Source organism: Sabethes cyaneus, chromosome 3 (assembly GCF_943734655.1).
Source record: "Sabethes cyaneus chromosome 3, idSabCyanKW18_F2, whole genome shotgun sequence".
Lineage (NCBI taxonomy): Eukaryota > Metazoa > Arthropoda > Insecta > Diptera > Culicidae > Sabethes > Sabethes cyaneus.
Window position 1 is genome coordinate 101,741,840 of NC_071355.1, and position 144,179 is coordinate 101,886,018.

General features: G+C 37.6%; 3 protein-coding genes across 10 annotated transcripts in view; 1 reads left to right on the top strand and 2 right to left on the bottom strand.

Annotated features, from left to right (window-relative positions):
• Window positions 1-356, top strand: part of LOC128741129 (transcription initiation factor IIA subunit 1) — a 16,936-nt gene extending 16,580 nt beyond the window's left edge. The window contains exon 7 of the mRNA XM_053836719.1: window positions 1-356. This exon is cut by the window's left edge and continues 480 nt beyond it. The gene's annotated coding sequence lies outside the window, so the exon portion shown is untranslated.
• A 12,293-nt stretch (window positions 357-12,649) lies between these two features.
• Window positions 12,650-99,477, bottom strand: LOC128744342 (synapse-associated protein of 47 kDa). 8 transcript variants are annotated; one of them, XM_053841258.1, is made up of 10 exons: window positions 99,368-99,477; window positions 57,872-58,191; window positions 44,800-45,090; window positions 25,459-25,538; window positions 24,295-24,392; window positions 24,094-24,231; window positions 23,436-23,575; window positions 23,217-23,344; window positions 22,831-23,064; window positions 12,650-14,367 (listed from the first exon to the last, which is right to left on the bottom strand). In XM_053841258.1, exons 2-10 carry the CDS (start codon window positions 58,045-58,047, stop codon window positions 14,237-14,239), a joined length of 1,416 nt encoding a protein of 471 aa, XP_053697233.1. In that variant the 5' UTR covers window positions 58,048-58,191; window positions 99,368-99,477; the 3' UTR covers window positions 12,650-14,236. The 8 variants fall into 8 exon arrangements, with proteins under 8 accessions (XP_053697233.1, XP_053697229.1, XP_053697232.1 ...); XM_053841254.1 differs by having other exon boundaries at window positions 44,809-45,090; window positions 57,872-58,052; window positions 99,368-99,476; XM_053841257.1 differs by having other exon boundaries at window positions 12,650-14,364; window positions 22,846-23,064; window positions 57,872-58,052; window positions 99,368-99,476.
• A 2,846-nt stretch (window positions 99,478-102,323) lies between these two features.
• On the bottom strand, window positions 102,324-130,259 carry LOC128739944 (zinc finger CCHC domain-containing protein 10). Its single transcript, XM_053835445.1, has 3 exons — window positions 130,102-130,259; window positions 129,887-130,045; window positions 102,324-102,606 (listed from the first exon to the last, which is right to left on the bottom strand). The coding sequence occupies exons 1-3, from the start codon at window positions 130,137-130,139 to the stop codon at window positions 102,324-102,326; spliced, it is 480 nt and encodes a 159-aa protein (XP_053691420.1). The 5' UTR covers window positions 130,140-130,259.
• Between the last annotated feature and the right edge of the window lie 13,920 nt (window positions 130,260-144,179).

The following is a 144,179-nucleotide window of genomic DNA, read 5'->3' on the forward strand; positions in this document are numbered from 1 at the left end:
CATGTAAAAATTAAAAAAAAACATGCACAGATGAACTTTGATCTTCACCCCAAACCTTTTCACTAGTTTTAATTTTGTACTGTCCTCGGGATGTTTCAACAGAAAAGAAAAATTAGGATAGAAATACATTTAATCTGAACAGAACAGCAAACAGAATATTTTACATTGTAGACCGATCGGGTCTCTTACAAAAACTAATACTATCATATAACAATATTTATATCTCAATGAGGTAAATCGTCTGATGTTTTACGTTTTCTGGTATGATTGAAAGTCACAAGTATTTGTACTTGATATCAGCGTTGTTATAGTTGAGAAAAACATCATCAGAAAACAATTATGTAAAAATGTAAGCATTTGCAATCAAAATACTGGAACGTTTGATTTGTCCGAAATTACCATGTGTGTGTATCACATTGTCTAGCGGAGGTTTTTTTTGTTAGATGTAGCACTCATAAGCTTTAATGTGTTGTAACTATTTTCATAATAATGTAAGTAATTTGCTAAATTTTATTCAATAAACATCAAAACCACTGTTTTTGCACTGGCAAGTAATCAGGCTAAAAAACCAGCAGCAATCGCTTACGCGTATCCGCTCTTGATGATGGTTTGGAAAACACACAATTATGATCACGTTTACTTATTCTAGCAACTAAACAGCTGTGAATATTATGTCACAGAACAATCCTACTTCTTTTCATCACGGAAGAACACAAAAATTCCCCTCTGATATGAAAATATAAAGTAATTTTCATTCACTATCAATCTGCAGTATTCTGCTTTTAATTTCAGCATATGGTGCTTTATTTACACTACTACCACAGACAAACAGACGAGACACTCGCGTTAATTCCATCGTCCATTCAAAAACCACTTATTTTTCAAAAAAGCATGTTTCGCAACATGGCCACACCGTGGCGCTCGAGTGTTGCTTCGAGTTTCCAGTATAAAACCATACAAATGTTCAAAACCTACAGTATAAAACCCTGCAAATGTAAAAAACGTACAGTATAAAACCCTGCAAATGCAAGCTACTCCGCAACATGCATAACGGAGGGCGCTAGTGTGCATGCAAAATGTGTAGGACGATGGTTTTTGAAGAATTGTCTTCTATGTGTCATGTCAATTCGTCAGTGCTACTACCACAGAGAACAGACAATTATGTTCATATAAAACATTTCGCAAATGGTGTGTAAGCTTTTAAGCAAGACAGTAGCGACATCTCTCTTAGTGTGCGCCAGTTGCCCAATATCCGCATTGCCAAATTTATTATATATTCTTGCCATAATCTACATATTCGAAATACTGGCAACTCTAATGTTAGTTACTGTAGCAACCTAGCAGCGGTTGTAGCAACGGATCGATTTTGTTTATGTTATTTGTTGAATACGTTATTGTATATGTTATTGTATACGTTGTTGAATATGTTATTTGTTGAATACGGCTAAACATTGAAAACAGCGAATTGAACAGCGCAATTCAATATTTTCTGTTATTTTTGCCGTATTGTGAGTTTTTGAACATTGCATCGTTCCATTTCATCGTTACACGCAGCATGCCCCCGTCGCGGTGGTACTAAAGTGAACTTTTCATCTTTAAACACCGGAAGACCTGCACCACATCAACGATATCCGCCGGTGCGACGGTTTGGCTGCGATTCATTGCTCTCGAAGGTGGTGGCTGATAAAATCGCGGCTTATTCTCAGCCTGTTTGCCAATTGCCAATAGCTTGTGACCGATACAGAAACACAGTTTCTCCGATGGATTAAACAGGAATTCTACAATAGTTACTATTGTTGCTAAATGTTTACCTTTATTTCAAGTTCGACAGCTTGGGTAAACAATACGTTAGTTGCTGTAGCAACTGTTAAATACAAGTTAAATGCTTTGGTGAAGATATGACGATAGCTTTGATGTGTATTGACACATATTAACAACCAAAGCTCTTTCTATTAATAATGTGAGCACCACGTAGCGGAGGCATTACCACATACATTCAAAATGGTGGCTGAGCTTTTACACACGTTGCGAGGCCAAGATGAATGTCTGTTCTCTGTGCTACTACCAACATGTGATGCAGTTGCGCCTGAAACTCTTCTCTCGTGTTGACATAGCTAGTATTTGAGTGACAACCACTTGCTTCTGGTGCTAATGTATACACGCAGAAAAATAAATTGTAAATGCAAAAACATTCGGCTAACCCAGATATTTTTTTGATTCTAACTGTTTGACCTTTTAGTTCAACAATAAGGTCTGTTATTTCGAATAATAGCTAGTTTCTATCAAAGAAAAAAAATTAGAATCAAAAATAAGTATTATTGGGTTTATAAACGACCTAGTAGCAGAAGCAAAAAAAAGTATGAATTAAGTTTAAACAATATTTTTTTGATTCAAAAATATGATTCCAGTTGAACTCAACAACAGGTAATTGTTGTTTCAAACTATCATCATTTTTCTGCGTGTATGAACGATTCAATAATACACTAGCGCCAGCAGCAAGCTGTTGTCACTGCAAAACTAGTTATCTTCAATGAGCCGGTATCTAGGCAATACCGAAACGTTATCCATCGGTCTCTCTTTTGATCTGGTTTTGAAAAGCATCTAATCCCTGTGCAGGCTATTTCGGCCGGTCGGATTCAAAAAACACGGACACCACTATAGAAAATGGGCCCAATTTAGCCGCAGCGACTTCATCATTTCTCGCGACTATAACTCAAATTCAGTAGCATTTCATTAAGACCAAAATACACGCCGATATTCAGTAAATATTATTCCATCAACTGGTATAAAAATCTTGTCTCGAATGAATATGGGTCCTTCCACGACAAGTGACCGAGAAAAAGTTCAAACGTGTAATCGACCTTCACGGATTTGAACCAAATTTTGCCAGATTGTTCGTTTTCGGTCAGAAAGTAAAAATCCAAAATTTGGTACGGATCGAACATTCCCTCGATTAATGAGAGCGTCTCCATTTTTATAGGGACATAAACGACTAAAAATTTTGAAAAAATCATTATTTTTTTATTTCAGATTTTGATTCTGCAGTCTTTTCCGCTTATTTTGATACCTAATTTGTAATGATCCGGCCACGGGATGTGGCCGAAAAATGATCATACACATAAGCATTCCAGTGCGGCGTGGAACAACTTCGGCGGAATAAACCGCCGCTCCTGGAAAACCACAATTTTCAAACTTTATGTATCTTTTTCTCAGAAACTACACAACGTATTGGAACAAACTTTTTTTTTGTTTTGTTGGTAGTAGCTTGGCAAAGACTTTTATAACTTTTGAGTTTCGTAAACAAAACACAGCTCGAGAAAAACAAAAAAGAAAAGATGCCTGAAAAAATAAAATTTTGTCTTCTTTTTCTTTTTTATCTGGCTGTGTTTCGTTTACAAACCTCAAAAGTTATAAAAGTCTTTGCCAAGCTACTATCAACAAAACAGAAAAAAGTTTGTTCCAATATGTTGTGTAGTTTCTGAGAAAAAGGTACATAAAGTTTGAAAATCATGGTTTTCCAGGAGCGGCGTTTTATTTCGCGGAAGTTGTTCCACGCCGCACTGGAATGCTTATGTGTATGATCGTTTTTCGGCCACTTTTCGTGGTCGGATCATTACAAATTTAGTATCAAAATAAGCGGAAAAGACTGCCCCTACGATAAAACTGAACCTTGTCGTGGTGTAGGGCATTTTAACTAATCAGTAAATGAACAGCGGTCACGTTTACTTCTGAATGTGGGTATATGTCAAAATACTTTTGTGATTTCAAGTGGGACTCGGGGAAAAAATTTACCAAATGTGATTGTTGCGTTGTTCAGAAAGTGCTTTTATTCCGTTTAAGAATAAGGCCAGTATGGGGATCTCTGACAATAGATGAAGTTTTCTGGGATTCATCCTTATTTAGCACAACTGTCACAAATATCTCCGAAAAATGTCGGATTGATTGAGTTGGTCGGGGGCTTAGGGTTAGTAAGGGGATGTAAGCGGGATACTAGATCCGATTGGATGCCGAAGGACCACTCTGTAATGATTACGGGTAATAGCACTTCTTAGGTAGCAGATGGGAAAATTAGGTCAATTCGTGTCGCGTGTTCGAGTTTCGGCTAGGCGGTGCTGCTAGATAGAGTAGGATTTTTGCACTGGCCCCGTGGCTGTCCTGAGCTCTGATGCCGCCCGCGGGCTCTGTCGATGGGAAGGGGTCGAGTCTTAAAGAGACGTTTAAGCCCAGAGCTTTACAGCACTTTGGTCTCGAGGGTTGGAAGGCGGGCGAGTCTCTATATTTTGAAGCTTCTGTCGACTACCGCGAACGTCCAGCTTATGCTGCGCTCAATTTACTTTGTATCGTGGGAATGCACTGTGAATACTAAGGGGATGAAAGATTAAATTTGCCCTGATAAGTTGATAATCACTAATGCTCCGAAATTTGTCTTATCTATTGGTTCATTTGTGGTTGTTTGTGTTGGAAAACTGAAAGCGGGCGCGCGGTTGAAGACCGGTGTCAGGCGGGGCTGACGAATTCTCCACTTCTTCACTATACCACATATTGCAACTCGAGTGGTACAAAAAGTCCAAAGCACATTTACAAATTCGATCTATTATTTTTCTTCTCATCATCAGAATTATCATCATCATCATTATATTTAAAATATGACATTCCGGCCTTTGGCAAAGAGATCTTAGAGTCAGTTCGTGGAGTCCGCGCAGGGCCGAAACGCCTCCGCCTGCGGGTATAGGCGTGACGGCTATGCTTGGGGCTCTACCTGTGTTTTAGTGGGCGCCAGTGCCTGTCTCGTCAGGTAGAACTGATGTTTGAGGTCTCCCTGACACTTTGTTGACAACACAAAAGGGCCCAGCGCAGAGTTTTATACGCTATTAAGCGACCAGTTGGATAACCCGAAAAAAAGGAAAAAAAAAGGAAAAATAAGCGGAAAAGACTGCAGAATTAAAATCTGAAATAAAAAAATGATTTTTTCTCAAATTTTAGTCGTCATGCCCCCTTAAGAAAAATACTCGATTTTGTCAAAACCTCTTATTTTCTTTTGCTTATATCTCCGGAAATATTGAGTTTAGAATGACACTATTTTCATATTTTCAAAGGAAATCATCCAAAGAGTTCGAAAATAATATTATTTTTGAGTACCAGTGCTGCCAAACATTTTTAAACTCAATTTGAAAATTAAATTTACATTTTTCTCTCAATGAAGACAATTTGATCTCAACAATTTCAACTTCATCGGGTTCCGCAGATTTTTTTACATAAGAATCACTCATCGCCCCGAGGCATTCTTTGCCGATCCCGAGATACAGCATTTTAAAGCAAGCAATTCCCCATTTTTAATGTAAAACTAAGAGCAAAATAACTTTTTTTTTGAAGCAGTAATTCTCTACGCAATGTAAAAATACTTTGGCATACCGGAAAAGCATTTATACAGTATTTAACAAGGCTTTTCTTCACAGTGTTGCCAACTTTTCAGTTTCCCGCATGATTAGTTACATTAATTAAAAGAACATTAGTCTCCTAGCAACAATAAACGCAATAAACAAGGAAGGTCAGAGCTCATGTCTATTAGCGAGATTAAAAACAGTTTACAAGGCTATGATCAAACAACTAACGTATATTTTACGCCTTTTTGAAGTAACATTTCCTCATCTAGTGCTATAAATCAAACGAAAAACTGAAAATCTTTTAAGAAAAACTGCTATATCTATCTATATATATATAAAAATGAAATGCTATTCGTGTGTCCGGTATAGACTCGCAAACCGCTTTTGATGAAACTTGGCATACACATTGCGTTGGATGTGAGGAATGTTGTTAGCATGGTTTGAGACCCGTCCCCCCTCTAGAATGGGGGCTCGCATACAAATGGAACACAAATTTCTTCATAACTCGGGAACTAATCAAGCAAATGGAACCAAATTTGGCATGTGAAGGTTTTCGGAGGCAGATATTTTTTCTATGGTAAATTAAGACCTCTCCTTCCTTTAAGAGGGGAGGCTTCCATACAAATAAAACCAAACTTTCCTCATAACTTGACTATTAATCAAGCAAATGGAAGCAAATTTGGCATGTGGGGGTTCCAAGAGACAGGATTTTTTTCTTTGGTTGTTTGAGACCCCTCCCCTTCTAGAAAGGGGGGCTGCCATACAAATGAAAAACAAATTTTTTTATAACTCTGGAACTAATCAAGCAAATGGAACCAAATTTGGCATGTGAAGGTTTTTGGAGGCAGAAATTTTTTCTATGGTAGATTGAGAACCCTCCTTCTTCTAAGAGGGGGGCTCCCATACAAATAAAACCAAAATTTCCTCATAACTTGACTATTTATCAAGCAAACGGAACCAAATTTGGCAGGTGAAGGTTTTTGGAGGTAGAATTTTTTTTCTATGATAGATTGAGAAACCTCCTTCTTCTGAGAGGGGGAGCTCCCATACAAAGAAAACATAAATTTCCCCATAACTGGACTATTAACACAGAACAGAAGTGGAAGTCCGAACGATTCGGCGATCAAAACTGGTAACAGAGTCTTTTTTGTTTTTATTTTTCTTTAGGAAGGTTTTCGCACAGAAGCGAATAACAGCAATATAAGCAGAACGCTCGCTGCCAATCGCATAGCAGCTGTCACATGCTTTCGTGTGCATTCGTATGCGTTCGTGAGTTTTCGTGGAAAAAAGTGACTCGCCACCGCCTGGTTCGCTAGTATCTGTAGAAAGTAGCGTGTACGTGTTTGGATTTCTACTTCCACTTCTGTACTGTGCTATTAATCAAGCAAATGAATTTGGGGGTTACTGGAGGCAAAATTTTTTTTCTATAGCGTATTGAGATATCTCTCCCCTCTGGAGGGGGGGGGGAGAGCTCTCATACAAATTAAACAGAATTTTTTGCAATATTCAAAAAGCAATCGAACTCGCGAGTGTTGCCGTCCATACTAAAATATAAGATAAATTTGGAACCAAATTGTTAAGAACAAATCGGTGAAGCCTACCAACATTTTGCCAACATTACCATTTTAAGGGTTGGTAATAAAACCCAAATCGTTACGTTGGACTTGCTGCTCGAGTCACAAATGCTGATGCGTTGGATAAGAAATTTGCGGCATGATTTAGGAATATCTTGGGTTGTCAAAATGAAAACTCTTGGTTGCAAGATTACAATTAATCAAATCTTCAGGATTATGCATGAACCCCCTTTTTGGAATGGCGTAGCAACGCGCGCCGGGTCCTCTAGTATTGTATAAATGCTTTCCCGATATGACAAAGTAGTTTTACATTGCGTAGAGAATCACTGCTTCAAAAAAAGTTATTTTGCTTATAGTTTTACATAAAAATGGGGTATTGCTTGATTTAAAACGCTGTATCTCGGGATCGGCAAAAGAATACCTCGGGGCAATGAGTGATTCTTATGTAAAAAGATCTGCGAAACACGATGAAGTTGAAATTCTTCAGATAAAATTGTCTTCATTGAGAGAAAAATGTAAATTTAGTTTTCAAATTGATTTAAAATATATTTGGCAGCACTGGTGCTCAAAAACAATATCTTTTTCGAATTCCTTGGGTGATTTCCTTTGAAAATGTGAAAATAGCGTCTTTCTAAACTTAATATTTCCGGAGTTATAAGCAAAAGAAAAAAAAAGTTTCATAAAAATGGGGTATCGCTTGCTTTAAAACGCTGTATCTCGGGATTGGCAAAGAATACCTCGGGGCGATGAGTGATTCTTATGTAAAAAAATCTGCAAAACACGATGATGTTGGAATTTTTGAGATCAAATTGTCATTGAGAGAAAAATGAAAATTTAGTTTTCATATTGAATTTAAAAATATTTGGTAGCACTGGTGCGCAAAAATTATAATTTTTTCGAATTCTTTGGGTAATTTTCTTTAAAAATGTGGAAATAGTGCCTTTCTAAACCCAATGCTTCCGGACATATAAGCAAAAGAAAATAAGAAGTTTTGATTGATAAAAAGGGTATTTTCCTTAAAATTGGAGATGCTCCCCTTAATCGAAGGAATGTCCGATCGGCACCAAATTTTCGATTTTTGCTTTCTGACCGAAAACGAACATTCTGGCGAAATTTGGTTCAAATACGTAAATGTTTCAACGTAATTTCTGAATACATTGTATTGTTTAGGCTACCGCTTAATGGGCTGAAAATACCCTCCCGTACCCTACATGACCTTCAAATTAGTCCGCATATGCTAGTTTTGTGCATCAGATACGATTTTTCAGGGTATATGTAGGTACATATAACTCATTTATTGCTCTGATCTGCATATGAAAATGTTTACTGGGTATGCGTCCTAGCGACAAACAGCCTTCAGAGAAAATGTGTATTTTATTGTCAATTGCAAGGAAAATTGTACCATCCAAAGTGCGATATCGCTCATAAAAGTGCTATTTTGCATTAAATCGTTTCGGTATCTTCGGCGCACTTTTTCGTTACCTTCCAAGCAATAAGTGCGCCGAAGATACCGAAACGATTTAATGCAAAATAGCACTTTTATGAGCGATATCGCACTTTGGGTGGTACAATTTTCCTTGCAATTGACAATATCATACTGAATAACTTTGTAGAACACTCGAAAGCAATAAAAACTGCAAGGTATACAGCCCTAAGGGTTGTACGAAAGGGTGACGGAGGACTATCCTAGCTAGCACCAAATCGTACATCAATAACCGAAAATTATCGTAAATAACTCATAACAAATTCGGAATCGTAACTGAAGCTTAATATAGTTCGCCCGAGTTGATTATCAGTCGTATATAATGATAATTACTGACATACATACGATATTCAGCACAGAATCGTATAGCAGTACGAAGCGGGTTGGGATTAATCGGATAGTGTTGTGTATATAATTACTTATATCGATGAAATGTGTATGTTTATTCCTCATCACGTATATCGCCTCCAAAACAGCACGGATATGCTAATTTGGCGCACCAAATACGATTTATTAGCATGTATATATGTATGTAATGCTGATTTTCAACTTTTATATACATATACATATCAAATATATCAGATCATTTTAATGCATGCAATGTATATCTATAAGAACCTGTGAGTGGCATTGTTTAGGTGAATGTTTAAAAGAGAAGAGCGAAATATTCAGATTCAATTTTTCATTGAATGCAATGGTGGATTTGAAAATACGTGGACGGGGGTTCATAAGTACAACGCCTGCAACCATTGAGACATAGAAAAAAAATCACATTTGTGCATCATAAAGGTTGAAATAGTAATAAATGACCAGCCCACAGATTATTCTATCAAGGGGAACCCTACTCTGAAAGACCGAAAAATAATAGATTTTCGTAAATTTTTTTCAGATGCTATAATTCTATAGTTAATTGTTGAGGTATTTTAGTTATTGGTTAAGGTATATTTGAAGATATATTTTGTATTTTGTTTATTATGTTGGTGGCAGGTGAGCGCGTGAATGCGCTCTAGAAAATAGTTCCTTGCTGGCGGTACGTACCGGAAACCAACGGAGTATCGTAGAACGGATTTCAAGGATGATTTTGAAGCTTTAGGTTAATACCTAAATTGTTACGTAGCGGTTTTTGAAAATTCGAAAAATTACCAAAATGGCGGCAATTTTTCCAAAAGAAAGGTGTTTTTTCATCAAAAATCGCCAATTAAAAGCTCATAAAAAATTGAAAAATGAAGATATCAAAAACGGCTACGTAACAATTTAGATAATTTATTTTATACACATTGAAAAAAAATTTCAGCAAAATCGGTCAACTAGATTCTGAGATACACGTACCGCCAGCTAAAGAAACATGGTTTCGGGGAAAACGCGTTCAAAGTTTCGTACAGCAATGGACTTCTCTTGAGGTGACTCCACAATATTTGCCGTAAGTTTTCAATGAGATCAGATATTAAAAAATCCTTTTGGCATGACATTTCTGAAGGTATAAGCGTCTCGAAAATGCAAAAAAAATAAAATTCGATTTTTCCGACTTTCTAGAACATGTTTCAATAACCTTACTTTAACTCGATTATGGCCTTCTAAAAGGCCATTGGTTACAAATATCATTAAAGCCAAAGCACGTTCATCGCAAATATGATGTGCCATTCGAATGTCCTTCTCTTTTGACATGAAGGGCAACAGGCACGTAGGTTAGCGGCGTCGATTCACTGTCTTTTGCTCCGAGAAGGTTTTACTAGTTTACATTCACAGCTTACCGCTTGTAACATAGCAGAAAATATGGCACATACGCAAACATTTCTGTTTTATTTGTATGAGAGTCCTTATCCTGCTACCACAGGGGTGAGGGGTCTCAAACGATCATAAAATAAATTCATGCCTTCAAAAACCCCCACATGCCAAATTTGGTTCCATTTGCTTAATTAGTTCTCGAGTTATGAGAAAATTTATGTTTCATTTGTATGGGAGCCCCCCCCCCTGTTAAAAGACGGATGGGTTTCTAAGTGCTCTTTTTTAACCCATCATTATATTTCGCAACCGGTAAGAGATAGATAGTTACTATATTCAGCAAAGTTGCTTATTTTAGTATGTATTGCAAGTTTTTAGAGAAATTTTTTTTTAATTATTTTAAAAAAAAGTTCGTTTCACTCTAAACTAATAGATGAATTCACCGTCACCCTAAAGTACAGAAAGATGCGCTATATTTTATTATTAAACTTGTCTGGAAACACCACCCTTCAAAAATTACACATTTTTTACCCAATTGCTAATGTCCACTTTTTTCTAAAGCGGACCACCGTGCACTGTTGTCTATCATCCATGCAACGTGATCGACCCACCATAACCGTCGGCATCTGTCCCAAATTTCGGCAATTCCCGATGTCCAGAAAGGTGATTCCACTCACCCAAGTAACAATTTTAGGCTGATCAAACGCTTTTATAGCTGATTTTATTCAACCTGTGACTGATCTATGGTTTAGGTTTGGAAACACAAACCTTTTTTCAGCTCTTAAACATCTAAATCTGGTGATTTTATCAAGCTTCAGACTAATTATAATAGCTGTTTTCGAAGCTGCAATGAAGCTTAATAGAAATTTTTTTGCGCTTTTAAATAGCCAATTGGCGCAATGGTGTCAATTCTATTTTTAGAAAGAGAAATAGTTTAGCACTCTGCTTTTCCAGTCGCTTAATCAACGCCTCATTAATCTTTTTGCAGCCAAAAAAATCTATTTTTAAATTAAGAAAAATGGAACGTGTTATTTTTATTTTGCCGTAAACATTTTCGAACGCGATATTTTTAATTTAGAATAACTTTAATTCGTATAAGTAAGCTAGCTAATTAAAAATGCATGTATTTTTTCCGGGAATTGAACCCGCCATCTTTTGATCCATAAGCACTCACCGTATGATCCGCCCCATTTGCATCTGCAGAACAGACAGTGAGAATATCTTTACACCTGAAGCCTAGCCCGCCTAGCCTGAAGCAGTCGATAATGTCCATAACTGACAAACTTTTGCTGTCAGCCGAATAGCGAAATTCTATGATCTGACAGTATGTGTGCTGTGAGTCGAAAGAAAACTTGCTAGAAGTTTGTAAAGCCACTTTAACACCCTTAAGCAGCCTTAAAGTAGTTTGAAAGCTGTGAGCCTAATGAAAGCTTCCACTCTACACTTCAACATCTTTAAGCAGCCGTAAAACGGTTTGATGTTTATGGCTGTTTAGAAGCAGATTGTTTAGCAGAACAATCCGCTATTAAGCTTGTTTATCAGCTTTTGGGAGAGAACTGGTTTGAAAAACTTAAAGTGACTTAAACATCGCTTATTTAAACACCATTTGAGTGCTTATTTTATGCAGCTTTGATCGCCTTAAACCAACTCGTAAACAGCCATTGCTTTTGCAATTCAGCTACCGTTGTTACTTGGGCAGTACCCTAACTAACGACCTGTGTATCAATTGACCAGCGTACGCCACTAATTTTTGCGATGGAACATCGAATGGCCTGATTCAAAGACATGCCCACTCGCTTGTCTAGATTCGGTAATCTTGCGGCTACAGAACCCCTAATCAACTGCTAGTGTAAGAACGATTGTGAGGCTAGTATAGTACCACAGAGAACAGAAAAAAGGTCCCTGCTTGGATAAAGTTAGTTGGGAAACTATAATGATGACGTCGCTAAAGGCGCATAAAGTTCTACAATAAAATCATTATAGTCCCTATATATTAGCGCCAGAGGCAAGATGTTGCCAGTGTGCAAATAATTTAGCATCATTTAGTTGGGAAACTATAGTGGTGGTGACGCTAGTATATAAGGGTATTTTAATTTTAAATTTTATTCAAGAATTCTAGAAAAATTTGTTTATTATCCATTAATCTGTTCTCTGTGCTAGTGCTACGATACTATTGACTTTTTCAGTCACTTGCAGTTACGTACGGATTAGAACGTTCGACGATTGACCAGTATCGTACCAGCGCCATCTGGGAGATTCACATGTGAACATGCATGGTGGATGAGTTCGATGAAGACGCAAATTCTGTGAAATAATGATAAATAGCGAAATATCGTTTAAAACTTAACTTTAAGAATTCTCTAGCTTCGTATTTTAATGACTTCGGCTTTGGCTAATATATACGTACTTTAATTTTATTGAAATGCGTAGACTGTTGAATTAGAGTTCGGCATGTTTTAGTAATCCAAATAGCTTAAAATGACATGATTCACAATATCCCTCTGTTTTATTTATTTTCTGTTATTACTGGATTCCTTACACATAGCTATGCTCAATATTCGGTAGTATATCGTAATATGTATATATTTCATTTCAAACGTATTAAATAATCGTATTGACAGTTTCAAAGGAAATGTAGATTAAAATTATTGGTGTACCGTCTTTTTTCTCGGCTGTCGGAATACGAAGAATGTTCAAGGCGTAACAGAAAACTTGATTTTGAATGTTTATAATACTACCCTGGCTTAGTTTTGGTTAGCATTATACCATCATATTTGCCAATCTAATTAAGCTGTTATATTTTCATTTTCACTCTTTCAAGAGGCAATAATATTTTTTCAATACATTTCATGCAGCGTTTTTTATTTTTACTGTAAACCGGAATTATATGAAATGGAAAAACATTTTCTTGTCTGTCACGTAGATTCTTTTTAGGATGCGATGTTATCTCTTAAATAGTTGATATCTGGGTTTGTTTGTATAATTTTCTTTTAGTTAAAGCAAATATGATCGATTCGAAAAACTCCTTTTAAACTTCCATAGGTTGAAACTAAATGGATGTACTGGAAGATTCTGAAGTTATACGTAATATTTTAATATAGCAGAAAATAAATGCATCGAAGAAAAACAAAAACAACAATTGGTAATTGATCAAATATTACGAAATATGATACAATAGATGAAGATAATTGAAATGAAGATATTCAGTTTAACGCCAATAACTTTTAACGAACTTTTGATTGTTTATTGGCGTTATGAAAACAGTAACTGTGATAAACGTACACGATAGTCTAGTTCTCGAAAATAACCTGCAATGGATATTCATAGAGCAATTTATACATACAATATTTCTGTCCAGTACTTTTTAATTCACATTGAGGGTTTGTTAGGATTTTTTATTTGTATTGGTTTTCCATTCTCAAATATATTGATAATTTTAGTTTAGGAAAATGTAATTTTATTTTTCTTTCCAGTTTTGTGGGTTTTAAAGGATCTTATGACCAGTTTTTTACCTACGGTTTCTTTCGGCAATTTTATGTAGCTCACAAACAGTACATACTTGCTTAAGCTACTTGGGAGAAATGGCCTTCGATTTATCGGTTGACTGCGAGGACTGAAGTAAGCTATTTTTTATGATTTGTATAGCACAGATATACTTCATAAAATGACTGAAACAGAATTGGTATCATATTATCATTGTTTTTAGGAGTTGGATACTAGACTTCATGTTGTTTTGCACATCAATGTACATTGATAACTATTTTATCTTGCCGAGTGGCCGTTCCTGTTTATGACTCGCACCTCAATTACTTTGTAAGATGATGTATTTTCCTGAATAAGCGATAAAATAAACAAAAATTAATCAAGAAAATCAAAAAAATTGTAATCGAAACCCAAAATGATTTTTTTTCTTTGATTAAAAACAAATAATCTTAAATCATAATCTTGCAGTCATGAGAAAAAAATAATCATTAACTAAGTTTACTTAAATATCGTATTAATTAAATATTACGCTTTCATTTATTTACAGTGCAGTTCATCACGTTACAAAGCAACTGATTGAAACATTCGTTTTATTTTAAATCGGTTTCATCATCTAACAGCTCGTCGACATCCTTTTCCCAATTAGTACGGTCCGTTCCATCATTCACTACTTCGTAATCCTGTAATTCCGCTTCCAGATCCTTCTCCCATTGCTCTTCTACTATACAGTCCATCAGTCCATGTTTACGGAATTCAGTTTGTTAAAGTATTTGTATCGGATAAGCGGTTGTTTTCAAATATGGACAAAGGATAAAAATATATAAAATAATTTATCGCACTAAATATATGTGTAAGAAACAACAACAACGATCGAATGGTTGCTTTGAATAAAAGGAATTCTCTATATCTGGTGAACAGTCCTATTATCAAACAATTCGTACTTCAGATTCAATCGATTTCGATTCGACCGAGTCAATCGCCCGTACGTTTTTCCTCATTCTACCGAAAAACCGATACTTCGTATTCAAGGATAGGGCCGTAAATTTGTTTTCTTACTGTGGCTATAAAGCACTATCATACGGTAACGCATTCGTAGTTTCTGTCAGTTACCATTGTACTATTCAATCTACCCATATCTAATCACATAATCAACAAAAACGAACATCAACAAGCTAGTTCGTATGGAGTAATAATCGATTACATTTGACTAAACACGCAAAAAGTTTGTTCTATACAAGTGGTAATGCGTTGTTTCATCGTTTTGGGGCAATCCCGAAATAATGCGGAGATTCAAACAAATAAAACAGCCGTTTGGTAAATCTTCTGGTAAAAACCTAATCTTTCATGAAATTATAGCAGAGCTCCTTGGTTTTCATAGTGATGCATACAATTGCCGTTGCTCAGGCCGTAGTGAATATATTTACATTTGGTGAGTGTATATTTGTTTAGTTTAAACATTAATATCCCTTGATTGGCTACGGTTTCGATCAGTTAAAATAGGTTAAACTATCACCACCAAACTTATCCGTTGATATTATACTCTCTTCATTGTGGTTGTCAATTTTAATAAATCACAGCTTATTTTTAATTGCCTTAAAATTTATTTGTCTATACAGATTATTGCATTACATTATGTGAGTAAAACTGATTGTATGGATCATAACCATAAAAAGCAAGTTTAGTAGATTCTTGAAGTTTTAAAATTTAGGTAGCGTCAAAACGTGGGATATCCCGCTATAGAAATCTAACGGAGCTCGAACGGGAAATAATTTAAAATATAAATAATACGAAAAATTTCAATATATAGATTATCCATCTTTTCGAACATTTCACTGCTTAGCCAGACGTTGCATATTTCATCTATAGTTTGTCGATGTTCACTCGACCTAGCATCATCTTTTGAAACGATTAGTAATATTTTGATTTCTTTAGATTTTCAACGATGTTATTATGTATTGTCATTTCCCTTACATTACGGTTGTTTGTCTCATCTTTGAAATGGAGTTGCAACGAATTAAATACTCTCTTTTAAATAATTACATTTATATATTTTATTATTTCCTTTTTTATTTGTAACATTCTACCTCCTGGAATAATTAGTTTTGTTTGTTTAATGTTTCTTTTGTATATACTATTTTTGTTGTCAAAGATGTATAGATTTAACGGAATGCACAACATTGAAAAAATCTGTAATTTTATTCCCTTTTGTTCATTTTGCTATTATATATGAATACTGCTATTTTGTGATAATCTTTCGTAAAGTTCAACGCAGAATATTTCGTTTTTACAGCTTTATGTGTGATCTAGTAAGTAGCGTTTAGTATTTTGCGATGGTATTGTTTGTTCGTAATGAAAAAAGAGGCCAGCTTGATTTGAAAAGTAATATTCGATGATAAATATATTGGCATATGTTGTGGCATACGCGGGATTCTTGCATTTGAAAGTGAGAGCATCGTTAATTTTTGAAATTTTGTTCTCGGTGGGTTTTGAGTTAGAATTAAAGGGCGTTTTTTGTTTTTTTTTAATGTGTATTACTTAGTTCCGAAACTGCTTATTAACAACAGAAAAAATCGAAACGTTTATCCATCTGATTTTTGGGAAGTGATTTGACGATTTTTTTTGCAGTTGGACTCAAAGTTACGAGAAAAGTTACACCAAGACAGAAAAGTACATTTATTTAGTTTGGTTGTTTTCTAGATCACGACGGAGTAGTCGCTAAACAATCTTGGGCTTAAACATGAGTAATAGCGTTAGTCTACGGCAAGTTTCATGAACTATTGACATTATAGAATTTTCCGAAAAACAACATAGTTGGATCACCCAACACACAAACTATGTTTCTCTCAGTAAACAAAAAACGTGATACACCGAGGCAAGTTCATCATAACGTGTTTTGAATAGAATGGTGGTACCGGTGAAGCAATCGAACTATTTGTTTTATCTCGCAGAATCAGGTATGGAAAAAAATAAATTTCCTATTTATCTCTTATGGGTAATGCTAAGATGGGATTCTGTTACGGAGTTATCGTTATTTCATTTTCATGGAATTGTTCACGTTTGTTCATCAATTTTGCCCTCTCAGCTTGTTGATAAGATTATCATCTGATGATATCGGCATTATGATTCATAGTAAACTGTTAATATTATAGCTACAACTTTAGGCTGTTTGAGCGCGAATCGTTGGTAAGAAGCAAAAGAAGGAAAAGAATAGATTATTAGTATTGTTAATGATTTATTTGCAGTAACGTAAGGTTTAACTAAGTAGGTGGAAATCACTGGAAGGTGTAGAATATTTACATTGGATATCATTCTACAGAAGTTTCTAAAACTTATCAACAATATAATAGTACGCGGAAACCCAAAAAGGAAATTGCACTAAATTTGTTAATTATTGTTCGCAAAACACAAAACAGAGTTGCCAGATTAACTAGTATGAAAACCCAGTCTACTAAACGAATGAAAGCAAGACAGAAATACGACTTCAGCATCATTTTGCAAACTGCATTTCCGCACCGTTAAATCCATTATAATTACAAGTTAGTGACAAATGTGACGCTTACGCCAAAGTCGTTTTTCGTGCAGGCCATAAAATGTATAAATAATCAGTCGAATCAAACAGCCTAAAGGCAAAATGCTGAGCTGATTTTATTTTTTTCCTAAAACTAATAATTTTAACACTAGTTGGGTAGTTACTATATAGCCACAGTAAGTAAATCTGGCAACCCTATTAATTGAATCAGCTTCATTTTTGCATCAGCAGTTTTTTTTTGCTGCAGCTAAAACATTTTGCTTACTCAATGTTTCAAAAAGAAGTCATGCTACTATTGCTTTATTTAATACAAGATAGTAGGGAATAGTTGTGAAGCAAAATAAAATGCGATGCAAAATAAAATGCGATGCAAAATAATTTATCATAGCTTAGACGAAAAAAATTGAATAAATAATTAAGCATGAAACTAATTGATATAAGTTTTAATAATTAAGAATTTTAATTTTCCCATGGCATGATTGTTTGTCGAACTTGTGGAATGAGAATCAAGAAATATGACAACATTCTGTTGCTTGCTAGGGAATCTACGAAAGACTATGAAATATTGCACTTACTACTACAAAAATCCTAATTATTCACTTAAAGACCAAAATAGCTGGTTTTCATAATGCGTTCTGTAACATTTAAAGCATCTTTGAGTACGATACCATCACTGACTTTGCATTTTGGATCATTCCAATTTTAACGAGGTATAAAATAAACTTTTATCAGTCTGTGTTACGTCGACCATGGCAGACGTAACGCTTTGCTTAGTCCTGCAACACACAAATTTTGCAACAATGTGATTATGTGTGTGTTTCAAGTGAAATCTATTTCATTGCATTTTTGCTGTAATAATAATTGTTACAGGAATGATTAGGTACCTAATATAAAATTTTTGCTTATATTCTGCATAAAATGCATATCCGCATATCCGAATATTCGAATAGTATAAGCTATGACGAAGACTACTTACTTGTTCAAAAGAATGTTATGATGGTTAAACATTTCACACATTAACATTTTATCAGCCACATATACTGAAAAATGCTCAATAGTAACCAATCATACAACAATAGTGGCGTCTGGCGTATTACAGTCGAAAACATTTACTCAAAATTTTAAAGCAATTTTGAACCATTCTAGAAATGAAAGATACAACTCTAACGCACACATTAAAATTATAGTTTGTTAATAATTGGCTTTCCAAACATCAAAATTGAACTTCAAATTTGGGCGTCATTTTCAATTTGCGTTGTAAATTGGATACACTTTTCTACAACATTTGATGATTTTTTGGTCCCAGGCTATCATAAAAGTACATGTTTTTCTGACAGTTGGTAAACATAATTAGTGTATCAACAAGTTAGACATGAAAACTAGTTGAATAATTTGACAAATGGCATTAAATATATAGTCGAAATAAAGGCAGCACTTCAGAGCACCCGGGGCAAGTGGAATTTATTAAAAATAAAGTGTTCCAATCTTTATACATTTTTAGATGTACTGCCGAACTCCGAACATCTTCAATTCAATGCATAATATTTAAATCGGTAAAACTTCAAAATAAAACCGAAATGGACTACACCAAGGGGACCCAAAAAAGAAGTCTATGGCTTTTAAGGGAGCAAACAGTTCTGACACATTCTTCCGACAAATAAAAGATATTAATTGAATCTGGAAAGGCAAAGTTGTTATAATTAAGCTAACCCGCAGCTGTAAGTGAAACAATAAAGCGTTGTGGTTGTTATAGCGTAACTATTTTTTATGATAGTTTCACTAGTAGCTTTATCGTATTGAGCATGTTAGAACAAACATCATCATCACCATATTTTTGAGCTATTAAAGAATGGTTAATCATAAATAATGTCTCGCAAGAATTGGATATTCAACTACATTGCGTTACAATTGCTACAATTGCTTCCGAATTGTGTTTTATATCTATACCTATAAAGAAGGATTTCTGTCTGTCTGTCTGTCTGTCTGTCTGTCTGTCTGTCCGTATGTTCCTTATAGAATCGAAAACTACTGAACCAATCGGCATGAAAGTATGCATGTAGAGGTTTTTTGGGGCCAGGAAAGGTTTTAGTGATGTTTAGAAACCCCTCCCCCCACTAAGAGGGGGGCTCCCATACAAATGAAACACAAATTTCTGCATGACTCGACAACTAATCAAGCAAATAGAACAAAATTTGGCATGTGGGTGTTTTTGTTGACAAGAATTTATTCTATGGTAAATTGAGACCCCTCCCCTCTTTATAAGGGGAATTATAATTCCTCTCCTCTTTAAAAGGGGGGGCTTCCATACAAATTGCCTCATAACTCGAGAACTAATCAAGCAAATGGAACCAAATTTGGCATGTGAAGGTTTTCGAGGGCAAGAATATTTTCTATAGTGAATTAAGACCCCTCCCCACTTTAAGAGGGGGGGCTCCTGTACCAAAGAAACACAATTTTCCTCATAACTCGAGAAGTAATTAAGCAAATGGAACCAAATTTGGCATGTGGGTGTTTTTGGAGACAAATTTTTTTTCTATGATGAATTGGGACCCCTCCCCGTTTTAGGAGGGGGGGCTCCCATACAAATGAAACACAAATTTCCTCATAACTCGAGAATTAATCAAGCAGATGGAACCAAATTTGGCATGTGAAAGTTTTCTAGGGCATGAATATTTTCTATGGTGAATTAGAACCCCTCCCCACTTTAAGAGGGGGGCTCCTATACAAACGAAATACAAATTTCCTCATAACTCGAGAACTAATAAAGCAAATGGAACCAAATTTGACACGTGGGTGTTTTTGGAGACAAATATTTTTTCTATGATGAATTGGGACCCCTACCCACTTTAGGAGGGGGGGCTCCTATACAAATGAAATTCAAATTTCCTCATAACTCGAGAACTAATCAAGCAAATAGAACCAAATTTGGCATGTGGAGGTTTCTGGAGGCAAAAATATTTTCTATGGTGAATTAGGACCCCTCCCAACTTTAAGAGGGGGTGCTTCTACACAAATGAAATACAAATTTCCTCATAATTCGAGAACTAATCAAGCAAATGGAACCATATTTAGCATGCGGGTGTTTTTGGAGGCAACCATTTTTTCTATGATGAATTAGGACCCCTTACCTTTTTAAGAGGGGGGGGCTCTCATACAAACGAAATACAAATTTCCTCATAACTCGAGAACTATTCAAGCAAATGGAACCAAATTTGACATGTAAGTGGTTTTGGACGCAAGATTTTTTTCTATGGTGAATTGAGACCCCTCTCTTCTTTAAAAAGCGAGTTAAGGCCCATCTCCCCTTTAAGAGGGTGGGCTTCCATACAAATGAAATGCAAATTTCCTCCTATCTCGAGAACTAATCAATCAAATGGAACCAAATTTGGCATGTGGGAGTTTTAGATGGCAGAAATTTTTTCTATGGTGAATTACGACCCCTTCCTCTTTTAAGAGGGGAGCTCCCATACAAACGAAATTCAAAATTCCTTATAACTTGAGAACTAATCAAGTAAATGGAACCAAATTTGGCATGTGGGAGATTTTGGAGTCTTGAATTTATTTTACGATAGTTAGAGACCTCTCACCCCTGTGGTAGGGGGATATGGACTCTCATACAAATAAAACAGAAATTTTTGCGAAACTCAAAAACTAATCGAACTCGAGAAATTCGAGACTCTTCCATAAAACATTAGTCAATACAAGACCACAAAAACTATCTATAGTAACACTAGATCATTCAGGACGAGACGGTCGCGAGTGTTGCCGGTGACCCGCCGTCGGAAGCGCCGCCCACTGGGGGGCTTGCAAAACTCGAGATTGTGACAAAGATCATCCGAGATTCATGATTTATGTACAACACAGGTTAATTTGTGGCAATACGAAGTTTGTCGGGTCAGCTAGTCAATTATAAAGTTACCCGTTGTGCTTTAATACTAATCTGATTTTGTTACGGTATTTTTTTAAGTAGAAACATTGTCTTTGTTTGCTTTTGGTTGATGTATATCAACGCTAAACATACCGTGAAGGTGTCATTCGTTCCCATGCTTTTTTGGGTCATTTTCACAGCGTTATAACAAGATTTTGCTTAACTGCTTTTATTGGTAAATATATTTAAAACATAATGCAAAGCTTGCTGCACTACTATTTCTCTTTTTATCATTAATCTATCGACAATCGCGGCATTTCCAGTCTTCTAGCGAAAAATATTCGCAGAGTGCAGTTGGCATGTTTAGTGTTAACATACACAATTTTAAATTATTTTAAATTTGAATATAGGTCCCGATTGCCCCGTTAAATGAGGCAAGCGAGACCTATCGCCATGATTTTAAAAATTCTCCTTAGATTCATTTGGTGTAAATCAATAGTGCTAGTTAGATAGTTTTATAATTAAACCTTCGAAGTAAAACCACTGAAGAGATTCTGTGCTGTTCGAATATCAAAATAATCATAAGTGTAGCTTATGTCGCCGTTGTAGCGCAGCACAGTGTGTAGCACAGTCGAATAAACCAATTTTCAGGTCCAACTTTCCCGGGGTAACTTAGATTACTTTTACTCAGAATCTGAATTTCTATCAAAATAGTTGAGTTCTACAAAAAAGAGGTAAGATACAGAATGATCAAAATAATCCTTCGGCAATACAAGTACTAAGCCAGAACGACGATGCTTAGAACATTTGTTCAGAAACTGATTTTTTAAGAATTTCATCAATGCTGAAAACATGTTTACTATAGCAATGCCCCGTTAAGGAAGATGTACAACATGTATTTCATTGTATACCTATAAGGTTTAAGTTCGTTGCATGACCCTCACATTTTAACCTATTGATCTATAATTTGTATGAAGGTATTAAAAAGCAACACAAAGTTTTGGCACTACGTTCCGATGGAATTTGCCCAGCTGCTCTTTTGTTCGACAGACTTCGCAGTCCACTGTTAGGGTACAGGACAATTGCGGAACTAGAGCTACGATGCTATTGACTGTAATTTCTCCGTGTTGAAAGTCGAGCTTACGACGCCTGACATTTTAGACTATTGTCATACTGCGAGTGTCATACTGCTTATTGGGAGGCTATGTGGCAGTATACGGAGACTGAAAACCGAAATATCAATGAATCAATTACCCGTTCCTTAATTCTCTCTGTCCCAGGGGTATTTGGGTGGTTTACAACTTTTCGTCATCTAAAACAGTTACTAATAAGCAATTCGTAAAACGAAACTATGCAGCTTATACCACAATGTTTCTACTACGTTCTAAGATAGAAACAACCATATTTAAAAACCTTTAAAATTTTATCGGCTGATTTTGGTGTCGCAAGTCATGGATCACCTGTGCTACCATGGGACAGAGAGGGTTAACATTCGAAGTCTGGTTACGGTGTTGATCTAGTTATGAGTGTCTTTTCACAAATTATGATTCATCTCTTGAATCTCCCAATATAATTTCCCAGGCCTTCAATAACATGATAATTTATTAATCTTATCATGTCATTATTTAATCGTTTTTCGAATTATATAATTATTGACTTAAGCAATTACTCATAACAATTATTATTTGACTATGACGTTGAACCACAACAGGAAGAATCATCAGCAAGTCAATCGATCGAGATCATCGTTGTTTTCAAAGGTTTTGTGTCATGTTATCGGAGATTACCAGTTGACTCACCACCTTTCTCGGTTCTGCAGTGACTGATGCTTTCATTCGCTTGCTTAGCGAGGGTGTCGATGCCTAGTTTTTTAATACTTTCTTGTACCTCTTCAAGGTCAGCTTTTGTAGTTTTGAATGAATCTGAGACAAACTCGGTTGCATCTTTTACCACTGCTGATTTTTCGCTGCTGCTACCAACTGCTGCAGATATTGTAGGCCTTTTTTGACTTGTTACTGATTCTTATAGCCGTAAAGCAAAAACAAAAAATAACAAATTAAGGTAAACAAAAAAAACCAACTAAATTAGCAATACTAAAAAGACCAAGTAGCTTGGATATAAAAGGATAGTAATACAGTGTACAGATATAGTGATTAAATTGTTTAAGCATTACCCTCCGTATCTTCGCTAGCTCCTCGCCTAACAAATTCATTGTTGTCGCCCAGCGTGCCTAAGTCTCCAGCTTGACATATCAGTGAGACACGGTAGAAATAGTTGCGCCAAAAGTTTTCTTCCGTTATGCTGGGAAACAATAAATACAATAATAAATTTATTCTCGAATTGCGTTTAAAAAACCAAATATGATATATTATTCGCTATTTTTATTACTCACATTTTAGGTACCAACTCAAATCGCATTTTTTCTAGTTCCTTGTCCTCATTCATAATGGCAAGTGCGACTGGGTACAAACGATCATAGTCAAATTCAAACTCAACTCCAGCTGGCGGCGCACGGACGAAGTTCCGACGATCCTATAAAAATAGAAAAATATACTTGAAATTAAACAAAAGAAGAAAACTTTTTCCAAACTAAACTCCACCATTAATATTTATTCGCGACAGATACGTATTTCGTCTCGTCTACGACTTGCAGGCTTCATCAGTGTCTGTTTACGAATTCAATATGTAAAAAGTTTTCTTTTCTTTAATTTCAGGTTTCGCATTCTACTAAGACGCTCAAAAAACTTTAGTCAAAAAAGAAAAGTATACTTGAAACAACATAAATCAATAACGCATTTTGAAGAATTTGTGTAAGGAACAATAGTATGTGAACAAATAAATACCCCCCGAACGGTATACGAAATAGTGCCATTAAATATCTAAAACAGATTGAATTGACCGCTACGCACAACTGTCAGAATTTCCAGTTCGTTCTTTTTATTATTTTCGTTTTTCGCTAAGGTCTTCTTAAAAAGCAAACCTGGTAGATTAGATCTCTAATATCTCTAATGTCTTTCAAAAAAATAAATCAAATAGATGCAATATCTTACCGCAGAAAGACTAAGAATTTCCTCCTTGATTTTGGCCTCATTTGCATGACCAGTCCAAGGACATGCGCCCGGTTCACCGGAACCCTGCTGATTCTTGATAAATGCTTCCTGTTCTTTATTAAATTCACCTAGAATAGTCTACGAAATCAAAAAACGCCTTGATTTATTTCAAAAAAGTATTTCTATTTGTTTGTATCTTACATTATCCTTCAAGTGTTTAATTTTGTCTCCAGCTTTGTTGAATGATGAATACAGAAAAGAGCCAATCGATTTGGCTCCTGCTGTCACTTTGTGGGTGACTGAAATAAATATTGGTACAAGGTTAAGCTAACAATATCAACTGACCACGGTGATCCTCTGATCGTTATTATATAAAAAATAAGCCATCAAAACGGTAAATGCCAGTTGCTTTGTATTGCCTTCCTACAACTCCTATACCAATTTAGCAAGCGAGATGGTCTCTTTCATAAAACGCTTTAGTATTAATTTTCGAGACCCACACACATCAAAAACATTTTACATTCATTACGTTCGGTCGATTCTTGAGCTTTGTAGCGTGGTACGGTCTCCGTTATCCAATGGACACATAAACAGAATAGAATCAATACCAAAACAATTCTTGTTGTACCAGTTCCGTAATTTAAATTGGACGAGTCTCCCCCGAAATTGAAGCAATATTTTGAGACAATACGCAATTCAAATTCATAACAAACAATAAAAAACTATCAGAAACATCAGAAACAGAGGTAACATGCCCAAAGAAGACGAACGTCACAGAGATAGCTTGTTTACGATCTACTAATGGGAATTATCGATAACAGTTATCTCTTAGAAGAAATAAATCTGCACGTGCCTCGTCGAATTCTGCGGAATCGAACGTTTCTCTGGACTCCAGCTCATCGAACCCAATATGGCCAGAAAAATCCTTTACATTATTGCTGTACATTATTTAACGAGGTAAATCATGCGTTCGATTTTAATGTTAGCAAAACTAGATTTAAAAGTTTGATTGTAAATGTAAATTAGTTTTAAGATACAATTAGTCTGTACTGCCTTGTGCCGAAGACTGTAGAACAATAAACATTAGGATAAGCTTAGGTCAACATATTGTACCACGGTCTACACACAATTGACTGCAAATAAATAAATAAATAAATAAATAAATTTAATTTATAACAGCAATCTGCCGTTTATAACTTTACAAGGGCGTAACTAAAAATTTTTTTTTCTTTAAAACTTGGTTCACAGATGTAGGGCGACAATACAAACCAACTGGCATTTTCCGTTTTAATATCTGTTTTTTAAAGGTCTGTTTAACAGTCAGAGGAGCATCGTCGTAACACTACAATAAACCGTCGTTGTTACCTTGTCCGATTTGCCCGGCGTTTTCTTCCGTTGGCGTTCCTGGACCGGTTGCAGGACGAGAATCTGCCCCGCCTGTAGCACTATTGGTTTCACATTTTGTGAATTTCGATAAAAGGAGTAGAATATAATACAATACATGGCCAACGTTATTAAATTTTATATTACCTAAAGCCTTTTAATAATTATAAAACGGTAATCTCGAAAAACCCAGAATGTAACAAATAGAATATAGGAACATCACAGATTCAAACTAGATTCATATTATTGAATTGAAAAAAGATATATTAAATGTACGAAAGACTGCGAATAATATGTGTTTGCCGCTATCTTAAAAATACATACTTATAATGATTAAAGTGTAAACTGTGGTCATAGTGTAGCATTGTGAAAGTGGAACTATCAAAAACGAGAATAATATGAGAAAACGCTGTTGCTTCGTACAAGTTTGTATTTACTGAGAGAGTAACTATTTACGATTTAATTTGCTAAAGCTTAATTTTGCATAACGTAATACTTAGGTGAACGGCTTCTAAAGATTATTAAACAGGATGAACCATTACTTTATTTTTATTTTCAAAGTTTTTGTCATTCGTCTCCTGACCACCTTTGAAATTGGCTTCAAGTATCGGAGGACAAACAAAATAAGCGGATATGAGTTAAATTTTTATATATGAAACAATTTTTGTGAAATGCATTTTCAAATTAATAATCTACAGGACTCTAAAAACCAGCGTATTAATGCCTCTGGAATCATTATCGAGACGTTCTTCGAAAGGCTTCGTTCCCATTGATGTACTAAATGTGACTTTAGAAATTGGAATTAAAAATTAAATATATCAAAGGTAAACTTTTCGTTTGTAGTATGGTAATTAACAATATTCAAGACTCCGAGTCTGTACTAGATTGCTATTCGGAAAGTCCTATGCAAGTTAGTTAAATGGCATCTTTCAAAATTATCATGCAAAAGGGTCCCAAAGTTTCAAGAAATCTTATTCAAGTCCATACCTAATGTTCATTCATGTTCAATGTCCTAATGTAATTCATGTTCATAAGTATGAACGAAAGCAAAATTCAAGGTCTCTTATTTTCTAAAGGGAATTTTCCGATTTTCTCTGACATCGCGAAATTGATAACTTTTGCATCAAGTATTTAAGTAAGTATAATATTTTGTTATAAAAATTCGAGCAATTTTTTTTCAGTAATTCTGGAATAATATATTATAAAAAGTTTTGTGAAGGCTCCCTGCCTTAATCCTAGTAAAGCAAAGCCTAGGTGCTACATTCCGTTATCGAAACTTGACCTTCTGTTTTTATACGACAGACTTCGCAGCCAGCTGTTAGAGTACAGGACAATTGCAGGGCCAGTTGCTACGATCCGATTGACTCTAACAGCCTAGCCTTAAGCCTAGTAAGTAGCTGTAAATGAAATAACTCAAGAAAAATCCTGCTATTTCCTGGAGAAATTTAGATAACTGCGAAGTCAAGTAAGGAGCTTCTTAACATTTTTTCTTGTGGGAAGAATCAAATTGAATATTATACCATACAGAAAAGTGACATCGAATCAAACGCATGTAAAACTGCGCCATTTGAACGTGAGATAATATTTCTTGTCACGTGCGTACTGGATAAGGAATTGTTAAAGAATTTGTTGTTAAAGAACTTTATTGAACATTTCTTTGCCTATCCTCCAACCCATTTCTTTTTAACTGCGTATTGTTAATTGCAAGGAAAATTGTCCAATTGAGAAGTGCGCAATCGCTCATAAAAGTGTTTTTTTTTTATCTTAAATCGTTTCGGTCTCTTCGGCGCACTTATTGATTGGCAGATAACGAAAAAGTGCGCCGAAGATACCGAAACGATTTAATGCAAAATAGCACTTTTATGAGCGATATCGCACTTTGGATGGTACAATTTTACTTGCAATTGACAATACCTACCTCACTTTATTGCTGAAAAACTAACTACCGTCATCCGGGGATACTTGCAACACTTTTGAACTTTGACTTGGTATAACTTTTGAAGTGTACCGTTTAGGTCCAAGTGTAAGTCGGCAAAACTTGTATAGTGGTCAGTAATTTTGGTTTATGATTATAAGAAAAAATATCAACTTAATGAATCTGTAGAATAAACCGAACATAGGGGTGTGGCAATTTACCCAGTAAAGGGGGTTACTTGCAACACTTTTCTGATTTTGCGTTTCTTATGGTTTTATTTGATTTTAAACTGCAAATGACTATTTTTGAATAATTTGAGTGTATTTCCAGTAAAACAAGTGATACTGAAGGCATATTTTGTTTCCAATTTTATCATATCGCTTTTTTAAAGATATTCGGTGAAAATGCAGCATGCGACGAACTTCAAATTGCCGTTTCAAGGCACGTAGAATTTTTCACAAAGTTAATTTGTCTGGAGATGGCAGTAGCCAAAATAACATCGTACAGATGCAAATTTACTTTGTACATACTGTCTATTACGATAATTATCTATTTTACAAGTGCTGCAAGCCGCGCCATATTGGAAGTAACAACACGAATTAATCGTTACTTCTCCTAGTTCAAAATATAAACAAAGCTCAAAGTTCCTATTTGTTAGCTTATATGATGCACTAATTGTGTACAGGAACTAATCGATAAAAAATAATTTCATGTCAATGAACTGACGCAATTTTGCACATCCATTTTTACAACTCTGAAAGTGAAATTACTTTCCAATCGTATAAAAACAAGCAAAACGATGATATAATGGATTAAACTTAACTAAACAATAGGTAAACGTCCCTTCTTTAAAACGCCATTGGGTACAAAAGTTTATGTTAACAAACGAATGCGCTAGAGCTGTCAAAAGCGCGATGCGCAGAAGTGTTGCAGGTAACGCCGGTGTTGCAGTCAGGGCCCGACAACGTCACCTTCAATTGCATAGCGTCACTCAACAATGAAGCAGTGAAGCTTCGGTTTCAACAGAAACACCACCGCTTCAGTTTCAAACCGGCTTCAGTCAGCGTCAGCGAAACTGGTTTCACTTCGTGATGACTATCGGTTTCAACTTTTCATTTGTACTTTTCTATCAAATATTCAGAAGGAGGCCAGCAACTTTGAATGCAAATAAATTGAATTTGAGTAACATTTCCTACAATGCAGTGCATATTACAGTTAACCTAGTCAATATCGACAAATCGTGCCTTGACTTTGAAACAGCCACTAACTTCAACTGAAGCTTGCTTGAAACGTTCTGTTTAACAAATGAAGCAAGTCACTTCATGTACGAAGCGAAGGTAACAGAAAGTCAGTTTCATTTATTTGTTTCGAAGATGCCGGGCCCTGGTTGCAGTATCCCCGGATGACGGTACCGATTTCCGCTCCTGAACATAGACATATTTCGTGAACATAGACAAAAATTAAACCATCGGCGTACTATTTCTACGCACCCAATCATTCCTGTATTTCTATCATTGGCGGAACTAGCGCTCATTTCTAGGGGGGGGGTCTATAGCCCCGGCATTTTTTCGACCATTTTATTGGTAGGCCAAGTCTATTTTTCTAGGGGGGGGGGGGCTAAATGTCTCCTAGTGGGGCTTAGCCCCCCCCTTAGTTCCGCCAATGATTTCTCTGCGTCACTATTCCACTTGTCTTAACAGCTGGCATGCGAAGATAGTGATGATGGTTCTGTGAATAACGTGCGTGATGTCTCTAAGTACGTGTTTCCATTTTAATTAAATTTTGTGCCATTGCAAAAATCGCCATGCAATTAAAATCCGTATTGGTAACAAAACATCATACGTGAAATGATAAAATACGGATTTCTAGCTAACTGACAAATTAACTTCAAATTTTTAATTATAAAACTACAATGAATCTGGTAGGATCTGAAGACGAATGATTTTTATCGCTTTTTAAGCAATGAAAATCATATTATTATGAAGATTCTTGAACAGGGCACTTGAATTTATTTATTTAACAGACGTCGTTTTCACTGCTAAACAGCAATAAAAAATGTTTTTTTCTAACTTATTTTTTACATCGGTATAATTTTTCGTCCGTGAAATTTCACAATCGGATGTCGCCATCCTCGTTCATAAAAACAGGATAATCATTTGAAAAATGCAAAATTGCAGATTGCAAACGCAATCATGTGCATATTTCAAATGATATCTGAGGTTGAGTCTCTTGTCCTTAGATCACCTAATAAATTTATCATAATTTCACAATATAATTACAAGCGATTATTAAGATTTTCTCAAACTCTGAATACATAGTTGTACGAAGCATTTAAAAAAATGCATTAATATGAGTAAAAAACAACAAGAAATATTGAAAGGGTATACAAGTTTTAAGCAGAAATAATAGCTCGATAGAACAAAACTGTACCTTTCCTGTTGTCTGTACAAACAACAACACAAGTGGTTTGAAGGAAGGAAGAAAAGAAAAAATAGAAGATTGTGTACCATCTGTTTACAACCAAAATTGTTATGGAAATACCGTATGTTTGCGTTAAAGGTAATGAGCGTAGCTTGGTTCAAATTGTGAATATTCAAAATATATGTGTTGCGAATAATTAACATGATTGTTATTATATTGTTTGGTTTTAGGAAAATATTTGTCTAGAATATACAAACTAAAGAATATATTGTGATAACGGAGACTACAAATATAGTCCAGGAATAGAAAAAATCAAATTAAAAGTTAAATATAAAACTTCTTCATTTAAGTTAGTGCTATTTTAAGTTATTTTTTGTTTAATACACGCAATAAACAATAGAATAAAGGCATGTCTCTTAAAATGATTTCGAAATGATTCAATATGAAAATTGCGTCTATCACCGTACTTAACGTAGCGATATAAAGATAATACAACAATTGAATCTGTATTTGTTAGTTAAAATACCATTGAATTTTTTGGATTCTAGTAAATGCAGCACTGTTCTAGTTCTAGTCTGGAAATCTGCTCCCTTTGGTTTAACTGAACAGCTCATCTCCTGTTCAAAAGTATCAAATTAGTGCATTGCGAGTTCAAAAAATTATGAAAGAAATCTAGGGCAAGGATCGAGTGTAGGGTAAGTTAACCTATAGTGGACCCTTTACCTATAATGGACCTCGGGTACAATTTCGGTGTTTATTAGCTTGTGCTTCTTATTTCCGAGGATATGTGACAAGAAACAGAAAGTACTAAACATACCACACAGTTCAGTTTATAAAATTTCAGCTGAATTTAATGATTAATGCCTTAAAATCGACATTTTCAGCAAGCTAGTGGACCCATGAAGACAAAATACACTAGAATTCCTTTAATGGACCCGGTCATTATCCAATTGTAAACCACAAGGTCCATTAAAGGAAAACGGACATTCCAATCTGTTACCTTATATGTATGTGAATGGAAGTCAAAAAGGATGCTTCTTCAATAGGGCTTTTGCTACACACACATGCAAGACGTCTGTTAGGCACACATTGCATCTTTTCCTATTCGATGCAGCAAAAACGCGTTGGATAAAATGATCATTTTTTCTGAAACTATTTATCCATTCAAAACAATTAATGTTTAAATCAACCAAGAAATGTATCCTGATATACATATTAACATTTAGCAACTAATATTTTAGAGAAAGAGTCTTAAATCGGCGACCCAAAAATACAGCTTTCGGACGCAGGATGCCGAATAGCCCAAGTTCAAAATAACTGAATGTAGCATTGATTTTAGTATAATTTATTGCTTTCTTTTCCGAATGTAATCGCTGGCTATTGATATTTGTTCAGTGTTAACCCGCTAACATAGTTAATAGTTACATTTTTGATAATTTCTACCGCGTTTTAGCTTGTTTGTTGAAAATAGATTTGTTATTTAGTAAACAGATATATTACCTTGCTATACATATAACGCAAACAGTAATTTCTGTTTTAAATTAAGAAATTAAATTATTTAAAAAATCTCGCCCTTCCCAGCCCGTATAGTTTATATGGAGCTGTCACTTTTGCCTGCCCAACAGTTCTCCAATACATATGCACTCTGCAAACACCCTATCCACGAGTGAGATGAATGTTCCCCAATTTAAAATTTGTTTAAAATTCTCTGGCGCGGTCAATATGGAAAAGAGACCTGAAATAGTGAAAACCTTGTCCCATCAGCGTGACTTTGTAGGTACGCGTGCCTTATAATTGGTGTAATAAAAATTTCGAATTGATCTTTGATTTAGCTGCAAGTTTACATGATTATCAACTATGATCAAATATCTAGGTGACTACTACAAGCACGTAATTTCTTTTCTAAAAAAGCTCAGATTAGCCAATTTCTAGCAAAAAAAACTCAAACTAACTATCAAAACATAGCAATTCATAGACCTGGTACTTGGTTGTAATATAGGTTGTTGGCCATCGAGTGTTGATCTACATCTTTTGTAAACAATTCTCGCGTAACTTTTCAAAAGGACCTAAGTAACAATGAGAGATTCTCTTCGTGCCTCTTCTCTTTCACCGCCCACGGTAATGCAAATGCACTTTAAAACACCAGCTTTGCATGAATCGGTTACTAGCGTCATTATCTAGCTAAACGTGAGGAAATTTTTTGTTGGAATGCATTCTTGTCGCCGTAATAATCAGAAGAGAGGGACGCCAAAGAGAGTCTCTCAATGTTACTTATGTCACTAGCCACAATCGCGGACAAGACACATCTAACTCTTACAAAATGTTAAAATAAACAAATTACTTTTAACTTACACGTCGACCGGTTTCAGGCATAATATACCTATCTTCAGGACGAGAGCCGATGTCTAACCTGAAGATAGGTCTCGTCCTGAAGATAGGCATATGATGCCTGAAACCGGTCGACGTGTAAGTTAAAAGTAATTTGTTTTATTTTAACATTTTGTAAGAGTTAGAAGTATCTTGTCCGCGATTGTGGCTAGTGATTGTGGTGCTCTTACGCTGTACGAAAAATTTATAAATTTATTTGATGTCCTTTTGAAAAGTTACGCGAGAATTGCTCTCTGTCGATAATGAAGTAATTTGCAGTTTCGTCACTAACGAGAATGACATTAGCTGAGGTTGGTTTGTGTAGGTGTGAGTGTGAGAGGGGAGCAAAGAGTGGAGGAGAGGATCCGGGAGTTTGAAATTTGATGTTGTTGATATTATTCCTACTGCAAACAGCCTCAGCGAGGGCCCCAGCTAATGTCAAAAAATCTTCATATGCGTGCGTGGAGGAATACTTCATAGACGGAATAAAACATTGTGTATGAAGAAGTGATCTTTCGTATGATCAATTTTTGCTGAATCATGAAGATTTGTTACATTAAAAATATAAGTAACGAAAAAAAATTAGTTTTCCGAAATGTATACACGTCCAACTGTAAAATTCATCTCGGGCCAAAAACTTGAATACTTCCAAATATAATTTCTTTAAAAACTCGAAATTATGTCGCCGTGTCGGTCGTGTTGAGTATGCCGCAAGGGAAACAGCAATTCTATATAGATTTTCCTATATTCTTATTAGTTATGATGTTATTTGAACACTTTTAAATAAAATTTTATGACAAAACAACTTATAAGAAAACCACTATTATCATTATCTCGCCATGAGCACAATGGAACAAATATAAACATAATCATATAATGCGTGGTGCATATGCAAGTTCAAGACTAACAATTTGAAAGGTCCTAATCCCAAAATGGAAAAAAAATAAGTAAAAAGAATTGCATAACTTTTCAACTATCATTATAGATTCAATGTGACTTATAATCCGATGAACTAAAATGTCATTTTTTATTTATATTTGGAGTCGTATCGTTTTTAATTTTTGTAAAATTATCTAAAACTAATAGGCTAAAAGGAAATCGTTTTTTTTTTGCTCATTTTTAATATTCTACTACTTCGGTCAGGGTCTGACCGAAGGGTGCTCGGTGCTGATGGATTGTTTTACTGAAGAAAGTGTAGCGATCCGATAAAGCATCCTTGAAATTGAGGACTTTTCAATATATCGGTTTCATCTCTCCATATTTTAGCTAAATCTGGTAGGGAGGTTCCGATTAATTCACCTCTGTTATGAGTAATGAGAATATGCATAGTATTTTTCTAGTTTTTTTCCAAGTTGCATTTCGCTTGCGCTGTAGGGTATCATGTGTTTAACTAGTTAGCTTTAAATAAATAAAGCAGCGAAAACCAATAAAAGTAGGCTAGAACAACACGAAGATGAAACGTAAGCATACTTGTTACGTGGTAAACCTGTAAAAAACTGTCACCTGAAAATTTTACAGTGCTGGATAAAAATTTGGCAATATGTAATATGTTAGAATACGTCATTTTTTCAATTTAAATAAAATTGTGTTCAGAAAAAAAATGTAAAAATGTAGCCAGTAAATCTAAACGGAGTGACTACATGTGCTACTAAGGTAACCAACATATATTGGATCCCATCTGAAGTTGTGCATAATTTATACATCAAATGGAAATGTCCAAATTATGTACAACTGCAGATGAAGTCCAAAATAGGTTGATTACCCCAGCATCTTGACGGCACACATGCCAGCAGGAATTACTTACTTAACCAGGTTCCAAATGGCTTTTTTCCGTACGATAAAATAAAAAATGACATGTCTGGTAGTCTGTGCTTTAGCATTAATATCCAAACTAGGTGCTTTGAAGCGGGTGGTAAAAATCGGTTTTAAAATAATGAAAAGCATATTCATGCCGAAAATATTATAATTTCAATTGGTTTCAATGTCATTCATTATTTAGTAGAACTGATAAACTCAGCAATACTTTTCACTCACGACCATGAAACATACGGTATTAGATATATCTTTTTCCATTTTGTTCAAACATTCAGTCATCAGTTCAGACATCAGTCCTTGTATTGCGTGCTTTAGAGGGAATCACTTTTGATATAGATGTCGGTAACTTACATAACAAATTCGATGGTACTGTAAACAAACATTGTTTGTACGTGTTCGATATGTGATTGATTACATGGTGAGAATTAATTCATAACTAAATTACTGGATAACTCAAATAAAACACAATATCAAAAGTAATCATGAAACTACTATTATGCTAACACAATATCACTTAAAACTAGATTTCAAATGGGCCATACACAAATGAAGAAATTTTTGTGGTTTTTTTTATCTGTATTACAGGATTGATATCATACAGTGATGATTTCTCGATTCAATTGTTTTTAGCATTGCTCAGAATCAAATTTCACGCGAGAATTTACAAATTTGATAAATTGGATCGAAAAGTTACGACAAAAGCACATGAATTGAAACAACTATATATGTGAGAAGGATGAAATGATTCGTGAAAATACATGTGATTACATTGGAGTGTACTGAAGCCTATTATACAGTGCATTTTAGACAATATTATTGATATTATAATCTAAACAAACGTATAAACTAAGTTTAGATTGTAGATACAAACAATGGCTTATTGGAAATAGTTACAAAATTTCAAAACATGCTGCTATGATTTATATATTGATTTTGTACTTTCACTTAGGGTAATTTGCCTGTTGTTGACCACCGTCTATTATTGTTTTTTAAATAATATTTGAAAATATCAATGTTATTATTGTCACAAGTGATCTGTCCCGGCTATGATTTGTGACTATGGTAACATTGATATTTTCAAGTATTATTTAAAAAAAAACAGCAATAGGCAGTGAGCAATAGTTGGTAAATTACTCTACACATAACCCAAGTAACAAAACTAGTTTTATTACATATTTATGACGGTTCTGGTGACCAAAACTGGTCATAAATACCACAATAAGAGTGAAATAAAACTCAAATTGTTACTTGGGAATGCGATAAGATAAGACACAACACTTATCGTGCTTAACATTGAATAATATTCTATTTACAAACAGATTTCTGTTATGATGATACTCATCTACAGAACGAACTTCAACTGCATACCATGAATAACTTGATTCTGGGTAGTGACTTACATGACGTTATTTCTTTTCCAACCAATTTTGTAGAATTTAAAACCAACAATAAATTCGTCTTTGTAAGCAATTGAATATCGTCCTGATGGACAACATCATACCCAAAACTAATCGGCAAGAAAGGTACTATTTAATGTTGTAAAACCGAGAAGTAGGATAATTCATCTTTTTTTGGACAGGTGTAACAGGTACCTTATTTTGGAAACTTTCAGTTGCCGTAGGGTGGTTTATGTATTTTGAACAGAACATTTGAATTTGATTATGCCGCAAATGTCAAAAATCGAGGACGCGTAACGCCTGTCCAAAATAAATGAGTTACCGTATTGTTCGTGAGGGCCATCCAGATACGTGGACAGAAAAATACCAATTTTCAAAAACCGCCTTGAAATTCTACGATTCAAAATGGAATAATTAGGGGAGCCTGCTGCAGGTTTAGACTAACTTTATTTTTGACCCATAAAACTCAATCAAAATATTTTAATTATGAGTGCTTCACACCATTGGAAAAGTATTGTCTATTAAGAAAAAATAGCAAACCATTTGGCTTTTTTTTTTTTTTTTTTCCTGTATGGACTCATCACTGCGACCATTATGGTTAGATCTATTGTGATATCGCCCGGGTGTTTGTTGTATAACCCGCACTGCATTTATTTTGGCTATAGTCGCTATTGAGTGAGCGATATGCTTATTGAATTTTTTTATGCGTGCTTGTGTGTAATTGGGTACCCTTCTATCAATACTTTACTCTACTTTACCCACCTCGTTCCACATGACAGCGCACAGTCCCCAATTATAGTCATCCCTGGCGTAGCAAACCAGTGCATTTTTACTATAAGGGTCTCATTTTTGCACTGTCAATAGGCCATATCGGGATAATATAGAACTCAGCATGAAGGAAGGGCGATGAGGGGCCTGAGAATAAACCCATGCTAAAGTCACTTTGACATCGAATGGCCTGATTCTACTAAGATTCGAACCCATGACCATTCGCTTGTCAAAGCAGACTCGGTAACCTTGCGGCTACAGAGCCCCTCATTGGCCCATTTGGCCTTAGAAAAATAAGTAAATTTTAATCATTTCCGTAAAGGTCCTAACAATTCACGAAAAAAAAAGTTGATGCAAAAAGCTATCCGGATTGCTGTGCTCGTCGCAGAAAATTGCCACAGGCTTAAGAAGGCTGCAAGATGTAGATTATTCGGGAGTTCTACTAAGACGCTCGAAAATAATTTTAATCAGTCTTCTTTTTTCCAATTTAAAAAAATCATTTTTTGCGTTCAAATATCTCTGAAACAATTTGATTTGATTTGACATATATTTTCTAGGGGTTTTTGACGCGTAATCGAATTATGTTAACAATTTTTATCTAATTTGTCATCATCATATATTTTTCGTAATTTACAAAGAAAAATATGAATCAAATGATTCTTATGAAAATTGCCTGACGAACAGAGTTTTGTGATATTCACATTTTTCGTTTTAAATTACAAAAAATAGACCAAACTCGTGTTTTTTAGTCTTTGACCTTGAAATGCGGTCAGGCATTAATATTAATATTTTTTTGAAGCGGTGGTTCTACAATTGATGGAGGGATGGTACGGGGAAAGTAATGAAAATTTTTTGGTATGAAGGGGAAAGAGCGGGAAGGTGAGGGGGGGGGGGTTATTGGTAGCTACGCTTAACAAGTTGTCGTTATGACTCCTACCTTTTGTCCAATACTGGAAGGTGCACGGGACGAACCAAGCTATGATCTAAGATTATAACCGGATTTGAACCCACAACATCCGCCAGGGCATGTGGCTCGCTGGTACCCATGTACCTATGAAGTCCGGCGCCTCTGCAGTTCATAGGTACACGGGTATCAGCGAGCCACATTTCCTGGCGGGTGTTGTGGGTTCGAATTCGGATATAATTTTAGATCATAGCTTGGTTCGACCCATGCACCTTCCAGCATTGGACCAAAGGTAGGAGTCATAACGACTACTTGTTAAGCGTAGCTCCCAATCACACCACCCCTCACCTTCCCGCTCTTTCTCCTCCACTCCAACAAAAAAATTTCATTGCTTTCCCCTACCGTCCCTCTATCAATTGTAGAACCACCGTTTCAAAAAATATTAATTACCAAAAATGTATGATTGTAAAATCTATACCTATAAAGAAGGATTTCTGTCTGTCTGTCTGTCTGTCTGTCTGTCTGTCTGTCCTGTGTTCCTTATAGAATCAAAAACTACTGAACCAATCGGCGTGAAAATTTGCATGTAGAGGTTTTTGGGGCCAGGAAAGGTTTTAGTGATGGTTAGAGACCCCTCCCCCCACTAAGAGGGGGGGCTCCCATACAAATGAAACACAAATTTCTGCATAACTCGAGAACTAATCAAGCAAATAGAACCAAATTTGGCATGTGGGTGTTTTCGGTGACAAGAATTTATTCTAGGGTAATTTGAGACCCCTCCCCTCTTTATAAGGGGAATTATAACTCCTCTCCCCTTTAAGAGGGGGGATTTCCATACAAATTTCCTCATAACTCGAGAACTAATCAAGCAAATGGAACCAAATTTGGCATGTGAAGGTTTTCGAGGGCAAGAAAATTTTCTATGTTGAATTAGGACCCCTCCTCACTTTAAGAGGGGGGGCTCCTGTACAAATGAAATACAAATTTCCTCATAACTCGAGAACTAATCAAGCAAATGGAATCAAATTTGGCATGTGTGTGTTTTTGAAGACAAAATTTTTTTCTATGATGAATTGGGACCCCTCCCCACTTTAAGAGGGGGGGGCTCCTATACAAACGAAATACAAATTTCCTTATAACTCGAGAGCTAATCCAGCAAATGGAACCAAATTTGGCATGTAGGTGTTTTTGGAGGCAAGAATGTTTTCTATGATGAATAAGAACCTCTCCCCACTTTAAGAGGGGGGGCTCCTATACAAATGAAATACAAATTTCCTCATAACTCGAGAACTAATCAAGCAAATGGAACCAACTTTGGCATGTGAAGGTTTTCGAGGGCAAGAAAATTTTCTACGGTGAATTAGGACCCCTCCCCACTCTAAGAGGGGGGCTCCTGTACAAATGAAATACAAATTTCCTCCTAACTCGAGAACTAATCAAGCAAATAGAACAACATTTGGCATGTGGGTGTTTTTTTTGGTGACAAGAATTTATTCTATGGTGATTTGAGACCCCTCCCCTCTTTATAAGAGGATTTATAACTCCTCTCCCCTTTAAGAGGGGGGACTTCCATACAAATTTCCTCATAACTCGAGAACTAATCAAGCAAATGCAACCAAATTTGGCATGTGAAGGTTTTCGAGAGCAAGAAAATTTTCTATGGTGAATTAGGACCCCTCCCCACTTTAAGAGGAGGGGCTCCTGTACAAATGAAATACAAATTTCCTCATAACTCGAGAACTAATCAAGCGAATTGAACCAAATTTGGCATGTGTGTGTTTTTGGAGACAATTTTTTTTCAATGATGAATTGGGACCCCTCCCCACTTTAGGAGGGGGGGTCCTATACAAACGAAATACAAATTTCCTCATAACTCGAGAACTAATCCAGCAAATGGAACCAAATTTGGCATATGTGTGTTTTTGGAGACAATTTTTTTTTCAATGATGAATTGGGACCCCTCTTCACTTTAGGAGGGGGGGTCCTATACAAACGAAATACAAATTTCCTCATAACTCGAGAACTAATCCAGCAAATGGAACCAAATTTGGCATGTGGAGGTTTTTGGAGGCAAAAATATTTTCTACGGTGAATTAGGATCCTTCCACACTTCAAGAGGGGGGGCTTCTACACAAATGAAATACAAATTTCCTCATAATTCGAGAACTAATCAAGCAAATGGAACCATATTTGGCATGTGGGTGTTTTTGGAGGCAACCATTTTTCCCATGATGAATTAGGACTTCTTACCTTTTTAGGAGGGGGGGGGGGCTCCCATTCAAACGAAATACAAATTTGCTCATAACTTTAGAACTAATCAAGCAAATGGAACCAAATTTGGCATGTGAGAGTTTTAGATGGCAGATTTTTTTTTCTGTGGTGTATTACGACCCCTTTCCCTTTTAAGAGGGTGGGCTCCCATACAAATGAAATACAAATTTCCTTATAATTTGAGTACTAATCAAGCAAATGGAACCAAATTTAGCATGTAGGAGATTTTTGAGTCTTGAATTTATTTTATGATAGTTAGAGACCTCTCACCCCTGTGGTAGGGGGATATGGACTCTCATACAAATAAAACAGAAATTTTTGCGAAACTCAAAAACTAATCCAACTCGAGAAATTCGAGACTCTTCCATAAAACATTAATCAATAACAAGACCACAAAAACTATCTATAGTAACACTAGATCATTCAGGACGAGCCGGTCGCGAGTGTTGCCGGTGACCCGCCGTCGGAAGCGCCGCCCACTGGGGGGCTTGCAAAACTCGAGAAGTGACAAAGATCATCCGAGATTCATGATTTATGTACAACACAGGTTAATTTGTGGCAATACGAAGTTTGTCGGGTCAGCTAGTGTTAGATAAAAATTGATAACATGATTCGATAGCGCGACCATAAATTACTGAAAAAAAATATTTGTTTCAATACGTTCAATAGTTTTTGAGAAAAATATACATAAAGCTCGAAAACTATGACTTTGCATATGCGGCGCCTGGTTGGTGGTTGCGTAAAGTATTTTATGGTATTTTTTCCGTAACCGTCTGCCCACGACTTCTTTTAGGCGGTCTATGTTTTTAGGCAACTACAGGAATACCTCGATAAGACAACCTCCTTATAGAACAACCTCGATATAAGACAATTTTTACCTCGATATAAATCAAATTCCCTTGATTCTTTGGTAACGACACCAGAGCTAATTTTCAATTCCAAAAGCGGCGCCATGGAGATGTTCATTATTTCAAATAATTTTATAAATTGTAAAAAACTAATAGCTCAAACAGTAATAAATAGTTCAAAAAACGTAAACTCACAACACCGGGCAAAGTTGGCGACTAATAATGCAACAAATTTTGGAAAAAATCATGCTTCGATATAAGACAACTTTTAAAATAAAAAAATGGTTTATATAGAGGTATCCCTATATTCAAGTATTTCACCAATAAATAAAGGCAAAACTTATGCCACTTGAAGGATTGATAAATTCGCTTATTAATAATTTTTTCAAATATTTTTTTCGTTAATTCAAGATTTGATTGAAGCTGTATCGTCAATAGAAACACAAAATAATTAATTTTGCTGTTTTCCTGGTTTTTGCAAGTTTAAAGTTCTATAAATTTTTTCGCGCACACTGGAAGTTTATGAAATCAAAAACTATAACAGGTCAAAGTGTTGTCTAGTCATAGGAAAAAGAAAAAAGGAAAACATGTATTGTCGTGAAAACATATTGAATATCTAGCGGAGGCTGGCGTTTGTTCAAAAGGCGTTTGTAGGCACCAGAGGGTTAAATTACTTCAGAGATATTTAACGCTAAATATGAGCTTTTTTTAAAATAAAGCCATGCTGATGGTCGATTTTTTTTCGATTTTCGCGCTTGCTTAACATGGAATGGAATGGCCCATGAAAGTGAAATTTATTGAGATATTTCCTTGATTGGGGCCTCAATTACCAGTTGATCACAACTTTAATCTCATGCGCCGCACAGTATCAGTAAGAGCCGCCGGAGATCCCAGTAATCTCTAGTAATACTCTTTGGTGGTTGTTTGACGTTGTAATGCGTACTCTTCGTAATTTCGACATGTTGACCGCTTATCGGAGTGCGACTCATTCTCTGCCGAAATGTGCATAGGCGGAACTAGCGCTTAGTTCTATGGAGTGGCTATACTGCCGGTACCCACATGAGAAAAAGACAAATTGTTACATTGTGAAATTATTACATTTGTTCGTTATTTATTTCATGTTACCCATAATTAAGCTTTGCCCCTTTTTGCAAAGTGTTCCTTTCCATCAGAGCTTAGGGTAACCAGCTTATTTTGGACCTGTTTTGGACCTCATCCTGTACATAATCGGGCTGGACACCTATATTTGATTTTGCTGTAAGTGTCTTTGATTAGGGACAACTGAGGGGCAAGTGCTACGATCCTATGGACAGCCTCTCCCAAGCGAGATTAGAACATGTAACGACCAACTTGCAACACCAATGTTGTAACTTGAAGCCAATCGAGGCCATGAATCAATGATTGCAGTTACAATTAAAAGTCAGTCCTAATATTTTGTAGAAAAAAAACAAAGGTCGAAACAGACTTCTATGCTGGTGCTTTTTACATAAACTCTGCATGTTCTCGCCTTCCAGTTCCATTCCCCCATTTTGAGCTGATTGTTACTAGACCAGTAACATTTAATTCTCGAATTGTTCTAGTCTTGACCCATCGAACCATTAAATGATATACGGTTTCTGGGGTCCATCCCGGTGTAGTGGTTACCATTCACGCCGAGGTTACCAGTCACACGGGTTCGAATCCCAACCCCGCAGTTACGAATGACCCAAGCTGTTAAAGTGACTATAATCAAAACAAACAAACAAATAGCGGTTCCCAGAACTTCAAAATTTTGGTATTTGATAGAAAACTAGTTGGGTCACCTGTCACCTGAGTCACCTGTAGTCGACCTTCACGGATTTCAACCAAATTTAGTCAGATTGTTCGTTTTGGGCGAAAAAGCACAAATCCCAAGTTTGGTGCCGATTGAACCCCCCTCTCGATGGTGTTGAAATTTTCGAAATCAAATTGTCTTCATTGAAAGAAAAATGCAAATTTAGTTTTAAAATCGAAAATAACAATATTTGGCAGCACTGTTGCTAAAAACTGATTTCTTTTTCGAAGTCTTTGGATAATTTTCCTAGAAAATGCAGAAGAAAGTTTGTTTCTAAACTTAATATCTTCGGAGATATAAGCAAAAGAATTTAGCAAAAATAGGGCTATTCATTAAAAAGAGGGGGGCTCCCATTAATCAAGGGGGGGTCCAATCGGCACCAAACTTAGGATTTGTGCTTTTTCACGAACAATCTGACCAAATTTGGTTGATATCCGAGAAGGTCGACTACACGTTTGTACTTTTTCTCGGTCACTTCGCGTGGAATGACCCAGTTGTATTGTAATTTGTAAAAATATCTGTTATGTGGGTATTAACACTTGTGAATTTCACTCATTGGACATTTTTCATATAAACAGATGAGTCGATTTGGTTATTCCGGAGCAGACTGTGGGGTCAAGAACAGGTCTTCTTTTGATAATTCGAAGGGACAAAGGGCTACATGATGCACACTTAGTAGGTTCGAAGTTCATACATTGCATTTTGCTAAGCTTAGAGATCCGCTGGTTAAAAGTGGTCTATAACTCGATCCAATTTTAACCAGATTTAAACCTCACAGGCTTTATCTAGCCCCCACGATTCATCTATGTTACCACGCCGGCGGGTTTTCCCATTCTCCCCTTGTTCACATCAATAATTTCATTACTTTTTTCTATCTTTTTTCCGACTATTGTAAAAATGGTTTCGTTATGAAAAAATATCAAAAGAAAAGATATTTGGGGTTTCATCGTTTCAACTACAAAGAACGTAATTATTTATGGGTAAAGTGTATGCTAATGATTATTCTAGATTTCCTCTAGACAGGGTATGTTGCTGCTTCGTCGTTGCCTATTCCCGTCCTATCCAAAACAAATTAATTAAAATATCAGCGATTTTTATGACACACAATGCAAAATTAGTTATTCCCTAATATTTTAGTTTGTTGCCTCTCACACGCGATCAATCAAAGTGAGCTGAGATCTATTTAAACGCTTTTTTTCATTAAAGAATTCCTAGCAGCCAAATTTCCAACGTTTTTTCGTGCGACGAAGAAGAAATTTTCAATTTCCGTCATTCGTAAAATGAAAATAACTCACGCAATGCATTGTTAGTATTCTGCAGCCGGGAAAACTTGCATAACCTACAGAAATTTTGTAGAATAACATTTGCCATGCTGTCCTACACAAATACATGCGCGCTAGCTTCGTAAACATTATTGTGATTTTTAGTTCGGACGATGAAAAATTTTGATGGACGGATTCTAAAACGGTACGACGAATTTTAGATATAAAGTCAGTTGCGTAATTTCAATCAATTGCTTTATTAATCGCTTTTTAGTGAATTCAAAGGCCACGGATAGGAAGGTAACTGTGTTTGAGTCAAATCAGCAGCAGAGCTTTTGGAGTATTCATTAAATCCACCTAAGAAATGATGAAAATTAGAGTGGCTTTCCTTAATACGACGGGAATTAGAAATAAACCCTAGATAAATTGTTAAACGAATGAAATCATAGTAAAAAAACTTATTCTTCCAAGAAAGTTTCTTAGCCACTTCCGTAAGACATTTCCGCTCATTTTTTCTATGCACGGTGCACAGCAGGCGACAAAATGTCTTGAGACCACGTGTGGCAAGTCTCCGATCTGACACAATGGAATTAGTGAATCATTTTTCTGAGCATTCTAGTCTCTAATAAGTATTTCGTTTTACCAATGCAAAACTCCACGCGCTTTCTACATAACATAAAAATATACTATGAGATTATAAGATTTACTATGTAGCAATGAACAACTATCATGAAAAATCAACGAGCAATTTAGCGGAAATTATAAGACAATCATCTGCATCTTCACGGATAGCACAGAAATAGATAAACCACAGTTGGTTTGAAAGCGAAGGAGATAGATAAGCCGTGTGGGTAGACGATATGACGCGAAATGGAGCATGTTTCGTTTTTTTTAATGCAAAATAGAGAACATAAGCCATTCTATTTATCGATTGAAACAGAATAATTCACAATTTGCACACAGAACTAAAATTACAACTAGGACTAAAAAATGTTATACATTAAGGACTTCTTGAAATTCATTAATCTACGAACATTACATCATGAAAACATTTTGCTGCAAATTAAAAGGTGAGTAATGCAGGTGACTGTGTCTTTCCGTACTTATCACGAAATTTTCATTTGCGTATGTTTTATTAAGACAAAAAATGGTCTTCGATCTAAATCAAATGCAACAGACAAAAATATAGTAAGAAAAACAAAACATGATTATCATAGTTTATAAAACAGTTTACGTTAAATGAATAAACGAGACATTCACTTAGCAAGACAAGGTTATGTAGCATTATTTTTATAATATCAGATATGTAACTTCCAAAAAACATGTAGTGAAGTTTGTTAACATTTGTTTCTAGTTCAATGGCCAATAGTTTGGGAATAATAAAGCATTTCACTTTCTGTTTCTGCAGAAGCAAGCATTACTAATGAACATAAAAAGTTGATTTTGGTATTGCTTCTAAGCCATTTATATAAAATCTTTTGTTGAATATTTTCATCATCTCACTATTAGGAATTTCAATCAATTATGTATCGGCCCATTTACCTAATATACCTGGACCGGTCTTCCTCATCGGCAGCGTCCGTCATACCAGTGGTACCTTGATTCGTCTTATCGGGCGATGTGGCCAGGCCTTCATTAGCAATGCCTCCATTTTCGTCTGTTTGGTTACCCTTCCGTAAACCTGGTATGGATGGCATAGAAGGCATGGCAGGCATTGCTGGCATTGAAACCGTTGGCATGGATGGCATTGCTGGCATTGAAGGTATAGATGCATTTCCGAGCCAACCTGTTACCTTTGACGACACTCCTGAGAATACACCAGTTTTTGTTGGGCTATAGGAAACAAAATGAACAAAGATACAGAAAAAATATTAGGTTATACTATACACGACTAGATCTATACCTATAAAAATGAATTTCTGTCTGTCTGTCCGTACGTTTCTTATAGACCCGGAAACTACTGAACCGATCGGTGTGAAAATTTGCCAGGGGTTTTTGGGGCCTGGGAAAGTTCTTATGATGATTAGGGGGGAGGGGGCTCCCGTACAAATGAAACGCAAATGTATGCAAAGCTCCAGATCTAATCAAGCAAATGGAACCAAATTTGGCGTGGGGGTGTTTTTGGAGGCAAGAATTTTTTTATGGTGAACTAGCTGATTACCCGATCTTACTCGGGGCCCCTTTGCCTCTCAGTCACTTGTACATCTGTTATTGTAACAAAAATGCTCATAGTGCAAAAAACAAAACCCTTTTTTCATTTTAACCCATTTCCTCCCAGCGTTGCGAAAACGCAACGCACTTTCATTTGTTTCTAGAGAAGGCCCGGTTGAAGATTTCAACTTGGACCCTGAGAAACAAAGAAAGATTGGAAAAAAATCTAATCGACCTGTTTTTGCTCAAAGGTCAGATGTTACATGTAACATAATTACAGCTGTGACAAAACAACAGGTTTTGCAATTTTTCAGACACTTAAGGACAAATGCTCATAAAACTTAATTTTACCTCTATTAACGCCTGACCTCTTAATCAGTGTTAGTAAGAATCGGTAGCTTGCCAAAAAAAACTTTGTTTCATAATTTCGATTATTTTTGTAATTTTAAGATAGGTTGTAAGCTTTGCGTTGCGAAAACGCATCGCTAGGAAGTAACGATATTCAAAATTTGCAACGGGAACGTTTGTTTTCGTTCGTTCGCTGCGGTGTTTCATTTGATGTCGTTGCTTTTTAGTAAACAAATGAATGTAAATCTTATGTTTCGCTTATTTAAAATATCTCGGAAACATTATAAAAGTTTACATGACATAGAATTCGCAGCTTCAAACACTAATGGCTGATGAAGAAGCCGTTGTGATAAGAGCGTAATAAAATTGTTAAAGTACCTTTGTTTCCGGAATATCTGGAGGAATTGAGTGATGGCAACGACAGTTTCATGGACCCAAATTTAATGTTACAACCTTTCCGGAACGCGTTGGTAGGCATTTAATCATCTGCGATGACATGCATTTAGCATTCAAACTGTATACTATGCGTCTAGTGCAAAGATGGTCTCCAATCCAAATGTTTCGATATCTATCATAAAACATAACATGTAATACTCTAAGTCGTTCATTTAATCTTTATTAATACTCAAAATCACAAAAAAAAATCCAAATTTGATTTAACGGTAAAAAAATATGAAGCATTTATATGCATAATAATGAAGGTATGCAAAAACGTACCCTTAATGCCCAGCTTTGCGGTTTCGCAACGTAGCGTAGCGTCAGCGGTTTTTTCTTAGTTGACCTAAAAGAGAATTATCCTGAAAGTTTCAACTTTCTATCTCTACTGGGAAAAGTGTGGGGCTTAATGGGTTAATGTGTCTGCTCTCTTTGTCAGTTTCCCTCATGTTGTCCCCCAGCCACTTGTAAATCTGACTTCTTCCCGGTAATCCCTATAAATCGAAATCAAAAAACCGTTTTTGAACCTTCCTTTTGTTAATGGCCACCCTATCCCCCTTTCAGGAATCCAGCAACTTGTACAACTGCTATCGTTTCAATTGCAAGAGAAACGCACCCCTTTACCTATTTGAACCTTTCTTTCCCCTTGTAAGAGATCATCTCCCTCTTTTGTCAACCTCCCTGCGCGCAATCTTTTTTGCCAAAATACATATGTTTGACAAACGACGTTTAATGAAGAACAGTCCAGAAGTCCCGGAGCTATGGCGAAACATACACTCATACTCACGTTCTTCATCTCCCTACTAATCGATTCTTTCCCAGTCAGCTCCCTCTTCTGTCACGTGAGTGATTCCATGGAGCTTCGCAAATCGATTTTAAATTGTCATTTTTGATTTAGCTGAAACTTTTCATAGCTGCTATGTTTAAGAAAATATATCATTTTAAAATATCAGTTATTTTTTTAAGATCTAGACTGCTTTTTCACAAGGGCCTAACCAAAAATGGTGCTAATCCATTCAATATTTTATATTGGAAAAATTGTTTTTTTTCGTTGAAAAAAAAGAAGAAAATAAAACTAAAAAGATAAATATCTAAAAAAGTGCATTTTTTAAATTTTTTTTTTGACATTAAAGGTAATAATATACACTACTTTTTCTAAAAGATTTATTGCTGGCGAATGAAAGGCAAATAAGTTATAATATTTTGAAAATTTCATGTTTTTTTATTCTCACCAAAAATTATTTTTGGTGAAAATAAAAAAACATGAAATAAGTATTATAATTCTCATCTTTAGAAAAAGTTATACACTATAAAAAATATTTTTGGTGAAAATAAAAAAAATATGAAACTTTCAGAAAAAGTAGTGTATATTGTTACCTTTAACATGTCAAAAAATGAAAATTTTTAAAAATGCACTTTTTTAGATATTTAACTTTTTAGTTTTATTTTCTTATTTTTTCAACGAAAAAAATTTTTTTTACAGTGCACAAATTTTTTTTAGAAAGGCAATTTTATTATCTACATCTATCTTTGCTGAAGAGACTATTTCGATCAATTAAACCATTTTTCCAATATAAAATATTTAATGGATTAGCACCATTTTTGGTTAGGCCCTTTTGAAAAAGCAGTCGACATCAAAATACCATGATAAAATGACACCATTTTTAAGGAGAACAGCTATGCAAAGCTTGAGCTAAATCAAAAAATATGTTATTTTTTCGTCACTTGGCGTGGAATCCCTCAAATGCCGGCGACCGAGGCAATCGGAACGATTGAAAATTGGATGCAGGGGGCGAAACTGCAAATTGACCACCATTAAAACAGAGGTCCTGTTGGTTAGTAACTGCAAAGTGGCACCGCGGGTAGGAATCTGTCTGTCTGTCTGTCTGTATGAACCTGATAAACTCGAAAACTACTGACCTCAGAGAGAAATGAGAGTTTGTATGTGTTAACTCTCTCTCTCTCTCTCTCTCTGTCTCTCTTCTCTCTCGCTCTCCTCGTTCTACTAGTATTTTTTGTTTTGTTTATGCCTGCCAAGTATTGGTCAAATGCGTCAACACAAGAATCATTTCCCGAGCAGGTTGTACGCTTCTACGAATTGCACAAAGATCTCGGCAAACAGTATACGGTACAAAATTTTAAAAGCGAAAATGTTGCGGCTTCGACTATTTACCATATCCAATGATCTTCAACAACTACTCGCAATGTAGTGGAAGACCAGCCAAAATTAGGGACACAGAAGGACTTCGTTCTTTTTCTCTTACCTTCAACAACAAGGTTTCCGTGAGCCAACGGGATGCCGAAAAAAAACAACTGTTCCCAACGGTACATTTGCAAAACATTTAAAAGAGTTGGACAGATTTCGACTTTGATATCTTAATGTCGCTAGTTGATAAAAAATTATTCTGGAAAATGCTTTGTTTTGGACAACGAAAGTTACTTTCCTCTTTCGAAGATGCACATTCCCGGAAATGATCAATACAATTCGAAAAATACATAAGTTTGAAGAGAAAGTGATTCTGTAGAACGGATGATAGAAGAAAATTTTGATCTTATTTCTACAAAAACATCGTGCAGATGGACAATACATGTTTTGACCGGATAAAGCATCATCGCATTATGCCACAACACAATCGTTCCTGAATACCCAATCGATTTCATTTGTACCCAAAAACCACAACCCGACAAATCGGCCTAAGTGTCGCCCAATCGAAGATTTCTTCGGAATTTTGAGCCCTGTTCAACAACGCTCATGTTCCGACATCAAACGGAAGCTTCGCCGAACAGCCGATTACGGACCGTTTTCAAATACTCACTAATTTTTTTTCAGCAATGGACAATGTAGGTATCTTTATTTTCAGTAAATCAGATCTTCTTCAAGTATCTTCGTCTTTTTTGACAGCTTGAGAAATAAATTCCAAAATTTTAGTTGTCAGTTGTCATTTGCAGGTTTTTCTCTCCATATCGAAGAAAAAAAAACACACACACACGATTGGTTTTTTCCTGTATGGGCTCATTACTGTGACCAGCATCGTTGATCTATCGCCCGAGTGTTTGTTGTATACCATGCACCAGGCTTGTTATTTCCTCACTCATTGTGCAAAAAGTGCAACTATTTTTGTTCAACACAATGAGCAGAACTGCTTTCAGAATTGAGAAATAAATCCACACAATGAGAAACAGACTAAACACAATGAGAAAAACTGACGCGCAGAAAAACTTCTTAATGCGCTCTTTAAATGAGCAACTTTCGGTTTTGCTCCCGGACCTCTCGGTTGCTACAGCAGTAAACGTGAAAATAAAACAACCGGTGCGCGTACAGCAACTATAGACTCAGAGGCGTCAAGACAATTAAAAGTCGTTAAATTTTGAATCTTAGCGGAGAATTACCTTTGTTTATAATGGGACTTTCCTGTTGGTGCGCGTCAAGAAGCAAATGCATGGGAATTCAAATGTTGTCATATCTAAATAACATTTTTCGCACTGTTGCCGTTGTGACATGCCTTACCATATGATGCAGTTGCGTTCACGGGCAGCCAAACTCAACTGAATATACTAAATGTAAGAATCATGATTCAACTGCATTAATGGATTAATATTTTTCTGATGGCAGTGACCGCTACTGACAATCGTCGTTTTTTCTCAACGCACTACCCATGTTAAAGCTACCCGTAGTTGTCATACGTCAGCGCATCGCATCAACGTATTCAAAGTGTATTAACATTCTCCTCAATGAGTAGTACAGTGTGCGGTTGCTCATAAAACTGCGTTCAGCAAGAAAGAGAAAAGTTAAAATGGAACGGAGCAGAATAAATCGCGTTGAAGACTGAGCACAGTTTGAATTTTTCTCTTCTCTTTTTTTCTTCTGAGGAGGAACCATCCCTGCCATGCACTGCATTTTTTGCTATAGTCGCTTTTGAATGAGCGATATACTTATTAAACTTTATACCTGCTTTTGTACTGTCTCCAAATACAGCCGCCCCCAGCGAGGCTGGTCAGAACATTTAACTATAAGAGTGACTTTTTGCGCTTAGAAATACTCAGAAATAACCGACAAAAACGGAGAGCGGTAAACCAGTTATTCTCTGCCTATAAAACAAACGTAGCAACCAGAATGTATCACGATAACAAAATAATAGGACAAATGAATGTCCCTTCACACCAGGAGGAAGGACAACTTTCGGTGAGAGTATATTTTGATACACACTCGCTCTCACAAGCGCTTGTTGTTGGTGATAAAATATGTCTTTGTCGCAAGTCGGTTGGTTAAAGACAATACTTTATCACCAACTTGAACAAAGGGACAAACAGCAAAAACCTTAAGAAAGTGACTAGCTTGCTTTGATCCAAAGTCTGCCGCACAATGTTACCTTGGTAACTATGAAACACTGCCGCTGCCGACACAGTGTGGCATGATTAGGATTGCTTTTGTTGCGTACAATACATATTGCATTCATCAGTGTGTCTTTTTCGCAGGCAACAACATGGTTGTCTTGAAACATCTGTATCCACGATAAACAACTACGATATCTTCTTGTTGTCCTAACTTCCATGCAATAGTGACAAATTTTAACATACATGGTCGCAACATTTTGAAGTAGGGACAATCTTTGTCTCTTGTGCGTTCATGATTTTTGATTCCCTGGCCAAGAGTGCTTTTATGGGGGGTTATGTAGAGGGACCCGGGGTAAGATGAGCACCCGGGGCAAGATGGGCACCCCTACATTCCACAGCTACAAAATAGCTTTTGGTTATAAAACTCCCACAAACTATTAAATTGTGTCGAAACGAAGTAATGTTTTAGCGTGGAACATAAAATATCACGCGCTTGTTGGAAAAATTCCATGAAATAAAATATCGTTCTGACAGCCTTGATTTCTTATAACATTTTGCCATCAGAAAATAAGCATTTTAAATAAATAAAAGATGCTTATTTATAAATTACAGCCCTTTTACGATTGAACAACATGTACTTTCCCAATTGAATCGTTTAAAAATATTTTCTAGTGATTCTTTTATATTTTGTAACAGTTTAAAAATATGTCGTTTTGCTGGGGTAAAAAGAGCACCATTTCCCGGGGCAAGATGGGCACCCTTAAACTTTACAACATAGCTTGCAAAAATAAAAAATGGGGCCAAATTCAATTATTCTCATTGTTATAAATGTTTTTGGGACGAAAACGGTTAACGAATAACGTTCTTCGAGCTGTCGTTGATGCGTTAAATGTGAAAGATTATTTCATTAGAAGATACGGAAGAAACGCAAAACAACTATGGCATGCCGATGTAAATTCTTGAATGATATCCCAAAATACTTGAGCAGGTAACGAATACCAATGAAATGAGGCCATTTAAAATCATATTCAGCAAGAAACGAGAGAAAGCGATAATCCATCACATCATTGAAATTAAAAATGCTAGTATAGATGATCCCTTGGAGCTTTGGCATTCAAACTAGCAAAAAAAAAAAAATCTAATTCATTCGATAAAAATGCAATTGTTTTTCATAAACAGCCATGCAAATTTATAAATTTCAAAAACAGTTATGCAACTTTAGCCTCGAATCTTTAACAAGCTTCAGTCCCTAAAGCTCGAAACTTAAAAGTGACTATTGGTAAACTGGTTGATAAACGGCTAGATAATGCGGAATATAGACCCCATAGTGGTCGTTAGCCTCTTATCCAGCAACTCCGATCCCGACCTCCTCGTGGTACCAGCCGGAATACGAGCAACCTTAGCGGAGATCGGGTAACCAACCCCGGTGGAAACTAAGGTCGTATACTAACCGGGAAGGAGGTATAGTGCGTCTCGGCACTATGAGATGGCAGCCCCATCGCGAGACTCGGTAGTGTTGCCCCAGTACGGCTACACACCTAAACTAAACTTAACTAACAACATTCAAGCATCTTCGGAGCGGAATATTCGGCATCGACCTAGGCGACGAAATAAGGATAACGAATGGAGACTCGGGACTTGGAACTGCAGATCGCTAAATTTCGCAGGTTGCGAGCAGGTGCTGATTGAACAGCTGGAACCCCGCAAACTCGGCATCGTAGCTCTGCAGGAAATCTGTCGCAAAGGAGAGAAGGTATGGAAGATCCGTGGCGGAAAGGCCCAGTTTTACCAGAGCGGTGGCGCTACCAACGAACTGGGAACGGGCTTTGTAGTGCTGGGCGGAATGCAGGATCGCGTGATAGATTGGAAGGCGATCAACGAGAGAATGTGTGTATTGAGGATAAAGGGCCGTTTCTTCAATTATAGCATCATTAACGTGCACTGCCCGCACGAAGGTAGACCCGACGATGAGAAAGAAGCGTTCTACGCGAGGCTGGAGGCTACGTACGACAGCTGCTCGTCACGGGACATCAAGATCGTCATCGGGGATATGAACGCCCAGGTCGGTAGGGAAGAAATGTATAGACCGGTGGTAGGACCCCATAGCCTGCACACCGACACAAACGATAACGGCCAACGATGTATAAACTTCGCAGCTTCCCGAGGCCTGGTGATCCGAAGTACCTTTTTCCCGCGCAAGGATATCCACAAAGCCACCTGGAGATCACCTGACCAACGTACAATGAACCAAATTGACCACGTTCTCATAGAGGGCCGGTTCTTCTCTAACATCACGAACGTACGCTCCCGTCGGGGTGCTGATATTGATTCTGACCATTACCTAGTAGCAGTACATGTGCGCTCAAAGCTGTCCACCGTATACCGGACACGTCAAAGCCGCCCTCCTCGGCTGAACATCAGGCAGCTAGATAACCCACAAGCTGCCGAGAACTACGCGCGAGTACTGAATGAGGCACTGCCTTCTTCCGAGGAGTTAGGTGCTTCAAACCTCGAAGACGGTTGGGGCAGAATACGCTCGGCCATCGGAGAGGCCGCTACCGCGGCACTAGGTATTGAGCCTCGGAGTACACAAAATGATTGGTTTGATGGGGAATGCCAACAAGCGGTGGAGGAGAAAAAAAACGCTTGGAAAAATTATCTAAGTATTGCCACTAGAGAGAACCTGGCCAAGTACCGACGAGCTAGGAACCAGTTGACCACGATCCTGAGGAGAAAAAAGCGCCAAAAGGAGGATAGAGATCGTGAAGAATTAGAACAACTATTCCGAGCTAATGACACGCGCAAGTTTTATGAGAAGGTGAACCAAACTCGGAAGGGCTACACACCGAAACCTGACATGTGTAGGGACGAGGGAGGGAATCTAATTACAAACGAGCGCGAGGTGGTCGACAGGTGGAAGCAGTTCTTCGATGAACACCTCAATGGCGAAGTCGCAGAAGGAGGCGGAACGGAAATTAACCTAGGAGCGCCCATGGAAGATAGTGATGTCCTAGCACCTGATCTCCAAGAAGTCAAACGAGAAATCAGGTTGCTGAAGACCAACTGGGAAGACCGCTGGGAAGGACCGCCTACCGGCAGAGCTTTATAAACATGGCGGGGAAACAAAGGCTCTACACTGGGTTATTTCGAGGATTTGGGAGGAGGAAAAGCTACCGGAGGAATGGATGGAAGGAGTGGTTTGTCCCATCTACAAAAAGGGTGATCGGCTAGACTGCTGCAACTATCGTGGTATTACGCTGGTAAACGCCGCCTACAAGGTACTCTCCCAGATCCTGTTACGCCGGCTGTCACCGATAGCACAAGGTTTCGTAGGGAATTATCAGGCGGGTTTCATGGGGGCTCGCGCAACTACGGACCAAATGTTTACTATCCGACAGATCTTGCAGAAATGTCGGGAGTACAACGTGCCCTCGCATCACATCTTTATCGATTTCAAAGCAGCATACGATACAGTCGATCGAGACAAGCTATGGCAGATAATGCACGAATACGGTTTTCCGGACAAACTGACGCGACTGATCAGAGCTACATTGGATCGAGTGATGTGTTTCGTACGCATCTCTGGGACACTCTCGAGTCCCTTCGAGACGCGACGAGGGTTGAGACAAGGTGACGGTCTATCCTGCATGCTGTTCCACATCGCTCTTGAGGGGGTGATCCGACGAGCGGGCATTGAAACGAGAGGCACGATTTTTACCAAGAGTAGCCAACTTCTAGGCTTTGCAGATGACTTCGATATCATAGCCAGGAACTTTGCGACGGCGGAGGCAATCTACGCCAAACTGAAAGCGGAGTCTAGGAGAATTGGGCTAAAAATAAATGCGTCGAAGACCAAATACATGAAAGGAAGAGGCTCAAAGGAAACAAATGCGCGCCTCCCACGGACGGTAACCGTTGACGGCGACGAACTAGAAGTGGTAGAAGAGTTCGTGTATTTGGGATCGCTGGTGACCGCGGACAACAACACTAGTAAGGAGATCCAGCGGCGCATCCAAGCGGGAAATCGGGCCTACTTTGCCCTTCGTAAAACGCTACGATCAGGAAGCATACGCCGCCGCACGAAGCTAACAATGTACAAAACCATTATTAGACCGGTAGTTCTTTATGGACTTGAAGCCGTGACGCTGCTTACGGAGGACATACGCGCCCTTGCCGTGTTTGAGCGGAAAGTGCTGCGGACGATATTTGGCGGAGTACAAACTGAAAGCGGAGAGTGGCGGAGGCGTATGAATCACGAGCTACAGGCACTGCTTGGGGAGACTCCCATCGTACATCTAGCGAAAGTTAGCAGGCTACGGTGGGCCGGACACGTCGTAAGGATGCCGGACGACAGTGCGACGAAAACGGTCCTCTTCAACAACCCCACCGGCACCAGGAACAGGGGGGCCCAACGTGCACGATGGCTCGACCAGGTCGAAAGCGATTTGCGACTTCTGAGACGACTAGGAAATTGGCGACGAGTGGCCCAAGACCGAGTTGAATGGAGACGAGTGCTTGAAACAGCACGAGCCACCCCGGCTCTATGCTGCTGAAGAAGAAGAAGAAGAAGGTAAACTAATCGAGTTGCTTAACAATATTACCTCACCGCCGGCTTTTTCATCTAACACGACGCTTTTGGAACTAATGTTTAGTAATTAAGGCTTTACTAAAAATTAGGAACGTAACTTTAAGCAAAAAATTCATTTATTAAACAGGTGCCCATCTTGCCCCGTGGGGTTGCTCGTCTTGCCCCGGTGTGCTCCAGGCGGGTGAAAAAATAACTATTTTCTTATTACATTTTTTTTTTCAATATAGTTTCAAATACAGTGGTAACTCGATTTTGTCACTCCCCGATTTTGTCACTCCCCGATTTTGTCACCCCCGATTTTGTCACGTTTTTGACCCGATTTTGTCACCCCCGATTTTGTCACGTTTTTGACCCGATTTTGTCACCCCCGATTTTGTCACGTTTTTTACCCGATTTTGTCACGGTTTTGATTTATCAAAAGCTTAGTTTGAAAATCATTTTCAAACATGTCAAGTGTGTTAAAACACTGTGAAAAGAACTGTATTGATTTTTGTGGAGTTTCCACAAAAGTTGTTTCTTTTCTCCACAACTATAATAGCTAGAAGGTCACTTTCTTTGGCAAAGTTTTTTATAATAATCTTCTCAAAAATTTTGTAGAACATTGTTTTACTCTATCTCTTACTGCTTGAAAAATAAATTTTCTATCTTACTTTTAGGGGGGTTAATCAAAGAATCGTTCATACCATAAGAAAGAGCTTTTTACGCTGTGAAATTTCTCTGAACATAGTCAACCAGTATAATCAACCATTTCGGCGCAATTAAAAAACGCGTGTTTTCATACTTGTGGGACCTCACAGTACAGGTGACAAATGTCCACAGAGAGGTAGAAGGAAGTGCGAAAGGTCCTAAAAGTGATCAGAATGAAATATATGTAGTTCGTTCTAAGTTATCTGCAAAAACATAAAAATTGAAAAAATACCCGATTTTGTCACTGTCCCGTTTTTGTCACCTCTAAATTCATCATGGGGGTGACAAAATCGGGTCATTACTGTATTTCAAATCAAAATTGTATAGGAAAGTTAGATGGATAATAGAACAACTGTTTAGCAACGGTTAGCTGAAGAAAAATCGTGCTTTTTATAACCAAAACTTAAGCTGAGTTTAGGGTGCTCATCTTGCCCCGGGTCCCCCTATATAGAATTCAGCATGAAGGAAAGGTAATGATGGGCCTGAGAATAAACCCATGCTAAAGTCACTTGACATCGAATAGCCTGATCATATTAAGATTCTAACCCACGCCCACTCCCTTGTCAAAGCAGACTCTGTAACCTTGCAGCTACGGAACCCCCCTATCGATTGATTAGTATTGACTAAATATTACAGTAAAACCCAAAATAGGAAAGTATAAAAAATCAAACGAATAGCATGGAAATAATATTGATATTTTTCTAAACTATTATAACTATTGAGAATACATATGTTAAAAGTAGTTAGCATTTTACAATATTTTTAGTGAGCTATTTTATATGGCAAAAAAACACTTTTGCTAAAGATAAATCATGGAATGACCAAGACGGATCTATCTCCCGCTGTATTTGTTCCATTTTAATGCATAAATGAGTATTTTTAACAAAATTCAAGAAAATATAAATCTTTAAAATATTAGGAGCAAAAACAGAGTAGTTACATCATGCACAGTTTGCACAAATTTTTAATAGTGCACTTAAAAATCAATAATTTTCTTAGTTGGAGTTGAAGCGCAGATTTTTTGCACGGCTGGTATACAAATATTGAAAATCGATCAAGAAATAGTGCTCAAAACCTAACCACTTTTCGTGACGTTTGCATTGTTAGATTTTTTATTACCTAATCATTAAAGATATCTATTATGTCCATATATGCCTATAATAACATGATAGGATTTTCTAAAACTAAATTAATGAAAACGACTTTCTGAAATATGACTTATTTTGGAAATAAAAAGGATTTCTGAAACCAACCGTCTTAAATGGCAAACTCTAGAAAATAATTACCATCGTTACAAAGGAGTTACTCCAAACCAAACATCGTGGCGAAATTTTGATTCACGTGCCATAAACCCATTTTCACCAATTATTTATAAAAATGTTTTTAATAAATGATGATTCCCCTGTTAATTACACATAACTCTTGAAATGAATAGGTAAACGATAGAAAAAACTCGGAATGTTCGGCTGTAATCGCAAATTGTATTGCATTTTCAACACTGCTTTATTCATCCGTAGATGCGAAGTAAAAAAATCTTTTCAATATGAAGATTCTCTTTTACTTTTGTTCTGCGGGTTTTAAGATTGCTTGAGACTTTTACTCATTTCCGGTTAATGTAATTCTCAAAAAAACAAAGCAGATTATGCTGCATTATCTACTGAAAAGTAGAAAACAGAAAAGCTAGAATAGTCACTCCCAAACGTATAGGCGTAATAAAAATATTACAATACGATGAAACACACTGTACAGCGCACCACGATGTTTCTTTTTTCTTGGCAGCTTTTCTCACTTCTACTCATTGAATCGAAAGAAAATCAGTTTCAAATGTATCGGAAAGGTTAGTGCATAAATATAAAAATATGACAAATATTTTTTTATTCATGATTATTTTCCAAAGTTGAGAGGCACATTACAAGATATGAATCATGTAAATTCTTCTGAACGCACAAGTAATAGAAGGCACACGTTTATAAAAGTTATAGATACATTAAATTTCAGTTTTATTTTAAAAAAATATTGAATAAGAAATACACTAGTATTGCACTCTACTTATTTTTTAATTTTACTCACCTTTTGTCACCTTCATCTCCCGTGGGAACTGGTGCTGTGTCCGAAGCCGCAGCAGGAGCCGAGGCTGTTGTTGCTGTGGCTGCAGAGTTCGGAGGTGTTGGAACCTCTTCATCCTGAGGTTCACCTTTAGCCGCTCCGATCCATGAGCTGACTTGATTAGTTAATCCGGAAAACATATTCACTGTAACGTTTTTTGAATTTTCTTTAACCCTACTGAAAACACTTTGTTAAAATCCGTAGACCTTCTTTGCAGAAAATTTATATAACGTCACACGAAAGTGAAAATCATTCACTATATTTTTTGACCTGCTCACTTTTCACTAAACAATTTTTATGCGACACAAGAATCGATGGATATAATGAAGGAGGTAACGTTACGAACTTATTTTTGCACTTGAAGAATATTTCCACATTTACGCCTACCAATTCTAAAACTTTATTGAGCTGTGATAATTCAAATGTGCTTCACGAGCTTTGAGTTTTCAGTGATTTTCTAGATATTGATCGAAGCTTTCATATTTAATTTTCACACTATGTCATTACAGAGAGAAACGTATAGAGGCTTTAGATATCTAGGCAACAAGACTAGAAATATTACCAAATATTTTCTGTGGACAAATCGAGAGCACAAAATGCACACTTATAAGATTCTGGAATTTTGGAAAGGATTTTCCAGCAGTGGAGTTTTTGGAAAAAGTACAACGAATTCCAAGTCGTCTACAACTTGACACGGTAACCGATCGAATCTTAAATCGGAAATTGTGCTGTAAGTGCGCATCTGCCAGGATTGAAAACTACTACCTCTTCTGCACGCTTCGTCACAAACGTGGCGCCGGAAATGTACGAACGAGGACGATGTCAAGCATGGTACGACGCATGCGTATAACTCGGAGAAAATTATAACGCTAATCATAGAAACCTATCTGTCAACTTTTGGTAGTTAGGTCACGATGCTTCGTGTATTTGAAACACTTTTACATGAATAAAGACAATAGCGGTATTCACGTAGCGTTTGCTATGTTGCGTATACGGTGTATTGCGTATTTATACTACCGCTACTCGCATAACAGTTCCATCTCCATCGAAACCAGAACTGTAATGCGAATAGCGGCAGTATATACACGAAATACCCCGTTTACGCAACATAGCAAACGGTACGTAATGTAAACTGTTCGGACATGAAACAATTCTCCCATTGGAAATCAAAGATAGACAAATAAATTTAAAATTAAAACAAGACAAAAACATAAAAAATAATGAGCAAAAATACGAATTTGTAGGACTAATAGAACCAAAACTGTAAAAAATAGCAATATTCGTAGGTTTAACTCGTTAAAGTTTATGCAAAACTTTTTTTTTTGGAATTTGGCTCACTATTGAAGAGTAATATTAAAGAAGACAAGAAACAGTAACTCGTATATAATTTATTTTTATCACACCAAAAGCCTTCCAGCTGGCCTTGCGGTACGACAATAGACTGACAAGTCAGTCGTCGTATGTTCGAATCACGCGCTGTAAATTATTCTGTACTCGAGCAGCTGATTACAAAGTTTGTCGAATAAAAATCAGAAGGTCAAGGGCTAGAACTTTTATGGAGAAACTGTATGTATGTGTGTATACGAATCTCCTACAAAAAGCTGAAATCTGGAAAAGCTGAAAATCGAAAGGCTGAAAGCTACGAAAGGCTGAAAATCAAAAGGCTTAATACCACATAAGACTGAACAGAAGCGCATTTTCTTGCAGATTTTTTGTCATAGAAAACTTTCGCGGCCTGTTCAAATTATTTTTCATATGCTGCCTTTACTCTCTACCGCTCGTTCGGACTTAACTAAGGGACAACCTCTACTAGTCAGTAAACCTAAATAGAGGTGGTTTCAACGGAGCGGGTCGCCGGTGAACACTCACGGCCTGTGGCCGCCTCGCCCTGAATCATCGAACGTTTGATACTGACACGGTAAATAGGTCTTGCACCCTGTAATGAGCGTAACTCATTTGCGCTTGAGCAAGAAAAGAAGTATCAATCATCTATACTGTACTGTTTGTACTGTTTTTGCCTTTAGCATTTTGTGCGCATTGTCTCTTCTAAGCCATTCGTTATTCAGCCTTATGAGATTTCAGCCTTACGTAGGTTTCAGCCTTTCGAATTTCAGCATTTTGTGTTTTAGCCTTTCGTTGCTAACCCGTGTATACCATCCATCGCGCGCTGATCGGTAGCGCTTTGTTTCTGTAGATACCACTAATTTTAGTCCTGGAGAGAAAAGGTTATGTCAGCTCTATTGTTCATCCAATGATCCATACAGGTACATTTCGAGGTCGCAGGGCTGTCCTGCACTGAGTGCACCTATTTTACTTTTTTTAACTGTAACACCTCAACCACGCAAAATTCGAAAATGTTATCTATGGGGCATTTAGAGTCAATTATTATTCATTAGATTGCTGAACTAAGCATTGCTCTACCTGAAGTAATTACGGCGCATTCCCAGTTCCCACTGGGCGGTGCACCAAGAGCGCTCTCTGCGCACCATCCAGTGTGAAGTGAGAGTGTGTCGTAAATACTTAAGATAGAGCAATACTTAGTTCAGCAATTTTATGTATAATAATTGACTCTATAAATCCTCAATACATAACATTTACGAATTTTCCTTAGCAGAGGTGTGGCGAACACCCATTTAGGAAACGCTGTTCTAATCGCTAAATGTAAATTACCCAAAAATTAACTGAAACTTATATCTTACTAGCTGACCCGACAAACTTCGTATTGCCACAAATTAAACTGTGTTGTACATAAATCCAGAATCTGACCTTTGTCACAATCTCGAGTTTTGCAAGTTTCTGGGGTGATATAAAATGGGTGATTTAATATACAAATTTTCCTCAGATTAAAGTAGAAAACAACTCCCCTTATTGCTTGGCCTGATAAAATAAAGCGGATAGCATTTCAATATTCGCCATCATTACAAACCATTTCGCCTAATACCATTTTGCGGAACACCAAGCCTCGGTTGACCATAACGCGGAATATAGAGTTTCGCAGAATACCATTTCGCGAAAAACCTTACGCGGGATGTACCATTTTACGGAAAATCTTTTCGTAGAAAGTACCATTTTGCAGGGGTGACCCAACGCAGCCACGTAGCCAGAAGGGGGGCTTAACTGTTTTTACTGATTTTAACTGTTTTATATGCATATTTTTGCGTTTAGAACTACAATACGTTAAATGTATCGTGATGTATTATATTTATAAGCAGAAAGATGTGCATATAATGCATTAGGAGCCAAGATAGGGCTCCTGGCCCCCACCTCTGGCTACGTGGCTGACCCAACGGAAGGAAAGTAATAGAGGTCAGTAGATCTAGGAAAATAAATAAACCTAAATAGAGGTGATCTGTACGGGGGGCTGCCCCCCGCAGTAACCGGTGCTTCCGGCGGCAGGTTGCCGGCAACACTCGCGGCCTGTGGCCGTCTCGCGCTGAATTATTTAATGTTACTATTGACAGTTTTTGGTGGTCTTGTTATTGACTAATGTTTTCTAAAGAATCTAAAATTTCTTGAGTTCGATTAGTTTTTGAGTTACGCAAAAATTTCTGATTTGTATGAGAGTCCTCATCCCCCTACCACAGGGGTGAGGGGTCTCAAATCATCATAAAAAAAATCCTGCTTCCAAAATCCCCCACATGCCAAATTTGACTCCATTTGCTTGACTAGTTCTGGAGTTATGAGGAAACTTGTATTTCATTTGTATGGGAGCCCCCCCCCCCCACTCATAAAAAGGTCCTAATTCATCATAGAAAAATCATGCCTCTAAAAACACCCACATGCCAAATTTGGTTTCATTTACTTCATTAGTTCTCGAGTTATGAGGAAATTTGTATTTCATTTGTATGCAAGCCCCCCTCTTAAAGGGGAGAAGGGTCATAATTCTCCTTCTAAAGAGGAGAGGCGTCTCAATTCACCATAGAAAAAATTCTTGTCTCCAAAAACACCCACATGTCAAATTTATTTTTATTTGCTTGATTAGTTCTTGAGTTATGAAGAAATTTGTGTTTCATTTGTATGGGAGCCCCCCCCCCCCTCTTAGTGGGGGGAGGGGTCTCTAATCATCATTAGAACCTTCCCTGGCCCCAAAAACCCCTATATGCAAATTTTCACGCCGATCGGTTCAGTAGTTTTTCGATTTTATAAGGAACATACGGACAGACAGACAGAAATCCATTTTTATAGGTATAGATTTGTATGAGAGCCTCCCCTCTTAGTGGGGTGAGGGATCTCTAACCATCATAAGAACCTTCCCTGGCACCAAAAACCCCTACATGCAAATTTTCACTCCGATCGGTTCAGTAGTTTTCGATTGTAGAAGGAACATACGGGCAGACAGAAATCCATTTTTATAGGTATAGATTCGTATGGGAGTCCCCCCTCTTAGTTGGGGGAGGGGTCTCTGACCATCATAAGAACCTTTCCTGGCCCCAAAAACCCCTACATGCAAATTTTCACGCCGATCGGTTCAGTAGTTTTTTTTTCGATTCTATAAGGAACATACGGACAGACAGACAGAAATCCATTTTTATAGGTAAAGATAAGATATAGCGCTGCGACAATGGTTGATTTTTGGACATATCACTACAACTTGTAAGGTACCCCGGGGCAAGTGGGACCTAAAAATTGCATAGTTAGAGTTTATCCGATTGTGTAATCTACTTCTACAGACAACCAAAAAAGTATTCGAACAGCAGCGCATAAATTTTTCTTTTAGTAATTTTCCGCAGAATTTTTGCAAAGAATGGAACCACATATTTTTTAAAACAATGTTTAACTAAAGCATATTTAGATGCACAACAAAAATTCGGGGAAAAGCTTTCCGTTTTGAAGATAGAGCACATATAGTTTGAATTGGCTAAAAATGCAGCCAAAAAAGTATTCGGACAGTTAACTATTAGTTGAAACAAATGTCCTCGCTCTCGCTCAACTACTACCTTGTAAGACCATTCACATTCTTGATGACCTGTTTTAATCTGTTTGGGATAAAATTAATAATTTTTCAAACATCCTTCTGTGAATTGCTGACCATTTTTTTACAAGAGCTCGGTTTAAGTCATTTTGATAAGAAATCGAATGATTTCTCATTACAGAAATTTATTTATTTATTTATTATTTATTTATTATTACAATAATTTATCTGAACAATGTTCTTAATAAATGGATTAGCGTCAAATTTATATAATACTAGATCTCTTAAGTTTCGTCACAAATTGCTGTGTAGTTTCATTAAAATCGAAAATTTCGTCAGTCAATTCAAAAGTCCTAATGCAGGCGGTAATGGGTTCTTGATAACCAAACAACGTACGATGATAATTGGTTTGTAACAGGCCAGTAGAGCGAAGGGCACGTTGTGAAGCACGGAAGTTTATGCGAGACAAAAGCGTCGGCGAGTCAATGTCACCATTCATCAGTTTCGCAATAAAAATAGCCTGATGCAGTTTCCGACGGCGCTCGAGCGTATCGATACCCAGTAGGCGGCAACGGTCTGGATACGGTGGTAGATTAACAGGATCGCGCCAAGGAAGCTCACGTAGCGCAAGTCGGACAAATCTTTTCTGGATACGTTCAATCCGCAAATTCCAAGACAACTGGTGAGGGAACCAAACCAAATTGCAGTTTTCCAGAATTGGGCGAACCAAAGAGCAATAAAGAGCTTTCAGGCAGTGTGGATCCTTAAAGTCACGGGAAATTTTTGAGATAAAACCAAGTTGACGTGCGGCTTTCGATATCAGGGTGGCATGGTGTAAGTGAAAAGTGAGCTTAGAGTCAAGGACAACACCGAGATCAGTAACAGAGTCGACTCTCTTTAGCTTCAGTCCGTCCACATGATAGTCAAACAATATTGGGTTTAAAATACGGTGAAACGTTATAACTTCACATTTGGCAATGCTGATCACGAGCCAGTTCCTCCGACACCAGCCAACGAAATCATTTATCAAAGTTTGCAGACGACGACAATCTTCCGTGTTTCGAACTCCTAAATACAATTTTAGATCATCAGCGTATACCAATTTGCAGCCAGAAGGTAGTAACAGCGTGACGTCGTTGAAGTACAGGATGAATAACAAGGGGCCCATGTTACTTCCCTGCGGCACTCCCGAACTATTGGTAAACTGCGAAGATATACATTCACCGACTTTAACGCGTAAGATTCTACCACGTAGGTATGAACTTAACCATTCAGCGAATCGGCAAGAAGCTCCAAGTCGCGAAATTTTACGCAGAAGTATACCATGATCGATACGATCGAAGGCGGCTTTTAGATCAGTGTAAATGACATCAATTTGTGCTTTCTGTTCCATTTTCGAGATACATGATGAAGTAAACTCCAGTAAATTGGTACATACAGAGCGACCCGGCACGAATCCATGTTGGGAAGTAGAGATGTAATTCTTCGTCCGGGAAAGAATGACGCCGCTAACTATAATCTCAAATAGTTTAGAGCCAGCCGATAGGCTAGTGATGCCACGGTAATTCCTGACGTTCTGCCGGTCCCCAGATTTAAACACCGGAAACATAAAAGACTGCTTCCATATTTCGGGGAATTTTCCTTGTGCAAATGACTTGTTGAAAATTAGACACAGTGGGTCTGCCAGCGCATTAGCACATTTATTAAAAACGATAGCAGGTATTCCATCGGGACCCGCCGAGTATGATCGTTTTAGTTTCTTTGCAGCTGCCAAAAACATCTCGGTGGTTACTTCAAAAACAGTCAAGTCAACTAAACTGACTGGCACATCCGCTGCTGCAATCTCGGCTTCTGAGTCGGAAGCAATTCGATCGGCAAAAACAGAAGCAAAAAATTGTGCAAAAAGTTCGCACGAATCCGATTCTGATATCGCCTCAGTACCATCCAAACAGACATTTAAAGGTACCGAAGAGCATTTCCTTTTGGAATTGACGAAGTTCCAAAAATTTTTTGGATTCTTACGAAGGTCGGTCTGTACGCGTAAAACGTAAGATTTGTACAGTGCACTATTCAGGCGACGGTAATCATCACTATGACGTTTGAAGCGCTGCCTCGTTGCAGTGGTTTTCAACCGACGATATTTGCGCTGAGAATTGTTCTTTAGCCGCTTTAGTTCACGCAAACGAACAGTACTCCACGCAGGTGAATTGCGACGCTTCAAAAAAGGCAGATTCAAATTTAACCACTGCTCGATGATGTCGCAGAAGGTCGCAGAAATGAAATCATCTAAAAAGATGTTCAAAAGGGTTCAGGTCTAGACTGAATACTGATGTTTCGATAGCGCTAGGACAATTGTATGGTGCCTACTGCTTACAATTATCGACAGTATGTTTAGATTCAACATCCCGGTACAATATGTATGTACCACGCAATTACAATTTTGCTTTAATTTTACCTAAAATTGTTCAGATAATTGAGTTTACACTTAGTTCTATCCAAAAATATATATCTTTGCTACCTCGGAGTTTTCCATGCACCCCAACAAGGTATGACACTAACCGCATTGCTTGTTTACTTGCTGACGAGTGATTTTCCTCTTGTAGCCCTTCTCCTTTAGTTATTCCTGCATAAGGGTTGTTGGCCGTTCTCTCAACTACCAAGGGGGCACTCGAGTGCTCTCCGACGTATTGAAGAGCCGCAAGTTCGATGTCGTAGCGCTGCAGGTGTGCTGGAAGAGCTCAACGGTACGTACGTTCAGAGATGGACATATCATCTACCAGAGCTGCGGCAACACACACGAGCTGGGTACAGCTTTCATAGTCGTGGGCGAGATGCGGAAACGGGTGATGGGTGTTGCCCAATCAATCCTCGAATGTGCAGGTTGAGAATCAAGGGCCGATTCTTCAATATAAGCATCATCAACGTGCACAGCCCTCACCTCAGAAGTACCGATGACAAAAATAAATTCTACGCGCAGTTGGAGGGTGAATACGACCGCTGCCCAAAACATGATATCAAGATCGTCATCGGGGATTTCAATGGTCTGGTCGGCCAGGAGGAGAAATACAAACCGGTGATTGGAAGGTTCAGCGCACACCAGCGGACCAATGAAATGGGTCTAAGATATATCGACTTGGCCGCTTCCAAGAACATGGCACAGAATCCTTCACAAGTACACCTGGAGGTCAGCAAATCAGACAGAATCACAGATCGACCACGTTTTGATCGACGGTCGGCACTTCTCAGACATTATCGATGTCAGATCCTTTCGAAGCGCTAACGTTGACTCGGACCACTACCTAGTGATGGTTAAGATGCGCCCAAGACTCTCCGTTGTGAACAACATTCGGTACCGCCGCCAGCCTCGGTTAAATCTCGCGCGGCTGAAGCAGCCAGACGTCGCCACAAACTACGCGCATTCACTCGAAGCTGCGCTGCTGGAAGAGGACGAGCTGGACGAAGCCCCTCTCGAGGACTGATGGAACTCCAGCAAAACTGCCATCAGCAGTGTAGCGGAGAGCTCCATCGGGCATGTGGCCCTGAATCAGCGGAACGATTGGTTTGACGATGAATGCAGGAGGGTGATGGATGAAGAGAACGCTGCGCGGGCGGCCAAGATGCGCAGTACCACACGTCAGAACAGGGAAAGACACAAACAGAAGAAGATGCAGCGAAACCAAATCTTTCGGGAGAAAAAGCGCTACCCAGAAGAGCAGGAATATGCAGAGTTGGAGCGGCTGCATCGTTCTCAGGAAACGCGAAAGTTTCACCAGAAACTGAACGGATCCCGCAAAAGCTTTGTGCCGCGAACCGAAATGTGTTGGGATAAGACTGGCAGTATTCTGACGGACGATCGTGAGGTGACGGATAGGTGGAAGCAGCACTTCGACGAACACCTGAATGGCGCCCAGGCGGAAAACCATGGCGGCGGGGAAAGCGATTTCGACGGTGCAGCAAACGGGGAAGAGGTGCCAGCCCCAACGATAGGCGAAGTTAAGGAGGCCATCATGCAGCTAAAGAACAACAAGTCAGCTGGAAAAGATGGCATCGGAGCGGAACTTATTAAAATGGGACCAGAAAAGCTGGCCGTTTGTTTGCACCGACTAATTGTTAGAATTTGGGATACGGAACCTACGCTACCGGAGGAGTGGAAAGATGGGGTTATCTGCCCGATCTACAAAAAGGGCGACAAGTTGGACTGTGAGAACTATCGAGCGATCACCGTTCTCAATGCCGCTTATAAAGTGCTGTCCCAAATCATTTTCCGCCGTCTATCACCAATTGCGAATAGATTTGTGGGAACTTATCAAGCCGGCTTCGTCGAAGGTCGGTCTACAACGGATCAAATATTTACACTGCGGCAAATCCTCCAAAAGGGCCGTGAATACAGAGTTCCCACGCATCATTTATTCGTTGACTTCAAAGCCGCATATGATACCATCGACCGGAAAGAGCTATGGAAAATCATGGACGAGAACAGCTTCCCCAGGAAGCTCATCAAACTGATTAAATCTACGTTGGATGGTACACAGTGCTGTGTTCGGATTTCGGGTGGATTGTCAAGTTCATTCGAATCACACAGAGGGCTTCGTCAAGGTGATGGTCTTTCATGCCTGCTGTTCAACATAGCGCTACAAGGTGTTATGAACCGAGCGGATATCAATACGCGGGGCACGATCTTCAACAAATCTAATCAAATACACGTCCAATTTCCACCATATGTTGAGTTAAACCTGTTACCGAGCTACTGATACGGATGGAATTTTCATGCTGCGTTATTCGTTTTTCTAGTAATTGGGATGTTTGTCAAATGAATTCCTTATCGTTGCATACCCCACAAGAAATACTATACACATTAGTTTGTTGCATAATCGGTATTTTGTCTTTTAATTTGGTGAAAATTGTGTTTTTCATTTTTTCGTTCGGTTTGTTTGCTGCAACGATGTTATGTTTGCTTAAGCTTTTTCCAATTCGTTCGCTCAAACCCGGAAAGGGATGGAGACGAACATAGTGAACTCGTTTCTAGATATTTCGGTCTTTGGTAGAGTGTTGTATGGAAGGTGCACTCGTTTTGCCTTTCTACTATATAAAAATATCGTATTGCCTTTCTACTATATAAAAAAACCCGAATTAATCCACCTAGCGGCGTGACCTAGCCTTTCTACTGCCACAATAATCATTATTTAATTTCTCAAGAACTTAATTGTAGATGTATAGATGTTATATTAGACTATATTTTTAAATATCCGTTCCGTATTCCTCAAAATCCTTATTTGCCAGCAAAATTCACAACGTATTGTGTAGAATAATTATATTTTCTTTCCTTGGGTGCGTAAATACATGTAAGCGTCATTTATGTTACTTGATGAACACCTTATTTAGTTTTATAATATTTATAGAAAAATAATGTAAACACAAAAGATAATTTTTACAGACTTGAATGAATATGTATAGAAAATTAGAAATTAACCCTCTAACGGGTCTACAGACGGCCTTAACTTTCGAGCTTCAGAGCCACATACGAAACTTGTTTTGAATTGACAATATGAAGTATTTGTTCATAGCAGATTTTTTGATATTTTGATATTAATACCATGCATTCAAAAGTTAGCATCTTTGAAAAACAAGAGTTTAGAAAAATTATTATTATATTTCGCTTTTGAAGAAAAAGGATATCTACAACAAAATGATTGATCTCAAAATTTTACTATTGGTTTGCTTGGCTTCAATTTTGCAATATATCTGAATTAGAAAAAAATTACTGAATAGAGCATTAGATATGAAAACGAGAAATGGAACTATTTCTTAGCTAGCACTCCTTCAGATAATTATTTTTGCATGAAAATCAAAACTTAAGCTTCTTTTGAATGTACTTTCATGAAAAGATAGTCATTAGCTTGATCGCATTGTAAAAACGATTAGAGATTTGATGTTAGAGGGTTAGGAAAACAAGATGAGGTCGAAAAATAGTGCCAAAGCTGCGCCATAAACATGCTTGAGAATGGGAAATACGATCGATATGATTCCCAGTGCTTGTCTTTTTTTGATTTATTTATTAAAACATGATACATGACATAAGACATCTGTCCTTTAAAATAACACTAACGAAAACAAATCTTACAAAATTTCTACCGTGCAACGTTTACTTCCTATTTTTCATATAACATTTCTAAGCTCTAGTATCTATTGTTTGAAAAGAGCATCTATTGATGCGCAGAATTTGTTTGGAATTTGTACAAATTTATTTGGAAAAATCAACTCACTAGTATTTTTGATTCTATACACCACTATACCTACATTCTTAAATAAACTGCTTTTCTTCGCTTTTTGCTTTTCTTGTACAATTGTGAGTAACAGCAAGTGAAGAAAATGACAATTGAAATCTGAAATCAAAGAAAAGAAAAAACTTTTCGATTGAATCCCACTATTTAATAATTATTTGCAACAAATACGTAGTTCACCTACGACGTGCAGGCTTCATCAATGTCTTATTTCAAAGCGTATACGTATCTGTCGCGAATAAATATTAAATAGTGGAATTTAGTCGGTAAAAGTTTTTTCTTTTCTTTAATTTCAGAGTTCGTATTCCACTAAGAGGCTTCAAAAACTTCAGACAATTGACATGTTTCTCACTTTTCTTGAATTTCATTGCAAATTTTAAAATTGCAAATTGTCATCACATATATACATACATACATACATACATACATACATACATACATACATACATACCTACATACATACATACATACATACATACATACATACATACATACATACATACATACATACATACATACATACATACATACATACATACATACATACATACATACATACATACACACATACATCACACACATCTCATACATTGAATACAATCAACATTTGATTGATATGTTTTGATTTCACACGTTTTAACGATTTAATATACGGTGCTTAAGTGTTAAAGTTTGAATAACTTTTGAATGAAGAAATTCGTTTGATAGATCTCAGCAATAATTTTCAAATAATCATAAAATGTGTGATGTTTTTCATTAAATTAATGCTTATATGTTACATAAATATGTTTTAAATCCTATTTTTTCACATTTCTTTATGTAACTTTCAAACTACAAGTTCAATCGTCATGAAATTTGGAAGTTAAGGGTTTGCAAGGCTCCTCTTTCATATGCATTCAATTTTGTTCAAATCGGTTAAGAGACCTATGAGATAATGAAGTCCCATATTTTTCGTATTTTTATACATAACTTTTGAACTAAAAGTCCGATCAGTATGAAATTCAATAGCGACCTATGGGACACCTAGACCTTTCATTTGACACTAAGAACATTAAAATCGGTCCAGCCATCTCCGAGAAAAGTGAGTGAGATTAAAAGCGTCACATACACACACACACACATACACACACACACATACATACACACACACAGAAAATGCTCAATTTTCGAAACTGAGTCGAATGGTATATAACATTCGGCCCGCAGCCCATTCGACTCAGTTTCGAAAACTGAGCATTTTCTGCGTGTGTGTGTGTGTATGTATGTGTGTGTGTGTGTATGTATGTGTGTGTGTGTGTGTATGTATGTGTGTGTGTGTATGTAACGCTTTTAATCTCACTCACTTTTCTCAGAGATGGCTGGACCAATTTTGATGGTCTTAGTGTCAAATGAAAGGTCTAGTTATCCCATAGGTCGCTATTGAATTTCATATTGATCGGACTTTTAGTTCAAAAGTTATATATAAAAATACGAAAAATATGGGACTTCATTTTCTCATAGGTCCCTTAACCGATTTGAAAAAAATTAATTGCATATGAAAGGGGCCTTTCAAACCCTTAACTTCCAAATTTCGTGATGATTAGGCATGTGGTTTGAAAGTTACATAAAAGAATGTGGAAAAAAAGTATTTAAAACATATTTTTGTAACATATAATTATTAATTCCATAAGATATATCCTACAATTTATTATTATTTGAAAATTACTGTTGAGATCTATCAAACGAAACCAAGTTATTGAAAATCGGACGATCCATTCAAAAGTTATTCAAACTTTAACACTTAAGCACAGTATATTAAACCATTAAAACGTGTAAAATCAAAATATATCAATCAAATGTCGATTATATTCAATGTATGTATGATGTATGAGTGTATGTATACATGTATGCGTGTATGTATGTATGTATGTGTGTGCATGTGTGTATATATCAATTTATGTATGTGTATGTGTTTACGATTTGCAGATACGTATTTCGCCTACGACTTGCAGGCTTCGAAAATAGACACTGAATCAATAGATACTAGAGCTTAGAAATTTTATATGAAAAATAGATAGAAAAGGTTGCTAGTAATTTTGTACGATATATTTTCGTTAGTGACACTTTAAAAGACAGAAGTCTTATGTCATGTGTCATGTTTTAATGAATAAATCGAAAATGACAGGCACTAGTAATCATATCGATCATATTTTCCATTCTCAAGCATGATTATTGCGCTTCTTTTGCACTATTTTTTGATCTCATTCAATTTTCTAAACCCTCAAACGGGCTACATCGTAAAAATCAGAGGGGTTGTGTACAAGACACGACCGCATATATAGGTGACGCAGGGCTACGTAAGTCTCTTTGTAGTGATAGTAGCATGTATTCATGCTTGTAATCATTCGATTCTTCATGTATACATGCTATATGCAACATATATACATGCTACATGCGTTGTATGTAACATTTATCACAGTAGTAACATTGCATACGTTCAATTCTCAAAAGATTGTGCATTTGAAAACAATTTAACAAAATCAAGAACACAAACTATTGCTTTCCTGCTACCTTACTGAACTAAAGATTGTTTTTATTATCCATGGTTTCCCACGTTGAAGGGATTCTACCAATTCAATCCTATTTTATCAACATCTTTTCACTACACTTCCAATGAAACGGCAAGCATGCGTATTCATATAGAGTCGTATTATAACCGAAGATATCAAATTCGCCGAGGTTTAATCGTCTCGCAGTAAAGAATTTGCGATCTGTTGGGACAACGAACTTGTGTCATTTTTCTGGCACACTTCCCTAACACAGACATCAAATTGGACTAGGTTCAATCGCGTTCGTAAGAAATCTGTTGGCACGAGGGGACTTTGTCACTCTCTCTGGCGTACTTCCCAAGCAAGGACATCAAAATGGTCTAGGTTGAACCGCAATGTTAAGAAATCTTGTTGAAATGAGGAAACTTTGTCACTTGTTTTGGCTTACTTCCCAAGCACAGATATCAAATTGGTATAGGTTTAGATCATCGTAAAGAATCTTCCAACCAATCACGAAGCGAGAATTCTGGTAAAACATAGGTTCATTATTTTCAATTTTTCAATAGTTCAACATCAAGAATCCACACTTTTCTTTATTTGGGTCAATTCTTAGAAGATTTTCCAATCGATTGGTGTAAGAATATTGAAAATCGATCGGAAAACCGCTGAGCTATTAGCGTTCAAAACCTTTCATTTTTCGTGACGCTCGCATTTTTCGATTTTTTGGAATGACACCCTATCTCAAAACTTGCCGTAAGACGTAGTCCTACATCAAAACGATACGACCAAGCTAATGACTATTTTTTCATGAAAGTGCATTCAAAAGAAGCTCAGGTTTTGATTTTCATGCAAAAATAATTATCTGAAGGAGCGCCAACTAAGAAAAAGTTCAATTTCTCTTTTTCGTTTTTCATATCTAATGCTCTTGGTTATTTTTTCAAATTCTGAAAAATTTCAAAATTGAAGTCAAGTAAACTCATAATAAAATTTTAAGACCAATCATTTGGTTCTAGACATCCTTTTCCTACAAAAGTTCAAAGGAATTATTCGCGCAATAATTTTTTTCGTAATTTTTCTGAATTCTTGTTTTTGAAAGATGCTAACTCTTGAACGCATGGTATTAAAATCAAGAAATCTATTATGAACACACTTCTCAAATTGTAAATTCAAAACAAGCTTCGTATGTCGCTCCTACGCCCAAAAATTAAGGCCGTCTGTAAACCCGTTAGAAGGTTAATTTCTATAAATCAATTCAATAAATCACGTAAATATTATAAAACTAAATATGGTGTTGATAAAGTAAATAAAATGATGCTTACAAATATTTATGCACTCTAGGAAGGAAAATGTAATTATTGCACGCAGTATGTTCTTGAGAATTTTACTGGTAAATAAGGATTTTGAGGAATAAGGAACGGAAAATGTAGTCAAGTTTATTATAAATGTTCCTGAGAAATTAAGAAATAATTATTGTGGCAGTAGAAAGGCTAGGTCACACCGCTAGGTGGATTAATTCGGGTTTTTTGAGTATGTTGTGTGTAAATTGTTCGGGATAGTTATTGTTGCGCAGGGTGGCAACAGCTGATTGTATACTCTCTTCACGTTTCTCTACGCTTATTAGTTATAGCGCCCTGTCGTGTTCTGATTTTGTTACGCTGTGTTGGTTTTCTGCATGAGGGGGCTTTCCGAAGTATAGTCTAGAAAGCGGCCGCTCTGTTGTTTCGGGTGCCTGATTTTTTGTACCGCCATCCGGGGTGAGATTGTGCCACGGGGGTGAGATTGGGCCAAAAACCAAAAATGTTTATTTGTGAAAATTTATTATATCTATAGAAACTGGTAACCTAAATTCAAACTGATGATGAACATAACATATTTATTCATAACTTAGAGTGGAACACAGATAATATTAGCAAACTATTTAGCCCAAACAGGGCTTCAAAGTTCGCGATCAATAATACTCGGAAATAATGCTTGTAAAAAATGTCCCCCATAAACCAACCCAAACAAGAAATCGCATCAACTTGCTATTTTGAAGGTATATAAACTAATCATTTACAATGTATTGAAAGGTTATTATGCGTTGGATAAGTTTTGATTACGAAAATAATATTTTTCGAAACTTTGTACTTTTCGAGCTCCATGGGGGTGAGATTGTGCCAAGCCATAATGATCGATCCTATTTGTGGATTTCACATACACAACAAAAATACGTCAGTATACACCAGTACACTCACATTCCTTACTATTGAGCACAATATTTTGACAGATTAGATTGCATCATCCATTTTTTAATTTAATTTAATTTATTTCCTGGTCTTCGATTATATCGTACAGACAGTTCTTAATGTAAACTTATTCTATTTTTAAAAGTTGTTCTAGTTACATTAAACTCATAACAGTCAGATACACTATTAAATTCGCGGGAACGCACATCAATCGGGTTATTTCGGGCGAAAAGAGTACGGTGTAAAGGAAGCCGGAAGAAATCCGCTCGACGGGTAAGCCTAGGAGGTACGTTGAACCGAATTTGACCTAGTAGCTCCGGGCTATTCACGTTATTTTCCAGAAGATCGTAGATAAATAATCGTTGCAACATACTTCTCCTATTTGTCAGAGTGGGTAGACGTATAAGCACGCATCTGTTTTCGTACGGAGGTAAACGAACAGGATCATCCCAGGGTAACCTGCGCAGAGCGTACCGAACGAATTGACGCTGGATTCGTTCTATCCGGTTGATTTGAACAGCATAATAAGGTGCCCACACAAGCACCCCGTATTCAAGAATACTGCGCACGATTGAACAGTAAAGCGATTTCAGACAGTAGATATCGTTGAACTGCTGCGTATTCCTTTTGATGAAGCCTAGCATAGCATAAGCCTTAGCAGTAGTAACGGCAATGTGTTGAGCAAAACATAATTTACTGTCCAAGAGGATGCCCAAGTCTTTCACAGTTTCGACACGGTTGATGCTGTCCATGTCCATCGTGTAGTCAAATGATATGACATTCCTACTCCTACAGAATGAAATAATGTTGCATTTCTGCACGTTCACGTCCATTCCATTAAGCATACACCAACTTAGCAGGGAATCGATGTCGGATTGTAAAGCACAGCAGTCAAGTCTTGATGCTACTACACGAAAGAACTTCAGGTCATCTGCGTACATATACTTGGAAGATTTTATGATGCTACACAAATCATTTACAAAAAGGATAAACAGCAATGGGCCAAGGTGACTTCTTTGGGGCAGACCGGATTGAATCTCAAATGGCTGCGAACTGGTTCCATCTATACGTACAAACGCACTGCGATCGGTAAGATACGACAGTATCCACCGTGTTAGCCACTCAGGAAATCCCATCATTTCTAGCTTCGATACCAACAGAAAATGTGGCACCCTGTCGAACGCTTTAGCAAAATCGACATAAACGGCATCGACTTGCTGACGCTTTTCAAGTGCGTTTGTCAGTGAAGTGACATACGCCATCAAGTTTGTAATCGTAGAACGTTCTTTCACAAACCCATGCTGCCATTCCGAAATGATATGATGAACCTTCGGGTAAAACGAATCGTGGATAAGACTTTCGAAAACCTTCGGTAAGCAGCTCAGAATCGAAATACCACGGTAGTTGGTGACGTCATGGGTACTTCCTGCTTTATGGACGGGCGTAATTGCGGCAGTCTTCCACGCGAAAAATTCCCTCCGCCATGGATAAATTAAAAATAATCCTCGCTGGAATCGCAAGCGTCGTAGCACAATTTCTGAAGAGGAGTGGTGGCAGTTTGTCAGGACCGGCGCCTTTCGATGCGTCAATTGATTGCAGCTTCAGCACCACATCACTCAGCGAAAAGTTGAACATCAGCATGTTCAGATCGAATAGCGGCAAACTGCTCAAATACTCTTCAGACGAATGTGGTCGGTTATTACTTTGCACACTTCGAAAAAAGGACGAGAACAAATTTGCAGACTCTAACGGTGACTCTGCTTGATTGTCGAAATAGCACACACGTTGAGGGATTCCGCCTTGTTGTTTCCGATTCCTTACATATGCCCAAAACGATGCGGGGTCATGCCTTATGTTGTCTTCCATACGACGAATATAGCAACGAAAGCAGTGCGCATGAAGTGAGTTATATTCGCTCTCAATATCACGCAGCTCAGCTTTGTGCCTTTCATCTCTCGAGCGAAAGAATTTCTTCCTAGCCTTGCGAAGTCGGTTTCGTAGATGCCGAAGCTGACTGTTCCACCACGGTTGTTTACTACCACGCTGCCGAGAATGTTGTTTCATAGGGACAGCATCGCGAAGTGTACTGTAGATATGTTCGTAAAATCGTGACACAGCCTCATCTGCACTACAACCAGCAAGAAGTTCCTCCCATCGAGTCTCAGCAAACAATCCGTTAACCAATTCGAAATCACATCGGTTGAAGTCGAAGTTGAGCGGGTCCGTAACAACATAATTATTTTTCTTCACGTCGGCAAGTTCAAAAATTAAAACGAAAGGACGATGGTGTTGATCGATCGCAAGCAGCGGCACCGGCGGCTCAACTATTTCTACACGATTGTTATCATTAACCCATTATGACCCAGCGTATGATATATCATACCTCGTCTTCAAAACCTGTTTACTACTGAATTTCAATAGTTAGCATTGTTAATATATCACTACAAGAGAGATAAGACATCAATCTGATGTGTGTGTGATATAATTTGTCAGTTTTTGTCATTTCATCTGTATTTTCAACAGTGCAAAGTTGTGACAAATGGTGGAAAAAAAGTTGAAAAAATGGCGAAAAAATGTTTGTCTCCAAAACGCATGAAAAAGTCTACATTTAATGACGAAACATTATCTGACATGTAAATTAGTATTTATATGTAAAGTCTATCACAAAATTCGATAAGAAATCTGTAAAAAACTTTGTGATTTGTTTGTTTGAAACTGAGCCTATAAAATATTTAACCTGCGATATTTTGGCCTTGAAAGCATTCCAAATGACGATTTTGCGTTTCCCGACACATTCGAGCCATAATATAATAGATTACAGAGTTTCTCTTCATTTGGTCCAAATTTAGGTATACCCGGGTCATAATGGGTTAATAAAAGCGAGATCAAGAAGCCTGCCGTTTGAATTCGTTATATCATTTATTTGATACAGTCCACTGGATAAAATCGATTCAACCAGAATGATTTCCTGTTCGGACGAAGCATTTATCGGCAGCAGTGAATTAAGATTTTCGTCGCGTGTCCAACTTAAGTGAGGAAGATTATAGTCGCCTACCACCAAAACCCGATTTCGATCACCCGCTAGATCAACTAAGTTTTGCACACACAACGCATGTTGTTCATACAGTGCACTCTCACTGTTTGGTGGCAGATATATACAACAGATAATTAAATCGAAACGTCCCAGCGATACTCGAACAATAGCCTGTTCCAGCTGATCACAGCCTTCAACGCAAACAGCTGAGCTGCGCAGTTCATTATTCACAGCAATCAAAACTCCCCCACCGCGCCTGTGCTGGCTGGTCCGTGCGGTTCTGTCACAGCGATAGATGGTATAGTTGTGCGAAAGCTCAGAATTACGAATATCATCGTTTAACCAGGTTTCAGTAAAAACGATAACGTCATAATCACATTGAGACAGAGCAACACACAATTTATCGGTTTTTGTTCGGAGACCCCGAACGTTCTGAACATAGAGACTGAATGAATGATGACCGTTAGCGGGCAGATTGTGATCGCTTCGGTTCGGGAGCGCAGGACGATGGACAGGGCATGGTGTGCGGTTTCGCAAAACTGAAACTGATCGTTCGTTGCTAGCTATAAAATTTTCGGTACGGCGGTAAGTGAATGACGATATTGCTGGATTATTAGAATTGATTTGATGCTGGTGTTGGCAGGAATCAACAATCAGGAATTTTAGAACAAACAGCATCATATGTCTGCTGAATAATTTAAACTAATTTTTACTTTTTCTCTGGAAAATTCAGATACTTTGAATAAACACTCTAATATAAGACGAATATATTATACCGTTTATAAACTGCAAGTTTTAAGGAGGGGGAGGGGCGTGGGATATTCTGCGGCTGCGGGTTCTCGAACGAAGTAATGGTTACTGTTGTAAAATGATCAAATAGGTATGCCCCCTTGGGATACACCCCTTCATATATCTCCCCTTTGTTAACCCTCGAAACGCTACTGGCTATATGAAGGCTGTCCATTGAATACGAATACGAACTCATTTTTAGTTATTTCAGACCTCCCCGGGTTATTTTCGTTCATACTTTTTGTATGATGCGTTGTTTTTGGCCGATCCCTAGTCCACTTAGTTCATGGACAGCCCCACATGAACTACTTTATACTGATATTTATGTGTATTGTTTATTGCTCTTTGCATTGAAAGTTGGATTTTGAACACACTTGTCCAGTCACACATTTTGTAGGTGAGAAAAGTTGCCAAAATTTCGTGGGAAAAAACCATGAATCTTGGTTGATTTCTATTTAAATTCTAATGCTTACGTAGAGTTGTTATCGACGCAAAGAATAATATAAAAATAGTTTCTAAATACATAATTCCACGCATAATTCATAACTTGAATAAATATGCAGCATATATGAAATAAATGAAAAATTAAATACTATTTGCTTTCCCTATAACTGGTACTGGCGCCACTGCTAAATCAAATGTCAGCTCAGATGGGAGAGTTGTAATGATGGGAAATGTCGGTCAAAATCTATAACGATTATTGATAAAGTTTTGTTATCGTTAATAATTAATAACGATAATATGGCAATATAAGCAAAAATACGTAAGAAATAGAACAAAAATGTTAAAACAATAACAAATCAAGAAGAAGATTTCACTTTAAACCCTCCAATTTTCGATATTCTTCCAGGACGATAAAGTTTGATGGTATTATCGATATAAGATTACTAGCGATATTATCAGTAGCACACTTTTCATCACAGTTTTGAAGGTTGCACTTAATAACTGTGCAGTCCAATTGAGTGTGAAGAGCGCAATATAAACATGCTAATGTTCACTGTTTAGATTTTTAGCCTAACTTTATCGTTTTGGCACAATGTCACCCCCTAGAAGGGGTGAGATTGTGCCAAAGTTCATTCACTTCCAGTAAAATAAGGTTTCATTGTAACTAAACCATCTCTACGGTAGTTATTAATTGAACAATTTAGTATAATTTGACAGGTTTGAAATCAACTTAGTTCCTAAATTGCGTGTATACTGAGCTAAAGAACAAAAACATATGCTTTTTTGGCACAATCTCGCCCCGGATGACGGAATCTGTTTTTCCACTCTATTCATTTAGATATCCAAGAATCGAAGCAAACCATTTTCTTCTTTTTCGACGGTAAATCACAGAGAACAGACATCCAAGCGAAAGGTCCCCACTTGGATAAAACTTATGTCAAACTAGTTGGGAAACTATAGTGATGATGTCGCTAAAGGCGCATAAAATTCTACACTAAACTCACAACAGCTAGCTTCTGGCGCTAGCATAACGGTTACAGTCCATATATACTAGCGCCAGAGGAGCCAAAGGTTGTCAGTGTGCAAATCAAAAGAATCATTTAGTTGGGAAACTATAGTGGTGGTGACGCTAGCATATTAGGTGATTTTAATTTGAAATTTTATCCAAGAATTCCCGAAAAATTTGTTCCTGAATGGATGTCTGTTCTCTGTGGGTAAATTGCAAACTTTTGCACCGTGACCACACGTAATTGCGATCAGCTCCTAATTCCGATCACTCAACCTAAACAGTCAATTTTTAGAAAATTGAGCCAAAATCTATAGTAAATGAGCATGCTCAGTTTTTGAGTTGTGTTTATGTGTAAGTTCTTGAAAAATGACTGCCTTTGGGGCACCATGTACTTCACAATAAATTAAATTCGACAGGCAGTAGCAAAAAATGTCATCAAAATGTATTTTCTTAGCCGAAGTGCTAAGCGCACGATCAAATTTGCTAAGATCACTGCAGCGTGGAAGCATATTACCTTCTTCGGTATTCTATGACAACATGTAGATACAAGCATATATAACCGTTCTATATCAAATTTGGCTGAAAATAAGCTGAATTAGCGGAATTTATTCCATTAAAGTGATTAATCGGAATTATGAACATAACATTTTTTTCTGCTTTTAATTCCGATCACTATAACAAAGTTATAAACTCGCAAAATGCATGCTAACAAAGTTGCTATTTGGATTTCAAGGATTATTCGCCACATGATAACATGGTAGGATTTTTGAAATCTTTCAACGTACACACTTAAATAAAAGCACCAAGCTCGGAAAGATTTTGCCGAAATCTCAACTGCCGAGCGTTCGGTAAAATTTTTTATGTAGCCAAACGTTACTAAAGATCCGTAAACGTCGGTATACACCATCGACATTTTCACCGAACGTTCGGCTGTTGAGATTTCGCGAAAATTTTACCGAACTCGGTGCTATTTTTTAAGTATGTAGAACTACGTCTTATGGCAGGGTGTCAATCCAAAATTTGGAGTCAAGCCAAAATGAACGAAAGAATGAAAGATTTTGAATGCTAATAGCTCTTCCAGCCAGGGCTGTCATTCGCTCACACTATGCGCCCAATGTTCCAATATTATGCCTTGTCGCACAGAGCGATTCGGCAACACACCTCTACAGCTAATATGCACACAGCGTACGAGCGAAACCGGTATGAGAGCGAACGACAGCACTCGGTGAAAATCGCTCAGTGAGTGATCATCCAAACAGCACTTGGTGCTGCCGTTTGCCACACTCCGTGTGGAATTAACGCAACAAAATTGTCTTGCATTTACAAATTTTCTGCCCTTTTAAAAGAAAATACGCGCTGCACTAAACAACTAATATGGTCTGGTCCAGCGCCTCTATGGTTCAAAGGTGCAAGTACCAGCGAACCACATGCCCTGGCGGGTGTTGTGGGTTCGAATTAGGGCTGTCGGTATTGGGCGCTTTTGGTGAAAACCGGTATTTCGGTATTGGCGTAGAAAATACCGGTAATACCGGTAAAATACCGGTATTAGCAGATTATTCGAAATCAATAGAAATGTTGATGTTTTTCAGTAAATTTTTTATTTTGAAACATTAGCTTCAGTATTGTTACTTAGCAAAATAGAATTGAAGCAGATATAATACACTTAACGATTTAATTTCCTTACTGTAGAACGAATTTTATTGCCAACACTTCCAACAATAAAAACACTTCCGCTTTCATTGATGTCTAGCGAACGATTTTAAGCACATCACGAACTTTCCTTTCATTTCTTCAAATTTATAGTAGAGAGACTCGCCTTTAATTATTTACAAAATATCTTGTATTGTTGCTTCCAGCATAATTAATGCCCCGGTCTCCTACAGCCTCTCAACAGTTTTTTCACCATCCCCAAACCGGAACTCCAGCATAACGTCTTCCTCTTCATCATCCTTCACAAATACCTTCTCTTCTCTGTTATCAATCCCACTATTCCAATATAGTGGGATGCAGATTTCATCTCCTTGTGTAATCAATGTATCACTCGAAAGACTTGAAAAATATTCCAAATTCTTTCCTGGCAGATCCTTTGTTGGCAAGAATGCTCAAAACGCGCAAAGATCCCCGTATTCTGATCAGAGCCCGGCATCGTCGAAACAAATAAATGAAGCTAACTTTTCCTTACATTCGCTTCATATATGAAGCGACTTGTTTCATTTGTTGAGCAGAATGTTTCGCGCAAGCTTCAGCTGAAGCTACTGACTGTGTCAAATGATGACGATTGACAGTCATGCACGATTTGTCGATGTTGAGTAGATTAATGTAGGAAATGTTACTCAACATCAATTCAATTGCATTCAAAGTCTAGGCTGACCTTTTTCTGAACATTTGATAGAGAAATACAAATGAAACTTTAAAACCGGTCGTCATGATGAAGTGAAAATCGTTTCAATGACGCTGATTTTTGAAATGAAGCGGCGCTGCTTCAGTTAAAACTGGAGCTTCATTACTTCATTGTTGAATAACAATTTATTAGTGTTGGGTACCGCTAATTCGCTAACCGAGCAATCGCGAAACGCTAATTAGGCTTCATAATTTATACTCAGACTAGCCGAATTGTTGCTGATCCGTAATTCCAAATGAAGTGCCGCTATTAATTTTGAAATTAATAAACTGTTGAGCATTTAATCCATTATTATAGGTTTTGATCTTAGTTTTATTAAGAAAGTAATAATTTGTACAGTGATAGATTACAATGCAAGTTGTTGTGATATGTTAAAAAAACTGTGCCTGTAATTTGCAGTTTGCGATTAGTAATTCGTGAAACTTCCTCGATTATCGAGCAAATTGAATTGGTTAGCGAATTAACGGTGCCCAACACTGCAATTTACTATTGTAAGTGACGTTTCTGGGCCCTGATCTTGTTTCCTAAATTCGTTATTTGAGAGCTTCGAATAATTTGTTGGCATTTGAATACCAAGTTGTTCAAAAATAAATTGAAACCCGACGTTTGGCTTATACAATGAAACATTTTTACAGCAAAGTTACTCTACTGTGCTTTAAGCGGGTTCAAGAGCTATAATTATGTGACCCACAATTTCACTCTCTTCATTGTTAGTAGTCGTAGAATCTCGTCGGCATTAACACCAAGTTGTTTTTCTAAGAGTTTTATAATCTTTTATCAAATTTAGTTCTTATTCGCGTAAGGGGTTGGAAAAAACAAGCAGATTAGAAAATACCGGAAATACCGGTTTTTTGCCTTTCCAAAACCAGTATTTCGGTATCCAAAAATTGGCCGGTATTACCGGTTTCGGTACTACCGGTACTCTTTTTTTTCCCTTTAGAAGCTATTACTGGCTTTTTTATTTTTACATGTACTCTTTAATGTACTGTATCTCGGGGAAAAGCAGCTATAAGCAGCTAATCTCACATGTTTTTTCTGAGTCAATTTATGCTGTATTCCACCATGTACAATATAGAACAGAACACTGAGGAATATCTAAAAAAAAGGTATTATGAAGGCAACCGTAGGTGAACATGTCGAAATGAAAGAAACAAGGGATAGCTCCTAAAGGGAAAAAGATAGAGCTCTAGTATCTTCGACGAAAATGTGCAATTTAATTTGATTACCAATTTATTAGAACATCTAAAAGGTGTACGAAGCGTTATTAAAGAGCTAGATCGAAAACCCTGTTTTTGAGGGTGTCCCTAAGAGTTTGGCTCTAAAACTTTTTTCATGTACGAAATATAAATCTTCAGTATTCAACAAAGTTTCTTAAAATTAGCTTTTATACAAATGTTTTGCAGACAGCTATCATTTCTGACTTAAAATAGAGAAAATATTTTTTGTATCTGCTTGAGGACACCCTAATGTCCGAAAAAATTTTCACCACGAGAAAGTGCTTTTTAAATGAAGAAACTTTTCTGAAGCAACTATTATGCTATGTCTTAAGGTTTCGATGCTATTACTTATGTCTCACTTTCTTAGCATCCCTCCCACTGCGCTACGTAATTTGTGAACAACCCCACAATTACGTAGGCGAAATAGTGAAAGACAAATTAACAACACATTTTTGGATTATCCCTTATGTACAGAGGGCAGCAACAGCGATAATTAACGAATATTAAATGAACAGATTGTTCGTGACGTTACAACGGAGCTACGACCCTCTCTATGCAAAGCTGTGAAAAGTAAAAGCTGTTTAAAAATTAACTTCAATAACTATCGGAATTCTGAAAACGGCAAGTTGTTCAGTATTCATTTCTTATCAAATCATAGAAGAAAATCTTTAGATAAAATTTGAAAGAGAGCAGAATGTTCATGTTGTTACCTTTGTTATACTATAACAAAGGTTTAGGAATTGGTCGAAAAACACGAAATTGATCCGAGGCCCGGAGGGCCGAGCCACATATACCAATCGACAGGGTTCGACGAACTGAGCAATGTCTGTGTGTGTGTATGTGTGTATGTATGTTCGGGGCGCAACTTTTCTATCGCCTGTTTCTCGGAGATGGCTGAACCAATTTGTTCGCTATTACTTTTGCTTGAAAGGTATTGTTGCCTAGTATATCACTATTGAATTGTTTCGTGGTCCGACTTTTCGTTTGAAAGTTATAAAATCGTGGAAATTACGTGACACGATTTTCTCCGGAACCAAATGGCCGATTTCAACAATCTTAGTATCGAATGAAAGCTCCTGTTAAGGCTAAATTAATTATCGCCTGTTTCTTAGAGATGGCTAAACCGATTTAGGTGCTATTAGTCTCATTTGAAAGGTAACATAGCCTAATAGATCACTATTGATTTATTTTTTGATTGGACGTTTAATTTGAAAGTTATGAGCAATTGAATACAATACATTAAAATTTACAATAATTTATAACGATTTCATCTAAGATAGTTTATCTAGTTTGAATTATTTTGGCATCAAATTAGAGGTTTTTGAAGCTGCAAATATATCTGCAAAATTTCAGAAGAATTGGTTTTGCCGATCAAAAGATATTAACCCTCCAACACTCGCGCCAACTTTTGTAATACGGTTACTCGCGCGCACAATGGCCCAAAATCAAAAAGACATGCGCTCTAGAGTTTTGACTGAGAAAACTTGGTTTTACATTTATGGCACCTTCGTAAGAATTTCTTGAAATTGAAAGTTCTATCGTCTGGTGCAATTTAAATTTTGATTAATCTCCCTAAAAGTGAAATAAAAACCCGATTTAATCCACCTTGTGGTGAAAGGAACCTTTGTTATACGGTCTTACTTGCTATTTGAGATAGAAATCGACACGTCTTCGGAGTATAATTTATCTATTGGTTAACGTTACGTACTGCGTTGCTTTACATAAAATTTTTGAAAATTGAATAAGTTTGCAAAATTTGAACAAAATATGTCTACTTATAAATTTTGATAGATCCTTTTTTCATGTAAGTGCTGAATAAAGATAAGTGGGTTGTTAATAATTTGAGTAAGTGCAAGTAAAAGTAAGTTGTAAGAGCAAATATTATTCTTTAACATATACATTGCGTAGTAAAGGTCTAGTTTATAGATTTTTGAACTATGCATAATTTCCTGTAATGCTTATTTGATTCACACCAATAAAGTATTCCAGAATAAATTTCATCAATTTTTATTAACCTTCGGTTACTCACGCTGTTGTATTTTGTATAACACGTGTAGGTTTTTGAACGCCATATTGTTATAAAGTTACAAATCGTTGTGTAACTAACGTATATTCTTCAATAAACTTGTTATGAGCAAAATGTCATAATTATTCAATGCATTAATACTTTAAATTGTTGGGAAAATAGATCAGCATAAACTGACATCACAGAAATGAAGCATCAGCATTACACCTCATATGCCCAACCCGGAATGCCCGGAATTGGCCCAACTAGAATTTTCTCTCGTTTCTTCATATGGAAAAATGGTGTCTATATGCATCAAAACAATCAGCAATAATGTAAAATGTTTAAAATGTATCCGTCTGTTGGTAGTCGAGTAATTCGGGGTCAAAATTAGGGTATTTTTTATAATCAAAGTTCTACAGTTCCTAAACAAGCAAACGTAGAGGTATACTATATTCAGAAAAGTTATGTATTTTTACTATTTGTGTAACTTTGTAATACATGAAAAAGTCATACAACAATTACGAAAAGAGCTAAAATAAAAAACTGATTTCACTAATTCATATACAATAAATAAGATTTTTCTAGCTTCGCTGAAGAGATAGAGGGTTACTGTCTTCAGCAAAATTTCTTGTAATAATATGCTCTAAAACTTTGCAGAACACATCAATGTGTTATATTGAAATTGAAGAAAAATATTTTTTTTATTTCACTTTTAGGGGGATTAATCAAAATTTGAATTGCACCAGACGATAGAACTTTCAATTTCAAGAAATTCTTCCAAAGGTTCGATAAACCTAAAACCAAGTTTTCCCAGTCAAAATTCTAGTGCGCATGTCTTTTTGGCTTTGGGTCATTGTGCGCGCGAGTAACCGTATTACAAAAGTTGGCGCGAGTGTTGGAGGGTTAATATCTTTTGATCGGCAAAACCAATTCTTCTGAAATTTTGCAGATATATTTGCAGCATTAAAATCTTTAATTTGATGCAAAAATAATTCAAACTAGATAAATCATCTTAGATGAAATAGTTATAAATTATTGTAAATTTTAAGTGTTGTATTCAATTGCTCATAACTTTCAAATTAAACGTCCAATCAAAAAACAAATCAATAGTGATCTATTAGGCTATGTGAGACTAATAGCGCCTAAGTCGGTTTAACCATCTCTAAGAAACAAGCGATAATTATTACCTTGTCAAAACAGGTTTTCTTAGGATAACTTTTAAACTACTTGTTTGTTTTCAATAAAATTTACCCGAAAAATTTTACATTAACAAGAGCTTTCATTCGATACCAAGATCGTTGAAATCAGTCATTTGGTTGTGGAGAAAATCGTGTCACGTAATTTTCACGTTTTTACTTATAACTTTTAAACGAAATGTCGGACCTCGAAACAATTCAATAGTGATATACTAGGCAATAATACCTTTCAAACAAAAGTAATTGCGAACAAATCGGTTCAGCCATCTCCGAGAAACAGGCGATAGAAAAGTTGCGCTCCGCACATACATACACACATACACACACACACACACACACACAGACATTGCTCAGTTCGTCGAACCCTATCGATTGGTATATGTGGCTCGGCCCTCCGGGCCTCGGATCAATTTCGTGTTTTTCGACCAATTCCTAAACCTTTGTTATAGTATAACAAAGGTAAAAAATATTTTTCTTCAGTATCAATATAACACATTGATGTGTTCTGCAAAGTTTTAGAACATATTATCACAAGATATAGACTAATCTCAAATTTTTAGTCTTGACCTTGAAATGCGGTCATACATATATATTAATATTTTTTGAAACGATGGTTCTACAATTGATGAAGGGACGGTAGGGGAAAGAAATGAAAATTTTGGTGAAGGTGGGGAAGAGCGGAAAGGAGGGGGGGGATATTGGTAGCTACGCTTGACAAGTAGTCATTTTGACTCCTACCTTTTGTCCAATGCTGGAAGGTGCATGAGACGAACCAAGCTATAATCTGAGATTATAACCGGATTCGAACCCACAATAGATGTAGGAAGAGGCACAATATGTGTCGATAACCCAACCAAACGCGTCGCTATCTTGGCAAGTGGATTTTGCGGTCTCCTTTTTTATAAAAAAAAACATGCCCTGGCGGGTGTTGTGGGTTCGAATCCGGTTATAATCTCAGATTATAGCTTGGTTCGTCTCATGCACCTTCCAGCATCCAGCATCTAGGTTTTTTCGCGTTCGTAAGGAATTTTGTTGGGACGGGGAGACTTTGTCACTCTTTCTGGCATACTTCCCAAGCAAATATCAAATTGGACTAGGTTTAATCACGATCGTAGGGAATTTTGTTGGGATGGGGAGACTTTGTCACTCTTTTTGGCGTACTTCCCAAGCACAGTTATCAAATTGGACTAGGTTTAATCGCGTTCGTAAGGAATTTTGTTGGGACGGGGAGACTTGGTCACTCTTTCTGACATACTTTCCAAGCACAGATATCAAATTGGTCTAGGTTCAATCGTCGCAAAGAATCTTCGACCTTTTGGGACGGGGAGATTTTGTTACTTTTTTTCTAAAAAATACATTGCGACCAATCACGAAGCTAGGATTGCCAGTTGGACAATGCTTCATTATTTTCAATTTTTCAATAGTGCGTACTTTGAAATCAATAGGTTTCTATATTGGGGTTGATGCATGATGCGTAGAAGATTTTCCGTACCGTAAGACGTAGTCCTATGTCAAAAAGTAGAGGGCATGATAATCTAACAGCAGACTTGATAAAAGCCAACATAGGTCCATTTTCCGAGATAATCGCGAAGCTCTTCAACAGAATAATAGAAAACGGGGCTTACCCTGACGTCTTAAAAATTGCCTAAGTCTTGCCTATATTTAAATCTGGTGATTATTATGATCCCTGTAACTATCGCCCTATCTCAACATTACCAGTTTTGAAAAAAATCATGGAAAAACTGCTAACAAACCGGTTTGTAAAATTTTCTGTGCTAATAATGTTCTGTACAAGTTTCAATATGATTTCCGGGAAGGCTATGGAACATCAACCGCCATAATAGAGCTTGTTGATAAGTTGATAGAAGAAATTGACGACAAAAAATTCGTAGGTGCTTTATTTATCGATCTTAAAAAAGCATTTGACACCATAAATCATGATATTCTATTAAAAAACTTGAGCGATACGGAGTTAGACGAGTCGCTAAATGACTTGATAAAAAACTATCTAACAAACCGGAAACTATTTGTTGCTATTAACGGTGTTCATAGTACTTCACGATCGATTGACATTGGAGTTCCGCAAGGTAGTAACATGGGTCCGCTATTGTTTTTGGTCTTCATTAATGATATTGGAAATTTACAACTTCAAGGCATACCTAAACTCTTCGCGGACAATACGACATTGTTTTACCCTCGCACTAATGTTCTGTCCATAGTAAAAGACATAGAATCGGATTTATCAACTCTCATTTAATTTTTTAATGGTACATAGTATAAAGGTACAGCAATCACTCGGAAAACCGGAAATGGAAAGAAGGTCCTGCGGCCCGAATGTCATATACCATTCGACTCAGTTTCGAAAACTGAGCATTTTCTGTGTGTGTGTATGTGTGTGTGGGTGTATGTATGTGTGTAACGCTTTTAATCTCACTCACTTTCCTCAGAGATGGTTAGACCGATTTTAATGATCTTAGTGTCAAATGAAAGGTCTAGGTGTCCCTGTCCCATAGGTCGCTATTGAATTTCATATTGATCGGACTTTTAGTTCAAAAGTTATACATATTAGATAAGATGTTATAAGAGAAAACAGTATTTGGCATTATTCGGGGGCAGAGAAAATGTTCGAAGCACTTGTTCGCAGGTTTCTCTGTCTATTTATGATTAAAATGAGCAAAAACAAGCCTGTTATTCTGTAACTAGCTAGCTTGAGCAGCATCTTTGTATTGGTCCATTAGCGGCTGTTTTTTCTCCATCTTATCTCGTATACAAAAATTTTCATGCCCGCTCAATGCATCCTTCAGTGATCATCCCACAGGTTTCATCTGAAACTCTGCCGGTGACTGCAACAATGATTCCAAACTAACCCCTGTCGTATGTTTGTATGAATTTCAACCCCCATGTGGGGACCGTTGTCCTAGAACGTAAATAGATTCCAATTTTAGACTTCTTCATTTTTTACACAAAAGATTTTCCAGATAAATCATTGAGGGTTTGTCCATTGGGATCTTCATTTTATTAGGTTCCAATTTGTTTTCGACGGAAAAGACTAAAGCTTTGGGTTATAAACGTCTTTAAGACTTGACCCTTCTTTATCGACTGACTTCGCTAGTGTAAAGATCCTACTGACTCTACGTGCATCCCCGACCAGCATCGTACCCCGAAGCTAACTGGATGGCTAGTTAGTTATTTTCGAGGAACACTTCGTGATTTTCTGAACCAAAATCTTATGGAAACCGACTTTTGACTGAGCTCGTTTGTTTCAATTCGGTATAGATATTTGTTATCTCGCAATTTTCAATAATCTTTATATTTGACTTGCGACATAGGTTCACCAAATCAAATTTTGCATAAAAAATAGTTTAATAGTTTAGCTGTAAAAAAGTGACTTTAGTGACCATTTGTGAAAAATGTGGCTTTTTAGTGACCAGCACTAAAAAAGTGACCAAGTCACTAAAAAGTGACTCGCTATCAGCCCTGCATATATAAAAATACGAAAAATACTAGACTCCATTTTCTCAGGAGTTCCTCAACCGATTTGAGTAAACTTGATTCCATATGAAAGGGGAGCCTTTCAAACCCTTAACTTACAAATTTCCATGACAGTTGGGCTTTTGATTTGAAAGTTACGTAAAGAAAAGTACAAAAAAGTATTTAAAACATATTTATGTAACATATAAATTTTAATTCAATGACCAACATCCTACAATTTATTATTATATGCAAATAACTGTTAAGATCTATCAAACGAAACCGAGATATTGAAAATCGAACAATTCATTCAAAAGTTATTCAGACTTTAACACTTAAGCACCATATATTAAACCGTTCAAAGTATAAATCAAAGTAGATATAACAATCAAATGTCGATACTTAAAAAATAGCAAAAAATCTTAACAGCCGAACGTTCGGTAAAAATGTCGATGGTGTATATCGACGTTTACGGATCTTTAGTAACGTTTGGCAACATAAAAAATTTTACCGAACGCTCGGCAGTAGAGATCTCGGCAAAATTTTGGCGAGCTCGGTGCTTTCAATTAAGTATGTATGTATGGATGTCATATGTATTAGAGATGGTCGGGTAGCGGAAAATTTGCCCGATACCCGCACCCGTACCCGTACCCGCCGGGTTCGGGTATTGAAAAAAAATAAATTGCGGGTTCGGGTCGGGTACGGGTTTTTAATTTTTGTTTTTGAAACCGGGTACGGGTCGGGTATCTCTATTGACCACATTTAACACTAAAGATGGTCGGGTACCCGGGCCCGTCCCGTACCCGCAATTTTTTTTTTTAGGTGCGTGAACTAAGAAAAAGTTCAATTTTTCTTTTTCGAATTTCATATCTAATGCTCTGCCCAGTTATTTTTACAAATTAAGATATATTATAGAATTGATGTCAAGCGAACTCATATTAAAATTTTGAAGAAAATCATTTTGTTCTAGATATCCTTTTTCTTCAAAAGTAAAAAAGGAAATATTCGCGCAATAATTTTTTTTCGTGCGTTTTCTGAATTCTTGGTTTTGCAAAATGCTAATTCTTGAACAAATGATATTAATTTCAAAATATCAAAAAATCTGTTATGAACACATTTTTCAGATTGTCATAATTCATAATTCCAAACAAGCTTCGTATGTGGCTCTGAAGCCCAAAAGTTAAGGCCGTCTGTAGACCTGTAAACACTGTACATATTTTTATTATTCTATATACATCCAAGTCTGCAAAAATTATCTTTTGTGTTTGCATATATGTTTTTATAAATCACGTAAATATTATAAAACTTAATCAGGTGTTCATAATGTAAATTAAATGACGCTTACAAGTATGTAAGTCTGCAAAAATTATCTTTTGTGTTTGCATATGTTTCTATAAATCACGTAAATATTATAAAACTTAATCAGGTGTTCATAATGTAAATTAAATGACGCTTACAAGTATTTACGCACCCTAGGAAAGAAAATATAATTATTGTACGGTAATTTTACTGGTAAATAAGGATTTTGTGGAATAAGTAACAGAGATTTAAAAATATCTATATAGATGTTCCAGAGAAATTAAAAAAATATTATTGTGGCAGTAGAAAGGCTAGGTCACACCGCTAGGTGGATTAATTCGGGTTTTTGAGTTTTGGTCCCACTGATTCGTATCAGTAAAGTTTTCTTGAATAAATTTCATCAATTATTTTTAAATATCTTTTGACCGGTAAAACCAACTATTATGAAATTTCGCAGATATATTCGCAGTATTAAAACCTCTCGATTAATACTAAAATAATTGAAACTAGTTAAATTATATTAAATCATTATAAATTATTGTTTTGATGTATTGTACACGATTGCTCATAACTTTCAAATTAAACGTCCAATCAAAAAACAATTCAATAGGGATCTGTCCGGCTATATTACCTTTCATATAAGACTAATAGCGCATAAATCGGTTTGGCCATCTCTGAGAAACAGGCGTTCATTTGTACCTAATCAAAACATGTTTTTAAGGGTACTTTTAAACTACTTGTTTGTATTCAATAAAACTTGGTTAAAAGTTTACTAATACAAGGATACCTCGACATAAGACACCCTCGTTATAAAACAACCGGCGCCCAGAAACTAAAGAATCAGAGGCGTGAAGGTAATCAAGTCATTAAATTTTGATTTTTAGCGGAGAATTACCTTTGTTTAAGAAGCAAGTGCATGGGAATTCCAATGTTACCGTATGTAAATAACATTTTTGGCACTGTTGCCGTTGTGACATGCCTAATCATATGATGCAGCTGCGTTCACGGGCAGCCAAACTCAACTGAATATACTAAATGTAAGAATCATGATCCGACTGCATTAATGGATTAATATTTTTCTGATGGCAATGACCGCTATTTACAATCGTCCCATGTTAAAACTAACCGTAGTTGTCATACGTCAGCGCATCGCATCAACGTATTCAAAGTGTATTAACATTCTGTTGCTCCTCAATGAGTAGCGCAATGTGCGGTTGCTCATACAACCGCGTTCAGCAAGAAAGAGAAAAGTCAAAATGAAACGGAGAAGAATAAATCACGTTAAAGATTGAGCACAGTTGGAATTTTTCTCCTCTTTTTTTCCTCTGAGGAGGAATCATCCCTGACCAGAGCTAATTTTCGCGAGAGCTGATGCTATTTTTTTTAAGAAATCATGTTTCGATATAAGACAAATTCGATATAAGGCAACTTTTTGAAATTATAAATTGTCTTATATCGAGGTATACCTGTAGTAAGAGCTTTCATTTGGTACTAAGATAGTTTAAATCGATTGTGTGGTTCCGGAGAAAATCGTGTCACGTAATTTTCACATTTTTAATTATAACTTTTAAACAAGAAGTCGGACCACGAAACAATTCAATAGTGATATACTAGGCAATAATCCAACAAACATTTTTGCTTATTTGCAGCTTATTCAACTCTTGTATAGCTAATTACCGGGTAACATGCGCCTGATAAGCTGTTATTCAACAAGAATGTTTATTGGGAATACCTTTCAAACAAAAGTAAAAGTGAACGAATCGGTTCAGCCATCTCCGAGAAATAGGCGATAGAAAATCCAGGCATCACACACACATACATACACACATAAACATTGCTCAGTTCGTCGAACCTGATCGATTGGTATATGTTGCGCGGGCCGGATCAATTACGTGTTTTTCGACCAATTGCTAAACCTTTGTTATATAGTATAGTATAGTATAGTATAGTATGGTATAGTATAGTATAACAAAGGTAAAAACATTTTTGAGAGTATAAACAAACGTTTTCGGATTGTTCGTGCATTAGCGAGGTTGAAGCTGTGAAAAAAAACCCAAAGCGAAACTAAGTTTAACCTTGTTGAAAAAACATACATTTTGACATGCGTTTGATTGAAACTAGAGCGAACCTATGTTGGACCTAAGCAAAAACAAGACAGATGATGATGAGTGAAAGCCAGACAGTAGCTCGAAACGTACGGACAGACTGGTATTTAAATTTAAATAAATTTATTTTTGCCGAAAGCGCCGATCACAAGAAGCAAACAAAAACGGTAAGTCGGGCGGTAAGTGTTAATTTGTCACTCTAATATATACACGGAGAATAAAAATGTAGTTTCAATGTAGTTCATATTTATGGTTGCTTCACGCACAAGCAGAAATTTCATTTTGTTTCCAACTGAAATGTATCATTGAAATAATAATATTTATTGTTACACCAATGTTGGATGGTAAAGTGTTGAATAATGCGCTCCAGAACCACCATGCGATTCCACAGCCTCTTATTCAGCAGTTCCTATCTCTACCTCCTCGTGATACCATCCGGGATACGTTCCTTAGTGGAAATCGGACAACCGGTGGAAACTAGGGTCGTATGCGGACAGAAAAGCGAGCACTCATGCGAAGGCTGAAGTGTAAATTCTCCGCCTGCAGGACGGTTGTTCTTGACTCTCAAGTACCAAAGCAGTGGGCCCAAAGCCCCTAAAGGGACCCCTAAAGCCTCTAACCCAAGGTGTGACGTGACCCGTGCCGAGGGATGAATGGTGGAGGGGGTTCTATAAATTCTCTCGCCGCAACGGAGCCTGTGGAGTACCAGGGCGCCCTCCACAGTAATTTGCCCTTGCAGTTGCTGCATCAAGCCGGTCACTGCGATGCAGTGGACAATTTCTTACCGTGCATGTTCTCTCTGCCGAAAAACAAAGAAATGAATGAGGTGGAGAGGAGAATAGTCCTGATCTTCGTCTATCCTCAACACGCCGACTCGTTGTGAGTCGACAAACGAAGATTTGGCTCTAACTCTCTACTCACGGTCGAGATTCACTCTGCCTGATCTCTGACTGTGTGCTGGAGGGTGGGCTGAAACAAATGGAGTGCCGAACAGTTATGGCCAGTATGATGGCTGTACAATCGCTCAAACAATCTAAAAATATATAACGTCGAATATGAGGGTTACTCAAAAGTTGCTGAGTCTCAATAAGACAGATCCCAGCATGCCTAATATATTGACCTATTCGACAGAAACTTATGTGCTGACGATTTTGGTCTTTGGAACTAGCCGAACGGTGAGAAAATTGACAGTTTGCTTGAAGAATCGGAATAAAGTTCACTTTTTTAATTTTCTTAATGTAGTGAAACAACGTAAAAGTAAAATTATTCTTGCAAAATGTAAGAAAATTGTGTACTTTATTTTTGGTATATACTTTGTCAATGGTTTGTTTACAGTATACCGTGACCGCTCCTAATTCTGCGCATTTTTCTTTATATAAGTACTAGCTGACCCGACAAACTTCGCATTGCCACAAATTAACCTGTGTTGTACATAAATCATGAATCTCGGATGATCTTTGTCACAATCTCGAGTTTTGCAAGCCCCCCAGTGGGCGGCGCTTCCGATGGCGGGTCACCGGCAACACTCGCGACCGTCTCGTCCTGAATGATCTAGTGTTACTATAGATAGTTTTTGTGGTCTTGTATTGACTAATGTTTTATGGAAGAGTCTCGAATTTCTCGAGTTCGATTAGTTTTTGAGTTTCGCAAAAATTTCTGTTTTATTTGTATGAGAGTCCATATCCCCCTACCACAGGGGTGAGAGGTCTCTAACTATCATAAAATAAATTCAAGACTCCAAAATCTCCCACATGTCAAATTTGGTTCCATTTGCTTGATAAGTTCTCGAGTTATGAGGAAATTTGTTTTTCATTTGTATAGGAGCCCCCCCCCCCCCTCTTAAAGTGGGGAAATCCATAGAAAATATACCATAGAAAATATTCTTGCCTACAAAAACACCCACATGATAAATTTGGTTCCATTTGCTTGATTAGTTCTAGAGTTATGAGGAAATTTGAATTTCATTTGTATGAGAGCCCCCCCCCCCTCTTAAAAAGGTAAGGGGTCGTAATTCATCATAGAAAAAATGGTTGCCTCCAAAAACACTTACATGCCAAATATGGTTCCATTTGCTTGATTAGTTCTCGAATTATGAGGAAATTTGTATTTCATTTGTGTAGAAGCACCCCCTCTTAAAGTTGGGAGGGGTCTTAATTCACCATAGAAAATATTTTTGCCTCCAGAAACCTCCACATGCCAAATTTGGTTCTATTTGCTTGATTAGTTCTCGAGTTATGAGGAAATTTGAATTTCATTTGTATAGGAGCCCCCCCTCCTAAAGTGGGTAGGGGTCCCAATTCATCATAGAAAAAATTTTTGTCTCCAAAAACACCCACGTGCCAAATTTGGTTCCATTTGCTTGATTAGTTCTCGAGTTATGAGGAAACTTGTATTTCGTTTGTATAGGAGTCCCCCCTCTTAAAGTTGGGAGGGGTCCTAATTCACCATAGAAAATATTCTTGCCCTCGAAAACTTTCACATGCCAAATTTGGTTTCATTTGCTTGATTAGCTCTCGAGTTATGAGGAAATTTGTATTTCATTTATATAGGAGCCCCCCTCCTAAAGTGAGGAGGGGTCCCAGTTCATCATAGAAAAAATTTTTGTCTCCAAAAACACCCACATGTCAAATTGGGTTCTATTTGCTTGATTAGTTCTCGAGTTATAAGGAAATTTGTATTTCGTTTGTATAGGAGCCCCCCCTCTTAAAGTGGGGAGGGATTCTAGTTCACCATAGAAAATATTCATGCCCTAGAAAACTTTCACATGCCAAATTTGGTTCCATTTGCTTGATTAATTCTCGAGTTATGAGGAAATTTGCATTTCATTTGTATAGGAGCCCCCCTTCCTAAAGTGGGGAGGGGTCCAAATTCATCATAGGAAAAAATTTTGTCTCCAAAAACACCCACGTGCCAAATTTTGTTCCATTTTCTTGATTAGTTCTCGAGTTATGAGGAAATTTGTATTTAGTTTGTATAGGAGCCCCCCCCTCTTAAAGTGGGGAGGGGTCCTTATTCACCATAGAAAATATTCTTGCCCTCGAAAACTTTCACATGCCAAATTTGGTTTCATTTGCTTGATTAGTTCTTCAGTTATGAGGAAATTTGAATTTCATGTGTATAGGATCCCCCCCTCCTAAAACGGGGAGGGGTCCCAATTCATCATAGAAAAAATTTTTGTCTCCAAAAACACCCACATGCCAAATTTGGTTCCAGTTGCTTAATTACTTCTCGAGTTATGAGGAAAATTGTGTTTCTTTGGTACAGGAGCCCCCCCTCTTAAAGTGGGGAGGGGTCCTAATTTACTATAGAAAATATTCTTGCCTCCGAAAACCTTCACATGCCAAATTTGGTTCCATTTGCTTGATTAGTTCTCGAGTTATGAGGAAATTTGTATGGAAGCCCCCCCTTTTAAAGAGAAGAGGAGTTATAATTCCCCTTATAAAGAGGGGAGGGGTCTCAATTTACCATAGAATAAATTCTTGTCACCGAAAACACCCACATGCCAAATTTTATTCTATTTGCTTGATTAGTTGTCGAGTTATGCAGAAATTTGTGTTTCATTTGTATGGGAGCCCCCCCCCTCTTAGTGGGGGGAGGGGTTTCTAACCATCACTAAAACCTTTCCGGGCCCCAAAAAACTTCTACATGCATATTTTCATGCCAATTGGTTCAGTAGTTTTCGATTCTATAAGGAACATACGGACAGACAGACAGACAGACAGACAGACAGACAGACAGACAGAAATCCTTCTTTATAGGTATAGATTTTTTAACATTGTGCATAACTATGATCATTGCGTTATTTCTTTATAAACGTCTGTTGAATATTACGCCATTATTCCCAAACAGGTCGTAATATTTGAGAGCTAAATAATATAACGTGACACTGAAAGTATTTTATATGGCAGAAATCATCGTCGTTAGCACCAACGCTAAGATTATCCTTCTAGAAAATTAACAAATTTATGATCGAAATTCTTTGCAATGATCAAATTATCCAGCATAATTAGGAAGAATAGTTTTAGTCATGTTTTAGACAAAAAAAGTGATTACGTGCATTGCTTTCCTTAGAAAATGCGATGCAATAATGCGCAGATTTAGGCACAGATTTTTTATTCATGTTCCAAGTTCTACGCAGTAATGAATCGTACGAAGAAATCGCGACAGAATACGCAACCTCACCCAAATGACTGACGTCTAGAGGCATGAAAATTCAAGTAGAATCTTTAACTTGCATTGATTGGAATCCTATTCTGTGTCTCGGGGTCCGAACCTACGAGCGCTAATTCATGAAACCATGTCTTCTATTTTTTTTTAATGTCCAACATCATGGAGCTGTCAGAAAGTGGGGAAGTAGTTTCTATATGCAAACACAATTTTTAGTAGTAGTCTAAAGTGTAATGTTCAGTATGCAGAAACCCCGAATCAATTTGCCCTTCGCGTTATCAAAATTCGCAATCGCAATCAAAATGATATTCCTTTGCCACCCGGACAGCACAAGACGGATCATGGATTTAATTATGGTAATGGCTAATGCCGGATTTTTGGTGTGCTTTCAGCGTATAAAGACATAAACAATATGGCAGGAGTATTTATTTTCACTTTTTGGGTGCGCAAAATTAGGAGCAAACATGCGCAAAATTAGAAACATGGGCAAGAAAGTGCGCAGAATTAGGCACAGTGGATAAGTTTACAAAACGAAAAATATACTCTATTGTTGGTCGACTTATAATTCCTATATTTTTACTAGATATTATAGACCGTAGCAATACACGTTGCTGCTATCTACGTTGTTAGCTTAAATCTAGAATACTTAGAATAGCAAAAGAATCATAAAAATGTCTTGACTGCGCAGAATATGGTACGTTCATGGTATACGAGAAAATGATGTTTTTGTATATTTGTGCGACAAAAGACAGCTATATATCTCGGTAAACTATAAAAATTCTCGTGCTCAAGTGGTAAAAAACTTGTTTTTTTGTCAAATTAACAGAAACCAGGTTATTGCAAGCAAGATACAGGATAACCAAAGAGAACATTCATGTTTTCATGTAGTGCCGGAGCAACATGGTTCACTAAGACTGAAAGATGTTCGAGTCTCTAGAACTTTTACTTGAACCGATACAAAACAAGCATGAGGATTTTGTAAATTAGAAAAACATTCCAATAATATGCAAAAACCGATTTAGGATCACTGCTGTGTTCAATAAGTTAAGTCGCCACACCAACTTTTACAGTATTCTTCAAATTTATGCTCTTTCAATTCACTATTTTAAAAATGTTTTTAAAACACCTTGCAAAACAGCAATATTCTTACAAAACCTGATAAAAATTTAGTTAAGTTTTCAATCGAAAACTAGTTTACTAGTTAAATTTATTTACTGAAAACTTTTTATGAAATGTACCGCATCTGACGATTGTTTTCATTTTTCTCACCATAGCAGCAGGTCGCGACACGACGGCAGTGTTTACTGAAATTCGTCAATAAAATTTAAAACGACCAGGATGAGAGTTACTCAAAAGTTGCTGAGTCTCAATAAGAGAGATCTCAGCAAGCTTACCGGTCTTGCGACAGGACACTCGGTTTCGTACAAGATATTTAACTTCGGAACACTTGCTCTGCAATCGAGGAGCACAAATAGTACGCAGACTGCAGTATCTCAAAAAGGGGAGATCTGGTTGGCGTCGCCGATCAGGGTACTAGGTTCATAAACCTAGTCATCCCTGATTGGCACATGTCTCGCTCCAGCTACCAGCCTGTCACTTCCTCAATAAGTGATAGGTAAGCTTGAAGCGTATAGTGCAATAATAAAACGGGACATACCATAGTTCAAAATAATGGACGCAGTGGTAAGGGCACGCAACAGAAGAGGAGGAAGGTACACCAATGTTAAATTCAAATTTGAAAATGCTTAAATTTTAATTCAAAACTGTTATTTTCTTGATTCAAATAGAATTTCATTTAGAAACAATATTTTTAGGTTGTTTTAAAAATATTTTATTGAAGCTTAAGGCAACAATCATTTTGTTTGAAATAAACTGCATTTTTTCGCTCCATGTAGATAAGATTAATGGTCGTAATGAATAGCGGGATTTCTGCGAATTTACCCTGATCCATCAATACCATGTATTATCAATGCATACTACCATATTCAATATTTTACAATATTAGTCTAATAACTCTAAATAGTGTCTAATTTATTAAAAATCTCAAATGTGAAACATTTTACATTAAAAGTCTTAAATTGACAATGTTGGGGTTGGCTTGAATAGTTCGTACTTTGACTACAATACAAGGCTATAATTAATATACCGAAAACGAATTAACTGGTTAAGCAAGACATCAATCAACAGTTATAGGTAGTCGTAGAAATTTTCCCTTCTAGTAATCAAACATAATTTGAAAATTAGGTATAGGATACTTTTCATCAAATGAAACAGTTCGAAAAATCGATATTAGATTGATCGAAGTAAATGTGGAACTCGTTTCTGATAAAAATAAACCGAACACTAAGCTCACGGCAATGTATTTAAGACTTACTGTGCGCCCTTTTTTGAATAATTTCGATGTACTATCGTGAACTACTGATTTTTACAAATTATTTCTGTGAATTTCTTGCACTTTTGGCAAAAACGACTTGCTCTCACCGTATCCGATAATAACAATAACGAATTAGAGTGACTATATACAGAGTGGCGACATGTCATCCCAAAAGTAGAGTGCCTATATACAGAGTGGCGACATGTCATCCTAAAAGTATGCAATACTCTACACACTTAAAAAAAAGTACCGAGTTCGGTAAATTATCGTAAATTTTACCGAACTCTGAGCAGCAGAACGTTCGGTAAAAAATTTGTATGATGCCAAACATTACTAATGATCCGTAAACGTCGATTGGCGCCATCGAATTTTACCGAACGTTCGGCTGCTTAGAGTTCGGTAAAAAAAATTTAAGTGTGTAGCATTGCTTATTTTCTTTCTCTTTCCTGCATACGCGTTGGATTGGTCGTCTGCTCGATTGGAATGACACTGACAGATAATTATCATTCCAATTTTGACATTGCCTCCACTCTGTATATAGTCACTCTACCCAAAAGTATGCAATGCTAGAGTGACTATATATAGTCACTGTATGCAATGCGTATTTTCCAAGTATTTTCTTTCTCTTTCCTGCATACGCGTTGGATTGGTCGTCTGCTCGATGGGAATGACACTGACAGATAATTCTAGATAGAATTAACAAAAGGGCGAATGTCGCAAATGTAAACAAAACGAGTGAGAGTTATTTTTTGCTGGACCAGCATAGGAAAAACAACCCTCATTTGGTTTGTTTACGCTTGCGACATTCGCCCTTTTGTTAATTCTGTCTTCAATTATCCCGCATTTTGCACCTTACTGGACACCGCAGTTTAAAAGTGCGACTGGCACAAAAAGTGCGACAAAGCAAATGCTGTGAGTAAGAAAGAGAAAGACTGACAACTGCAATGTTGCTGTTTTGTTTTGTCATGTACATTGGCATTAGAGAAAATAATCTGGATTAATCCAGGTACAGCTGCAAAGCACAATATCATTCCAAATTTGACATTGTCGCCACTCTATATATAATCACTCTATATAACGAATGAATGACGTTTTGCTCGCCACAGAGCTGCCAGATTTCATCAAATTTACCTATTAAGGCTGTGAACCATTTCGCGAAATTTTTAACTTTTTGGTTAAAATTTGACAGTACGATGGTTTTTCGAAAATAACCCTGGTCAGGAGCATGGTTAGTTTTAACCAAGTTCTGAGAGCCAATGAGATATGCACAGGTGAGGAAGAGAGCTTCGATGTGTTTCACTGATTTTTCGTTGCATTTTTTTACATTGGTATGGATGCTTATCGCATAATAAATTTGTTCAAACAACCCGGGTTGAAATGAGATGAATTTGATCTATCAAATAAAAGCAATTGAACATCAAAAATTCATCCGATTTTAACTCGGACAGAATAAATAATATTTTCATCCTCACCTCATATGCTCTCATTGAGCAAAAAAAAACTATCAATCCGTCAAATATGAAATGGTTCACATTCTGAACTGATTTTAACCACTCAAGGAGAAATAACCACCGAATTGTCAAATTTTAACCAAAAAGTTAAAAATTTCGCGAAATGGTTCACAGCCTAAGGCTCTCTAGCTCGCCCGTGCAAAACCTTATCCAGCTTTCCACGAGCGATAATGGCGAATATTGAGCACAAGTGGGCACAATCTTTTGACATTCATTGGAGGAGCGTCGAGTTCGCCCTGACGGAGTTACTATGGATACATTCATGATTGTTTGTTGTTCGAGTGTAAAAATGTAAACATTTTTTAATTTTGCAGATCAGCTGAAGTGAAACATAACTAAACGGATTTAAACTTCTATAGTGGTTTGCGACCATAATTTGCTGAAGGCACTGGCTCAGAATACTTTTTCACAATCGTGTGAATTAAACATTCGAAACATTACACATTAACGCAAACATTAACTTCATGTTGGTCGAGCCGTTGTCAAGTTTGCTCTCGAACAGCGTCTCGACTTGATAAGAAACTTTCCGTTGCGTATTTGGACATTCTCCCTGAAATTTGCGAAAACTGCAAAGCCACAATCCATAAAACTTGTTGTCCGTTCAATTATATTCCTCTTTAGCTGATCTGCAACATTGAACAATGTTTACATTTTTACATTCGAACAACAAACAATCATTAATGTATCCATAGTAACTCCGGCAGGGCGAACTCGACGCTCCTCCAATGAATGTCAAAAGATTATGCCCACTTGTGCTCAATATCCGTCATTATCGCTCGTGGAAAGCTGGATATATCACATCACTCAAAAAAATCAGCACGTTAAGTTTACGTGAAAACATAGGTAATTCTCATCCATCACACTTTTCATGTAACATTCACGTGAATTGTTGGTAACTCGCACTCATACTAACCAGTTTACGTGCGATCCCGGTAAATTTGATCAATTTTCCCATTAACTAGTACATGAAGTTCACGTAAGTTGCTGTACAGAAGTTTACGTGATTTTTCACGTAGATGCGACGTGTCGATTTTTTTGAGTGCAGATGTCGATGAGGTGTTTTTTTCTGACGTTTCGGTCCTAGTGACGGCTAAGCCGCAAACACAATGCATACGGATTTTACTACGTTGCGGCAATTTGGCAGTTTTTCCATGGGTTTTCTGTCAAATTTCCGCAACGTAGTAAAATCCGTATGCATTGTGTCTGGGCCTTAACGCTTTATTCAATAGAAATTCTAATTGCCGGTGAAGGTGAACTAGTTGAAGGATGCTCTCTTCACTCCTACATGAGAAAGAGATAGCATGATTGCTTACCCTTGGTAAAAAGCTGGATGCAAAGTTTCAACTAAATCAAAAACGACAAATTAAAAAAATGTTATTTTTCGTCATTTTGCATGGAATCCCTCATATTAAACAAAAATCGTACAGTTTTATAGATTATAAAATTTAAATATATTTCGTTTTGCTTTTGATAATTTCTTGTTTACGTTTTTTCTGCTTATTTGTTTTAAATTCCTGTTGATCACTGTTAGAAGATTCAGATTCACTGTCGCCGCTACTACTACTGCTGCTACTACCACTGCTACTGGTAGTACCACTCGAGCTGCTTTCGCTGTCGCTACTATCTGAGGTTGATGATTCAGAGCTCGATGAAGTGTTGTTTGATTTGCTTGTATTTGCCGTGCCGTAATCTACCTTGATATTTATAGTTTTTGGTTGACCACTGTTGCTATAAAAAAAAATTTAATCTTATTACTTGTGTCATTCCACTCAAGTGTTCGAGTCCCATGTAATTGACCCTCACGGGTTTGAACCAAACTTTGCCAGATTGTTCGTTTTCGGTCAGAAAGTAAAAATCCAAAATTTGGTGCCGGTTGGATATTCCCTCGATTAATGGGAGCACATAGGGGGGCTCCGTAGCCGCAAGGTTACCGAGTCTGCTCTGACAAAGCGAGTGGTCGTGGGTTCGAATCTTAGTAGAATCAAGCCATTCATGCTCATCCTTCATGCTGAATTCTAAATTTACCCACTCTTGACAGTGCAAAAGTCCCTTCTATAGTTAAGTGTACTGGTAAGAGGAACGAGTGAGTCCTCGAACGGCTATAATATGGGGTAGTACTAGCAGTGAGGAATAAGTGGGTAAAGTTGATCAAGCTTTGAAGGAAGGGTAAACCCAAGGGTAAGTCGCTTAGAACATTGTTGCAGGCTCAATTCTAGATAGAATTAACAAAACGGCGAATGTCGCAAATGTAAACAAAACGAGTGAGAGTTAATTTTTGCTGGGCCAGCATAGGAAAATCAACTCTCACTCGGTTTGTTTACGCTTGCGACATTCGCCCTTTTGTTAATTCTATCTTCAATTTAGGGAATAGCTTATTGCGACATTTGCCCCTATTTAGACTACTCCGATTTACACGATTATCACAGTCGAATCTCGCACACGATTTCGCTCAAGGAAAATGAAGTGAAAAAGAAAAGGAATTGAAAAGAAATCCGACTTATAACTTGATTAAACTAAACGCCACTCTAGTGTCAGATTAACAATGCAAGATGCGGTATGTTTCATTAAATGATTATCAACGTAGTCTAAATAGTCATAAGAAGGGCAATACCTCATTGATTACAATTGCGGTAAATTTATTTCCCAGTTCATGGCACACTGTAGCCCACCTTTTTGACATTTAAATTTTGAAATGTTAGAAATTGGCAGCCCTGCCAATGTTTGTTATTGTCAAAACGATCAAAACCACGGGAATGACACTTCCAATACCAACCTATACAAAAAAAACGTAGCCAACATAGAGCGGGCCCAAGCTGACAGCGTCATAGATGGGCTCAAGCTGACAACCGAGTCGGATGTGTAAATTGCTAATTTTTGTTAGTTTTAGTTTGATTTTAGCCAAGGTTTAAGCATCACATAGCCAATGCCAGGTAAGCTATTGATGCGAAATATATGAAACTGTGAAAATGGTTAGTTAAATTCGTTTTGTGAAATCGCTTTGTGTTTGCCGCCTTTTTCATGTGAGCAACGAAAATGTGACGTCATATCAGCCCCCTGATCAAAACAGTCTAGCTAGGCGTAGGCGAGTTGGACAGGTTTCACTCGAACAGCACCTCAGCGGCACAGTAAAGCACAGACTGAACAAAATTTCTATGAATGAGGGGAACGGAATGTTCTCAGCGACTTACCCTTGGGTAAACCATAATACATACAAGAACACATAAAATTTAAAAAGCATATCGCTATATCGCTTTAGCGAATATAGCAAAAAAAATGCAGTGCAGGTCATACAGCAAAACACCCGGGCGATATCACAATAGGTCAACTATCCAGCTTTTTACGAGCCATAATGGCGGACGCGTTCGTAATATTTGAACAGCATTTTTGACATTTCCCGAATACATCGCACGTTTTCTTTCCATACATTCCTTTAGTTTTACCGTGAACACGCGGAAAGAAAACGTGCGATGTATTAGGTAAATGTCAAAAATGATGTTCAAATATTACGACCACGTCCGCCATTATGGCTCGTAAAAAGCTGGATTCGCTATGACGGCGCCGCAGTGGAGACACCTACATTAGTTTCGAGTATGCGTGAAGCAGAATAGCGATTTGTTAAGGAGTGCAAAAGACAGAAATATGTCGGAAATAATTTTCACGCATTCAGCTACGGGCAGTTCTGTAAGTGGAAAAGAGGTCGTGCGGTGCCGTCATAGCGAATCCAGCTTTTTACGAGCCATAATGGCGGACATGTTCGTAATATTTGAACAGCATTTTTGACATTTCCCTACTACATCGCACGTTTTCTTTCCGTACATTCCTTTAGTTTTACCGTGAACACGCAGAAAGAAAACGTGCGATGTATTAGGGAAATGTCAAAAATGCTGTTCAAATATTACGAACACGTCCGCCATTATAGCTCGTAAAAAGCTGGATACTGGTCGCAGACTCGCAGTGATGAGTCCACGCAGGAAAAAATGGGAGCACCTCCATTTTGAGGGAAAATACCCGTTTTTGTCAAACCCTCTTATTTACTTTTACTTGTATCTCCGGAAATATCTTTGGTTTAAAAAGACACCATTTTCGCATTTTCGAAGGAAATTACCCAAGAAATTCGAAAAAGATATTGTTGTCGAACACCAGTGCTGCCAAATATTTTTTAACTCGATATGAAAACTAAATTTACATTTTCCTTTGAATGAGTATAATTTGATCTCAAAAATTCCAACTTCATCGTGTTTCGCAGATTTTTTTTACATAAGAATCACTCATCGCCCCGAGATGTTCTTTACCGATCCCGAGACATAGCGTTTTGAAGTAAGAAATCCGCCATTTTTATGTAAAACAAAGAGCAAAATTACTTTTTTGAAGCAGTGAGTCTTTATGCAATATAAAAATATTTTGCCATGCCATATCGTGGAAGCATTTTTGCAGCATATAATAAAGTTTTTCTCAACAGTGTTGCCAGCTCTACAGGTTTATGTTTGATTGATAATACTAAATGCAACGGGGTGCTATCCCTATCTTAACGAACGGTGTTTGACATTCGACTTAACGAAGGGCGCTATTGCAAGAAAAGCGACCGTCTGACAAGTAAATTTACTGCCAACCTTGTCAAGATGTGCTGAGATGTTGGCAACAAAAACATGGCACCCATCGCAAGCCCCTGACTAAATGGGACAATATTCCGTTTCCGTTTGCAGTACGAGGTGGGGCAGTTAGAGCCAAGTCTGTCCAAGGCTGAGAGAAGGTGATTGTGATAATGAAGAAAAAGTCCATGCGGACAACGCTAGCGCCATAATGCGTTGATGAGGTTGATGATGATGAATTAATGAGGAGGAAGAAGCGATGACAGAACTTGACTCTATGCAGACAGTAGAATCAATATATATATATATATATATATAGAATGCCAGTGACGCTGTTTTTCTATCCAGCTTTTTACGCGCTATAATGTCGGACGCTATCCAGCTTTTTACGAGCCATAATGGCGGACATGTTCGTAATATTTGAACAGCATTTTTGACATTTCCCCAATACATCGCACGTTTTCTTTCCGCGCGTTCACGGTAAAACTAAAGGGATGTACGGAAAGAAAACGTGCGATGTATTAGGAAAATGTCAAAAATGCTGTACAAATATTACGAACACGTCCGCCATTATGGCTCATAAAAAGCTGGATACAATGTGTTCGTAATATGCGAACAATCTTTTTGACAACTCTGCATACATCAAATCTGGGCACTCTTCTCCTGTACGGCAGTGTTGCTCTTTCTTTCGTTTACGCAAAAGAAGGAGAGCAATAGTTTTGTTTACATTTCGCACATTTTTGCTCTCCTTCTTTGGCGTAAACGAAAGAAAGAGCACGGTAGTGTTGCAAGAGAAAAGTGCCAGATTTGATGTATGCAGAGTTGTCAAAAAGATTGTTCGCATATTACGAACACAATTTATAGCGGCCATCATTATAGCGCGTAAAAAGCTGGATAGGACTCATTGTGGTAAACATGATGCTATCAATATGAATCAAGCCTGAGAATCGGGAACTTCATTGTCAAAGTTGCTCATTGTTATTTATCTGTGCGCTGGTTGATGCTGTCTTCAGTGCGATGAGTGTTTTAATGCCAGTGAAATGTTTTTAATCGTTCTTTATCGTTTCGTCCGGATTGAATCCCACAACTGCACCCTTTTGCACCGATTTTTTCAGAAATATGAAGCAACCCAACTATGGTAGCTGAATTGCAAGAGCAATGGCATGTTTACGAGTTGGTTTAAGGCGATCAAAGCTGCATAAAGTACTCAAATGGTGTTTAAATAGGCGATGTTTAAGCTACTTTAAGTTTTTCAAACCAGTTCTCTCCCAAAAGCTGATAAACAAGCTTAATAGCGGATTTTTCTGCTAAACACTCTGCTTCTAAACAGCCTTAAACATAATACCGTTTTAAGGCCCCAGATAACACAAAATCGTAATAGAAAGTTCACATTAAATCGTTTTCATGTCAATTTAACATTGGAATTGCATAATGATTAGAGTATGTCAAATTGAAGTGAATAATAAGTTGTTTTGCAGTCATGCGTGTCTTCATATACAATTCATGACTGTGAATTATAAAGCAGGATAGACAATTGCAATATTTGATTGTATCTTAATCATATATTCAGGAGTATTTAGTTGCGTGTTATAAAAACTGCGCAAAATAAAATTACAAATAGTTGTCAAAATTTTCGCACGTATATCGCCTCCACTTTGGTACACTCAAAATAATCCACACGTCCTTTCCACGTGAAAAATCACGTAAATTTCTCTACAGGGATTTACGTGACTTTCAGCTGATTGTTATTGGAAAAAATAATCCAGCTTTTTACGAGCCATAATGGCGGACGTGTTCGTGATATTTGAACAGCATTTTTGACATTTCCCTAATACATCGCACGTTTTCTTTCAGCGCGTTCACGGTAAAACTAAAGGAATGTACGGAAAGAACATGTGCGATGTATTAGGGAAATGTCAAAAATGCTGTTCAAATATTACGAACACGTCCGCCATTATGGCTCGTAAAAAGCTGGATAACATCTATCTGATTTTCAAGTTAACGCATTAGTATGCGTGCGTACTACCTGAAAATCACGTAAATAGTACAGGAAAAGCTGGATGGAAAATATTCACATAATTTTTCAGGTAACTTCGACGTGAAATATATTTTGAGTGTACATATATGTTCTTATATGGCGCGAAATATAACTTTTTCATTCAGATATGATTTCGTATACCTCAGTTGCAATCGAGATATACAAACCAAATGGTTTACTGGGGCTGCTCAAGGGTGTTAAAGTGGCTTTACAAACTTCTACCAAGTTTTCTTTCGGCTCACAGCATACATAGTGTCAGATCATAGAATTTCGCAATTCGGCTGACAGCAAAAGTTTGTCAGTTATCGACATTATCGACTGCTTCACGCTAGGCGGGCTAGGCTTCAGGTGTAAAGATATTCTCACTGCCTGTTCTGCAGATTCAAATGGGGTGGATCATACGGTGAGTGCTAAGGGATCAAAAGATGGCGGGTTCAATTCCCGGAAAAAAGACATGCATTTTTAATTAGTTAGCTTACTTATACGAAATAAAATTATTCGAAATTAAAAATATCGCGCTCGACAATGTTCACGGCAAAATAAAAATGACGCGTTCCATTTCTTTAAATTTAAAAATAGATTTTTTTGGCTGCAAAAAGGTTGATGAATCGTTGATTAAGCGGCTGGAAGAGCATATTGCAAAAATATTTCTCGTTCTAAAAATAGAATTGACAGCATTGCGCAAATTGGCTATTTAAAAGCGCGCAAAACCCTCTATTAAGCTTCATCGCAGCTTTTAACAAGTCTGAAGCTTGATCAAATCACCAGATTTAGATGTTTAAGAGCTGACAAAAAGGTTTTTATTTCTAAACCATAGTTCAGCCACAGGTTGAATAAAATCAGCTATAAAAGCGTTTGAACAGCCTGAAGTTGTTACTTGGGAAGCGAATTTTCCAAACACATTACTTGGCGGCCATATTTGAAATTTTAAACTGGTTGTCAAAATTTGACAATGAGATTCCCCTTTTGATGAATCTCAGGCACACACACATTTGCATATATAATGTAAATACATTATCTGAACATGTGTGATGTTTACCACGCGCACTGCAGCGACACTGGCATTCTAGATATATTGCTTATGCTATGCAGACCCGCTATAATTGTATAAGCAATAACAATGAATGTACCCAAGTAACAATTTCAGGCTGACCAAACGCTTTTATCCAGCTTTTTACGAGCCATAATGGCGGACGTGTTCGAAATATTTGAACGGCATTTTTGACATTTCCCTAATACATCGCACGTTTTTTTCCGCGCGTTCACCGTAAAACTAAAGGAATGTACGGAAAGAAAACGTGCGATGTATTAGGGAAATGTCAAAAATGCTGTTCAAATATTACGAACACGTTCGCCATTATGGCTCGTAAAAAGCTGGATAGCTGATTTTATTCAACCTGTGGTTGACCTATGGTTTAGGTTTATAAATAATAACCTTTTTTCAGCTCTTAAATATCTAAATCTGGTGATTTTATCAAGCTTCAGGCTAATTAATAGCTGCTTTCGAAGCTGAAATGAAGCTTAATAGAAACTTTTTTGCGCTTTTAAATAGCCAATTTGCGCAATGCTGTCAATTATATTTTCAGAACGAGAAATAGTTTTGCAATCTGCTTTTCCAGTCGCTTAATCAACGCTTCGTCAACCTTTATGCAGCCAAAAAAAATCTATTTTTAAATTTAAAAAAATGGAACGCGGCCTTTTTTATTTTGCTGTGAACATGTTTCGAACGCGATATTTTTAATTTCGAATATTACTTTAATTCGAATAATTAGGGCTAGCTAATTAAAAATGCATGTCTTTTTTCCGGGAATTGAACCCGCCATCTTTTGATCCTTAAGTGCTCATCGTATGATCCGCCCCATTTGCATCTGCAGAAGAGACAGTGAGAATATCTTTACACCTGAAGCCTAGCCCGCCTAGCGTGAAGCAGTCGATAATGTCGATAACTGACAAACTTTTGCTGTCAGCCAAATTGCGAAATTCTATGATCTGACAGTATGTGTGCTGTGAGCCGAAAGAAAACTTGGTAGAAGTTTGTAAAACCACTTTAACATCTTTAAGCAGCCTTAAAGTAGTTTGAAAGCTGTGAGCCTAATGAAAGCTTCCACTCTACACTTTAACACCTTTAAGCAGCCGTAAAACGGTTTGATGTTTATGGCTGTTTATAAGCAGATTTTGTAGTAGAAAACTCCGCTATTAAGCTTGTTTGTCAGCTTTTGAGAGAGAATTCGTTTGAAAAACTTAAAGTAGCTTAAGCATCGCTTATTTAAACACCATTTAAGTGCTTACTTTAAGCAGCTTGGATCGCCTTAAACCAACCCATAAACAACCATTGCTCTTGCAAATCAGTTACCGTTGTTACTTGGGTACTTATCTTGATCTTTTCCTTTCTTTTGTTTATCCGCTTCTCTGCCTATGTCAGTCTTGTTCGTCTACCCGTATATTCGTGATAAGTTGTGGCCTACGTCGACTTCACGTCGTCCTCTCCAACGTCTTCAACCTATGGCTGATCCCTCGTTGCCCTCCACGACAACGTTAGGGTCGCCGTGAGGAGCAACGACCGAGATCAGACAACGAAAAAGAAAAGAAAGAGAAAAAGGGGAAATTTTAGTCAACATATTGATGCAATTTTCGGGTTAGTCACGGTCACGAGGATTCTATGCCTGCCCATATCCTATACTGCTACTAACTAACTACTCGCTAGGATGGACGCTACTCATTTACCCAACTACCCATGTCATCATGGTCGGCAACCCAGCGCTGTTCAACCACCTATGCTAATTAAAAGCCACAGCCGTTACATGCCATCATTGTAGTATTGTAGCTGTTGGCGTTAATTTGCGAATATTTTGTGCGGAATATTTATTATTCAAGAGCAATAATATCACCCAGAACTATCGAAAAACTACTTCCGAATAATAGAGCAGATGCGATATAATGGGGACTGGCATTCGCTCGAATTATTCCCCCCCCCCCCCCCCCAGGTAACCAATAAGCATTAAAATAAGCAGTAAATCAGTCGTTTATTAGCATCCCTGGCGTTTTATACTGCAGGTTGTTGTTTATCAGCTTTTTGACTGCATAACTGTTGTAAATTGGCATCCACAATTCTATTTAAATTCTTCTTGTTGGTAACTAGCTGCAAATAACCATTGTCAGCACTATAAGAGGGCTAGCAGTAAAGTAGTCGCATATTTTGCCAAAATAGCATTTAAGTAGCATTTAAGGCAACTTAAACGCTTGTTGGCTTGCTTTTAAATTGCATTGGAAATGCTTATTGGTTACCTGGGTACTTATTTGTGGCGGTAGCCAACCGGTTTGTCGGTATGCTCTTCAGATAGTCGTTAAACTGAAGCATTTCTGTAACTAAGAAGGATATGGTAGATCATGTAAAACTTCACTTGGAGATATGTATATATGCCGTGTTAATTGCAAACTGTCACTGAAGTAAGACTTAATAAGATGTTAGCGAAGTTGAAAACCCTCTGTGAGGATGGTATTGAAGCGACAAATTCCGATTCCATGACCATATTTTAAGCACTATGATCATCTTTTAAGAAGTGGGAATGATGGTATATTGAGGATAGCCCTCCGCTATCCCTAGAATCAGCGAAAGAATCGAGTACCAGCTTATACTTGAAGATCTATACTCCAAAAAGATCTAGGTAGAAGTGGAATTTCATTTGAAGTCTGCCAGGATTGGGTAACGGATAGAATGGATAGCTTTTGAGAGATCCATTGATTTCGACCGCAACGGCAGTAGCAAGAATGGAGAGGAGCAGGCCGCCGGTGAGTTGCCATCGTCGACTTGATGGATTCTCCGACAGTAGCTCATCAGCATTAGGACCCAAGTAACCATGAAGCACAGACTGACAGACGTAACACTTCGAACAAATTTTCTAACAAAACATCGTTTCAATGACACCCCTAAAACTTGGAAAAAACATTAGCATCACCTGGTGTAGTCTTCGCGCTACGCAGATTTCGTCGCTATAAATTTATCAATGCTATAAATTTACTTGCATATTATCTGACAACAGCGCCAGCGTAGGCGAGCGGCGTTCTCGCGCAGCGACTGCTGTTTGAGTCTTGGCTTAAGTGAAAATTTGAAATGATCGTTTTTATTGGCGATGGAATGAGGCTTCAGTGTTACGTCTGTTAGTCTGTGCATGAAGCTTTATATCAATTCAATTGTAATGCTTTATAGTGCACTACAAAACATATCATATAATGTATGTTTTTTACATGTACAATTAATGCCGTAATAAAGTGGAAAAGGGCCCCACTATTGTCAAATTAAAGCTGCATTATAACAGCAATTGCTAAAGCACCATTACGGCGTGTATTAAACATCGTTTCGCCTGCATTATCGACAGATCGTTATTTTTAGCTTGTTTGTGAAAAAATACGAAAACATCATTTTGCCCGGTATGTCAAAAGACAAAAATAAATATATTTTCATATTTATTTTTCAAGTCCGCAGTTTCTAACACAGCTTCTAGAGCTATGCGTTCCATTATTTACGATGAATGAAACACGTTTTATTTCGCATTTCAAATGTTTCCTTTAATTAGATTCGAACCTAGGTGCGTGTATCCCTGCATCATTCATTTACTGGCGCTTTTGATATCTCAACTACAGCTGCTGTAGATGAGTGGGTTGTAATTAGTCGTACTTAAATCGTCGTGCGTAGTTTATTTGCGAATTCAATTGGTTGAAAAAAGACAGCAGCAGTTAGGTGAAACAGAGCATGAGTAGTGGCCGTAAATAAGCAAAAACGAAGTCAGATATAAGCATTTTATTAACATTTACGGTACGTTTTAAAGATTTGTCCTGAAGCTTGTAAGCAACATATTGTAGCCAGGGATGGTTCGATCACTTTAACTGAATTTTGATTCATTAGAGAGTACCGCCTCAGCAGAGCCAAAATTGACAAAGTGATGTATGAGACATTTGTAAAACCGGTTATTATCTATAATTTTGCTGAATAAAGTTTTGCTGTATCTTTTGTAGTTACAGCGCTACAATGCTAGTAACTCTTTAGTGACTAAATGAACGTTCATTTAGTTACTAGAGGTACTAGCATTGTAGAACCGTAACTACAAAAGATACAGCAAAACTTTGTTCAGCAAAATTGTAGATAATAACTAGTTCTACAAATGTCCAATACCTCATTTCAACAAATTTTGCTCGGCTGAGACGATACTGTTAAATGAATCAAAATTGAGTCAAAGTGATCGAACCATCCTTGATTGTAACATTATATCCAGCTTTTTACGCGCTATAATGGCGGACGCTATAAATTGTGTTCGTAATATGTGAACAATCTTTTTGACAACTCTGCATACATCAAAACTGGGCACTCTTCTCCTGTACGGCAGTGTTGCTCTTTCTTTCGTTTACGCAAAAGAAGGAAGGCAATAGTTTTGTTTACATTTCGCACAGTTTTGCTTTCCTTCTTTGACGTAAACGAAAGAGAGCACGGTAGTGTTGCAAGAGAAGAGTGCCAGATTTGATGTATGCAGAGTTGTCAAAAAGACTGTTCGCATATTACGAACACAATTTATAGCGGCCACCATTATAGCGCGTAAAAAGCTGGATACGCAAATAGCGTTTTTAATAATGCTAATTTACGATAATGCTTAAACGCATTAGCAATGTTTGTACAAAAGTTTTAACCATGCGAATTGCTGATATACCGCTGTCTGTGTCTGGTATTAGCGATGCCGAACTACAGCCAATATGGGGTTATGCGTTAATGCTTGTGGTTACTCGGGGAGGGTCTTTGGGAGACAAGCAGCGTCATTCATGATAATTTTATATTGTTAGTTGAATACCGTTAACGCGATTAGTCACAAGACATACAAATCACTCTAATAATGGAAAGAAGTGAGAAAAGGAAGTAATAATTACATCCAAAACAATACAATACTGGTGACAGTAACAGAAATGATAGCAATAGTGAAGATGGTTATTAGTATGACATTAGTAGCAAAAACAATAATAATAATGAAGTAATAACACAGGAAACAGCTACTGACTATAACTTCCTGCCCATTAATAATTGTAGTATGGCAGCATAGGCATAAGAGAAAATTCCGATTCATCATAGAACCACAGAATAACAGACGTAACACTGAAGCCTCATTCCATCGCCAAAACGATCATTTCAAATGTTTACTTAAGCCAAGACTCAAACAACAGTCGCTGCTCGAAAACGCCGCTCGCTTACGCTGGCGCTGTTGTCAGATAATATCCAGCTTTTTAAGCGCTATAATGGCGGACGCTATAAATTGTGTTCGTAATATTCGAACAATCTTTTTGACAACTCTGCATCCATTAAAACTGGGCACTCTTCTCCTGTACGGCAGTGTTGCTCTTTCTTTCGTTTACGCAAAAGAAGGAGAGCAATAGTTTTGTTTACATTTCGCACATTTTTGCTCTCCTTCTTTGGCGTAAACGAAAGAAAGAGCACGGTAGGGTTGCAAGAGAAAAGTGCCAGATTTGATGTATGCAGAGTTGTCAAAAAGATTGTTCGCATATTACGAACACAATTTATAGCGGCCACCATTATAGCGCGTAAAAAGCTGGATAAAAGTAAATTTATAGCAAGCTGCATTGCGTATCCAGCTTTTTACGCGCTACAATGGCGGACGCTATAAATTGTGTTCGTAATATGCGAACAATCTTTTTGACAACTCTGCATGCATCAAAACTGGGCACTCTTCTCCAGTACGGCATGGTTGCTCTTTCATTCGTTTACGCAAAAGGAGAGCAATAGTTTTATTTGCATTTCGCACATTTTTGCTCTCCTTTGGCGTAAACGAAAGAAAGAGCACTGTAGTGTTGCAAGAGAAGAGTGCCAGATTTGATGTATGCAGAGTTGTCAAAAAGATTGTTCGCGTATTACGAACACAATTTATAGCGGCCACTAGAAATACTCACAGTAAGAGATTTAGATTCCGCGCTAAAGCCAACGATTTGGCATCAGTGATCTGCCAGCATTTGCCAAAACTGCCAGCATTTGCTGCGGAGCAATATGCTGTAGCAGTGTGACTTGATTGTTTTCGACATGACCGTTTCAGTTTTATTTACATCAATTTTGCACAATAGAACGATATATCTTTCAACTTAATCAGTGCATTGCAAAGCTTTATTCATACTGTGTCCGAAAATAATATTCAAGGTGCGTGACAATAGCTTAAGTAGATTTCATAACTATTTCAATACTTGTTAATCAAACATTTAAGCAAACAGTATGCGTGTTCGATTGGCTCCCTTTCGACAATTATCGCTGCTCGATTGGCTCCCAAGATGGCTGCTTCCGCGTATCTCTCACCTCTGAGTATTTCTAGCGGCCACCATTATAGCGCGTAAAAAGCTGAATACCTATGCACTCATGCACACTCATACATGTGTATACATATGTATACATGCACATGTGTGTATATTTTTCAGTGCTGTGCTGCTCATAATCGCATAACAGCCACAAATCCTATGGCAACCCCATAGAAAATGTCTCGATTACGCAAATAAAGACATCACATTATTTTTGAACACTCGTTCGTTCTAACTAGCGATAATTTTAAATTATCATGAGTAAGTCAAAATCTCATGAATGGTGGGTAGGATTTGGTTTCAGTTTTCTAGAGAAATCCCAACAAACAATTTTGTTTTGAGAATAGCTTGTTCAACTATTGTACAGCTAATTCCCATGATATGCTTGATATATTGATAAGCTATTATACAACAAAAATGTTACTTGGGATTTCTGTACATATCAGCATTTCATCTAGGGAACTGAGTAAGCCCTCCCGATGCTTCGGCCTAAACGGATTTGATTTAAAATCAGATCCGTTCGATTCCGCTTTACTAGACACATACTACACGTAAAGGTAAATTATGCAATCTACATACTACACATATATCTAACTTAAACTATATTACATTCTACATGCGGAAATAAAATTTAGGCGGATGCCGAAGTGCTCGTCAAACCACCTACCCATGGGAGGGTTAATACTAAATGGGACAATATTGCTTCAAAAAGGCGTATAATATACTTTAGTTGTTTGATCGCAGCATTGTAAGATGTTTTTAATCTCGCAGATAGATAGATAAGAACACACCAAAACGCAAATAGATAGATTGTTTATTGTTGCTACGAGACAAATATTCCCTTAATTAATGTAATTAATCATGCAGCAAACTGAAAAGTTGGCAACATTGTTACGAAATACTTCATTATATACATGCTTCCACGGTATGGCTAAGTATTTTGACATTGCATAAAGACTCAGCTTCAAAAAAAATAATTTTGCTTTGTTTTAAATAAAAATGGCGGGTTTCTTGCTTTAAAACGCTATATCTCGGGATCGGCAAAGAACACCTCGGTGCGATGAGTGATTCTTATGTAAAACTATCTGTAAAACACGATGAAGTTAGAATTTTTGAGATCAACAGCCCTATTATGTATTTCGAACGAATCTTTATTTTGTTCGACTTGTTTCGAACGAGATGTTTTGCCCATTTGATTTTGCTGGCGGAAATTACGTTCGAAGAAACTTTCGTTCGAAATACGAATCCGTTCAAAATATAGAATGGCAGTGCAAATTGTACTTATTGAGAGAAAAATGTAAATTTAGTTTACAAATCGAGTTAAAAAACCGCAAGGTATACAGCCCTAAGGGTACATTAGATCAAAGACTAATATAAACTGCATTTCTGGCATATGTATGTTTATAAGAATTTGTGAGTGCCATTGTTTAAAAGTTAAGTGAATGTTTAAAAGAGAAGAGCAAAATATTCAGATTGAATTCCTAATTCTCAAATAAAGCCAAAGCACGTTCATCGCAAATATGACGAGCCATTCGAATGTCCTTCTCATTTGATATGAATGGCAACAGGCGTCGATTCACCGTCTCTTGTTCTGAGAAGGTTTGACCAATTTACTTTTATAGCTTACCGCTCGTTACATAGCATATAATATAGCACATACGCAAAAATTTTTATTTTATTTGTGTGAGAGTCCTTATCCCCCTACCACAGGGATGAGGGGCCTCAAACGGAAACCATCATAAAATAAATTCATGCCTCTAAAAAACCCCACATGCCAAATTTGGTTCCATTTGCTTGATTAGTTTTCGAGTTATGAGGAAATTTGTATTTCATTTGTATGGGATCCCCCCTTCTTAAAGAAGGCAAAGGTCTTAATTCACCATAGAAAAAATTCCTGCATCCAAATGCATCCAAAGCATGTCTAGAATTGCCAATACATTGTTCCGCTTTATCAAGATTGTGATGCCATTGAATTGAATTGAATAAAATTCAATGGCATCACAATCTTGACAAAGCGGAACAATGTATTGGCAATTCTAGACATGCTTTGGTACCAAGGCTTGAAAGTTTTTATAGTATCATGGTATTCATGGTACCTGAACGTCTTCATTGATGAAGTCTTCATCCATATGAATTTAATACACCAGCGCAATTTTGTCTTGATTTTTCAAGATACGCAACATGCAAAAAACAATCCTGCACGAATTTTTGCTTTTTCAATTACATTGTAGTTTCAATTCAGAACACCAAACATGCAAACATATATGCCGTTTACAGAACCGAGGTTGAGTCAGGCGGAAGTAAAATGATGTTCAATTTTTTCTGAGCGATTTGCGGCTACTCCATCATTTGCTTATAACCGGACCACGAATTAATTTTTCAAACTCTGTCATCTTCAACTATGTCCAATAACACCTTCATCGTTTACTTACTTGACTTTTTTGGCGACAATCCACTTATCGAATCTATGCCGAATTCAGGAGCCGTCTCCACATTCCTCGGTCTTGGGCTGCCGCTCCCCCAGTAACCACTAACACCTGCTGCTCTAGCTGCTACGTCAACAGCGCTCATCCAACGGGTACGCTGTCTGTTTTCGCTGGTCTTTCATCCAACATCCTTGTTACGTGACCAGCCCATTTTAGCCTGCCGTGGTTTAGTCGCTTCACAATATCCGCATCTTGGTTTACTTGGTATGATTCATGCAATTCATGATTTAAGACGCGTGTTCGCTGTTTCCACAGTTCTACGGTTAACACCGATGATACCGATGTCGCCCGCAAACGCTAGGAGCATATGAGATTTCGTGAAAATGGTACCGATTCTCTACACGCCTGCTCTTCGAATAGCACCTTCCAATACAATGTTGAAAAGCAAATTCGATAGCCCGTCATCTTACTTCAAATCACAAACGCGCCCGATGTTTCACCCGTTATCCTAATGCTTGATTGGAACTATTAACAATAGAACGTTTCAGTCTTATCAGTTTTGTTGGAAAACCATGTTCAATCGTAATTTGCCACAGCTCATTGCGTTTAACGGAACCGTACGCCGCCTTAAAGTCTATAAACAAATGGTGAGTCTGCAAGTTGAATTCCCGCAATTTACCGAGGATTTGTCGCAAGGTGAACATTTAGTCCGTCTTGGAGCGTTCCTCTCGAATACCGTACAGGTATTCGCCAACAAAGGTTTCCTGCAACGGCATCAGTTTCTCTGAGAAACAGGATACGGGAGAGAATGTTGTATGCATAATTGAGGAAAGTAATGCTTCGGTGATTGCTGCATTCGAGTAAAAGTCCTTTTTTGTAAATAGGGAACATGAGACCTTCTAACCAGTCCGTAGGAATTTCCTTCTCAGTCTATACCTTTTAGTATAACCTGATGGATTGCATCCGTTCTTTCAAAAGTTTGCACCCGACTTTCAAAAGTTTAGCAGGGATGTCATCCTTTCCAACTGCTTTTGCCATTTTTCAGCTATCTCGCTGCTTTTATAACCTCGTTAATGGATCCATAGCTTGTCCATTATCTTCAGTCGTTCTCCTATTTCTGTTGAGCGCTCCATCTTGTTGACCATTCAGCAATGTATCGAAATGTTGATCCCAGCGCCTAGCCACCTCCTTCATCCATTGCTTGGCAATTTCGCTGCCCATCAAACCAGATTTGCTGGAGTAGATTTGCAAAGTTCCAATTGCTGTTTTATTCAACATGATACGTAACAAAGAAAAGGTAAAGAAGAACGCTTTTTTCGGTTATCCAGCAGTAAAACTATTGTAAACATCTCTGAACTTTTGTCTCAATTATGCCACCGTATTTAGTTAAATAGAGAGAAAATACCGTCCTGCATCGTTAACCAATAACTTGAACCGCAATTAACGTATTATCAGTATGAGAAAAGTTTAATAACACTTCCAGGTGAGCAAAAAAAGGATTTTAGAAATGCTTGTTGCGTAATCAAGTCATCCTTTTCCAAACCATATCATTTTCTTTTTGAACTGTTACTTAAACTTCGTCAGTGCTTAAACGTTCCTGATATTCACAATGTACCATGCGCCTCCATTAAGTCAAATGCCCATACAAATTTCAAGTTAAGTTTTCTCAAAAAAGTTCCATAGGCTACACCTATACAAGCAGTGCAGTGAAGTTCTGGATCGACAGGACTACACTATGGTATATGATTAAGCTCTAAGCCTGTGACCGATAGTGATGTTTCCTTGTCAGTTTTAATCGAAGTGCTGTCAAAGCGTTCATAAATTAACCGAGATTGTATCTCGGTTAAACTGACAACATTCAGTTTGAAGCGCAGGTTAAAACTGTCTAGCATTACGGTTTACGGGTCGATGTGTCAAACTGTCCGTATCGTTCATAAATTTAGGGTTGGAGTTAGCACGAACCCAGGTTAATTTATGAATTCGCTATTATAGACAAAACTAAAATGATGACAGGTAACACAAGGTTTGCGCCTATCTTTAACTCATTTTATGCTGGTTGAGCTGAAGAGTTGTTCAGAAGAATCCACGGTAGTACCAGGCAGCCATGGTTATGCAGTCAACATCCAACCATTTGCGTAAATGAGACAGCATGACATCGCTATCCAGTTTTTTACGAGCCATAATGGCGAACGTGTTCGTAATATGTGAACAACAGTTTTTACATTTCTCTAATACATCGCACGTTTTCTATCCCTATATTCCTTTAGTTTTACCGTGAACGCGCGGAAAGAAAACGTGCGATGTATTAGGGAAATGTCAAAAATGCTGTTCAAATATTACGAACACCTCCGCCATTATGGCCAACGGAGTGGTGTGGCTGTCAAACTACATACACTCAACCCCCGCTAATATGAAAAACACCGCGTTCAGATTAGGTGAATTCATTTTTAATCTGAATATTTGGTAACTCTATTCAGTTTCACATACGCATAAGGCGCGCACCCTATGAACTTGTTGTTTTGGTTTGACGAAAACAAACGTTTCGAAATCATTTTACACGTCTGGATTGTAGAAGAGGAAATTGGCTCGACAGTTTCAACTAATACGGTCTATTTTAGGTGCTGAAGAGAGGTAAGTTGCATATGAGCTGTATTGCCAAAGCTGCTGAGCAAGAGGGAACGCATTAATTTTTTTTCCTTTTTTTCAATTTGCAGACACGGTCAACTTAACCGCCAATTATGTGTGACGGTTGAGCAATTTTTAATGTGAACCCATTCATACCAACGGGGTACAGATTAAAAATGTTCAGATTAAAGAAGGTCATTCCAGCGGGGGTACATGGTACATTGTCCATGTCCCACTCATTGATTTTGGTACTTTTGGTTCTGGTGCTTACTTAAAGGTTTATTCATTTTAAGACTACTGAAACTAATTAGAAAGCAGTTAAACACAGCCTTTTAGCTATAATTTAACTACTGTGTTACCTGACTCACTGCGAATATGCGTTGTGTTCGCGGGATCGTGTTGGTTCGAAAGGTTTCGAAAAATATCGCCCTTGTATCGAAAATATCGTTAATTTTGATCACTAAAAATAACGTACTTAAACGTTATATTTCAAGTGCCAGTAGTACGCAATAATTGTATTGTAAAACTGAATTGTTATATATGCAACTTTTGAAGTAGGACTACTTCTTTGATTTCTATATTGGGGTGCACTTCAGAAAAACGAAAAGGGAACATGTAACGAAAAGTGGTTATGGTTTACACGCTTATAACTCAGTCATCCCTCAATAGATTCTAGAGATATTGGTATCAATCGATTGGAAATTTTTCAAAAAATCCATTTCTACATAGTTTATTACATGTTTCCCTAACAGACATGTGATAATTAAGAAAATATTAGACGAACATTCATTAATTCAATATTTTCATTTTTTTCCCTCCTCACGTCAATGCTTCCCAAGCACAGATGACAGAAATATATACGAGATGAGCTATGGTTTAAGCTTCCTTTGATTGTATTTAGTTTACGCCTTGTAATAGAATCCGTTCGAAAATTGTTAGGCTTTAGCTGTTGCTGCTTGCTGCTTCTCCGGAATAAGGCATCGAAGACATCCAAATTCACTGAGCGAGACGCCAACAAACCGAAGAAGCCATCGACTCGTCCGCCAGCGAACGATATGGTTTTCGCTGCTATCAATGTCCTGAATAATCAACGGATCTTCGCTGCAAGTCGTCTTCAAGTAAATCGCCGCCAGCCACAATTGTGACGTTTCAAGCTTGGTCACATTCGTGAAAATGGTTTTGAAATTAGGTAGCTGTCGAAAAGGTCGAAAAGCTGGTCCAAACAAAGAGAGCAGGCGCTTCCGATTCGTTCAAGGTTGATAAAACGGACGATAACAAATTAAATTTGCTAACTGCTGTAAAGGCGGCTCCGATTAAAGCTGTACTACTGGAGTAAATATGCGGCTGCCCCCGAACAAAAATCTACTAAGCCAATGGAATCCACAGCAAAGGCACCGAAAGCCGCCAAAAGAAGTCGTTCCAGCGGAGAAGGTGGCCCGAAAAAAGCTGCTGCCCAGATGTAAATTTCCTTGATTTGCATTACTAGTATCTGGTAGAAAACAATCAGTTCTTTTAAGAACTGCTAAGTAAGTAGACGAAGCAGTTAAATTGATTTTTCTCACATTTTTCCTCAATTTAAAATGAACATGACAAATTGGAAGTTTGTCAACTATGCGCGTACGAGCCGCCAGTCATGTTTAAACTGTATTACATGGCAAAATCTTCTGAAAAGCAAACTGCGCCATTTCGTAATTCGAGGCGAAGCGTTTAGTGAGAAAATCGAATTGCATCTTCATGTATATATTTGGCCCTAAAAAGGGCTAATTGTTGGATAGTTACAGAAACCTGACCAGATACATTTACTATGAGTATTTGTACTTTGGTGACTGTTTTGGTACGTTCCGAGACGGCGCGCGCATGGCAAACTCACCCGGCAGCCAGCCACACTCACTATAACTTGATATTATGCTTGACTGAGCCGTAGTCAACAAACGAAAGAAAATAGCGTAGCTCTCCTAGCGGCGTGGCTTCTTCTTCTTCCTATCGCTTTTTGCGGCCTTTCCACTGGTTGTCGGTGCCATGACATGAAGACGATGCTTGATCTACAGAAACTGGAAGCTTCAAACAACGTACAAAGTCACGCCTTATTTTCTTCTCTGCCATTCCCTTTTCTACGTGGATCAGCCTTTGTTACAAATTGCTGCCGTTTGCTCTGATATATAACCAACGGTAATCCGAGGAACCACATCATTTTCGCATGGGCATCGGTACCGAGAATAACGATCCAAAGCCAAAAAAAGTCGTTCCAAGGAGAATGCGGTCCGAAAAAAGCTGCTGCCAAGCAGTAAATTTCTTCGATTTGTATTATTAATATCTGGTAGAAAACAATCAGTTCTTTTAAGAACTACTGAATAAGTATATGAAGCAGTTGAATTGATTTTTCTCAGTTGAATTGAGACTCAGACAGTTGAATTGAGTTGAATGATATTCCTCATATAAAAATGCACATGACAAGTTGGCAGTTTATTTATCCAAGCTTTAACACGTACAGTAATTAGATGTTTAAACGGCATTACGACAAATATTGCGAACTCATGTTAAAAACATCAGGTTATTGTAACAAATGAACAAACAGATGCAAGCATTCACAGTTTCATTTTGTTCATTTTGTTTTAATAAGTTGCCTTCTTTCCAGCAACTTTCCCACAACAGATCCATTATGGAGTCGAAAAGACCATTATAGTTTAGCCAAATTATTAAATATAAAAGTTCCACACCAATTTCCAACAGTTTCAATAAAAGCGCTCGTTAATGAGCAGAAAAAGTTATTGAATAATTGTCCTGTACTATAACATACTTACTGAATACAACTGATCATATACCTACCTACATATGCAAAATTATGCCATTTCGTGATTCTTTCTGGAAAGTATGAAACGGAAAAGCCACATTACCTGGCAAAATTCTTTGAAAAGAAAACTGCGCCACTTCGTAATTCGAGGCAAAGCGTTTAGTGAGAAAATCGAATTGCATCTTCATTTATATATTAGGCCCTAAAAAGGGCTAATTGTATAGTTACAGAAGCCTGACAAGACACATTTACTATAGGCCGGTATACTTTGGTACCTTCCGAGACGGCGCGCTTGGCAAACTCACCCGGCACAACCACACACAACTGTGAGTGCACGTCTGCCATGCCCGTTGCCGTGCCATCCCTGTCGGCATTAAATGAAAGAAAATAGCGTTGCTCTCCTAGTGGCGTGGCTTCTTCTTCTTCTTTTTCCTATCGCGCTTTGCGGCCTTTCCACTGGTTTTCGGTGGCATGAAGACGATGCTTCATATTAGGTTGCTCTGCAGAAACTGGTAGCTCTTCATTAAGGAAGCACCGGACACCGGTTTTGTTCAAACAATGTACGGTTTCGTTGTACGTTGTACCGCCTTTCTTTCGTGTCTATGATTCTCTGCCCTACGTTGTTCCGCCCTTGTTACAACTTGCTGCCGTTTGCTCTGGTATATAATCAGAAGTAAGCTGGCGAACGGCATCATTTTCGCATTGGCATCGGTCGGTACGGAGTACGGTACAGAGCAGACAGCAGAGAGTTGCGGTTATATCTCCCTCACTGGACTCGGCAAACTGGTAAAACGCAGCGCAACGGCAGCAGCAGCAGCAGCCGATCATTGTTTAGTGTAGCGTGTAGAGTGCGCAGAACGCGTTGGTACCGGAGCATCGATCTATTATCAGCTATATTAGAATATTTGGTTGCGGGAGCGGTAGAGCTTGAATCAATGGAAAATGCTCTGTCCGGTAACCATTGTCACCATTGCCCTGGGAGGTGTTGTTTCAAACATTCAAGCCATTCTGCTGGCCGGATTTTCAACCTCATAAATTACCACAACCTGTCCTTTTTAGGACGAACGAATTTGTTAATGAAGAGATGAAAATTTTCTGTATACTAAATTTCTTTAATTAAATTTCCAAATGTCGCTGATTCTTTGAATCATGAAGAATTTCTTCTGGTTTGATCTATAAAACGTCATATTTAACGGTGACTCACCATGCGGTCTTCTAACTCATGACGTTGCTTTAATTTTATTTTTGCTAAAAATTTTTGCCTTCCCACGCCAATACTTCCCTAACACGGATGACAGAAATATATAGGAGAACAGCTATGGATTAAATTCCCTTTGAATCAAAGGGATCAAAGTTTGATTGTATTTAATTTACGCTCTATAGAATCCGCTCGAAAATCGTTGTTCTTCCCCGGAATAAGGCAACGAAGACATTCAAATTCACTATGCGAGACGCCAATAAACCGAAGAGTCAACGGATCCTCGTTGCAAGCCGTCTAGAAGTATATCGCCGCCAGCTACAATTGTGACGTTTCAAGGTTGGACACATTCGTGAAAAAGACTTTGAAAGTTAGTTTTCAACAAGAGAAAGCTGGTCCAAACAAAGAACTGGCGCTTCCGGTTCGTTCGCCTACCAAACTTGCTAGCGAGAAGTAAGATTACTAAGTCGATGAAGACCATAGCAAAGGCATCGAAAACTCCAAAGCCAAAAGAAGTTCTAACGGAGAATGCGGTCCGAAAAAAGCTGCTGCCAAGCAGTAAATTTCTTCGATTCGTATTATTAGCTGCTGGTAGAAAACAATCAGTTCTTTCAAGAACTACTGAATCATTTTCGCGTTGTTTAATGAGAGTTACGATTTTATCTCCCTGTCCGGACGCGGCAAAGGTGGTAAAACTCGGCAGCAGCCGATTATTGTTTGGTGTGGAGTAGAAATTACGCCGACCGTGTTGGATTCGAAACATCGATCTATTATTGTTAATTGCAAGGAAAATTGTCCAATCGATAAGTGCGCAATCGCTCATAAAAGTGCTATTTTAGCTTAAATCGTTTCGGTCTCTTCGGCGCACTTATTGCTTGGAAGATAACCAAGGTTGCCACCTGGTTTTCCCAAAAATCTGGCGAACACGAATAAAAGTGTCTGGCAAAAATCTGGTGGTAAATTAGTCCGACGGGGAGGCGTTTTCCTGAAAAAATCTTGCTCGGTTTGCTCACCGTAGATGCAAAATTTTGTCCAAAATTAGAAGTGATGACCTTTTTGCAAGACGGATAATAGAAAATCTGGCACAGTGCCAAATATCTGGAAGGTTTTAAGCTTTGTCTGTTGGTCTGGCGCGCAATCAAAAATCTGGCAAAATCCAGATTTATCTGGCATACTGGCAACCGTGAAGATAACGAAAAAGTGCGCCGAAGATACCGAAACGATTTAATGCAAAATAGCACTTTTATGAGCGATATCGCACTTTGGATGGTACAATTTTACTTGCAATTGACAATAAGCTGCTATAATAGAATATTAAATAAGCTAGAAAACCCGAATTTTGGTCGCGGAAGCAGAAGGGCTTAAATTGGTGGGAAATGCTCTGTCCGGTGTTACGATTGGGAGACGAATTGCTCTACATTCGTAGTCCTACTTCAAGCCTGCGCCCGTGCCACTAGGCATGGACCCTTACACTTTTTACAAATTGAATGCAATAACAAAAGCACAACTTATAAAAAATCGTTTGTTATCGATATTAACTGCATATGCGTCATAAACGAATAAAACGCATGGTTACGTTTTATTTCAATAATACGCATATTCGCAGTGAGTCAGGTAAAACAGTAATATTGGCTGTTATTTTTGGTATACTGGCTGGTTCCAAGTTGTCGCCGTCCATGGATGTTTGGTCCGCAAAATTTTGACAATTTCACACCTCTGATTATGGCTCGTAAAAAGTTGGATACGTTCTGTTCGTTTCACTCAGCAAACCCGGTATGCCGGCAAATGGGTATTATTATCAAATCTTAGCCAGATTTTTGCAGATAATAAATACACACGCCGGCAGAGATGCCATATTTTCTAAAAAATCAGAGGGGTTGTGTACAAGACACGACCGCATATATAGGTGACGCAGAACTACGTAAGTCTCTTTGTAGTGATAGTGGCATGTATTCATGCTTGTAATCATTCGATTCTTCATGTATACATGCTATATGCAACATATATCCATGCTACATGCGTTGTATATAACATTTATCAAAGTAGTAACATTGCATACGTTCAATTCTCAAAAGATTGTGCATTTGAAAATAATTTAACAAAATCAAGAACACAAACTATTGCTTTCCTGCTACCTTACTGAAATTAAAGATTCTTTTTATTATCCACGGTTTCCCACGTTGAAGGGATTTTACCAATTCAATCCTATTTTATCAACAGCACATCTTTTCACTACACTTCTAATGAAACGGCAAGCATGCGTATTCATACAGTTGTATTATAACCGAACACTACAGCTGTAGCACATTTTTCCAACACAGATATCAAGTTCGCCGAGGTTTAATCGTCTCGCAGTAAAGAATTTGCGATCTGTTGGGACAACGAACTTGTGTCATTTTTTCTGGCACACTTTCCTAACACAGACATCAAATTGGACTAGGTTTAATCGCGTTCGTAAGAAATCTGTTAGCACGAGGGGGTTTTGTTACTCTCTCTGGCGTACTTCCCAACCAAGGACATCAAAATGGTCTAGATTGAACTGCGGTGTTAAGAAATCTTGTTGAAATGAGGAAACTTGGTCACTTGTTTTGGCTTACTTCCCAAGCACAGATATCAAATTGGTATAGGTTTAGATCATCGTAAAGAATCTTCCAACCAATCACGAAGCGAGAATTCTGGTAAAACATAGGTTCATTATTTTCAATTTTTTAATCGTTCAACATCAAGAATCCATACTTTTCTTTATTTGAGTCGATTCTTAGAAGATTTTCCGATCGATTGGTGTAAGAGGTTATGGAATGCACATGTTCACCCTTTGCCAGATTGGTGTAAGAATATTGAAAATCGATCGGAAAACCGTTGAGCTATTAGCGCTCAAAACCTTTCATTTTTCGTGACGCTCAGACTTTTCGATTTTTTGGAATGACACCCTATCTCAAAACTTGCCGTAAGACGTAGTCCTACGTCAAAAATGTCTGCAAAACCGAAAAAATCGAGCAGTTTTCCGGCTACTCGTCAGATTATTTTTAAACCAGAATTTTCTGGTTTAAAAATAATCTGCGAAAATCTGCACATTTTTTTAGGAAGTCTGTGAAAGTTATTCGAATATTTCGCTTAACAATTCGATTAATCGGACGATTATGAACGATTAATGGGGATTATTCACAATTTTTTCTCCACTTCGAACTATTCGATTACTGAATTAAGCTGGAATCACACTGACCATCACCGAACATCAACGGCAAGGTATCGTAACGGAACGTCAGTGATGGCTGCATGCATTTTCAATGTGCGCATTCACACGAGTGCCTTGACGTTTCGTGATGTGACATTTCGAACGCGTGTGAATGCGTACACGTACATTGAAAGTGCAAGCGACCATCACTGACGTTCCGTTACGATACGTTGCCGATGATGTTCGCTGGTGGTTCGTGTGATTCCAGCTTTACTCGTGCCAGTAGTATTCGATTACAAATTATTCGATTGTTCTATGCTCTAATAGATTATTCGATTAATCGAGCGATTACCGGACAATACTAGGTCCTCTGGCCTGTTCCTGACAATTGGACCTCGGTGATTGGCGGAACTATGAAGCGCTAAGCCCCCCTTGAAAAATTGATTTGGCCGACCAATAAAATGGGCGAAAAAAATGCCGGGGTTACACTGCACCCCCCCCATCCCTAGAAATGAGCGCTAGCAGGGTGGCCACTCAGTCGGGAAAATCGGGAAAACCGGGAAAAAGTCGGGAATCACTAACAGTCGGGAAAAAGCCGGGAATTTCACAAATAAACCGGGAAATACCCGCCCGAGAAGTTTTTTTTTCAATAGCTGCATTTTTTCAATCAAAATCTTCAGGGCGCCTTTCAGGTTTTTTTCATCTCGCCACTTCAGTTTGAGTTCAGCTCAGTTCATTCGGCTCACTTCTTCGGAATTGTGATTTGAACCCGAACCCCGCTCCACTATCCTCTTGGTTCGATTAACAGCGTCCAATTGACCGAAGTGTGTTAGTTCGGCTGGTCAATACGTACTTCGTTTACTTACGAGTTAGATCGACACCACACTAGCAAATGGCACCTTCACTAGTCGTTCACCGAGCGGAAAACAAAATATTCCAAAATCTTATGGAGACTTGTGAGGCATTATTAGGGGCAAGTCACCCATAACCGGACACTTAAGGATTTTGACATATATAAAAGCAACACTGCATAACTTCAGTTTTTTTCACTGGAAGAGTAATATAGAAAACTATTTTCCAATAAAAAAGGATACACGTACTTGAATCACTAATGAACCATTTTAGAAGCGAAATGAGAAATCGAAAAAAATCATTACTTAAAAATTGTGTCTCCCAATACCAGACACTTATCAGAAATCATAATGTAAATCAATTAAAGACTTATATTTCTGAATAAAACATGCCAAAATGTTTAAAATCTCTTATTGCTTGCATACTTGCATACTTGAATGAAACAGGCTGCTTTGCTTTTCCCGTGTAAATCTTATGGGAGAGTTTGCTCTAACTCTTTTATTCATACGGCCTAATGGCACGTGTCCCACCCCAGTGTGGGATGGAACCTTGACACGTCAGTAATTAACCTTCTAACGGGCAACATAGAAAAAATAATGTGAACAAGCTAATGAATATTTTTTCATGAAATTTAACTCAAAATTTGATATTCATGCAAAAATGCATGCATATCATACATTTTTTCACGAACTTATCCGCTAAAACAAACTTGCATCCGTTAAGAACCATCCCGCGAGTAGGAGCTTTGAAAAACTTGACCCCCGATAATTGGTTGTAATCGACTTTCGCATAAATTTCTCCTCCATGATCCATTGCGCTTCGTTAGCATCTAGTCGTACAACTTACATGCCCGAATTCTGGCCTGCTCGGTACCACCTGGAGCCTTTCAAATTCGCCGTACAGTGTAGCAGCCATCTTCAGTTTTTTCTCCAAATCAATCTGAGATATTGGGATTAACCTTAACTTTCCGAAAAAAAAACTTTCCGAATGATCTTTACCCGCAGTTGACGATCAAGGGTTTCACTCCCACGTTTGGTTTGCACTTTGCGGGCAGTCGTGAGAATTTTCTAACATATTTTGTTAAAAAGTTTTTGATAACTCACGCCTCTATAACTTTAGGATAATCCAGCAGTTTTGCCTGCACCTGAGTTGACGCTGATGGATTTTGGGGTTGACTGTGTCAATCATTTTTATTTTCTCCTCTTACATGATAAATATTTCGGAATAACATTAGTTTTAGACTACAAAAAATATAAATCAAGCAGAACTGTTTACAAGCAACATAACGCAGTCAAAAACTTGCATATCCGACTGAGAGCACCGCTATCGCCAAATTAAATTGCCCCATTTCTAAACGATCTAAGCTTAATTTATTTAAATTGAACAATTATCTTTATCAAGACTTCAAAACGGTTTCTCAAACGGTCAAACAATTTTAAAGTAATCCGACCAGTTGAAAAATTTTTCGGTCGGGAAAATCATACATAAACCGGGAAAAAGTCGGGAAAAAATCGGGAATTTGAAATTTGAAATTGAGTGGCCACCCTGGCGCTAGTTCCGCCAATGACCTCGGTACTGTTTTGCGTTTTTCGATGGTTATCTTTATACCTTTGCCTATTATAACAAAGGTAACACACCGTAAGAATAATCAAAAATGTTAAATAATAGCCCTTTAACCTTTACAAGCAGAATGAGCTATCTGGCTAAGACGCAAATTGCCGGTTGGGAGCAAGCACTCGGTTAAAAAAATGTATCTTCTAACAACAATAATAGCAGATACTCTGAAGTTAAATAATTATCGAAATACTCGTATCAGCATTTTCTATAATTCAAAGGAATTCAAAGGAATACTTTTCTTTTTGCACACCTGGCATTAAATCAACAATCTCCCAACACAACATGCACATTTCCGTCAACAATGTTTGAAAGCTTGAAAAAGTATACTTTAAAACAGTTTTTTCGTACTCTATACTTACGCATTGTCGACTTTATTCAAATTTTTCTTCATCACTTGTGTTCTCGAAGACCTATGAACATATTTTCGTTTTCCTTTACATTCGTAACTCCAGTGTCCAAATTCCAAGCATTTTTGACAACGTATCCCTTTGGGAAAAGCTGCAGCTAGCTTAGCTTCCCTGCAAAATAATAAATATAAAGGTAAGCAACCTTTAAAGTGTGAAACGAAATTTACCTCTGTTTCTGAGCTAACTTTATTGCTCCTAAATGCATTGTTTGGTTGTGATTTAGATACCATTTATTTTATTTATACCATTTATACACGTAGTGATGTACTGATGTCCGATTACTTCTCAATTAGAGAGCCTTAGAGAGTCGCCATCTTAAACCGAAAATTCCAATCGAACAGAATCAGTTGTCAAAAGTAAGTCCACACGCTCAACCTCGGCTACTCAAAATTGAGTAAAGAACTACTCAGTTTCGGAAAAACCGTGGGTACGCAAAAATGAGTAAAGGTGCTGTCACTCAAAAATGAGTAGCCATACATTTTCTCCAAAATGAGTAGTTTTTGCTCAGTTTTTTTTACTTGGATAAATGGGTGGAAACTACTCATTTTTGAGTAACCGGGCATTTTGTCAAAACAGAGTAGTTTCTACTCAGTTTAATTAACTAGATTAATGAGTGGAAACTACTCATTTTATTGAGAGGAATGGTTAGAAACTACTCATTTCGAATATGATTTTATGATTGTGAATTTTATGATGTATTCTTCTGAATATTTATTTGTAATTAATAAAAAAAACAATTGTAACGACGTATAATGATACGAAACCCTTATCAGACCGGTATTTTGTTATGGACTTGAAACTGTGACGCTGCTTACCAAGGGCCTAAGCACCCTTGCCGTGTTCGAGCGAAATGTGCTGCGGACAATATTCGGCGAAGCACAAACTGAAACAGCTCATTGTTACTAACTTAACTTAATTGCTTACTTATTGGATTTCCACTGTAATGTTTCTCTTTACAAATCCTTGACCCTGAACAAAGTTCTAAACTAAGTGGTTAACGTATCTCTAATAAATTACAATTACAATTACAATTACTGAAAGCGAGTGGGGGAAAGAGTGGGGGAGGCGTATGAATCATGATGTGCTTCAGACACTGCTTGAAGAGGTTCCCATCGTACATCTCGCGAAAGTCGGTAGGCTGCGGTGGGCAGGACACGTCGTAAAGATGCCGGACAGTGCGACAAAAACAGTTCTCTTCAACAACCCCACCGGCATCGGGAAACAGGAAGGCTCGAGGTGCGAGATGGTTCGACCAGTTCGAAAGTGATTTGCGATTTTTGAGACGTCTGGCAAATTGGTGACGAGTGGCCCAGGATCGAGTTGAATGGAGGCGACTGCTTGAAACAGCACGAGCCACCCCGGCTATATACTGCTGACAACGATGACGACGATGACTGGTGTTGTTACAACAAAATGTGACGATTTCACAAGGGTAAACTGTATTTGATGCAATTCTGCTGTATAAATTTGATCAAATTCGCCTCGATGATAAATACTATAATTATTGCAGCTTACTTCATCCAGTGCTAAATGTTTGAAGAGGGTATCTTTCAACTTGGGAAACGATCATTTTAGAACGATCATTTTTGCGAGCTTCCGTTGCTCCTCGGATGTTGAGTATCTATAAAAACATAAAATAAATTAACAAATAAATGATATAACATGTTAAATTTACTCTAATATTATTCTTTTCCATTCCGAAAATTCGAACTATATTGCTGATTGCAAGAAAAATTGTCCGAAGTGCACAATCCCTCATAAACGTTATATTGTACATTAAATCGTTTCGGTATCTTCGGTGCACTTTTGACGTAGGACTACGTCTTACGGAAAGGTTTGGGATAGGGTGTCATTTCAAAAAATCTTTCTCGAAAAGTGGTATGGTTTTGAACGCTAATAGTTCAGCGGTTTCCCGATCGATTTCCAATATTCTTACACCAATCGATCGGAAAATCTTCTAAGAATTAACCCAAATGAGGAAAAGTGTGGATTCTTGATGTTGAACTATTGAAAAATTGAAAATAATGAACCTATGTTTAACCAGAATTCTCGCTTCGTGATTACTTACTTATTTAGGTGGCTTGTCGTCCTAAGACAAACCCTATTGAACAAAGTTTCTCCATGTAACTCGGTTGAGGGCTATCGCTCTCCCATTCCTCGGACACCGAGTACTCTCCGTCAGATCTCGCCCCACCTGGTCTAACCATCTTCCTCGCTGCACTCCTGGTCGTCTTGTTCCTACCGGACTTGAGGCGAGCACCATCTTTGCAGGGTAGTTGTCCGGCATTCTTGCAACATGCCCTGCCCGTCGTATCCGTCCAGCTTTAGTCGGTACATAACACCTTGTAGCGCTATGTTGAACAGCAGGCATGAAAGACCATCACCTTGACGAAGCCCTCTGTGTGATTCGAATGAACTTGACAATCCACCCGAAATCCGAATACAGCACTGTGTACCATCAATCGTAGATTTAATCAGTTTGATGAGCTTCCTGGGGAAGCTGTTCTCGTCCATGATTTTCCATAGCTCTTTTCGGTCGATGGTATCATATGCGGCTTTGAAGTCAACGAACAGATGGTGCGTGGGAACTCGGTATTCACGGCCCTTTTGGAGGATTTGCCGCAGTGTAAATATTTGATCCGTTGCAGACCGACCTTCGACGAAGCCGGTTTATCAGTTCCCACAAATCTGTTCGCAATTGGTGATAGTCGGCGGAAAATGATTCAGGACTGCACTTTATAGGCGGCATTGAGAACAGTGATCGCTCGATAGTTCTCACAGTCCAACTTGTCGCTCTTTTTATAGATCGGGTTCTTTTTCCAGAGCGGTGGAGCGGCCAACGAGCTGGGAACGGGCTTTGTAGTGTTGGGCAAAATGCAGGATCGCGTAATGGACTGGAAAGCGATCAACGGGAGGATGTGCGTATTAAGGATAAAAGGTTGTTTCTTCAACTACACCATCATAAACGCAAGGAGCGATAAAATATTTTTATAACAACCTGAAAATATTGTTTCAAAACGAAATTCTATTTGAATCAAGAAAATAACAATTTTGAATTAAAAGTAAAGTATTTTCAAATTTGAATTTAAAATTGATATAACAATAAATATTTTCATTTCAATCAAACATTCCAGTTTGAAACCACATGAAGTTCCTGTTTGTGCGTAAAACAACCATAAATATGGTTGAAACTACATTTTTATTCTCCGTGCGTACATTGCATTGTCCACACGAAGGTAGACCCGACAACGAGACGGAGGCGTTCTATGACAGCTGCTCACGATGGACAGGCTTGCTGATTATCGCGAAAGCGCTTTACTCTCTTTGTTAGTTATTCTCCAGAGAGTTGCACGGCCAGTGAAAAAAAGCTTCTCAGATCAGCTTCGATCAGCTTTGCGGTTGAAGCTATTCGGCATATTTCGCTTTTCCATGTTCTTCGTTCTTCTCTGAATTATCGCCTGTATGGCAGGCAACAAGTATTGCTCACTAATGAGTTACGAGTTAAGGCGATTCATAAAGCAGTCTTCAGCTAAAGAAGCGTTCAATAGTGAGCGATATCATCTACATTCTTCATGAAGAATATTTTTTGGTTCTTCCTCGCGAATGAATGAATGATTTTAGGGAACAAGGGAAACTATTCATGTTGAATGGCAAAATTCGTTGTGATGGTAAACAGAATCAGAAGATTTGTTGCATTGCGGCTAGATAAACCTAAAACTTTTCCTCTTAATTCTATTATTTGGTCGCCGTTAAGTCAAACGCGTTCAAAGTTTGTTGCTCTGTATGGTTTATACAGTCAACCAAAAAAGTATTCGGACAGCAGCGCATAAATCTTTTAGTAATTTTGCACAGTATTTTTGCAAAGAATGGTACAGGTATACCTCGATATAAGACAGCCTCGTTATAAAACAACCTCGATATAAGACAATTCGATATAAGACAATTTTGTCTTATATCGAAACAAATCCCTTTGACATAGCTGATAACGATACCAGAGCTGATTTTCCATTCTGAAATCGATGCCATGAAGATGATCATTATTTCAAAATAACCCCAAAAATAGTAAAAAAAATAATAGTTCAAACAATAATAAATAGTTCAAAAACCGTAAACACATAACACAGAGCAAAACTGGCGACCGCTAATGCATTTTTTTTTTTTGAAAAAACCATGTTTCGATATAAGACAATTTCGATATGAGACAACTTTTAGAAATTATAAATTGTCTTATATCGAGGTATCCCTGTAACACGTATTTTTTAAAACAATGTTTAACTAAAGCATATTTAGATGCACAACAAAAATTCGGGGAAAAGCTTTCCGTTTTGCAGATAGAGTACATATATTAATTTGAATTGCCTAAAAATGCAGCCAAAAAAGTATTCGGACAGTTGACTATTAGTTGAAGCAAATGTCCTTTCTCGCTCAACTACTACCTTGTAGGACCATTTACGTTCTTGATGACCTGTTTTAATCTGTTTGGGATGAAATTAACAATTTTTCAAATATCCCTCTGTGAATTGCTGACCAGTTTTTGCAAGAGCTCGGTTTAAGTCATTTTTGGAAAGAAATGGAATGATTTCTCATTATAGAAATAAAATTATCTAAAAAGATGTTCAAAAGGGTTCAAATCTAGACTGAATACTGATGTTTCGATAGCGCTAGGACAATTGTATGGTGCCTACCGCTTACAATTATCGACAGTATGTTTAAATTCAACATCCCGGTACAATATGTATGTACCACACAATTACAATTTTGCTTTAATTTCACCTAAAATTGTTCAGATAATTGAGTTTACACTTAGTTCTTTCCAAAAATATATACCTTTGCTACCTCGGAGCTTTCCATGCATCCAGACAAGGTATGACACTAACCGCATTGCTTGTTTATTTGCTGACGAGTGATTTTTCTCTTGTAACCCTTCTCTTTTAGTTATTCTTGCATAAGAGTTGTTGGTGTCATACCTTGTTGATTTGTTGATTTTTTAATATATTTATGAACAAAAATCAGTTGGGGGGTTAAAAGTAAATTTTTTTGCAATCATTTTCAAGTGATTTTCAACGACAGAATACAGTGGACCCCCGTTCATTTGAACGATTTCTCATGCAAACTAACGGGGTTGGTTTTTAATTTGAACAACTGGAAACCCTAAATATGCTGGAAGTTGTGTGAACTGGGCGCCCTACTCTTTGTTATTGTTTTGGTGGTTTGATTCAGTTGAAAGTTGGAAGCAGCGAATATTTCATTCTCCGATCGGATTTCTATCATCATTGGAAAACGCAATGTGAAACAGATTAAACACGCTAGAGCAGTATAAACAAATCGCGTTTAAGCGCATTGTCTGCATAAGCAAATGATGTCATGTTGAGAATGACATTTGAACTATTTTTAATTTGCACGGCGTGCAAACCAACGGGGTGCAAATTAAAAAGTATTCAGATTAAAAACGGTCAAACGAACGGGGGTCCACGGTACATATTAAATTTAAATTACTGCATGGTATCACGAAGTAATAAGAGTTAATATTTAAAAATATGACAATCGAATTGTGACAGTGAGACAAAATTACACCTTCACATTTGTGGTTGTAACAAATTAAGTATATAAACAATATGACTGAAACTTTTTTTCAGATCACTAGAAGGATATACCGTCATCCGGGAATACTTGCAACACTTTGGCGCATCGCACTTTTGACAGCTCTAACGCATTTGTTTGTTAACATAACCATTTGTACCCAATGCCATTTTAAAGAAGGGATGTTTACCTATTGTTTAGTTAAGTTTAATCCATTACGTCATTGTTTTGCTTGTTTTTATACGATTGGAAAGTAATTTCACTTTCAGAGTAGGAAAAATGGATGTGCAAAGTTGCGTCAGTTCATTGACATGGAATTATTTTTTATTATTTGGTTCCTGTACACAATAAGTGCATTATATAAGCTAACAAATAGCAACTTTGAGCTTTGTTTATATTTTGAACTTAAGAAGAAACAATGAATTCGTGTTGTTACTTCCAATATGGCGCGGCTTGCAGCACTTGTAAAAATGAAAATTATTGTAATAGACAGTATGTACAAAGTAAGTTTGCATCTGTACGATGTTATTTTGTCTACCACCATCTCCAGAAAAATTAAAATTGTGAAAAATTCCACGTGCCTGGAAACGGCAATTTGGAGTTCGCCGACATGCTGCATTTTAATCGAATATCTTTAAAAAAGCGATAGACGAAATTGGGAAACAAAAAACGCCTCCAGTATCTCTTGTTTTACTACAAATACATTCAAAATATCTCAAAAGAGTCATTCGCGGTTTGAAATCAGATATAAAATCATAAGAAATGCAAAATCAGAAAAGTGTTGCAAGTAACCCCGTTTACTGGGTAACTTGCAACACCCCTATTTTCGGTTCATTCTGCAGATTCATTTAGTTTATATTTTTTCTCATAGTCATAAATCAAAAGTATTCACCACTATACAAGTTTTGGCTACTTACATTTGGACCTAAACGCTGTACTTCGAAAGTTATACTAAGTCAAAGTTCAAAAGTGTTGCAAGTATCCCCGGATGACGGTACCTTCAAAATGGATTGAAGAGCTCGTTGGTCATCTATCATAAAAAAAATTGGTAAAAATGTGTCTCACTGTAGACGTCTTTCCCCTATAATTTAAAATGTTAGCTATCAATGGTTTTATTTAAATAAAAATAATTAAAGAATGTGCTAGGTGCAACAGTGATACAGTGGTAACCCGATTTTGTCACTCTCCGATTTTGTCACGTTTTCAACCCGTTTGTGTGATTTTGTTGTAATTTGTTTTTTCTTGTTCATTGACTTCAATTAATGCTTGTCGGATATAAATTTATCAAACACAAGGTATTTGTCACAAGGCAAGAAAATTGCTTTCGTTGTATGACAAGCTTTATAAAGAAAAGAAATGAATTTTCCGATTCAATTTATATTGTACCAATAGTTGCGTTAATGTTCCCCTAACTAAGTTTGGTGTTCCTTGAATTGTACTATTCCGTATACATTGCTAGGTTGCTAGGTGAAAAAACATTTTAGCGCAACTATAGAAATGAGTGTCTATAGTTGTGCGCTCCAACTGCGCCTATAGTTGTGTTAAATTTTAGAAAATCGGCATTTTAAGAAATATTGCTTTAATTTTAAATAGTGTAGTCTAATTACTACCAATACTCCTAAGAACTTGGTTTATATAATGAACGTAATTGTTTTATTTAAAATGCTACGGTGACGAAAATATGCATTAATAATGAATAGTAGCGCAACTATTGGTACTACCACATCTATTGGATCAACTACACTATAACAGCTAGAAGGTTACTTTCTTTGATAAAGTTCTTTATAATAATCTTCTCAAAAATTTTGTAGAATATTGTTTTGCTCTAACTCTTACTGCTTGAAAAATAAATTTTCTATCTCTCTTTTAGGGGGGTTAATCAAAGAATCGTTCATGCCATAAGAAAGAGCTTTTTACGCTGTGAAATTTCTCTGAATATAGTTAACCAGTATAATCAACCATTTCTGCGCAATTAAAAAACGCATGTTTTCATACCTTTGGGACCTGTGCTGTGAAAAGGCGACAAATGTCCACAGAGGCGTAGAAGGAAGTGCGAAATGTCCTAAAAGTGATTAGCATGAAATATATGTAGTTCGTTCTAAGTTATCTGCAAAAAAATAAAAATTGAAAAAATACCCGATTTTGTCACTGTCCCGTTTTTGTCACCCCTAAATTCATCATGGGGGTGACAAAACCGGGCCATTACTGTATTTCTCTTCCTGGGGTGCGTAAATATTCCTTAGCGTCACCCAGTTAATTTATTTTATCAACACCTTTATTAATTTCAAATATATTCGTATGGTTAGGAAAATATATCAAATAGATGATAATTTATTCAGTCCTCAATGAAAAATGTATGTAAAATACAGGTAACTACGGAAACAATATGAAATTGAATGAGATAAATAATTGTTTGTCCAGTGCAAGTCTTTGTTGTTTGCAAGAACGCAATTTTTTTTTTTGAAATAGGAGAACTAGTTCTTGCTATTTTAGTTCTACGAGTAACTATTTGTATAAACCAGCTACAGATTGAATCGATTTTGGTACGTTTCACGGATTATTTTTGACACGGCCGTATTCGAAAATCAGTTTTATTCTTTTTTAAAAACAAAACTGACATCTCAGAATATTTCTTCGAGGCCGACCAGGCAATTCTGATGGCTTAGCGGACAATTCCCGGTTCGGTTTGGCGAATTCTGCGCGAAATTTCGTAATAACATTAGAAACAAAATATATCAATGTTGTACGTACATACAAGCACACGTACATACATCACAAATACACACATACTCATACACATACATGCAAGCACACATATATGCAAGCACACATACATGCATCAATACATAAAAGCGACTCTTGATAGATGTTTTGGTTATCCACGTTTTGACGGTTTTATATACGTTCCTTACGTATTCAAGCTTAAATATAGTTTATTTTCGTTTGATAGGTCTAAACAGAACAGTTTTCAAATAACGTATACTGATATAAAATTCAATTGTGATCTTTCATTTGTCACCAAGATCATCCAAATCTATCAACCGACTCTGACAAAAGTGAGTGCAAAACTTTCATAAGTACACACATACGTACCCACGTACATACGTACACTCACACATACATACATACACACTATCTAATAAGGTTTCCAAAAATAAAATACGGAAACAGTTTGCTTTTACATTTTATCTGTTATCTGCAGCCAACTGAAGTAAACTATTAATCATCGCCTCGGTGATAAATTTTTGTTCGCTTCTTCATGAAGATCGATGCATTCGAAGAAGAGTGAAGAATATCATGTACGCTTCGCACCGCAAACGGACCGAAGGCGAAGAATAGAAAGCGCAAAGATAAAACACCAATGTTCGGCCTATGTATTACTCTCACGCAAGTCGCATCGCTGCAAGCATTCTAGTGTTATTATTATCTTCATTCTGGAGCAGTGAGGCGTTATTGAATCTTCGAATGCGTTCGTGCTTGAAGACTAAATATAGGCGTTATGATGCGATTATCAGCAAGCCTGACGATGGACATCAAGATCGTCTTCGGGGATTTGAACGCCCAGGTCGGCAGGGAAGCAATGTATAGACCGGTGACCGGGCTCCATAGCCTGCACACCAACATGAACGATAACAGCCAGCGATGCATCAGCTTTGCAGCTTCCCGAGGCTTGGTGGTCAGAAGCACTTTCTTTCCCCACAGTCAGAAGCACTTTCTTTCCGCCACAAAGCCAGTTGGAGATCACTTGATCAACGAACTTCGAACCAAATCAACCATATTCTCATAGTGTGCTCTAACATCACCAACTTACGAGGTGCGTATATCGACTCGGACCACTACCTAGTAGCAGTACATGTGCGTTCAAAACTATCGACGGTTTATACCTTGCGACAAAGCCGCCCTCCTCGGTTATATATTCGGCAGTTAAACAACCCACCAGTTGCCGAAAACTACGCGCGTGTACTGAATGAAGCTCTGTCTTCCTCTGTGAAGCTAGATGCTTCGACCCTCGAAAACGGATGGAGTATGATTCGCTCGGCCGTCAACGAGGCCGCAAGCGCGGTGCTAGGAAGAGAAACCTCGAGTGCATGAAGTGATTGGCTTGACAGAGAATGCCAACATGCGATAGAGGGAGAAAAAGAGCTTGGAAAAACTATCTAAGCATATCCACGAGTGAGAATTTGGTCAAGTACCGACGAGCGCGGAATGAGTTGACCACGACCATGAGGAGGAAAAAGCGCCAGAAGGAGGACAGAGATCGTGAGGAGCTGGAACAACCATTCCGGGCTAATGACACGTGCTGGCCTGGCAAAGGTGAACATGTGCATTCCATAACTTCTGTTCACCAACTCCTCTCCCTACATCCACGTGGTGCCGGCTGGGGTTCGCAACCTCGGTTGTCGTACGCTAACAGGGAAGGGGTCACAGTGGCTCCCACCCACCTTAAGATGGCAGCCCCGTCAGTGGGATAAGGACCTTAGGTTTACAGCCTACTGTACCAGCAAACAAAAAGTTAATGAAAATGGAAGAAGAAATTTATCTGAATTATTGACAACGACCTTTAGCGTGAAAACACGGACAGGAATCGGAACATGGAATATACTGACCCTTGCCCAGCAGGGCAAGCTGGCTCATCTTGCAGGGAAGCTGGCCGCCTGAAGCTTGAAATCCTGGGGCTGAGCGAGGTCCGCTGGCCGGGTACTGGCGAACACAAGACATCATCCGGGAAAGTCTTGCTTTATTCTGGTATACGAGGTGAAATTGCTACTCGAGAAAGAGGAGGAGTCCTACTGAGCCCAAGGGCACATGCAGCCCTAATGCAGTGAGAATCGTTGAACAAAAGAATAATCGTTGCCAGATTTAGAACACGGGTTAGGAACCTTACAGCAATCCAGTGCTTTGCGCCAACAGATGATGCCGACATGCAGGAGAAAGAGAGTTTCTACAGCCAGCTGAACAGTGTGGTTGAGAAAATCCCAAAAGGGGACATCCAATTCCACATGGGCGACTTCAATGCGAAGATTGGCTCAAACAATGCGGATCTTGAACGTGTAATGGGACGCCATGGCCTAGGCGGAACAAGAGAGCCTGGACTAACTCCCTAGCCGAACAAGGTGAAACCGACGCCGCCAATGGTGATATCCGTTTGTTGTACGATATTTCTTGCCGCCTTAGTGGTACCAGGACGAATACGACATCATTTGCTTATGCAGAAAATGCACATAAGCACGGGTTGTTTGTACTAACCTAGCGTGTTTATTTTGTTTCACATTCCGTTTTCCCAACGATTATGACCGAAATCCGATCGACAGGGTGTCGACTCAAATCCAAAAATAAAATTCCCTGACTTTCCCTGATTTTCCCTGATGCTTCAAATATTTTTCCCTGACCCTCAAAACTCGAATGTCAAGCTTATTTTGGGCGATTTCTGGCTTAAGTTTTTAACCCTTTAGCATGGGTTATGCGAGCTGCTGAAAACTAAAGCTAGATTTCTTCATGATTTAAGAACACATATCAAAGATTCTTAACCTGTTTCTTACCAGCGTTTCGAAAACGCCCTCTTCTATCGAGTCTAGGGACAGTTATGTTTGAGGTATCAACTTGAATCCAAAGAAACAAAGATTGAGAAATAATCTAATCAACCTGGTTTTGCACAAAGCTTAGATGTTACATACAACAAAATTACAGCCGTGTAAACATAACAAATCTTGCTAATTTTCAGTCAGCTCAAACTAGTTACTTTGCCGCTGGAAGGTGGACACATGTCTGCGGATTTTCAGTTAAACTAAAACAAAACTTTCCTGAAAGTTTCAACTTGTTATCTTTGCTGCAAAAAGGATGGGGTTAAGGAGATGATTCCTCAAAAATTTTTGGTACAAAAATGTGCGTTTTGCTGGCTTCGAGGTACGGCAAAACTTTAGCTAGATATATTGTTAGAAAATGTCCAAATGGCAAATATTTTAACCCTCAATGGTGGATGCGAAGTTAAGACTATAAGACTAAAGCTGTGTGTCATGATTTCGGATTGCAACTATCGAGGCTTGAGAGCAACAATGACTCGAAGGTAGTTCGGTGGCCGGCCGTTCGGTCCGATGACCGTATATGGGTGTTGAGAATTAAGGCAAATTCTTCAACTACAGCTTAATCAACGTATAGTCACAATCATAAATTCGATGATACTAGGAACGAATTGAATCGCCCAGTTAGCTTCGAGGTACGATGCTGATCTAACAAGCCAGTTGTGTTCGAATCTCGGCTAGCCGGTTTTTGTTAGAATCAGTAGGATGGTTGCACTGACCCCGTAATATTCCTGTACTCTAACAGCCGGCTGCGAAGTCTGTCGATAAAGAAGGATAATGTCTAGTGACGGTTAATGCTCAAGACTTTGCTTTGCTTTGCTAGGGACGAATTCTATGACAGGTTCGAAAGGATTTATGGGGTGCGCACGACTTGAAAATTCAAGACTCTATCTCCCAGATCGATCCTGTTTAACGGTCAATACTTTTTAAAAGTCACAATATACAGTCTTTTTTTAGCGACTTTGACCACTATCTCGTCGTAAGATCCACGCAGATCCACTCCACGTTGCAGTGGAGTACACCAGAAAGCTTGATCAACGAATCGCAGAACAGCATGACGAAAGGGAATAAGACGTAAGTAGGCTGTGGAGGATCCGCCATGGTGCCAACAACTACGAGGGCAGTGATAGGCACGACGTGGGGAAGACAATCTCCCTTATTCTGCGAGTCACGTGACTCAATACGACAATTGTCACTCGCCGTAACCGTGTCAACCGTGTCACCTAAGTAACAACCCCGTGCCACCTAAGTGACAAACCGTGTAACCTAGGTGACAAAGCGAGTCACCTAGGTGACAATTGTCACCTCATTCGCGATGACTCCAAATTAGTTACGTCACTCGCCTCGTAGAATAAGGATGAATGTAACAGCTTGTTTGAAGCTGTAAAGAACCAGGCCAAGAGTCGCATGCTCACTGCGAATCACGTCAGAACAGAGAAAAATGTAAGCTTTCTGCGTAGTACGTAACCAGCTGAACCAGTCCCGAAGGTTGCCAACTCGCATAAACGCAAATTCTACAGAACGTTAATGCTCCCGGTAACCCTTAACGGACATGAATCATGGACAGTTGGACACTGAGGGAAGATGATCAATGCTTGGCGCTTCTGAGTGTAAAATTCTGCAATTGGTGAAAACGCTGTGGATCGCGTGTAAATAACATGTATCCCTGTATCCCGGTTTGTGCTCTTGATGTCTGCACCGTGAAGTGCTTGAGGCCTGCCATTGCCGATTTCGAGCACTACAGCGAGTGAAGTCTGACAATTGTACGGCGCAAAACAAATAAGAAATTTACGGCAAACTAAAAGATAATCGAATCGCCACTAGACATTTTACACGAAAATTGATTTGATTCCAAAGTTGATCGACAATATTGCCGGGTAAACAAAATTTCCCTGATTGAATTTCGAAATTCCCTGATATTCCCTGATTTCCCTGATCCAAAAATGAATTCCCTGATATTCCCTGATTTTCCAGGTTTTTCCAGGAAATCGACACCCTGGTGAGGCCTGCCATTGCCAATTTCGAGCACTACAGCGAGTGAAGTCTGACAATTGTACGGCGCAAAACAAATAAAAAATTTACGGCAAACTGAAAGATAATCGAATCGCCACTAGATATGTACCAAGTTTTAATTCAACCGATCAATCTCCCAAGTAGCACACTTTAGGTCCATTTAGTTGCAGCAACCGGATTACGACTGAAATCAGTCATATTTCGGTTACCACAACAACTCTGTAACAACCGTGCTAGTAGGGCTGCGTATATTTTACACGAAAATTGATTTGATTCCAAAGTTGATCAACAATATTGCCGGGTAAACAAAATTTCCCTGATTGAATTTTGAAATTCCCTGATTTCCCTGATTCAAAAATGAATTCCCTGATATTCCCTGATTTTCCAGGTTTTTTCAGAAAATCGACACCCTGGATCGAAGAATGAAATAGTCACTGCTTGCAAGTGCGAACTAAATCAAACCACCAAAACAATAACAAAGAGCAGGGCGGCCAATTCCTACAAGTTTTAACATATTTAGGGTTGCCAGTTGTTCAAATTAAAAACTAACCCCGTTAGTTTGCATGAGCAATTGTTCAAACGAACGGGGGTCCACTGTAGCAGTAGCAAGAGAATTCGTAGGGCAGTATCAGGCGGGCTTTATGGGGGCCCGTGCTACTACGGATCAAATTTTTACTCCCCGACAAATCCTGCAGAAACTTCGGGGAGAACGTCCAAATACGCAACTAAAAGTTTCTTATCGAACCGAGACGCTGTTCGAGAGCAAATATGACCACGGCTCGACCAATATGAAGTTAATGTTAGCCACTAAGTGCACTGGAGTGTTAAATTCGTACGATTATAAAAAATATTTTGAGCGGGTGATTTCAGAAAATTATGACCACAAAAGTTTGAATTCGTTCAATTATGTTCGGCAAAACTAAACAATGTTTACATTTTTACACTCGAACAGCATGGATGTTTCCATAGTAACTCCATCAGAGCAAACCCGACGTACCTGCTATGAATGTATGTCAAAAGACTGTGCCCACTTGTGCCCAATACCCGCCAGTATCGCTCGTGGAAAGCTGGAT

Excerpts from the sequence above, each read along its gene's own strand:
- LOC128744342 (XM_053841252.1), bottom strand. Across the intron at positions 23,345-23,435 it reads TTTGAGTTGGTACCTAAAAT|CATAACGGAAGAAAACTTTT; the intron begins GTGAGTAATAAA and ends ATTGTTTCCCAG. Across the intron at positions 14,368-22,830 it reads GAAAGGTGGTGAGTCAACTG|TAGAAGAGCAATGGGAGAAG; the intron begins GTAATCTCCGAT and ends TGGACTGTATAG.
- LOC128739944 (XM_053835445.1), bottom strand. The coding sequence starts at position 130,139 with ATGCATTTAGGAGCAATAAAGTTAGCTCAGAAACAGAG. Across the intron at positions 130,046-130,101 it reads AAGTTAGCTCAGAAACAGAG|GGAAGCTAAGCTAGCTGCAG; the intron begins GTAAATTTCGTT and ends ATTATTTTGCAG. Across the intron at positions 102,607-129,886 it reads TTGAATAAAGTCGACAATGC|CAACAGTGGTCAACCAAAAA; the intron begins GTAAGTATAGAG and ends TTTTTTTTATAG.